General features: G+C 39.5%; 23 protein-coding genes across 23 annotated transcripts; 10 read left to right on the forward strand and 13 right to left on the reverse strand.

Moving 5' to 3' along the window:
• Positions 1-3044: 3044 nt before the first annotated feature.
• Positions 3045-3962, reverse strand: K441DRAFT_671757 (nascent polypeptide-associated complex, alpha subunit). The gene is made up of 3 exons (XM_067650457.1): positions 3699-3962; positions 3514-3572; positions 3045-3459 (listed from the first exon to the last, which is right to left on the reverse strand). The coding sequence occupies exons 1-3, from the start codon at positions 3939-3941 to the stop codon at positions 3141-3143; spliced, it is 621 nt and encodes a 206-aa protein (XP_067496319.1). The 5' UTR covers positions 3942-3962; the 3' UTR covers positions 3045-3140.
• A 102-nt stretch (positions 3963-4064) lies between these two features.
• K441DRAFT_671758 (60S ribosomal protein L14) lies at positions 4065-5002 on the reverse strand. Its single transcript, XM_067650458.1, has 3 exons — positions 4863-5002; positions 4516-4779; positions 4065-4388 (listed from the first exon to the last, which is right to left on the reverse strand). The coding sequence occupies exons 1-3, from the start codon at positions 4986-4988 to the stop codon at positions 4332-4334; spliced, it is 447 nt and encodes a 148-aa protein (XP_067496320.1). The 5' UTR covers positions 4989-5002; the 3' UTR covers positions 4065-4331.
• Positions 5003-25330: 20328 nt separating this feature from the next.
• On the reverse strand, positions 25331-26698 carry K441DRAFT_671761 (uncharacterized protein; the record flags this gene model as incomplete). Its single annotated transcript, XM_067650459.1, has 1 exon — positions 25331-26698. A coding segment is annotated over one exon (1267 nt), but the record flags the coding sequence as incomplete, so codon positions are not given.
• Positions 26699-26798: 100 nt separating this feature from the next.
• K441DRAFT_649528 (uncharacterized protein) lies at positions 26799-28531 on the forward strand. Its single transcript, XM_067646948.1, has 2 exons — positions 26799-26949; positions 27018-28531. Exons 1-2 carry the CDS (start codon positions 26867-26869, stop codon positions 28234-28236), a joined length of 1302 nt encoding a protein of 433 aa, XP_067496322.1. The 5' UTR covers positions 26799-26866; the 3' UTR covers positions 28237-28531.
• A 414-nt stretch (positions 28532-28945) lies between these two features.
• Positions 28946-29503, forward strand: K441DRAFT_23715 (uncharacterized protein). Its single transcript, XM_067640685.1, has one exon. The coding sequence runs from the start codon at positions 29025-29027 to the stop codon at positions 29379-29381; it is 357 nt and encodes a 118-aa protein (XP_067496323.1). The 5' UTR covers positions 28946-29024; the 3' UTR covers positions 29382-29503.
• Positions 29504-33785: 4282 nt separating this feature from the next.
• Positions 33786-34708, forward strand: K441DRAFT_712040 (uncharacterized protein). The gene has a single exon (XM_067653911.1). It carries the CDS (start codon positions 34070-34072, stop codon positions 34229-34231), a length of 162 nt encoding a protein of 53 aa, XP_067496324.1. The 5' UTR covers positions 33786-34069; the 3' UTR covers positions 34232-34708.
• A 25960-nt stretch (positions 34709-60668) lies between these two features.
• K441DRAFT_671764 (uncharacterized protein) lies at positions 60669-61704 on the reverse strand. The gene is made up of 4 exons (XM_067650460.1): positions 61597-61704; positions 61211-61546; positions 61130-61157; positions 60669-61080 (listed from the first exon to the last, which is right to left on the reverse strand). Exons 1-4 carry the CDS (start codon positions 61618-61620, stop codon positions 61010-61012), a joined length of 459 nt encoding a protein of 152 aa, XP_067496325.1. The 5' UTR covers positions 61621-61704; the 3' UTR covers positions 60669-61009.
• Positions 61705-61935: 231 nt separating this feature from the next.
• K441DRAFT_671766 (ribosomal protein S30) lies at positions 61936-63236 on the reverse strand. Its single transcript, XM_067650461.1, has 5 exons — positions 63019-63236; positions 62823-62895; positions 62722-62762; positions 62481-62585; positions 61936-62417 (listed from the first exon to the last, which is right to left on the reverse strand). The coding sequence occupies exons 2-5, from the start codon at positions 62839-62841 to the stop codon at positions 62394-62396; spliced, it is 189 nt and encodes a 62-aa protein (XP_067496326.1). The 5' UTR covers positions 62842-62895; positions 63019-63236; the 3' UTR covers positions 61936-62393.
• A 326-nt stretch (positions 63237-63562) lies between these two features.
• On the forward strand, positions 63563-64321 carry K441DRAFT_506675 (uncharacterized protein; the record flags this gene model as incomplete). Its single annotated transcript, XM_067642060.1, has 1 exon — positions 63563-64321. A coding segment is annotated over one exon (759 nt), but the record flags the coding sequence as incomplete, so codon positions are not given.
• Positions 64322-65810: 1489 nt separating this feature from the next.
• Positions 65811-66749, reverse strand: K441DRAFT_683043 (uncharacterized protein; the record flags this gene model as incomplete). Its single annotated transcript, XM_067651651.1, has 1 exon — positions 65811-66749. One exon carries the CDS (start codon positions 66747-66749, stop codon positions 65811-65813), a length of 939 nt encoding a protein of 312 aa, XP_067496328.1.
• Positions 66750-67769: 1020 nt separating this feature from the next.
• On the reverse strand, positions 67770-69578 carry K441DRAFT_671773 (uncharacterized protein). Its single transcript, XM_067650462.1, has 2 exons — positions 69131-69578; positions 67770-69079 (listed from the first exon to the last, which is right to left on the reverse strand). The coding sequence occupies exons 1-2, from the start codon at positions 69420-69422 to the stop codon at positions 68265-68267; spliced, it is 1107 nt and encodes a 368-aa protein (XP_067496329.1). The 5' UTR covers positions 69423-69578; the 3' UTR covers positions 67770-68264.
• Positions 69579-71999: 2421 nt separating this feature from the next.
• K441DRAFT_24113 (uncharacterized protein) lies at positions 72000-72628 on the forward strand. Its single transcript, XM_067640716.1, has one exon. The coding sequence runs from the start codon at positions 72079-72081 to the stop codon at positions 72490-72492; it is 414 nt and encodes a 137-aa protein (XP_067496330.1). The 5' UTR covers positions 72000-72078; the 3' UTR covers positions 72493-72628.
• A 136-nt stretch (positions 72629-72764) lies between these two features.
• Positions 72765-73999, reverse strand: K441DRAFT_701657 (uncharacterized protein; the record flags this gene model as incomplete). Its single annotated transcript, XM_067653357.1, has 3 exons — positions 73587-73999; positions 73266-73442; positions 72765-73054 (listed from the first exon to the last, which is right to left on the reverse strand). The coding sequence occupies exons 1-3, from the start codon at positions 73915-73917 to the stop codon at positions 72765-72767; spliced, it is 798 nt and encodes a 265-aa protein (XP_067496331.1). The 5' UTR covers positions 73918-73999.
• Positions 74000-75981: 1982 nt separating this feature from the next.
• On the forward strand, positions 75982-76409 carry K441DRAFT_24131 (uncharacterized protein). Its single transcript, XM_067640718.1, has one exon. The coding sequence runs from the start codon at positions 76107-76109 to the stop codon at positions 76338-76340; it is 234 nt and encodes a 77-aa protein (XP_067496332.1). The 5' UTR covers positions 75982-76106; the 3' UTR covers positions 76341-76409.
• Positions 76410-79505: 3096 nt separating this feature from the next.
• On the reverse strand, positions 79506-79982 carry K441DRAFT_683047 (uncharacterized protein; the record flags this gene model as incomplete). Its single annotated transcript, XM_067651652.1, has 1 exon — positions 79506-79982. One exon carries the CDS (start codon positions 79980-79982, stop codon positions 79506-79508), a length of 477 nt encoding a protein of 158 aa, XP_067496333.1.
• A 701-nt stretch (positions 79983-80683) lies between these two features.
• Positions 80684-82657, reverse strand: K441DRAFT_597518 (uncharacterized protein; the record flags this gene model as incomplete). Its single annotated transcript, XM_067645071.1, has 4 exons — positions 80684-81045; positions 81232-82347; positions 82397-82515; positions 82584-82657. 4 exons carry the CDS (start codon positions 82655-82657, stop codon positions 80684-80686), a joined length of 1671 nt encoding a protein of 556 aa, XP_067496334.1.
• Positions 82658-82874: 217 nt separating this feature from the next.
• On the reverse strand, positions 82875-84230 carry K441DRAFT_671779 (Redoxin). Its single transcript, XM_067650463.1, has 5 exons — positions 84040-84230; positions 83795-83901; positions 83571-83734; positions 83358-83504; positions 82875-83288 (listed from the first exon to the last, which is right to left on the reverse strand). Exons 1-5 carry the CDS (start codon positions 84087-84089, stop codon positions 83253-83255), a joined length of 504 nt encoding a protein of 167 aa, XP_067496335.1. The 5' UTR covers positions 84090-84230; the 3' UTR covers positions 82875-83252.
• A 1879-nt stretch (positions 84231-86109) lies between these two features.
• K441DRAFT_24257 (DUF1348-domain-containing protein) lies at positions 86110-86992 on the forward strand. The gene is made up of 3 exons (XM_067640723.1): positions 86110-86179; positions 86298-86401; positions 86449-86992. Exons 2-3 carry the CDS (start codon positions 86325-86327, stop codon positions 86825-86827), a joined length of 456 nt encoding a protein of 151 aa, XP_067496336.1. The 5' UTR covers positions 86110-86179; positions 86298-86324; the 3' UTR covers positions 86828-86992.
• On the reverse strand, positions 86660-87776 carry K441DRAFT_671781 (uncharacterized protein). The gene is made up of 3 exons (XM_067650464.1): positions 87662-87776; positions 87256-87601; positions 86660-87188 (listed from the first exon to the last, which is right to left on the reverse strand). The coding sequence occupies exons 1-3, from the start codon at positions 87674-87676 to the stop codon at positions 87142-87144; spliced, it is 408 nt and encodes a 135-aa protein (XP_067496337.1). The 5' UTR covers positions 87677-87776; the 3' UTR covers positions 86660-87141.
• Positions 87777-87915: 139 nt separating this feature from the next.
• Positions 87916-89355, forward strand: K441DRAFT_671783 (rRNA processing protein Ipi1). Its single transcript, XM_067650465.1, has 3 exons — positions 87916-88114; positions 88171-88243; positions 88295-89355. The coding sequence occupies exons 1-3, from the start codon at positions 88067-88069 to the stop codon at positions 89203-89205; spliced, it is 1032 nt and encodes a 343-aa protein (XP_067496338.1). The 5' UTR covers positions 87916-88066; the 3' UTR covers positions 89206-89355.
• A 2867-nt stretch (positions 89356-92222) lies between these two features.
• K441DRAFT_452717 (uncharacterized protein) lies at positions 92223-93584 on the forward strand (the record flags this gene model as incomplete). The annotated part of the gene is made up of 6 exons (XM_067641707.1): positions 92223-92310; positions 92372-92434; positions 92501-92536; positions 92590-92752; positions 92802-93064; positions 93112-93584. Coding segments are annotated over 6 exons (1086 nt in total), but the record flags the coding sequence as incomplete, so codon positions are not given.
• Positions 93585-94537: 953 nt separating this feature from the next.
• K441DRAFT_671785 (uncharacterized protein) lies at positions 94538-95167 on the reverse strand. Its single transcript, XM_067650466.1, has one exon. The coding sequence runs from the start codon at positions 95095-95097 to the stop codon at positions 94708-94710; it is 390 nt and encodes a 129-aa protein (XP_067496340.1). The 5' UTR covers positions 95098-95167; the 3' UTR covers positions 94538-94707.
• A 39920-nt stretch (positions 95168-135087) lies between these two features.
• K441DRAFT_671792 (MFS general substrate transporter) lies at positions 135088-138126 on the forward strand. The gene is made up of 9 exons (XM_067650467.1): positions 135088-135616; positions 135692-135902; positions 135961-135969; positions 136290-136508; positions 136584-136986; positions 137052-137182; positions 137241-137363; positions 137429-137651; positions 137708-138126. The coding sequence occupies exons 1-9, from the start codon at positions 135382-135384 to the stop codon at positions 137885-137887; spliced, it is 1734 nt and encodes a 577-aa protein (XP_067496341.1). The 5' UTR covers positions 135088-135381; the 3' UTR covers positions 137888-138126.
• Positions 138127-140384: the final 2258 nt, after the last annotated feature.

Below are 140384 nucleotides of genomic sequence, written 5' to 3' on the forward strand. Positions count from 1 at the left end.
GTTTTCTCCTTATAGGGCTTTTTCCTATATTAAAGTAGAGCTATAAAATCTAAAAATAGACTAAATTAGGTAATAAATAGAATTTAATAATAATAATATACTATATACTACTTTCTATAGCTACTGTTTAGTAAGGTACTAGCTATTTATAAAATATATATAATAATATTACTTAGATACTCTCTATAAGTAGAGGTATAAGTAGTAGTAAAATAGCTTATAGGCTAAGAAGTTCTTAGTAGTTCTAAATAGCTATATAAGATCTAATAGGAGGATATTAAAGGATACGCCTTTTCTAGCCCCTTAAAGACTAAATACCCCTACCTACTATAGGTAGTTACGCTAGCGAATTACTAGATACTTTTACTACCCCCCTTAGATCTTCTAATATACTTGAGAAAGTATAGTATTATAAGGTAGATAAAGATATAAAAATATATTAGTTTAGTAAAGGTAAAACGTATAGAACTGCTAAAAGGAAATACTTTAGTTTTTCCCTTATAGGGCCTATTCTTATATAGAAGGGTAAAGTAAATTATATAGATTTAAAAAGGAACTAAATTGGGCAATAAATAGAATTAATATATAATTATATACTTAAGCTAAAGCTTAATATAAGTTTTAAATCTCTTTATTAAATATTATATTTAATATATATTATGCTAATTTAGTCCCTATTTAGGTCTTTAAAGGGAGGTAGTGAGTAATCTAGTAATTACTAGCGTACTACCTATAGCAGGCGGTGGTATTTAGTCTTAAGGAGCTAAAAGGGGGCATATCTTTAGTGTTCTCCAATTAGATCTATATACTATTAGGAATTACTAAGAACTCCTAAACTATAAGCTATTTTAATACTATTTATAGGCCCCCTACTTATAGAGAGTATAAGTAATATTATTTATACCTATATTTATAAATAAGCTAGTACCTTACTAAGCAGTAGTATAGAAAAGTTAGTATATAGTATACTAAACTAAATAGGCTATCTATAGTATATTAAGGTATAGTATTTAGAATATAGATACCTTACTAGCTATATATTTAGGCTTAAATCTCTATCCGTAGTAGAAAGGCAGTGTAGATTTTACCTTTATTAGTCCTTTTATATAGGGGGAGTATTAGTATTAACTATAGGGATTCTATATAGCTATGTCTTTATATTTTTACTACCCCCTTCTATTATCGCTTCTATTTAAGGTCTACCTATCTTGCGATAAGTATAGTAGAATCTCTTATCTATACTAATAGCCTCTTATCTCTTTTACTATAGTAGTACTCTACTAGTACGGCGCTAGGTCTCTACCTAGTAAGCTAGTAGTTTTATATTTTTTCTCTCTCTCTTTACCTATAGGTAAGGGCTTCCTACCTAGTATACTTAGGCGTATTGCCTTTTTAAGGGGCCCTCGCTCCTTATATATATCTTATTCTTTTATACGTTTTAGTATTTAGTATATATTTTCTTTTACTAGGTGGCTTATACTATAACTATTCTCTATATAGTAGTTATATTAACATATAAGTCTACTAGTAAAACTACTACTTTTATATTTTAGTATAGCGCGTAGTATTCTCCTATAGGCCCCTATAGTTCATATATAGTACTAGTTTTATAGTTTAGCTAATAGCGCTAGGGAGCTTTTTATTAATACTTTACTACCTATCCCTAGGCCCTAGATCTAGGAGCCGTATAGTATTATTAGCCTTACTATAAATAAATAAATATCTATATAATTTCCTATATAATTATTCTATAAATTCTATAATTAATTACTAGTATAAAAATATATATCTATACGCCTATATATTATTATAAAGCTCTATATAAAGCTCTATATAAGGCTCTATATAAAGCCCCACATAAGGCTCTTGCATAAAGCTCTGCTTAAAGCTCTGCATAAGGCTCTGCTTAAAGCTCTGCATAAGGCTCTGCTTAAAGCTCTGCACAAGGCTCTGCTCGAAGCTCTGCACGAGGCTCTGCTCGAAGCTCTGCACGAGGCTCTGCTCGAAGCTCTGCATAAGGCTCTGCACGAGGCTCCGCTCGAAGCTCTGCACGAGGCTCTGCTCAAAGCTCTACACAAAGCTCTGCGCGAAGCTCTGCTTAAGGCTCTGCTCGAAGCTCTGCTCGAAGCTCTGCTCGAAGCTCTGCTCGAAGCTCTGCTCGAAGCTCTGCTCGAAGCTCTGCTCGAAGCTCTGCTCGAAGCTCTGCTCGAGGGCTCTACTTGAAGCTCTGTCAAAGCTCTGCTCGAAGCTCTGCTCAAAGCTCTGCTCGAAGCTCTGCACGAGGCTCTGCACGAGGCTCTGCACGAAGCTCTGCACGAGGCTCTGCACGAAGCTCTGCACGAAGCTCTACTAAAGCTCTACGTAAAGCTTACCCCCTTCTGCAAGGCAAATCTTATACCTACTAGCAGTCCTTAAGTATTATTTAAAGCTGGCTTATTAATTTAGGTACTCTAGCTGCGGTTAAAAAGAGGCGGCGGCGGTAGTTGTGGGTTGGGCAGTCGCTACGACTCTAGGGCGTCGGGCGCGATAATAAGACAACGAATTGGAATCGGGCAAATCGGGCAACGTAGTCTTCTTCGCCAGGTTTGATTTGGTAATTCTAGCCATTAGGAATAGCTTGGGGAGCTATAGAAGTTAAGATAATTTGGCTCAAAGTAGGTGTATAGGCCCAAATACCCCGCGCGGGACTAACAAAAATCCGAACCGTGTACCAGACCTTCTAACGAAGGTCTTGCCAAAAGCGGTTAGCGTCTTGGCAAGGTAAGCCTTGGCAAGAAGGTCTGGGAACGAGACAACCCATGATCCCAAACGTTGATTATCAGTAATGCTGCGAGACTCTTGTTGTTTAAATAATAAATCTCTGTTAACAATCTGGCATGCCAAGAATTCCGCTGTCATAATCTTCAAAAGACTTATGAAAGTTGCACGTTTGGGAAAGAGTGCATTGGCATAGGTCAATCAAGCAAAAGTAATCATGCCTTGAAGATAATCCAAGATATTGAGAGCATTGGCATATATGCACTATTCTTGGTCCTAGAAGCAATGCTCGGATGCTGTATGGTTGAGAATTCTTTTACAAAAGCCGTCCAGGCCTAAATCTAAAGCTCAGAGCCAAGTTCAGTCAGAAACCTCGGTCGAGTCTATATGCTAAGAGCCATGATTGAGTTGACGATATCATTATCGTTCTCCTTAAGGGCCTTTACAGCCTTCTTCCTTGAAACACTAGCCTGTTGCATGACCAGCTCAATGTCCTTTGCCTCGAGACCAGAGTCATCAACCTCTTCCCCATCATCCTCATCTTCGTCCTTCTTTGCTTCAACGGCCTTGCCCTTGTGGTCATGATCATGATCGTGGCCTGCGTGGTCATGGCCGGCAGCAACTTCAGCATTGGCGAGCTGCTGGGCAGCAGATGCTTGTGCTTGGGAGTTCAGGTCCTCGATCTTAGCTTCACCAAAGATGCTGATTCTATTTAGCAAGCTTCTAGATATCGCTGTGGAGGCGGGGAAGACCTACATCCATGTGTTGCTTGATGGAGACTTGTAGACATCAGGCTGGTTGATGACAAACAGAATCTAAGGGAAGATGAATTAGCTTTCAAATAACCGGAATGCAATGACGATACGCAGGCGCTCACGCCGAAAAACTGGATGCACTGCGCCTTTTCCTTCTCGATTGATGCAAGCACGCAAACAACTCACATTCTTTGGCCGCCTTAGTGTGACTCTTGTGATACCCTCGACATGCTTCAATCCAAGTTTGGCAATTGCCTTCCTAGCCTTCTTCTCATTGCGGGAGTGGACGGCTACTGATGCACCTGCGGGGATGCCAACCTCACCACCTGCTGCCTCAACTTCAGAGTCAGAGCTGGACTCGGCATCTTCGACCTCAGCACCCTTCTTCTCAGGTTCGTCCGGTAACTCCTCAATGCGTGGGTTCGACATGGTGTATGTGTGTTGTGGAAGATTGAAGAAATGTTGTCGTTGAAAGAAAGCTGCGAACACATTCGTTCGTTTGTGGGCAAATAGGCGAGGGGAGCTTGAAAACCACGAATTTGAGGTTTGGTATTTCACATTCGAATTTAAATGAACAATATCAACTGTTCACGAATTGGTGGGTTTTAATCATTTACTACATTCACTAGCAGTATGAAGCAGTGCTTGATCCATGTTTTTTTATCCCTAAAGCCCAGATCGCACCATTCGACCACAAAGAGTCCGACCTGAATCTTGAATTCGAAAGCATTTAACAGAAGTTGGAAACGCTCGTGAACACCAAGGATCATTTCCCAGTATCATGCAACCACCAATGCCCACCCTGACATCATCAACCTCCTACGCCTTCGCCGAAGCACGAACCTTAGCAAGGTTCTTCTGGACCTGGAAGCGCGCCTGCATGTGTGGTTAGCATGCGCTATTCCGAGACTAAGAAAACATAACATGTAGCCAGTGTTAAGACACGCCACAACCCTCCAATCTGTTCCGCCGTAAACAGGGCCAGAATAAATCATGCACCCACCTGTTTCCTCAGCTTCATAACCTTGAATCTCTCGAAGTCATTCAGTTGCCTCCTCTTCGCGAATCGGTTTCGGTTCAGAGCCCAGTTACTGTTTTCGAACTTCTCCTCGACCTTCTCCGACTCCCACATTGATTTCACGGTTCCATTGCCGGCACCTCGCGGTAGTTTGGCAATAACGATCGGTGTGAGGGAGAGATATGAGAGAGCAGCGGCATGACGGGGAACGACTTTGTCCTTGGATGAAGTAGGCCCATCAACGAGCACCTGTTTGACAGCGTAAGTATCCTCCATTTCAATTCATTCTCCATTTCCAGCACCCCGAACGCATTCTGAGAGCTCTGACGTACGCGCTTATGGTCGATGATCTCAACAATGGTAGCTAACCGGCTCTCGAAGGGGCCAGTAGAGAAGAGAACGACGCGGCCAACTTCGACGAGTCTCCACTGGCTTTCTGTGATCTCGGCGTCACCCATTTCGACGGATAATTCTGTTTCTGCAGGTCAGAAGTTGATCGATCTCACGCTCATCGAAGCATTCCACGTACGGTCGGAAGGAGAAGGGGATGCTGAAGTGGGTCGTTGATTTCAGATTGTCGTCGTTGAATTGAAGCCCGTAAATTGTGTGGGCGAAGGAATAATAAAAAGCCGACAACCTTACTGTAAGCGAGCCGCATATTTTCTCGCTGCGATTTTTCTGCTCCGCAGCGTCAACGAACCTCTTCACCCTAAGAAACGAAAATGTAAGTTCACAAAAGCCCCAGCAGCTACCCTTTTTCCCTTTCATGATGACATAATTTGCGATTGACTCTAGCGGCCGGACACCCTCGCCGGGGTTTCTTAACGGCGTTGGAGTTATGATATTCACTTCTTACATATTCTGAACCATCCTCACGAATCTTTTCTTGTCAAACAAAGATTTCTGCGCTAACAGCCGCTAACTCTGGAGTCGTAGATACACACAAGGGACCAGTATCCCGGACAATGCCCATTCAACCAATAATAAGATATCTGTCAGTGTTGTACGGACACCGATACCCAGTGCTTGACTCTTCGTTCAAGCCTACTAATGCATAGTCAACATCATACTATCCTTGGGTGCCTATTCCTATCACGATACGGCATAGTGAGGATATCTTCGAGAAATGGTGGCAGAAGGTCTTGTTAGTAAGGTAAGGTATGCTTGCTTTGTCTTCAATTCGCCCAATAAACAACCGGAACCTTTCCTATGATTACAACCTTATCACGCCTAGATAGTAAATGACTCTTCTGAGCATGATTTACCTCTTACACCAAGATCACTGAGGAAACTTACATATTCAACTTCTACATCTCTCCATCTGTTAGGAAATGGAGCGCTAACAGCTTTATATCAGTTATACATATTTATCTTGTTTCTGCGACCATCTTTGTATGTTGTGAATTATAGGGCCTTGTTGCAGACAACATGTGTTATAGACTTATCTCTTAACACGTCAATTCGGGACCTCAGGTTATCGATAAGGATTAGCCAATCAGACCAGCTAAATTTGGTGCCCGTACTTAGGAATACAAGGCTGCTATGTATGTTTAAATCCTTTTAGTAGTCCTTAATGGCCGGCTCTATAGTAATTCTTATATAAATAAGCACTTAGAAGTACGCGTAGAGTTCCTACCTATATGTTGGCTACTATATACGTAGTGTAACGGAACCTTGTAGCAAGAACTACGATGGGCTCGTTAATAGGCTAGGTGTGTAGGTGATGTAAGTTAAAGTCAACAACGTAATAATAACTGGTGGAGTGGTTGCCTAATAGATTAACTCTAATTATATTCTAAGAATTACTATAAGGAAGGAACTATCTAGGTAGGGATTAAGGGTCCTTAAATACACAACCGTACTTCTATAAAATCCTTCTTATATATAATATACGTATTATACGTATTATACGTACGTTCCCTTTATATACTATATATACTACGTATAACGTTATATAACCTTAGTTACTATTCCTCGTTATATAGCTCTACCGGCTCTATTCTAAACTATACCTAAATTAACTAACTAGCTTCTTCTAACTCTTCCCTAAGTAGTTATAATATTATACTTAAAGCGTCCGTAACACTATCTCCCTCCTCTTTATCTTTATCCTTAAAGATCCTAAATATCTCTAAGTTATTTACTAGAGGTGTAATATCTATCTAATTAATTTAGTTAATATTATTACTTATTATACCTAAGGCTCCTTTATCCTTATAGGCGCAACATTATACTTATACTATTACTATAATATTGTCTCTTAGTGCGATTATACCATCTTTATATTCTCGCTGTTTAAAAGAGGGGTTAGTTTATATTGCGTTAGTAAACCTATCTTTACGATAACCGTCCTTTTACTTAGAGTGTACTAAAGCGAATATTCGTTTATCCTGTAATGTTTGCTCTATCTTTAATGCTAAATATACGTAACCTATTACTCTTAATAGTCGTCTAGTTCCCTAATTAATTTATTTTAGGGTTTTATATTTAATCTGCTGCTACGCGGCTAGATAGTAAACTGTCTTAAGCTCTTGCTAAGTTAAAATATTCTTAGAATACGGAGTAGAAGGCTCTTAAAGCCCGTATTACGGCGTCCGCTTAGTTACTCTATCTTAAAAAGGTTTATAAGAAGGTCCGTTCTAAGGAGTGGAAACTTATAGAATAGGGTCTATAGGAACTTGGTAATAAAAAAATAGATTCTCTTTTAGCTAAGAAGGAAATTGTCTGTACGAGTAGAGGTTACGTGGTCATGTCTCTGATTAGTCATCCTTACGGTGACTCATCAGCCCCCTATTTAGGCACCGCGATCCTTATGATCCTCTGCAAAAAAGAAAGACACGAATGAATTAAAGAACCAGTTACCTCATATTGCAATTGCAGTACCCCCCCGGGTGATACCAACACTAATCAGTGATATCACAGATCAGCTAGGTGTTATTACAAAGAGAGACAACACGCGATCGCTCCTACCAAGGCCCGTCGATCGCGTCGCGTTTGCTAAGGAGAACCCTTCCGGTATAGGCTCTGGGAACTCAAAGAACCGACTCCTACCAAGGCTTCGTTCGGTTCGCGTCCACCACGCAAAACAACCACTCGAGAGACAACACGCGATCGCTCCTACCAAGGCCCGTCGATCACGTCGCGTTTGCTAAGAAGAACCNACTCCTACCAAGGCTTCGTTCGGTTCGCGTCCACCACNCAAAATCAACACCCAGTACGACCTCTTTACTAAGCGCCAGTACACCTAGCAGCGTTAGCAGCACCCCTACCTACACTACGACCTACACCACGATCTACGCCAGTCAATTATGTCTAACACAGGAACCCAACGTCCAAACTGGGGCAACGGAATTACCTTAACTAATAAGACCACCGCAGAAGATATTACCAGCTATATTAAGTTCAAAATCAATAAGTATACTAAGTACAACTTTAAGGATAAAAGCCTATGGGAATTATACCAAGAGGACTTTAATAATTTTAAGGTACAGACATTTAAAGACGCCAACAGGCTTATACTTAAGGGACTCAAACAACTACTCCAACGCAATAGGGTATGGGTCTTTAACAAAAAAAGCAAGTCAGTACCACAAGCACTATACGACGTCGCTCACGAGGACGACCGTACAAAATAGTTAGATACAGAAATTTAACTATATATCAACAACGAAGGATCCTTTAATTCGTATGTTATCAACCATTGTCTTAAATTACGTTCATTAACCCCCTTAACGTCATCTGCCCCAACCCCAGCTGTCTTAAATAACCTCCCTACAGCCGAGCCTCCCTCGCCTACGGACGTCACGGCTCCCCCTACGAACGTCACAGCTCCCTCTACAAACATCACAACTCCCCCTATAAACGTCACAGCTCCTACAAAAGTCACAACCGCCGTTAACTACGGCAGAGACTTAGTAACCCTAGCAAAGATGTACACAGAGGAAAGCAAATACAGCGGAGAGGATAACAACTTCGACCGCAAGCTTATGATCTTTAACGACCTTTATAACAGAGTTGGTATACCGCAAAAGGCAAAGATTAAAGGCTTTCCGACGATGCTACATGGTATTACTCTTAACTTCTACTACAAGAACAAGGCAACCTACACCACCTTTAACAGCATCTATAATGCCGTACGTAACTATTTTAAAGGACCGGAATACAAGCGTGGAATTCTAACAAAGTGGAATGCTATTACTCTTAAGACAGTAATAATAAAAAATAAAAGCAAGTCTATAGGGGACTATCTACAGCTACTGCTTAACGACCTCCGTCATCTACAGCATGGTCTTAACACTAACCTCCGTAATAACGATTTCCTACATAACAAGCTTATCGTCGCTTGTCAAGATGTCGCTGCTTGCCAGGCAGCTTGCTCGAACCTACCTACCACACTTACTGGCCTCATAAACAGCCTACGATCGTTAATTATCACTTATAAGAAGATCAATGGTACTATAGGATAACCCGCTAATGCGTACTTACAGCCTACGGACGTATTCTTTACTAACCGTTGCTACCACCAACTGACGTCTCAACTAAGTTCATCAAATAATTGTTACAGCAATAACGCCAGAACGTGCTTCGTGTGTAAGAAAGGAGACTATTAATTAACTAGGTATACTAAAGAAGAACGTAACAAAGCAAGAGAAGGATTTAAGAGACGCGTCCACCAGTACCTCGCGGATAACGATATCAACGACGACTTCGACAAGGACATAGTTCCGACTACCACTAGCGGCAATTTCTTCTACGACGACTATAGTATTAAGCACTTTATAACTTCAAACGGACCAATACCAATTAAAACCGCTAAGAATATAGTTACGTCTATAAACAACAATGCCTTTACCTATGGCCTCACTGGTAGCATAGAGCCTGGTACGGAGCCTAGTACAGTAAGGCGCGATAACGTTGGCAATAAAAGTAGCAACGATAAGGGCAAGAGCGCCACTTACCTTTGTGACGATAAGGACCCTCCCGACCTTACTGTTAATATCAACTTCCTTAACTGTCATTTTAATGACGATGGATAGGACTATAAATGCTCGGTTGATACCCCAGTAACACCTTGTACGCGCCTACCTGTTTCCACCGCAATATCCGCAATATCCGTAGCGATATCCGCAATATCCATAACGATATCCGCAACGTCTGCAATATTCGCAATACCCAAAACATCCGCGATTACTACCCCGAGCACCTGTCGACCTATATACTACTCCTTTATACTTTCTTACCTTCTTTCCTTTTTGTAAATGTTGCCAGTATCTATACGAGTAGAGGTTACGTGGTCATGTCTCTGATTAGTCATCCTTACGGTGACTCATCAGCCCCCTATTTAGGCACCGCGATCCTTATGATCCTCTGCAAAAAAGAAAGACACGAATGAATTAAAGAACCAGTTACCTCATATTGCAATTGCAGTACCCCCCCGGGTGATACCAACAGAAATAGATCTAAGTAGTTCGGTAACTGCTCTTCTTAGGTCCCCTTTAGGTAACTTATTCTTTAGCGATTTTTTTTTATTAATACTACCTAACCTAATCTCTTCTGATACTCCTGTACCTTTTCTATAGTATTTTTTAAATTTTCTAATAGTTCCTAGGTAGTCTTAGTATAGCCTATCCACTTTACCTTATACTATATTTTATCGTTAATGTCCTTATAACTAATAATCTTTAAAACTTGCTATTTGTCTTCTTCTTATCCTCTATACGTATCTACTTTGTAAACTAGTGGCTTAACATTTCTATATGCTAGCTCTAGTATTATAATATGCTATATAGAGTAAATCTTTATCTTAGCTAGTAGGTTTAACTTAAATGTAACTAGTAAAATCCTCTGTGTAATTTTAAAAGGTCCTAGTCTAACATAGTCTAACTTCTTACTTAGTTGTCGACTCTTAAAATTTTTATATAGTAGCTATACTTTATCTCCCTCCTTAAGATCTAGTCCCTTAGATCTCTTAGCATTATAGTACTTTTTTATTCTCTCTTATACTTTCTTTATTAATTTTATAAGGTCTATATAAAGATTTATTAACATCTTTATCCTTTCTTTAGCTGTACTACTTGTTTTCTTTACTTGCCGTAATAATAATAATATTCTTAGCTTATATCCGTAATTTGCCTTAAATAGTAATATACCTATCCCTTTTTATAGTGTCGTATTATATATAAACTGTATAACTAGTAATAATAATACCTAATTATTCTGCGCGTAATTAATATAGTATTTTAGATACTGCTCTAGTGTCTAATTTAATCTTTCCGTTTAACCGTCTGTCTGCGGATAATATATAGTGGAAGTTACTGCTCTAACTCCTTGTTCCGCTAAAAATACCTCCTAAAATGCTGCTATAAATCTTAGATCCCTATCCGATATAATCTTACTTAGTGCTCCGTATCTTATAAATACTTCTTTAATATAGATTCTAGCAATATCTTCTGCTAATATTTCTTCCGTATATACTATAAAGTATCCCTACTTTATAAGCTTATCCACTATTACTAAGATCGCGTTATAATCTTATCTGGTAATAGGATCTTTTAACTTTAGTAACTTAATAATAAAGTTCTATAATATAACCTCCTATAGTCTCTCTAGTATTTTAATAGGTTATAGCCCTTTATATAGCTTATGCCTTATTAGTTTATTTCTCTAGCAATCTAGATATTTCTTTATAACTTCTCGCGCTAAGCCCTAGATTCTATTAATAATATACTCTTCCTAAAGTCTTAATACTAAGCCCGTAGCTCTATTATGTCCTTAAGTTATTCCCTTATAGAAGTCTCTTATAAAGTGTCTTGCTATACTTCTTAGGATATGCCTTACTTTTTAATTTTTGTATATATCCGTCTATGGATCTTTTAGTTATACTTCTAGAATCCTTTATACCTAAAAGCTTTCCGGTGTTTCGTAAACTCTTCCTAGTTTATCACTCTCTTAAGTTGCTATAATTTTTGGATAATTGTACCTAATTAATCCGTCTATATCTCTTCGCAGTAAAGCCCCTAATAGCTTTTTATTGTTTTATAATTTAGCCTTTCTGCTTAAAGCGTCTGCTTATATGTTATCTGTACCCTTAGTATACTAAATCTTAAAATAGTATTCTATAAGTATCTCTACCTATCTAACCTATCTTTAGTTAAGTTCCTTTATTGTTAAGAATCCTATTAAGTTCTTATAATCCGTCTTAACTATAAATAGTTTTTCTGTGCCTTATAAGAATGCTCTCTATTCCTTTAGTACTGTAACTATATTTAATAACTCCTTATTATAGATGTTATAGTTTAACTCTAGTAGTATTATTTTCCGACTATAGTATGTCACTAGGTACTATCTATCTTAATATTTTTATATAAAGTATACCCCTAGTATAAAGTCTAATATATCTGTTTCTATAACTATCTTTAGTCCTAGTTAATAGATCTTAAGAACTAGCTCCTAGGTAAACAACCTTTTAACTTCCTTAAATAATTTTTACTGTTCCTCTCCCTATACCTATAGTTCTTCTTTCTTTATTAATCGCGTAAATGGTTTAATATCCTTTAACTATTNNGCTATAAACCTTCTNNAGTAATTNNNAAACCNTANAAATAATNTTAANTNNNTAACGTTCTCTAGTTCTTNCNAATTTACTATAGCCTTAATCTTCTTTAGATCTATACTAAGTTGGCCTAGTTTAATAATAAATCTGACGAAATTAGTCTTCCTAGTAAAGAACTCGTATTTCTTAATTACTACTAGCATCTATTCTTCTTATAGTCTCTTTAAAACTTATTTAACGTGTTCCCTATATTCTTCCTTAGTTATTAAGTAGATAATAATATTATTAAGATATACCATAATAAATTTATCTAAGTATTCCCCTAATATATTGTTAATACGCTTCTAGAATATTACTAATGCGTTTATAAGCCTAAATTATATAACTAATAGTTTATATAGTCCTTCCTTTAACCTAAAGGCTGCCTTCTATTTATCGCCTTCCTTAATCTTAATCTGATAATACGCCCATCTTAGATCTATCTTTATAAAGATTTGCGCGTTGCCTATTCTGTCTTAGATTTTACTAATTAAGGGTAAAGGATATCTATCCTTTCTAGTGATGCTGTTTAACTGCTTATAGTTGATATACAGCCTTAGTTTGCCATTTTTTTTAAGTATAAATAGTACTGGATAACCCGCTAATAACTGCGATGGTTTAATATATCCCTTTTATAGGTTTTTCTAGATAAACTCTTTAAGTGCTCTACCTTCTTCTTCGGTAAGCTTATAGATTAGAAAGAACTTTAGACTTATTCTTAGTTCTAACTCTATTTTATAATTCTATACTATATACTCTAACAGCTTCTTACTTTTAGGTGACTATAGTTTTTTGCCGTACTTATAGTATCTCTTTAGTATATAACTTAAGCCTCGCTTAGTCTCTTTATATATTACTCTAACTTAATACTATACTAACTTGGCCTATTATCGCATCTTATAGCGTTAAGTATCCCTAATATTAACTTAACCTATAATCTAATTGATCTTTAAATTATATTCCTATAACTAAGGCATTCCTAGTACTGCCTTATTATTCCCTAATAGTAATATATTAAAAGATATCTTAATCTATCTCCCTTTAATAGTTAGCTAAATAGGTCCTGTTTTAAGATTGATGATACCTCCTTTGTAGGCTATTAGATCTTCTAAAATCGTAACTAATAGGTAAGGGTGCTCTTTTTTCCTATGTAATAATCCCATTCTTTTAACTGCTACTAGTAAGATATAGTTCCTTATTACTTTACTATCTATTAATGCTTTAAACCGTTAATCTTGCTACTTAACTTATAAATTTAGGTATTATTCTTAAATTCCTTTAAGGGTCTAAGGCTCTACTATTAGTTCCCTTTAGTCCCGTAAGCCTCTACTTTTCCTAACTATTAGCTATTTAATCCTATTTATACTTAGTCTACTTTTAGCTAATACTTAGTTTGTTTTCTGTTTTTAATATATTATAGATACGTGTTTTCTAGGCATTTCCACTACTATTATCTATTTAGGTATTCTTCCGTAAGGAATTTTCCTAGTTAAAGTATTAAGTCCCCTTAGGCTTGTACTTCTACTAGGTGCCAACTATATATATACTTAGCGTTTTAATATTTCGCCTTATCTAATAACTAATATATTCTTACTAAGTACTTCCGGTTCTTATCTTTTAGTACTCTATATATATTGCACGCATTATTTACGCACGTAATCTATACCAATGTGTAATATACTTAGTATTTTAGGTTAACTCTTAGTTTATCTTTATCCCTAAGTTTAAACCTCTCTTATATTAATCTAAGCGTTGCGACTTCGTTTATAGGTATTATAATTTACCTTTTACTTCTCTAGTCCTCTAATTACTTCTTTAGATCTTTTAACGTTATAATTAAGGCTCCTTTAATATAACTTATAGCCCTTTCCGTAATCGGGTGGTCTTAGATAACTTTCTCGTCTAACTATATATAGAAATCTTCCTACTTATCATTATGTCGTTGCCTATACCACTTTTGGTATAGTTACTAGAGTATATATAGCGTATCCGTAAGGAAGTATCTTCTTATTACTACATTATAACAACCTTTTATATGTCATTCCTTAAACCTAGTTAAAATCCCTAGATCCTCTTCTTGTTCTAGTTTAGTAAGCCACTTAGCTCTTAGTGTGCCTACTCTAGGCCTATTAGTAATCCTTTATATAGGTCCTCTGTCCCTTATACAACCTAGTGTACTAGATCTCTTATCTAGTTTCTAATCTTACTATAAGGTAATTCTTGCTCTAATTTCTCTATAGTTTCTTTTTTTTCGCGTCTTACGAGTAGATCCTTAAAGTCATCTTACTTCTTAATCTCGGTATTAACTTTTTAATCTTTAGGCCGAATACTACGTTCTCCTAGTAAGTCTTCTAGGTCTATATACCTGTCTCCTAATCTAATTGCTATTTATACTATAGATTCTCTAATTTATAAAGAAGCTCCTTGCCTCTTACTTATAGGTTCCTTTATTCGTACTCCGAATCTTTAGTCCCTTAGGTTCTTTAATCTTAAGCTCGCTTTTATCTTAAGCTTCGCTCCTACCTTAGTTTAACTAGGCTTAGGTGTTCTTATCTTGTCTTAAGAGTCTTAAATCTTACTTATTTTATCTTAAAAATCTTATACCTATAGGAAACTCTATCCCAAGCTTATTTATATGTTTTTAAACTAAGCTACTGCCCTACTTTATCGGTTTCTGTCTATTATAGGTCCTTAAGTATACCTTATCTTGTCTTAAGAATCTTAGTTATTTCTTATCTTATTTTAAGAATCTTAAGCCTTTAGCCTTTTACCTTTATCAAGTGCCGAAGTGGTTTATTATCCTACTTCTCTTATGTTTTATAAAGCAATAGATATTGTATTTAGTGGGGTCTTAATCCCTACTAATGTTTCCTATTCTATAGTGGAATTATCTTCTACCTCTTATATAATATCTCTAAGGTCTATATACTTCTAGTAAGCTGCCTTTATCGCCTTATTATTATAAAATGTTTCGCCTATGTTAAATTTATTATCCTTAATATCCAATCTATAAACTAGTTTATTAGTTTCTCTATACTTTAAAGATTTTAGCTCCTATAGCCAATAGCTTATACCGTACTTAGCGTCTTTATAAATTTAGTATGCGTTATTATAGCAAAACATAAAACTTCTAATTAAATACTCTTTTATTCCCCGTAGTATACTATTATCCCTTTATATATATATGTCTTCTACTATTAGTCTAGTTCCCTTTATTATATAGTAACTCTAACTATCTTTATAATCCCTCGCGAAGTAACCTTATTTCTCGCAATTTATATAAGCTCTATTTTTAAACTATTAACTTTACTATAGAGTCCGCCTAAACGTCTTCTGCTACTAAGATCCCTAGTTTAGCCTTTACTCTTTAGTCCTATAATTACTAAATCCTTAACCTTTAAGTTTTTATAGTTTTTTACTCCATCTTTTATAGGCTTCTTTAGTACTACTTAGGTCTATTAGCTCTACGCTATACCATAGTTTCTAACTTAGCTTTAGTTATTACGTACTCTGCGCCTTATATAACTGTAAAACTCTATCCTAGCCTCTTTTAACCTGTTCCCTTTAGTAGATCCGATTATTAATCTTAATTACTTAATCTATTAACTCCCTTAGGGTATCCGCATCTTCTATTAGGATAATTACGTCCTAGACTTTAGCCTTAAGTCCTTATTTATACTATGCTATAAGCGCCTTATTATTCTACTTAACTTATATAGTTAACGTCTGGAACTATATTATATACTTAATTACTAAGGTTTATTGCGTAATATCTTAGAGTTTTCTTTCCGCCGTAGTTACTACCTCTAGGTCTCTAAATATTTGTGTAAGTTACTCCGTAAACCCTTCCTAGCTTAAGAATATAAATCGCACCTCTTAGTTAGTAGTCGTTATTCTATTTACCTATATTTCCGTAAAGTAGGGCTTAAACTACTTAAGTGCTCTTCCTAATAGGAATAGTCCTGTATAGGCTATTCGATCTATAGGTATTAGTAGCTTTACCCCTTCTTATATAACTTTAAAGTGCATTTATATAAGAAATCCTTTAAGCTTTAATCTCTCTCTTAAGTATCTCTTAATTAATAGTAACTTAATCTTTACTATTCCTATCCTATTAACCCTTTCTTCTAGCGCCGCATTATTGGTCGTTAATTGGTTAACTATCTCTTATAGTTGTTTAACCGTTATAGGTTACTGCGAGTTAGTATCTACTATATTAGTATCGCCTCCTAACCCTAAAGTAGTTGCCGCCGTCAATGGCGTTATGGTGGCTGCTTTTAGTAGTATGTTATTTAACTTTCTATACTTAATACCGTAACTAGGTAGTAATTATATAACGGAACCTTATAGTAAGAACTATAATAGGCTCGTTAATGGGCTAGGTATATAGGTAATATAAGTTAAAGTTAATAACATAATAATAACTAGTAGACTAGTAGAGTGGTTGTAACGGAACCTTGTAGCAAGAACTACGATGGGCTCATTATTAGGCTAGGTGTATAGGAAATGCAAGTACAAAAGTCAAGAACGTAATAACAACTAGTGGAGTAGTTGCCTAACAGATTAACTCTAATTATATTCTAAGAATTACTACAAAAAAGGAACTATCTAGGTAGGGATTAAGGGTCCTTAAATATATAACTATACTCCTATAAAATCCTTCTTATACATAATATACGTCTTATATATAAGGTACGTAAGTTCCTCTCATTCCTCTTATTTAATACGTAGCATATTATATAACCTTAGTTACTATTCCTCGTCATATAGTTTTATCAGCTCTATCCTAAACCGTGCCTAAATTAACCAACTAGCTTCTTCCGTCTCTTCTCTAAGTAGTTATAATATCGTACTTAAAGCGTCCGTAACACCATCTCCCTCCTCTTTATCTTTATCCTTAAAGATTTAAAACATCTTTAAGTTATTTACTAAAGGTGTAATATCTATCTAATTAATTTAGTTAATATTATTGCTTATTATACCTAAAGCAATTTCTTCTTTATACGCCTAATATCGTGCCCGCACTATTACTATAATATTGTCTCTTAGTAAAATTATACCGTCTCTATGTTCTCGTTGTTTGAAAAAGGGGTTAGTTTATATTATATTAGCGAACCCATCTTTACAATAACCGTCCTCTTGCTCAGAGTGTACTAAAGTGAATATTCATTCGTCCTGTGACGTTCGCTTTACTTTTAATGCTAAATATACACAACCTATTACTCTTAATAGTCATCTAGTTCCCTAATTAATTTATCTTAGGGTCTTATATTTAATCTACTGCTGCGCGGCTAAATAGTGAACTATTGTAAGCCCTTACTAAGTTGGAACGTTCCCATAACGCAGAACAGAAGGCCCTAAATGCTTAAATTACGGCGTCTACTCGTCTGCTTTGTCTTAAGAAGGTTTATAAGAAGGTTTATTTTAAGAAGTGGAAACTTATAGAATAAGGTCTATAGGAACTAGGTAATAAAAGAACAGATTCTCCTCTAATAGAGAAAGAAATAGATCTAAGTAGTTCGGTAACTACTCTTCTTAGGTCCCCCTTAGGTGACTTATTCTTTGGCAATTCTTCTTTATTAATGCTGCCTAACCTAATCTCTTCTAATACTTCTGTACCTTTCCTATAGCGTTCTTTAAATTCTCTAGTGGCTCCTAGGTAGTCTTAGTGTAGCCTATCTACTTAACCTCATACCATATTTCATTGTCGATGTCCTTATAATTAACGATCTTTAAAACTTGCTATTTATCTTCTTCTTATCCTCTATATATATCTGCTTTATAAACCGGTGGCTTAATATTCCTATATACTGGCTCTAGTATTATAATATACTATATAGGGTAGATCTTTATTTTGGCTAGTAGGTTTAACTTAAATATAACTAGTAAAATCCTTTATATAATTTTAAAAGGTCCTAGTCTAACGTAGTCTAATTTCTTACTTAGTCGTTAACTCTTAAAATTTTTATATAATAGCCACACTTTATCTCCCTCCTTAAGATCTAGTCCCTTAGATCTCTTAGCATTATAGTACCTTTTTATTCTCTGTTATACTACCTTAGCTATCTCTATAAGGTCTACATAAAGATTTATTAAATTCTTTATTCTTTCTTTAGCTATACTACTCATTTTTTTCACTTGCCGTAGTAACAACGATGTTTTTAGCTTATATCCATAATTTGCCTTAAATAGTGATATGCCTATTCCTTCTTAAGGTGTTATATTATACGCAAACTATATAACTAGTAATAGTAATACCTAATTATTCTATGCATAATTAATATAATGCCTTAGATATTGTTCTAGTGTCTAGTTTAATCTTTCTGTTTAACCGTCTGTTTATAGATAATATATAGTGGAAGTTGCTACTTAAACTCCTTACTCCGCTAAAAATACTTCCTAGAATGCTACTATGAATCTTAAATCTCTATCTGATATAATTTTACTTAGTGCTCTATATCTTACAAATACTTCTTTAACGTAAATTCTAGTGATATCTTCTGCTAAGATTTCTTCTGTACATGCTATAAAGTATTCCCACTTTATAAGCTTATCTACTATTACTAAAATCACGTTATGATCTTATCCGGTAATAGGGTCCTTTAATTTTGGCAACTTAATAATAAAGTCCTATAATATAACCTCCTATAGTCTCTCTAGTATTTTGATAGGTTGTAGCCCTCTATATAGCTTATACCTTATTAGTTTATTTTTTTAGTAATCTAAATATTCCTTTATAACTTTTCTAGCTATTCTCTAGATTCTGTCAATAATGTATTTCTCCTAAAGTCTTAATACTAAGCCTATAGCCCCATTATGTCCTTAAGTTAGTCCCTTATAGAAGTCTTCTATAAACTACTCTACTATACTTCTTAGGATATACTTTACTTCTTAATTTTCGTATATATCCGTCTATAGATCTTCTAGCTATACTTCTAGAATTCTTTATACCTAAAAGCTTTCTGGTATCTTATAAACTTTCTCTAGTTTATTATTTTTTTAAGTTGCTACGATTTTTGGATAATTATACTTAATTAATTTATCTATATTTTTCCGCAATAAAGCCCCTAATGGCTTTTCCTTATTTTATAGTTTAGCTTTACGGCTTAAAGTATCTACCCGCGTATTGTCTATACCTTTAGTATACTAAATCTTAAAATAGTATTCCGTAAGTATCTCTACCCATCTAACCTATCTTTGGTTAAGTTCCTTTATTATTAGGAATCCTATTAGGTTTTTATAATCCGTCTTAACTATAAATAGTTTCTCTATACCTTATAAGAATGCTCTTTATTCCTTTAATACTGTAACTATACCTAATAACTCCTTATTATAGATATTATAGTTTAGCTCTAGTAGTATTATCTTCTAACTATAGTATGCTACTAGGTGCCATCTATTTTAATGTCTTTATATAAAGCACGCCCCTAGTATATAGTCTAATATATCTATCTCTATAACCGTCTCTAGTTCTAGTTAATAGATTTTAAGAACTAGCTCCTAGGTAAACAACTCTTTAACTTTCTTAAAGAGTTCTCTTTACTCTTCTCCCTATGCCCATAGTTCTCCTTTCTTTATTAACCACGTAAATAGCTTAATATCCTTTAACCACTACGCTATAAACCTTCTGCAGTAATTATAAAACCCTAAAAACGATCTTAACTATATAACGTTCTCTAGTTTCTACTAATTTACTATAGCCTTAATCTTTTTTAAATCTATGTTAAGTTGGCCTAGTTTAATAATAAATCTAATAAAATTAGTCTTCCTAGTAAAGAACTCGTATTTCTTAATTGCTATTAGCATCTGTTCTTCCTATAGTCTCTTTAAAACCTATTTAATATATTCCCCGTATTCTTCCTTAGTTATTAAGTAGATAATAATATTNTNNAAATATACNATAANAAATTNATCNAAGTATTCTCCTAATANATTATTAATACGNTTNTAGAANNTTACTAGTGNGTTTATAAGCCCGAATTGCATAACTAATAGTTTATATAGTCCTTCCTTTAACCTAAAGGCTGCCTTCTATTTGTCGCCTTCCTTAATTCTAATCTAATAGTACGCCTATCTTAGATTTATCTTTGTAAAGATTTACGCATTGCCTATCCTATCTTAGATTTCGCTAATTAAGGGTAAAGGATACCTATCCTTTCTAATAATACTGTTTAACCGTCTATAGTTAATACACAGCCTTAGTTTACTATTTTTCTTTAGTATAAATAGTACTGGATAACCCGCTAATAATTGCGATAGTCTAATATATCCCTTTTATAGATTTTCCTAGATAAACTCTTTTAGCGCTCTACCTTTTTCTTTAGTAAGCTTATAGATTGGAAAGAACTTTAGACTTATCCCTAGTTCCAATTCTATCTTATAGTCCTATACTGCATATTCTAACAGCTTTTTACTTTCCGGTAACTATAGTTTTTTACTATACTTATAGTATTTCTTTAGTATATAACTTAGTCCTTTTTCTATTTCTTTATAGGTTGCTCCTACTTAGTACTATACCAACTTANCTTATTATNNNATNTTACGGNNTTAAGTATCTCTAATATTAANCTAANCNNTAATCNAATTAATCNTTAGATTATATTCCTATAACTAAGGTATACCTAATACTACCTTATCCTGTCCTAATAGTAGGATATTAAAAGATATCTTAATTTATCTTCCTTTAATAGTTATCTAAATAGGTCCTGTTTTAAGATTAATAATCCCTTCTCTATAGGTTATTAGATCCCCTAAAATCGTAACTAATAGGTAAAATTACTTCTTTTATCTATAAGGTAGTCCCATTCTCTTAACTATTATTAGTAAGATATAGTTTCGCGTTACTTTACTATTTATTAGCGCTTTAAACTGCTAATCTTACTAATTAATTCGTAAATTTAGGTATTATCCTTAAATTCCTTTAAGGGTCTAAGGCTCTACCACTGGCTCCCTCTAGTCCTATAGGCCTCTACTTTTCCTAACTATTAGCTGCTTAATTCTGGTGTATTTGGTTTACTCTTTAGCTAATGCCTAGTTCGCTTTTTATCTTTAATATACTATAGATACATATTTTTTAGGCATTCCTACTACTATTATTTATTTAAGCATTCTTCTATAAGGAATCTTCCTAGTTAAAGTACTACGCTTCCTTCCTCTTAGACCTCTACTAGATGCTATCTATATATATATTTAGTATTCCTATACTATTACTTATCTGTCATCTAGTATATTCTTATAGGGTATTTCCAATTCTTTTTCTTTAGATTCTTATATATTTCGTATATATTATCCACACACGCAATCTATAATAACGTATAGTGTACTAAGTACTTTAGGTTAACTCTTAGCTCGTCTTTATCCCTAAGTTTAAACCTTTATTATACTAATTTAAACGTTATAACCTTATTTGTAGGTACTAAAATATATCTCTTACTTCTCTAGTCCTCTAAACATTCCTCTAAATCCTTTAACATTATAATTAAGGCTCCTTTAATATACGTTATAGCCTTTTTTATAATTAGGTAGTTCTAAATAACTTTTTTATCTAACTATATATAGAAATCTTCCCACTTATTATTATACCTTTACCTATACTACTTTTAGTATAGCTGCTAAAATATATACGGTCTGTCCGTAAGGAAGTATTTTCTTATTACTGTATTGTAATAGCCCTTTATATATCGTTCTTTAAACTTAGTTAGAATCCCTAAATCCTCTTTACTTTCTAGTTTAATAAGCTACTTAGCTCTTAATATACCTACTCTTGGCCTATTAGTAATTCTTTATACTAGTACTCTATCCTTTATACGTCCCAATATACTAGATCTCTTATTTAGTTTCTATTCTTACTATATAATAATTCTTTACCTAAACTCTTCTATAGTTTCTTTTAGTTTACGCCTTACGCTTTAATCCTCAAAGTTATCTTACTTCTTAATCCTAATATTAAACTTTTAATCTTTAGGCTAAATACTACGTTCCCCTAGTAAGTCTTCTAAGTCTATATATCTATCTTCTAATCTAACTACCGTTTATATTACAGATTCTCTAATCTATAAAGAAGCTCCTTACCTCTTATCTATAGGTGCCCTTATTTATACTCCAAAATCTTAGTCCCTTAGATTCTTTAATCCTAAGCTTACTTCTAACTTAAGCTTAGCTCTTGCCTTAGTCTAACTAGGCGTCTATAGTATTCTTATCTCGTCTTAAAAGTCTTAAATCTTACTTATCTTATCTTAAGAGTCTTATATCTATAGGAAACTTTATCCTAAGCTTATTTATATATTTTTAAACTAAGCTACTACCCTACTCTATCGGTTTTTGTCCGTTATAGGTCCTAGGGTATACCTTATCTTGTCTTAAGAATCTTAGTTATTTCTTATCTCGTCTTAAAAATCTTAAGCCTTTGGCCTTTTGCCTTTATTAAGTGCCGAAGTAGTTTGCTATCCTACTTCTCTTACGTTTTATAAAGCGATAGACATTATATCTAGTGGGGTTTCAATCCCTACTAATATTCCTTATTTTGTAGTAGAATTATCCTCTACCTCTAGTATAATATCTCTAAGGTCTACTTACTCCTAGTAAGCGGCCCTTATTACCTTATTATTACGGAATATTTTGCTTAGGTTAAATTTATTATCCTTAATATCCAATCTATAAACTAGTTTATTAGTTCCTCTATATCCTATAAGTACTAGCTCTTATAGCTAATAGCTTACGCCATACTTAGCGTCCTTATAAATTCGGTATATGTTATTATAATAAAACGTAAAACTTTTAATTAAACATTCTTTTGTTCCTTATAGTATATTATTATCCCTCTATACATATATAGCGTCTACTAGTCTTGTGCCCTTTACTATATAGTAACTCTACCTACTTCTATAGTCTTTAATATAGTAACCCTATTTTCCGCAATTTATATAAGCTCCTTCTTTAAACCATTTCTCTTACTATAGAGTCTACCTAAATATCTTCTGCTATTAAGATCCCTAATTTAGCCTTTACTCCTTAGACCTTTAATCACTTAATTCTTATCCTTTAGGTTTCTATAATTTGCTCTATCTCTTATAGGCTTCTTTAGTACCACTTAGGTCTATTAGCTCTATGCTATACTATAGTTTTTAACTTAGCTTTTATTGTTACGTATTTTGCGCCTTATATAACTATAAAACTCTATTTTAGCCTCTCTTAGCCTATTCCCTTTAGTAGATCTAATTATTAATCTTAATTACCTAATCTATTAGTTCCCTTAGGGTATCCGCATCTTTTATTAGAATAATTACGTCTTAGACTTTAGCCTTAAGTCCCTATTTATACTATACTATAAGCGCCCTATTATTCCACTCTACTTATATTGCTAGTGTCTAAAACTATATTATATACTTAATTGCTAAAGTTTATTATATAAGGTTCTAGAGTTTTTTTTCCGCTATAGTTATTTCTTCCGGGTCTCCAAATATCTGCGTAAGTTATTCTATAAATCCTTCCTAACTTAAGAATATAAATCGCATATCTTAGTTAGTAGTTATTATTCCGTTTACCTATATCTCTATAAGGTAAGGTTTAAACCACTTAAGTGCTTTTCCTAATAAGAATAGTCCTATATAGGCTATCCGATCCACGGGTATAGGTAACTTTACTCCCTCCTATAAGACCTTAAAGTGCATTTACATAAGGAATCCTTTAAGCTTTAACCTCTCTCCTATAAATCTCTTAATTAATAGTAGCTTAATCTTTACTACTCCTATCCCGTTAAGTCTTTCTTCCAATACTATATTATTAGCTATTAGCTAGTTAACTATTTCCTATAGCTATCCGATCGTTATAGGTTGCTATAAGTTAGTATCTACCATACTAGTATTACCTCCTATCCTTAAAGTAGTTGCTACCGTTAATGGCGTTATAGTGGCTGCTTTTAGTGGCATATTATTTAACTTCTTATATTAATACTATAACTAGGTAGTGATTATATAACGGAACCTTATAGCAAGAACTATAATGGGCTCGTTATTAGGCTAGGTGTATAGGAAATATAAGTATAAAAGTTAAGAACGTAATAATAACTGGTAGAGTAGTTACCTAATAAATTAACTCCAATTGTATTCTAAGAATTACTATAAAGAAGGAACTATCTAGGTAGGGACTAAGGGTCCTTAAATATATAACCATACTCCTATAAAATCCTTCTTATATATAATATACGTCTTATATATAAGGTATATAAGTTCCTCTTATTCCTCTTGTTTAATACGTAGTATATTATATAACCTTGGTTACTATTCCTCATTATATAGTTCTATCGGCTCCATCCTAAACCGTGCCTAAATTAACTAACTAGCTTCTTCCGTCTCTTCTCTAAGTAGTCGTAACATTATACTTAAAGCGTCTGTAACAGTGGTTGCCTAATAAATTAACTCTAATTATATTCTAAGAATTACTATAAGGAAGGAACTATCTAGGTAGGAACTAAGGGTCCTTAAATACACAACCATACTCCTATAAAATCCTTCTTATACGTAATATACGTGTTATATATATTATACATACGTTCCCTTTATACACTACGTACACTACGTACAACGTCATATAACCTCGGTTACTATTCCTTGTCATATAGCTCTACCGGCTCCATTCTGGACCGTGCCTAAATTAACCAACTAGCTTCTTCTAACTCTTCCCCAAGTAGTTGTAACATTGTACTTAAAGCGTCCGTAACACGTAGGTATTCTGCTTCTTTATCTAACGGATAGAGCTCCGCGTACTTATTTATCCACTCTATAAGCTTATCTATAATATTATCTATAAAGGATAGTCTAAATAACTTAAAAGGATTGTGTATATTAGCGTTAGAAGGGAGGTTTAGTAAGCTATGGCTGTCCCAATTGTTAATATAGAGAGGTTCGAATTCGGGCAACGGTTAGGGTTTAGGGGGAGCTATTTTCGCCGTCTTATTTGGGGGAACGTTATATTGAGTCTTCTAAATAAGGTCCATATTAATTCTAACACGGTTGGAAGGTATGGTGGCGGTATAATTGATGATTGAATTCTATAAATATACGCATTGTTTGGAAAACGGTGTTTCCGCACGGACTACTTACTCTGAGGACCCTGACGTGTAAGGGATAATGCAAATGCTTTTCTCGACATTTTAACTTGGCTATTTTGTAATCAAAACATCATGTGATCATAAATGGCTCTGGAGCTTTAGTTCATAGGTACATTCGTACTATTTAGTAAAGTTTCGATTAGCCTACCTTGGGACCACTTTCCTTGCACTGCGTACATGAAACGGCCTTGTTATTAATTTTCTAATTTGAATCAAACTCGAATTCTCGACCATGTTGGCCATAAATTTTGACGAGGTATTCGTGTTGAACTTCCAGTGGATTAAAACCTGGTCCCCAGTATGGCAGTGGGACTAATTCTGAATTAAGGCGCTCTGCTCCCTTAGTCTCCAGCTCTCTCTCTTCCCACCAACTTAAATCAAAGTAATCCGCCATTCTTAGTCTATCCCGCAGCCAAGAGCCTTTGGGACTCTCAAGCTCTTCAGTCTGCTTGGCCCAGTTCCATAATGCAGGGTCGTGAAAATCCATTGTGGAAAAGATTTGTGCATTGTATAACAGATGCCGCACAATATACTCATTACAACCGCTCTCCAGAACTGCAACGCGGAGGGCTTCCGTGATCAATAGTTTCTTTGAGCCTAGGAGGGTAGCTAAAGCAGCAACCGCTCGCTGGCAACTCTGCCTTATTGCATCGTAAAGTCCTTCCTTCGCGGTCTCTCCAGCTAATGAATCTTCCAAGTCAATCTGGCCATGGAGACACACTAAACTGTACAGGAAGGACGCCTTTTCCGTTGTCCAAGGGCCACGTAGCAGTTTTTCTGGGATGAAGAAACCATAGGCAAATCCAAGATAATTTAAACGGCTTATGTTAGGTCCAATAACATGGCCTACAGGGTACATTCTTTGCGGAATGAGATTGGCAAGAAGACCGGGATCCATGGGAGCGTGGGTGGACTCAGAGGTACTTTCTTTGCAGAGTTGATCACCGTGAAACCAATCCCCGTATAAGTAATCACATGGTCCGGTAGGTAAGATAAGGACTTCGTGGAAGGCTTTTCGGGCGTACCCTAGGAGAAATGGCCAATCGAAAAATTTACATTGCAACAATTGTGACTGCAACTTTGGAAATGTTTCCGGCTTATTACGAGTAATGTAGAAAGCTCGCATGCAGAACTCAAGATAGATATGTTCGGATGAGAGATTCATGGCTAAGGAGCGGGAGCTACGAGGCAAAGCAATATTCATGCTGTAGAGGAAGATTGTTTGGATGAGTTCGATAGGCATTTCTTCAAGGCCAGGACTAGATGACTCAACCTTGACTTTGTGGTGATGATATTTGGGCTTCGCGTAGACTGATTCGGATTTTCGAGCCCGTTTTGAAGGCTGAATGAAAGACGGTGTAGTGGCGCGGGATGAAGCAACGGAGGAAGCCCTTGAGCTTGAACGACTGCCTTGGAGACTCTTGGAAGATTTGCGTTTACCGCGGACCCTAACAGGGGTGAAATCCATTGTTCCTTCTCCGTACGATGGAGGATTAAAAAGTCTCGTCAATGGGAACTTTTCTTGCCCAACGCGGAAATTCATTGTTCCTAATCTCCAAAACAAACACCCAAAAGTTTTGGGACGTCGCAGTTTCCATCATCAATCGTGTCGCGTTTTCTCATCACTTCCTTTCAACATGCAAGTCCATGCCGTTCCAGATGCAGAGCGCGCCTTCGATTCCCAAGGGCGACAGCTGCCCTGGGGTTATGAATATGCGGAGTCAGTTCCCCGTTTTCTCTCCTTTATCCGGATTTCGAGATGACAGACCGATCTAACTCCGAAAACAGCTCCGACTTCAATCAGCGTCGGGTACCGGAAGAAAAGGGGCCATTTGGCAAGGCCACACGAAGGCGTAGTATGTCAAGGAGCAAGACGGCGACACCAGCGCGAAAGGAAGACCAAGCCAAGCTAGAGAACATCCGCGTCATCGACGACATATTTACGGCCTACAAGGCAGAGCTCAAGGCGAAGGAATCTCTCCGCGCACGGAAACCTTCAGGAAATGCGGGATCGCTTCCTCTATCCGCGTCGGTTCCAAATCTAGAGAGCGCAGCGGCCTCTATTCCTGGGCCTTCGTCCCAGCCCTCAGCTGCAAAAGAACCCACAGAAGTCATATTATACGGGTTTGGCTGCGAAGTACAATGGGCTGCTATAGATTATTATGAGCGCATATCCTACGGCGCCATTTATGAAGACTACGACCGACATCCTCCTAACTCGAAATACAATCTCTCTCTCAGTCTCGACCGAGTGACCGCACAGCGAAGTCTTTCACAAGCAGCCCTGCGCAAAAAGAACGAATATATCGGCGGCGAACATTGGATCAAGGTCACATTTGACTCACCTGAAGCAGCCGAGCGAGCCTGTCACTACTCTCCTCACACTATCCAAGGCTACCTTGTCTATGCTGAGAGGTATAGAGGCACCGGCCCTAATGCCGATGTAGCAATTCCAGCTTCTCAAGCTGCTCTATCATCTCATACGGCCTCTCCAAATCCATCTTCAACCACTCTTCCTGCTGGAACGTCCCAATCTCCTACTTCCGAGACGGCATCCTCAGCCACCGCGACTGCCTCACAACCGGCTTCTATTCAACAACGCTCTTCTCAATCACTCACTTCCATGAAATCCCAGCGTACTCCTCAAGAAGTAAAAACCCAAAGCGATACATCTACTGCCATGGCAACAGCAACTGGAGCTGAGCAGAAAGAACACCAACAACCAACCTTGCGCATCAAAGGCGCTAAGCTTGCAGTGATGCTGCCCGCTGAACAGGCTTTCCTTCCTGCTGCACCCCGATGGCAGCAGACCTTCGGAAGTTGGCCGATCATCGGTTGGGTATTTGGTAGCGGCCACGAAATTATTGGAAATCAAGTTCCTCGAAAGGAGGATGGCACATTTGACTATGAAAATGCTAGCGCCTACTGGAAATTCTGGCATATGGTCGACTCTTGTTTCGGGACGGATTTCTGTGGTGCTAGGGGTGATGATGATGGGGAAGATTAGGTAAGTGACTCTCATCACAGCTTGGACTATTTTTCTTGTAATGGATCTGGTTTATGGCTGGAGGGCATATCAATAGGTGCATTGGCTGGCGTTTACGGGAAATTGATATCGCGGCGTTCCAGTTATTGTGCAGATCAGAACTCTTTTTGTCAGGGACATTTGTTCTCCATGTATTTTGGAGGCTTTGGTGCTTCTGTACAGGCCTACCTACTTCGAAATACCCTATATTTAGTCTCACTTCATAAGTTAGTTCTAGTAGACGAATGGAAGCAATATCATTTCTAACCCTCTGGGCCATTCAATCCATGAAAATACGCTTACATCGAGATAACAACTTTGGGGCACGCTCTGCTAGCCCTTGGGTCCCTTATTAGCTTCAATTATCTGCCTTTCCGAGTACTAATCGAAAAGTCAGATATTTGTGACGTTCCATGGCATCAAATTCCATTCCTTTCTTGTGATTGTGCCCAGATAAGAGTGAGCTTTTGTCCACCAATCCCACAGCTTGCAATTGTGGGGAAATCCTCTCATATACTTCTCCTGTCATCACAGGATCGTCACAAAAACAATGGATAGTATATCTTTGCAATACATCGACATCAACAACCCTCGGAACCTTGGATACAATCCTACAACTCAAAGACACCGATGGCGGTGGACCACCAGAAAAAACCCATGCGCATTCTCATCGGCCAGTGTCCTTGGATCGGTACACTGAATACCGGTCTCCTCGTCCTTTACGAAATCCAGTCAGGCTCCTACGGGAACTCGGAGAGCATGAATTGGTGATGTGCATGATTGCTTTCGCTACCTCTACCACTGATGATTATGATTTCCACTCCATTACTACCCAGATCGATAAATTGTCATGGTACTACAATCCAAGCTTAACTCATGTCTCATGCTGCTTGGCCGTTTCATTGGTCACTCAGTATGTTGGCGCTGTAATAGCGAGACTTGCTAGTGATATGTGTGGTTGCAAGTGGCCATTGGTCTATTCCTTCATATTCACAGGGGCTCTACAAATTAGTGGCATCTATTGCGAAGCCCTTGAGTCTTTCATAGCAGTCCGTGCGGTGCTTGGTATTACGACCGGCGGGATATACGGTAATGCTGTGGCAATAGGACTTGAGAATTGCGCGTGAGTATTTCCCTCCCTTTCGAATCGACCTAATTCAATCATTCCCCATGGAAGCACTATCGATGGCCGCCGGTGTTACTCCTATCATGGCTCCCGAGTCCTGTCAATTTATCGAAGCTAGGATGCTCCGGAAGGAGATGAGAACAATCCTCTACTGCATCATCCTCCCATTCAGCTCGCTTAGTGACGGGTATGGCAGCAGACGGGCAATATATAAAGATCGACTCGTTACTTGCTTCATAATTCCATGAAAACTGCCACTGCAAAACCTTCAATAATACAAAGCTACTTCATTCTTTCCAACAAGTCAATCCGAACACGGCGGACAGCTTTTCTACCTTCTCATCCCGCCTCTTCCTCTTCCCCTTGCCGCCATCATAGCCATTCGTCTCCGCATCGTACATGCTTGGCACAGACCAGGCACTGGAATTATATTGACATACGTCCCTGGGCAGCCTCTCATATTCCGCTGCCTCCGGAGGCACATTTGGAAGTTTTCCGCAAGCACTCGGCCTTGCCTGTTGCAACCAGGGCAGGATTGGACGTTGCGAGTGGTACGGCACCTGTAGTGTTGTGTGAGAACCGTGCAAAATAATGAGATAAGAGGGGTATAAAGTGACCGAAACAAACTTACATGGCAGAACGATTTGTCCGTGGGATAGCGCTTCGCTTCTGCGGTAAAGTGAATGCGTGATAGAAATTTTCAATGCTCTGCTATAATAAGTGATTTAGTCGCTCGGGTTGGCGAGACAATCTGATCAACGGTCTCTCGTGATGACGATCCCAGTCAACGTGTTAGCTCTGTGAAACGAACAAGCCGTCGGCCTGATTTATATATAGCACCCCACCAGGTAAGGCTAAAACCGACCCCCGCCCCACAACCGCATAGCTCGGCGGCGCTTAGGCCCCTCGTCAAAAGCCCCCGTGCCAAGCATATATTAAAAATGACACTCCCTGCTAAATTACAATGCAACAACCACGCAATAACCTCCAGAGCCCCAAAAGGTCAAAGCTCCCTGCAGACATACATTCGAGCGATCGCGACTTTTTTTTGGAGTCTAGCACTCACAGTCTCTCGTCAAAAAGTCTCTGCGTTTTGCTGATGTCTTACCAAAACTTACTATATTTATGTAAGAGTACATATCCCATGCGCTGGTGAGACACGTCCCTTTTTAGTGACCAATCAGATCGCTTAGATTTTATATCCCCATCATTAAATTGAAGCCGTAGATTTAATTAATTAATTGAAGCTTAATAGAGCTGCAATGAAGCCCAAATCTAATATATATTGATACTATAGAGACTTAATTCGATCAAGGTGTTCCTGCTAGCAAGGTCCTTCCTTACAAAGCGCTATTTTACAGAGCGCGCAGCCCATACGCGTCCTAGGAGGCCTCGTAGGCCTTACCTAATCTTTACTATCGCGAGGCTTCTTTATAGTGTTGATTGAAAGCTCCATAAGAGGCTTTTTGGGCCTTGGCTTATTCGTTATCTTCCTGCCAGCACTGACGCAAGCTGCGCAGCTTTTAAACCTGCTAAACACCTAAATAGGCCCTTACCCGTGCTCCTTAGCTAGTGCCTTATATATATCCTTATCCTTCATTGTAGAGGCTGGGTGGGTCGATTTTATAAGGCGTTCTGATTATTCGAATAAGGCGTTAACGAGGGCCTTCCGAAAGGCTTTATGAGGGCTTTAACAAGGCCATGCTTCGCCAGTAGCGTCCTTAGATAGCTTAAAGCAGTTAACAATAGTTGTATTAAGGAGGAAGTGCCATAGAGGTTTTCAGAACTTGCATTTAATTCCTTAACTGGTGTAGTAAGACCTCAGTTAATTAGCTTAATTAACGCCCCCCATAAAGTGGTTGTATATATCAATGAACTGTGGTATTGAGAGCTCCTTTATAGCCTCGTTGCTGAAGACTTTACGCGTTTGTCTGGCTCCAGAAGCGGTAGAAGCAGGACATCGTCGCTATCGTCGAACCTTTACTCTACCTAGTAATGTATAACGTTACTATCCGCAGAGCCTTATTCTAGGTGTAAGAACTTACCAGAATCAACTATACTTATAAAAAGCACCACATCAGCATCCTTCCAGGCAAACTCCATAACAGTGCCGTCTTATAAGAGCCTGCTGTACAATTTCCCCTATTCAATCTGGCTTAAATACACTAGTTTAAGGTCCGAAAGCGATCGGTTAATTTGCTCAGGAGGACGTTTAGTGCCCGAAGTTGGTTCCGTATGCTCAGCGTCCCACTTCTCTACCACCTTACATCTCGTTTTGGTAGTTCGTACTGTTCCTACTGCTCCAATCCCTTCCTCACGAAGCTAGGTAAGCAGCTTAACACTTATAAAGAGGTTATCTAACCAAACAATATGCTTACCGCGCTTAAAATACCGTTTCCTATTTAGCTCTTCCATTAGTAAATCCATTACTACTACTTAAGTCTTTAAAAAGCCCTTATCCTTTATCCAATATTTATCTAGATCAATAGGGCCTTTGCGATCACCTTTTGTATGCCACAGCCAGTCTAATACATAGCCCTGGTTGACTACAACCCATATCTTAAAGCCCTCGGGTGTTAGTTTGCTTAGTATATTGGAAGTTTTAAATGCTTAACCGGTAAAGCGCTTAATCGTCTCATTAACAGCAAGGTATGTTCCTGGCTTCTAGAAGCGTTAAAAGCGGTCCCGTACGTGCTCACTAAGTATATAAATCTTATCGAAAGGGGGTTCCTTCCTAGGATCATCGGTAGGCTTTGGTTTTAATATATAAAACTGGCGATTAAGCTGCTACCACCGAACGAGCGATATATGGTTAAAAACTTTAGTATACGGCGGTCCCTTCTTAAGGTCTCTGTTCCAGTAGTCCTTAATGTTAGATTCTATGTAGATACCCATATAAATCGTTACTGCAAAGTACGCGTAGAGCTCCCGAACAGAGGTCTCTACCCATAGGCGAATTCTCTTTGCGTTCTTTTTTTTGGTCGGGTATAGCGCTGTATACTCATTTGTATGGGCAACAAGCTCCTTTATAATATCGTCCGTGAATATAAGCTTAAACAAATCAAAAGGATTACTCGCATCTACGTCGTCGGGCAGATTTGCACTGCCATTAATGTAGGGACTGCTGATAGGAAGGGGGTCGAATTCGGGCAGTGGCCATGGCTCGGGGGGGTGTTCTTTCGCCTTCTTATTTTTTGGAATGATATATTAAGTAGGTTAAACAAAGTCTGCATCATTGGATGTACGTTTGCGGCCCATTGTGGTGGATAATTGAGGTAGGAAGCTCTTTGGAGGCCTTTGCTGAGGCCGATTGTTGATACTTTGATGTTCGCGCACGGGCCACACGCTAAAAAGGGACGTCACCAGCGTATGGGATATTAGATTCCGCAACAGTCGCATTAGATTTGCGAGCACTGTCTATATGGCGGCGTGGAGCGGGACACGTTACAATTTAGCATATATTTTCTACCACTAAATATTAAAAATATTTCTTAAAAATTTAACATCTTATAGAGATTTACTTTTATCAAAACTCTCTCTGTTTAAATTTTTATTTTAAAAAATATAGAAATTATTATAAGGTTATAAAGTTAATAAGGTACAATTTTCTATATAAACGTCAGGTGACAAAGTCACCTCGTCTATATATATTGTTCCGCACAGCTTGCCTGGCATCCTACCAGTATTCGTGTTACGGCGCTGGTGGAAAACGGTGGATTGTGGCGGTGGATTGTGGCGGACAATCGCAGATAGTTTTTTACTGTTTCAGACAGTCGCAGTCACGTGACCAGATGATCGCATAAAACCTCGAGCGGCGCTACCCTTCTTCCCTTTTCCTTTCTCTAGCTTTGGATCCTCGTTTATAGACAATCCAATCGTACAGGCTTGCGCGACCCTTTTGCCGTGCTCGTGCCTCGATTGACTGAGTCGCTAACAATTCGCTTACCTTTGCAGGTTTGTGTGATGGCTAAGTAGTGCGGAGCTTGTCACGTCACAATAAATTTTTTAAGAAAAAAGGTTAAAAAGGTATCCGTGGCTTATTTTTGGAGCTTCGCTAAAAAAGCCACCCCCGAAGGGGGTGGCCGACGGCTCAATCGCCAGGACGGCTCAATCGCCAAAGATAATCTAATTAATTCATTACGCTTTTATACCACAACCACAATGTCTACCACCTATCAAGAAGACGAAATACTTGTGCAGGAAGCCGTATCTGCAATCCTACACGGTACCTTCCCCTCAATCGCAGCAGCGACGCGTGAAACGCCACATCTTTACGGCCGCGTCAAGCATCGAGTTTCTGGCCATTAATCCCGTATAGAACGCGCCGGGACGAATAAGCTACTTTCCAATACCGAAGAGGAGGGACTTGTTTTATGGCTTAAGACTTTAGAATAAATTGGGACGCGTGTATTAAAAGAGATGCTTAAGAATAAGTGCAATAAGATCCTAAGCCGACGACATACCGATCCAAATACGGCACCTCCGCTTTGCAGCAAGAAGTGGGCATACCGCTTTATTAAGCGTTATCTACCTCTTTAGCTACGCATACAAAACCTAAAAGAGATTAATCGTGAGGCTGCGGAGGATCTAGAGGCTCTTCGTGCCTGGTTTGTAGAGTATAATGGCCTTATCGCGCAATACCATATCCTACCATAAGACTGCTACAACTACAACGAAATAGGTATCCGTATGGGCGTAGGCAAGCGTCAGTTTGTTATTATAACATCCTCTAGCGGTAGGCTTGAGGCGGGAACGGATACAAATCGCGAGATGGTTACAACGGGCGAGACAATCTCAGGCAACGGCCACTACCTCCCGCCTATCATTATACTAAAAGGCAAGATAATTTAGCAGCGATGGGTTGCTATAAAAGTTAAAGATAATTACCTCCTTACTGTAAGCGAAAGTGCCTATTTAAATAATGAGATTGCGTTAGTATGGATCTAGCACTTCCATAAGCATACATGCGGTCGCCAGATCGGGCCGTACAGGCTACTCCTCCTTAACGGCCATAACAGCTACTGTATAATAGATTTTCTATAATTTGCGGAAGATTATCGTATTATTGTATTCTGTACGCTCCCATATATAACACACCTAGTGCAGCTACTTAACGTTGGTATATTCCAGCCGTATAAACATGAGTACGGTAAGGCCGTTATACGCGCGTATATAATAGGCTGCTATGACTTCAATAAAGTGCACTTTCTTAATGCAATTTATAATGTTAGGCTTAATGCAATAAAATTAATAATGATATAATCTGCATGGGCTAAAATAGGCTTAATTCCGTATAATCCAGACGTAGTTCTCTCTAAAATCCGGCCACCTATACCTCTACCTATAACGCCAGATCCATAACCACAGGATACTCTTAATACTACACCACGGTCAGGCGGCGCATTACAACGGTATGCGGAAACAATAAACAACCTTCCTGATATAGAGTCTTTTTAATAGGCCTTTTATCGGTTTTAACGAGCAAGCTTAAAACTAGGGTTATTTAATGCAATACGAGACATACTAAAAGAGCGCTACGTAGCCGAAAAGCGACGTAAACAGCTTAAAAAGGATGCTAGGAAGTCACTGTAGACTGGAGGGGTAATAACTGTTGCTGCTAGCCGTGCAATGGCCCGTTATAAGCAAGATATTAAGAGGGAGAAGGTTAAAAAGAAGGCCTTACGTAAGGTAAAACAGGCTAAAAATAAGGTAAAAAAGGAAGAGTATGCTGCAGGTGTGCTTGCACGTAAGGAAGAGAGGCTAAGGAAGAAAGCTAAGAAGGAATTAGAGCGTCAAAGCAAGCGAAGAAGTAAATAGATTAAATTATACACGAATGCTGGCGATCGAGCCGTCCTGGCGATTAAGCCGTCGGCCACCCCCTTCGGGGGTGGCTTTTTTAGCGAAGCTCCAAAAATAAGCCACGGATAGCCTTTTAACTTTATAATCTTATCCCTTAACACGATGATTTGGGTCCTCAGGTTATCGATAAGAACCAACCAATTAAATTAGCTGAATTCGATGTCCGTACTTAGGAATCTGGGCAACGGCCAGGGCTTAAGGCGGGGTTTTTTTGCTTTTTAATTCGGGCGAACGTTATACTAAGCAGGCTGAACAAGGTCTATATCGATTCTGGTACGGTTGGATGGCATAGTAGTGGTGTAATCGCGTTATTTTGATTCTGGTGTTTGCGCACGGACCACCTACTGCAAGGACCCAATCGTGTTAAGGGATAATAAAATTTTATACTTTAAAGTAAATTTTTAAATAAAAAGAATTTAAAATAAATTTAATATAACGTGAGCGATAGGGCTTACTGCGAGAATGGTTTAGAACATCAAAATACTGCCCCAGAGCTCCGTGTAGAGCTCCGTGCACGTCTCCCACTGACCTTCGTTTGGCAAAGGTCTCGCAAAGCGCCACAGGCAGACGTAGAGCTTGCAACTCTATTAGAGCCTCCACAACGGCTTGCAGAGGTGTGCAAGATAGATATATCGCATAACGTAGGTAATAGGGTTATAACGGTTCCTCTGTGCGTAGTTTTGATGTTCCAAACCGTCATAACTATGCCGACCGTCATAACCCTGGTTATGAAGGTTTGCAGGTTTTGCAAATAAATTTCGTCTATGCGCTTTGCTTCGTCTGTGCTCCAACACTTATGACGGTCGGCTACTACCGCCTTCCTAATTGGGCTTACTGCGAGAATGGTTTGGGACATCAAAATACTACCCCTTTTAACTAGCGCTACAGTGATGTGACGACAAGTTTTTACCTATCCCCTTTGGCTAGCGCCCTAAATTTTTTAATTTGGTATAATATAGGTGATAGGATCAGCATAATTATGACAGTTCCTAACAAATTCCGTCTATACGTAGTTTTGATATTCCAAACCGTTATAACTATGCCGACCGTTATAACCCTATCGCTCACGTTATATATTATTATTATTTTTTTATATAAAATTGTGATTTTAGTATTAAATAAGTTATATTTTAATTTTTATAAAATTCTATTAAAAGGTTATGAAGTTATAGGTGATATAGAAATGTTGTCGGTATACTCGCTTTATCAACGTGCACGAATATTACTTATAGTGGTACGTATGCGGTGTTAAAGTTGGTAGTTAATTGATGTCTAGAAATAGGGGTTTGCTCTAAGGTTAGATTAGCTAGTCTTACTTTGTGGTCTTATAACTACGTTATATAACTAATATTCCGACACTAGAGCAACTTTAAGAAGAAGGCTAATCTATACTCTAAAGCTAAGTCTGTTTCTAGACTATTTATAGTATATATATAATAGCTAAAGATCTAATTAATACGCAATAGTTTCCACGCTCCTCTTATAGGTCCGTAATTATATAACTAGTATTACGGTTTATACTAATATCTCTAAATAGAAGCTTATAGAATGCTATATTATGGGGACACTAAGCTAAGGAAAAGAAGGAGAAGGATTATTAGGGGTAGCAGGTTGATATATCGCGAGGGCCGCTAAGGCGCTAGTAGTAAGTAAGCTAATAGCGATTTTCTATTCTGGGGATGGAAAATCCTAATTGGCTGGTTAAATTTAGGGTCCGTAGAATATGGCGGGTGGTATACCCTAGCACCGTTACGACCCGAAAACCACCTTCTATTACTTCTTACGCTTTACCTAACCTACAGCCTGTATATCGACCTGGTTTGTGTTAATAAGTTGCTATAGGGCGATATAAGGCTTCCCCTTAGTTATTGCGTCCGCAGGGTTAGCTTCACTATTAATCTATTTAACCTCCGTAATCTGCTGACGTTCGTAGGCTTATCGCAGGCATATTATATTAATTATTAATTACTTCTCTTATGTGGTTTTAAGTTGTATAAGACAGTTATATAGCGACTTAGAATTGGTGCAAAGCACAAGCAGGAGGTTGATCTGTAGGACCTTGTTTACCGTAGACTTAATAGCGACAGCGATATTAAAGCCGTAAGCCATTCTGTAGAGTTTAGAAGCCAGAACACTTCTAGTAACTCTTTTATACTTAATTAAGCTCTAATAGATAACGTTAGCCTTCTTAGTTGTGTTAGCTAGTATAATAACGTAGCTAATTTGCGAAGAAAGGTCCTTATTATTGGTAAAGGAAGCGTCTATAAAGACTAAGAGCTATAGGGTTTTAGCCTCTAATTTAATAAACTTAAGACCTTTATATAAGTTCTAAATCTATTAACTTAGGCGCTTATTTAACTCCTTTATATTTACCTCTTTAGGATTAGTTACCTAGGTAGTAAAGGATAAGTTAAATAAAGCCTCTAGTTAATAGATTAAGGCGATATAGGCTCCTTTAGCGCGTTAAGTGATATACTAGTCCTTTGGCGTAAGTAGGCCGCGCGTAATTCCTTTAGAGCTAGTGCTATCTACTAGCGTAGTGTTAACTATACTAAGGTTCTTATACTAGCGCTTTTACGTTAGCGTAATACTCTTATCTTATGCTAATTAAATAAGTCCTCTATTAAACTTAACTGGTATATTAGTGGTTAGTTACTCTTGCTCCTTAGCTATAAATTTAGCCTTATATAGTTCGCTTTGTTTAGCCTCTATAAAGGTATTATCTATAAGGAATAGCATATTATTAGTCTATAAGCCGATAATTTTAAAAGGTTTGTTGCTGTAAAGTAAGTAAGGGTTATATATAGACTGGTCTATTTACAGCTAATTAATATAGTATAAATAGTAGGTCTTAAACTAGTGGTTTTTAGCTTTAGGTACTCTATAAAGTGGCTTTATAACCTTTAGAACGGAGTCCTTATTAATTCCCAATTATTTATTTAGCTCGTGTGGTGGTTATATATAGAACTCGCGGTTTAGGTTTATAGTAGACTGGACGTAGGCTTATAAAATATCTTAGAGGTAGAGTTATGTCTATAGTAGCGTAGTAGCGATATAGAGAATTAGCCGCTAGCTAACTTGTTGAATTGTTAGTAATTGAGTAAGAACTAGCTCTTTCTCTAAATTGTTATAGGCCTATATAATAAGTTGTGATTTCTTAAAGGCTTTATTGGTTCCCTTATTCTTAATCTTATTAATAAACCGTAAATTAAAGAGTTTAACCCCCTTTAGTATATTATATAGCTTAATAATCTTAAAGATGCCTTTCTTAAGTAGGCCTATAACCTCCTTTTACCGTAAAGCGCTGAACTAGGTATTGCCATTATTCTATAAGTAAATAGTAGTGTTAGCTATATCTACGGTATTATTATCCTGTAAGTAGATAGCGATGTCGGCTATATCTGTAATATCACCCGTAAGGGCATCTATGTCTATTATAGTGTCCATAATAGTTATATCTGTAACGGCTGTAAGTAATAGGTATTTACAGGGGCAACCTCTGCCTCACTTTGGCGGTAGCTATGGTTTAGCTTTAGGTAATAATTAAGGTTTAGCTAGTATAAGTACTGGTTTAGCTAATTTAACAGACTTTTATGGTTCGACTAAGTCTTATAGGTCCAGTAGGTAAGGTTTTATAACCATAGAGCGGAAGGTTATAGGCCTATTTAGTAGCTTTATAGTACAGGTCTTACTATTAACGGTAAGTAGTATATATAGCCCGTTCTAATAACTGCTTTGGTTAATATTATCTTTTCTCTAGACTAAGATAGGCGAACTAGGTAGGAGGCCGTAAATAGCGTTAGTTTATTATCTATTTCGCGTATTAAGAGCGTTAGCAATTTATCGTTTAGCTTAAAGCTTTTGGATTTCTACTATTGCTTTCTTAATGGCCGTAGCTCGCTATACAACTAAAGGTAATGGTGTATTTAATTTAACTATTTAGGGGTAGGCTCCGAAGACTAGAAGTATAGGGACTAGGCCTTTTAGGCCAGCTGTATTATTAATAGCTTTAAAAGCCATTTATAGGGCTATTTCCTTGCTGATTTTAGGGATTTTAGATGTAATAATTTAGTAGGCTTGTTGTAGCGGACTATAGTAGCGCTCTACCATTCTAATAGAATTGTGTAATTTGACTAGAACTAACTTTGTAGTTACTCCTATAGTAGTAGTATAGTGCTTAAACTCCTTACTGATAAAGTTTTTTCTAGCGTTTATGGTGATTAAGTCTAGTGGTCCTAAATAGCTGTTAATCTAGCACATTCATAGAACGTCCTAAGTGTGCTTAGCGCTAATATCTTATAGCTATCTACTAGTTTAAAATTAAGTTGCTTTGTTGACTATATATAGTAGGGGGGAGCCGCTAATATATATAATGTTGACAATAATATTGTAGTTAAAATTAACGTCGTCTCGTAAGGTGAAGCGAAATCTACTTAGAGATCTGCTAAACTTCTAGCAGTAGTAGCAGAGTTTAGTTAGCTCTTTAATAGCGGATCTATTAGTATTATAGCCGTAGCCAGTCTTATTAAGAAGCTTTTATAGTTTATTAACTAACAGGTAACTAAATTGATGGTATAAACGTCGTAGCTTTACATTAGTTAAGTAGTAAGGGTTTATATTAAAGGACTTAACTAAATAAGACTGTAAAGAGAAGCTCTATACAAGAAACGGGTGGCTAAATCGTCTAACTACTAGCACCTTTTTAGTGCGAGTAATGATGACGTCCTTTAGGTTATTGTATTTAATATAGAGTCTATCTATATCTACTAAGCAAAGTAGGAAAGAAGTATCTGCTTTAACGATATAGAATTATACCTTGCCTATAGGGCTGTTGACGTCTATAGTTTTAATAAACGTAAAGGCTTTAATCCCGAATTGGATAGTTACTTGGCCCTTAGTTAACGTATTAAGACTTATAGACTTATCTACGGCCTATAGGGCTTAGAATTGGCCGTAGCTAGCTGTAGACTTACGCGAAGCATCTGTATTAATTATAATTCCTATAAAGACCGTTAAGGTGTATTGTAACGCTATAGTTATAGTCATATTATAGGCGAATAGGTTAGTCTCCATGTAAGGTTTTGTGGTAGACTCTATGGTAAGTTTTAAAGCTATAAGTAGGTGTATATAAGCCTTATTAGCTAGCTCTACACTTATAGAGGTTGCTTCCTCTATAGTAAGTGTTCTAAAGGTGGTGATATAGGCAGAACTATTGTTAGGTTCTCCGGCATTGCTTTTAGAGTCGTCAGTGTCTTATATATAGGCTTTAAAGTCTAAGTTATCCTCTTTATCTCTTTTGCAGGCGGCAACGTATTATTTAAAGTGGTTGTTAAAGTTGCCCTTATTACGGCCCTTAATATTAATAAAACGTCTCTTATAGTTGTCTTTAGATTAATTACGCTCCTCCTCTATATATTTCTATAAATGGTAGTCCTTTTTCTTATAGATGTAGTACTTGGCCTTTAGTCCGCCGTTAGTTCTATAGGGGCGATTGCTGCTATAGTGATTGGTATTTCGGTCTCGATTTTAGTTATTTTAATAATAATATTAATCCGTAAAAAAGGTTTAGTGAGACGATCTTATTAAGGCCTATAGGGGGTGTTCTTTTTTCTATGTAATAATAGAGGATTATAGCTTACTAATTAACTAAGAGAGGTCTTTTAAGGGGTTAGAGATAGCGATATAGCATACTGGCACTTTTTGGTAAGTAGTGACTAACTTATTTATAAGAATGCGGTTTATATAAAAGTCTAGGTATAGTCTATAATGTTACTTTAGCAGTTTATCTATAAGTAGTTGGAAGTTTTAATAAATTAACTTATTAGGGTTCTCGTCTATAACTCCTTAGAGGGTTATGCTGTTCCACTCTATAAGGTTCTTATAGTAGTATTTTGGCCCTTTAAAGAACTGTTATATATAGTTATAGGCTTCCATAAAAGGTCTTAACTTAAGGTTGCTATTATAGTAGTGGTCCTAAGTAAGCCCTTTTAGCATGTTAGAGAATACTACTATATAGCCTTCTAGTAGTAAGCTAGATCTCTTACAGATGTTATAAAAGATGGTTAGCTTAAAGTCGAAGCTGTTATTAATTCTATTGTACTTTTAGTCGTTTATGTAGATCTTCGCAATTATAGCTACCTCCTTGCTATATTTAGGTCCTTGCTCCGTACTAGGCACGGCTAGTTTAGGTAGTATATGTGTTTATAGCTGCTACGGCTGCTACTCTCTTAGCCATAGTAGTTGGTTAATAAGAGTATAGATTTAGTTGTAGTTGGAGGATTAAGGACCGGGAGGGGTAGTAGGGGTAGTAGGGATAGCAATTAGAGTAGCTGGCGGTGCAGTAACCGGAGTAGCTGGTAGTATGGTAGCTAGGATAGCTAGTAAAGTTAGTAGAGTAACTAGTAGTGGGGCTAGAGGTATAGTAAGCTTATTTAAGGTCAAATTAAGTTAGTCTTATAGAGTTGTTATAATTATTGGTTTTACCTCTGCAAGGGCCGTAATAAGCTCCTTATCCATCTATTTATAAAACTCTTCTTTATTAGCGATGTCCGTTAGCACCTTACTAAGGGAGTATCTCTTATTTTACTTAGCAATATATACTCCTTTCTTAACTAGGTATTAATGGATTTCTATTCTAGTATTAGATTGTACTTATTTAAAGGTCTTTAGTATAAAGTTCTTAAAGTCTTCCTAAAACACTGTTTATAGTGCAAAGTCTATAAGGTTAGATTATATATATAGGTGCATCTTAGTCTCCATATACTTTGTTAGGTCATCATCTATAGCCATCTCCAAGTCGATTCCGTAGCCGTATTTAGTAATTCTTTCCTTTTAGTTAATTTCTATATTGTTGTGTCTTTATATATAAGGGTAGGTATAAGGGTAAGTATAAGGGTAGTTATTAGTTTAAAGAAGTTAAGGTTTAAAGTAAGGATGTAAAGGTATATACGTATTCTATTAACGAATCTATAGTTCTTGGAAACTATAGACGATTCTTAGCAAAGATATAGTCCTTTAGGCGATCTAACGCGTTAACAGTTAAGTTAATACGTAGTTTTAAGCTTTAAGGGTCCTCTAGGCGATCTAATGCGTTAATAGTTAAGCTAATATATAGTTTTAAGCTTTAAGGGTAACGTAGCTCTCTTTAAGTAAAGGTATAATTCTCTAGGCAATTTAACGCATTAGCAAGCTGATACGTGGTCTTAAGCTTTAAGGGTAACGTAGTTTTCTCCTTTAACTAAAATAGGGCGATAGCTCTGTGATCTAACGCGTTAGTAGTTAAGCTAATATGTGGTTTTAAGCTTTGCTATTGCGTATTTCCTAATTTATACGTCTACTGATTAGTGTTAGTATACTCGCTTTATTAACGTGCATGAATATCACTTGTAGTGGTACGTATGCGGTGTTAAAGTTGGTAGTTAATTGATGTCTAGAAATAGGGGTTTGCTCCAAGGTTAGATTAGCTAGTCTTGCTTCGTGGTCTTGTAACCACGTCACATAACTAACATTCCGACAAATGTATATTGTGGTATATTTTGATGAGGAAAAGCGTGCATAAGCTTATCTTATAAATCAGACCCTCGGTAGACCGTTGGTACGTGCACTACGCGCACGGGGCGGGCATACTGCTCCTTATTAGGAGCTTATGGGCGTCGTTTTGGTAGTAACGGAGCGCCGAACCACACCAATTACCTTTTTTACTGCCGTATCTCGACCCTTTTATCCCTTGCAACGTCAAAATGGTTTATTAGGTTATCGATAAGAACCAACTAATTAGATTAGCTAAATTTGGTGCCTGTACTTAGAACTACAAGGCTGATGATATTTGTAATATACTATATAGAATTAATATATAGGCTTAATCTTTGGAATTAAAGTCGCTTAATATAAGGCCTCTAGCAGTCGTCCTTCCTGCAGAACGGTATTTTATATATACTGCAGCTAAAACGAGTCCTTGGAGGACGCGCACGCCTCTCCTATTCCTTACTGTCGCGAGGTTTCCTTGTAGTATTTGGTGAAAGCTCTAATAGAGCCTTTTGACGCCCAATATACGGCTCCTGAGTACGCCTGCTAGTATCTATACAAGCTAAGTAAAAAACCTCCCTTGGAAACAGCTTAATTAGCTAATACTGCGCTATAGGGACCTATATTATATTGTCTATAGAACGTCAAGATAAGTGTTTAAATATATAATTCTTTCACTTCCAAATTAAGCGTTTAAATAAGGCTTTACGGAGGTTAATTTGAAATTACTTATAGCTATTCTTACAACATTCGTATCAATCGGTAGGCCGGTAGGAAGATAGTAGGAAGTAATTAACAATTACTATATTAAGAAGGAAGTGCTATAAAGGCTTCTAGGTTTGCCTATAGATCCTCTACGTTCTAAAATACGAGCGTAATTAATCTACAATATCCACACTATATATGTAATAATTGTACCAGAATATAAAGGTAGGAATAGGTAATAGCTTCTTAAAATTATCGCTAAAGACCTTTTAAGTCTGTCTAGCGTCGCTAGTAGTAAGGGGAGGACGTTTCTGTATAGTAATTCTAGTTTAACGACCTAGTAATGTATAACGTCATTAGATTTTAAGCCTTAAAGTTAAATTATAGAACTTACCGTTATTAACAGTACTTATAAAAAGTATAATATTGGCGTCCTTCCAAGCAAACTCCATTACTTAACCGTCCTTAGTGTTACGGCTTGTATAAATGCCTCTGAACCGAAGCTTGTAGAATGCTGTATTACGAAGATACTAAGCTAAGGAGCAGAAGAAGGTCGAGGAAAGGATAAGTCTATATACACGAGCCAAGTCTTTAAGCGAGCCCCTGACTAGGCTGCATGTAGACGTCGCAGGGGCGGTGCCCTAGCGCCGTTACACTTAGAGACCTCTGCATATAATTCTCCCTATGGTATTTAAGCCGCATAAGTTAATTTAAGCTCTGCAAGCGTTTGGTTAATTTACCCGGCCTATACCTTCTTTTTCTTCTCCTTTCCTTTTATAGTTGTAGCCACCTCAATATTGCCTTCAAGGTCCCCCTATTCCTTACGTTGTGTTTTAGTCGTTTAAACGGTCCCTGTGGCTCCAATACTAAGGCCTCGTAGTCGTGTAAGAAGCTTAACGCTTATAAATAGATTATCAAGCCAAACAACGTGCTTTTTGGGTAGGTAGAGGCGCTCTCCTATTTCGGCGTCTTTTTGGAGAAGTAAGTCAAGCACTACTGCCTATATCTTTAAAAAGCCTTTATTAATAAAAGACTTATCTAAATTAACTAGGCCCTTCTTATTATCTTTAGCGTGCTACATAAAGTCTAATATATAGCCCTTATTCGCTAACACCTATACTTTAAAGCCTTTGGGTATAGGTTTAGATGGAATATTAACAGTTTTAGGTACACGACCTATAAAGCGTTGAATCGTTGTAACGGAACCTTGTAGCAAGAACTACGATGGGCTCGTTATTGGGCTAGGTGTGTAGGAAATGCAAGTACAAAAGTCAATAACGTAATAACAACTGGTGGAGTGGTTGCCTAATAGATTTACTCCAATTATATTCTAAGAATCACTATAAGGAAGGAACTATCTAGGTAGGGACTGAGGGTCCTTAAATATATAACCATACTCCTATAAATCCTTCTTATACGTAATATACGTGTGCTCTGTCTGCTTTATTATAGATCCTATAGATTATATAGATTATATAGATTATATTATATAACCTTAGTTACTATTCCTCGTTATATAGTTCTATCGGCTCTATCNTANACNGTGCNTNAATTAACTAACTAGCTTCTTCCGTCTTTTCTCTAAGTAGTTATAATATTGTACTTAAAGCGTCCGTAACACTATCTCCCTCCTCTTTATCTTCGTCCTTAAAGATTTAAAACATCTCTAAGTTATTTACTAGAGGTGTAATATCCGTCTAATTAATTTGGTTAATATTATTGCTTATTATACCTAAAGCAATTTCTTCTTCCTCGACTGCTCGTCGTGCTCGCACTGTTGCTATAATATTATCTCTTAGTAAGATTATACCGTCTCCGTATTCTTGCTGTTTAAAAGAGGGGTTAGTTTGCGTTATATTGGCGAACCTATCTTTATAACAACCGTCCTCTTACTTAGAGTATACTAAAGCGAATATTCGTTCGTCCTGTGACGTTCGCTCTACTTTTAATGCTAAATATATACGACCTATTACTCTTAATAGTCGTCTAGTTCCCTAATTAATTTGTTTTAGGGTCTTATATTTAATCTGCTACTGCGCAGCTAGATAATAAACTGTCTGTTACTCTTACTAAATTACGCCAATCTTGGGACGCTAAACAGGAGGCTGCTAATGCTTAGCAACGGGCCCTTAAGTTTTGTTTAGCGGCGTCCACTTAGCTAATCCGTCTTAAGAAGGTGCGTAAGAAGGTTTATTCTAAGGAGTAGAAACTTATAGAATAAGGTTTATAGGAACTAGGTGATAAAAAAACGGATTCTTCTCCAATAAAGAAGGAAATAGATTTAAGTAGTTTGGCAACTGCTCTTCTTAGGTCCCCCTTAGGTAACTTATTCTTTGGTAATTCTTCTTTATTAATACTACCTAACCTAATCTCTTCTAATACTCCTATACCTTTTCTATAGCGTTTTTTAGATTTTCTAGTGGCTTCTAGGTAGTCTTAGTGTAGCCTATCCACTTAACCTTGTATTATATTTTGTCGTCGGTGTCCTTATAATTAACGATCTTTAAAATTTACTATTTGTCTTCTTCCTATCCTCTATATGTGTCTGCTTTATAGATTAGTGGCTTAATATTCCTATATACTAGCTCTAGCATTGCGATGTGCTATATAGGGTAGATCTTTATTTTGGCTGGTAGGTTTAACTTAAACGTAACCGGTAAAATCCTCTATATAATTTTAAAAGGTCCTAATCTAACGTAGTCTAACTTCTTACTTAGTTGTTAACTCTTAAAATTTTTATATAGTAGCCATACTTTATCTCCCTCCTTATGATCTGGTCCCTTAGATCTCTTAGCATTATAGTACTTTTTTATTCTTTTTTATACTTTCTTTACTAATTCTATAAGGTCTATATAAAGATTTATTAAATCCTTTATTCTCTCTTTAGCTCTACTACTCGTTTTCTTTACTTATTATAGTAATAACGATGTTCTTAGCTTATATCTATAATTTGCCTTAAATAGTAATATGCCTATTCCTTCTTAAGGTGTTATATTATATGCAAATTATATAACTAGTAATAGTAATACCTAATTATTCTGTATATAATTAACATAATGCCTTAGATACTGCTCTAGCGTCTAATTTAATCTTTCTATTTGGCTATCTGTCTGTAGATAATATGCGGTAGAAGTTGCTACTTAAACTCCTTACTTCGCTAAGAATACTTTCTAGAATACTGCTATAAATCTTAGATCTCTATCTGATATAATCTTGCTTAGTACTTTATATCTTATAAATACTTCTTTTACGTAGATTCTAGCGATATCTTCTGCTAAGATTTCTTCTATATACGCTATAAAGTATCCCTACTTTATAAGCTTATCTACTATTACTAAGATCGCGTTATAATCTTATCTGGTAATAGGATCTTTTAATTTTAGCAACTTAATAATAAAGTCCTATAATATGACCTCCTATAGTCTCTCTAGTATTTTAATAGGTTGTAGCCCTCTATATAGCTTATGCCTTGTTAGTTTATTCCTTTAGCAATTTAGATATTCCTTTATAACTTTTCTAGCTATCCTCTAGATTCTGTCAATAATGTACTTCTCCTAGAGTCTTGACACTAAGCTTATAGCTCTATTATGTCCTTAAGTTAATCCCTTATAGAAGTCTTTTATAAACTATTCTGCTATGCTTCTTAGGATATACTTTACTTCCTAATTTTTGTATATATCTGCCTATAGATCTTCTAGCTATACTTCTAGAATTCTTTATACCTAAAAGCTTTCTGGTGTCTTATAGACTTTCTCTAGTTTATTGTTTTTCTAAGTTGCTGCGATTTTTGGATAATTATACCTGATTAATCCGTTTGTATCTTTTTGCAATAAAGCCCCTAATAGCTTCTTCTTATTTTGTAGTTTAGCTTTACGGCTTAGAGCATCTGCCCACGTATTGTTTATACCTTTGGTATGCTAAATCTTAAAATAGTATTCCGTAAGTATCTCTGCCTATTTAACCTATCTTTAGTTAAGTTCCTTTATTATTAAAAATCCTATTAGGTTTTTATAATCCGTCTTAACTATAAATGGTTTCTCTATACCTTATAAGAATGCTCTCTATTCCTTTAATACTATAATTATACCTAACAACTCCTTATTATAGATGTTATAGTTTAACTCTAGTGGTGTTATCTTCCGACTATAGTATGCTACTGGGTGCTATCTATCTTAATGCCTTTGTATAAAGTACGCCCCTAGTGTATAGTCTAATACGTTTATCTCTATAACCGTCTCTAGTCCTAGTTAATAGATCTTAAGAACTGGCTCCTGGGTAAATAACTCTTTAACTTTTTTAAAGAGTTTTTTTTGCTTCTCTCCCTATGCCTATGGTTCTTCTTTCTTTATTAACCGCGTAAATGGCTTAATGTTCTTTAACTATTATGCTATAAACCTTCTGCAGTAATTGTAAAACCCTAGGAATAATCTTAACTATATAACGTTCTTTGGTTCCTACTAATTTACTATAGCCTTAATCTTCTTTAGATCTATGCTAAGTTGGCCTAGTTTAATGATAAATTTAATAAAATCGGTCTTTCTGGTGAAGAACTTGTATTTTTTAATTACTACTAGCATCTATTCCTTTTGTAGTCTCTTTAAGACCTATTTAACATATTCCCTATATTCTTCTTCCGTTATTAAGTAGATAATAATATTGTTAAGATATACCATAATAAATTTATTTAAGTGTTCTCCTAATATATTATTAATACGCTTCTAGAACGTTACTGGTGCGTTTATAAGCCCGAATTGTATAACTAACGGTTTATATAGTCCTTCCTTTAACCTAAAGGCTGCCTTCTATTTGTTGCCTTTCTTAATCCTAATTTGATGGTACGCCTATCTTAGATCTATTTTTGTGAAGATTTGCGTATTACTTATTCTATTTTAGATTTTGCTAATTAAGGGTAAAGGATATCTATCCTTTCTAGTAATACTGTTTAACTGCCTGTAGTTGATATACAGCCTTAGTTTACCATTTTTCTTTGGTATAAATAGTACTGGATAACCTGCTAATAACTGCGATGGTCTAATGTATCCCTTTTATAGATTCTCCTAGACAAACTCTTTTAATGCTTTACCTTTTTCTTCGGTAAGCTTGTAGATTGGAAAGAACTTTAGACTTATTTCTAGTTTTAACTCTATCTTATAGTCCCATGCTATATATTCTAATAGTTTTTCACTTTCTGGTAACTATAGTTTTTTGCCGTACTTATAGTATTTCTTTAGTATATAACTTAGTCCTTTTTCTATTTCTTTATAGGTTGCTTCTACTTAGTACTATACTAACTTAGCTTATTGTCGTATCTTATAGCGTTAAGTATCTTTTATATTGACCTAACCTATAATCTAATCGATTTTTAGATTATATTCCTGTAACTAAGGCATGCCTAGTACTGCCTTATCCCGTCCTAATAGTAGGATATTAAAAGACATCCCGATTTATCTTTCTTTAATAGTTATCTAAATAGGTCCTATTTTAAGATTAATGATCCCTCCTCTATAGGTTATTAGATCTCCTAAAATCGTAACTAATAAGTAAGGTTGCTCCTTTTGTCTATAAGGTAGTCCCATTTTCTTAACTACTGCTAGTAAGATATGGTTTCGCGTTACTCTACTATCTATTAGCGCTTCGAACTGCTGATTTTACCACTTAATCCATAAATTTAGGTGTTATCCTTAAATTCCTTTAAGGGTCTAAGGCTCTACTACTAGCTCCCTCTGGTCCCGTGGGCCTCTACTTTTTTTTAACTATTAGCTACTTAATCCTAGTGCACTTGGCTTACTCTTTAGCCAATGCCTAGTTTGCTTTTTATCTTTAATATACTATAGACACATGTTTTCTAGGCATTCCTACTACTATTGTCCGTCTAAGTATTCTTCTATAAGAAATCTTTCTAGTTAAAGTACTAAACTTCCTTCCTCTTAGATCTCTGCTGGATGCTATCTATATATATATTTAGCATTCCTGTACTATTACTTATCTATTATCCAGTATATCCTTATAGGGTATTTCTAATTCTTTTCCTTTGGATTCTTATGTATTTTATATATATCGTCTACGCATATAATCTATAATAACGTGTGGTATACTAGGTGCTTTAGGTTAACTCTTGGCTTATCTTTATCCCTAAGTTTAAACCTCTGTCGTGCTGATCTAAACGTTATAACTTTATTTATAGGTACTAAGATGCGTCTCTTACTTTACTAGTCCTCTAAACGTTCCTTTAGATCTTTTAACGTTATAATTAAGGCTCCTTTAATATACGTTATGGCCTTTTCTATAATTAGGTGGTTTTGGATAACTTTTTTATCTAGCTATATATAGAAATCTTCCCACTTATTATTGTGCCTTTGCCTATACCACTTTTGGTATAGCTACTAAAGTATATACAGTTTGTTTATAAGGAAGTATCTTCTTATTGCTGTATCGTGATAGCCCTTTATATGTCGTTCTTTAAATCTAGTTAGAATCCCTAGATCCTCTTTATTTTCTAGTTTAGTAAGCTACTTGGCTCTTAGTATGCCTATTCTCGGCCTATTAATAATTCTTTGTACTAGTGCTCTGTCCTTTATACGTCCTAATATGCTAGATCTCTTATCTAGTTTCTGTTCTTGCCATACGATGATTTTTTGCCTGAACTCTTCTATAGTTTCTTTTGGTTTACGCCTTGCGCTTTAATCCTCAAAGTTGTCTTACTTCTCAATCCTAGTATTAAACTTTTAATCTTTAGGCTGAATACTGCGTTCCCCTAGTAAGTCTTCTAGGTCTATATATCTGTCTCCTAGTCTAACTACTATTTATATTGCAGATTCTCTAATCTATAAAGAAGCTCCTTACCTTTTACCTATAGGTGTTCTTATTTATACTCTAAAATCTTAGTCCCTTAGATTCTTTAATCCTAAGCTTACTTTTAACTTAAGCTTAGCTCCCGCCTTAGTCTAACTAGGTATCTGTAATATTCTTATCTTATCTTAAAAGTCTTAAATCTTACTTATCTCGTCTTAAGAATCTTATGCTATAGGAAATTCTTATCCTGAGCTTATTTATATATTTCTGAACTAAGCTGCTGCCCTACTCTATCGGTTTTTATCTGTTGTAAATTCTTAGGTATGCCTTATCTTGTCTTAAGAATCTTAAGTCTTTGGCCTTTTGCCTTTATCAAGTGCCGAAGTGGTTTGCTGTCCTACTTCTCTTACGTCTCGTAAAGCGATAGACATTATATCTAGTAGGGTTTCAATCCCTACTAATATTCCCTATTCTGTAGTAGAATTATCCTCTACCTTTAGTATAACATCTTTAAGGTCTGCTCGCTCCTAGTAAGCGGCCCTTGTTGCCTTATTGTTATAGAATATTTTGCCTACGTTAAATTTATTGTCCTTAATATCTAATCTGCGAACTAGTTTATTGGTTCCTCTATATCCTATAGGTAATAGCTCTTATAGCTAATAGCTTGCGCCATACTTAGCGTCCTTATAAATTTAGTATGTGTTATTATAACAAAACGCAAAACTTCTAATTAAATACTCTTTTATTCCTTATAGTATATTATCGTCCCTCTATATATATATATTGTCTGCTAATCTTATACCCTTTACTATATAGTAACTCTACCCACTTCTATAGTCTCTAATGTAATAACCCTATTTTCCACAATTTATATAAGCTCCTTCTTTAAACTATTTTTCTTGCTATAAAGTCTACCTGAATGTCTTCTGCTATTAAGATCTCTAATTTGGCCTCTGCTCCTTAGACCTTTAATTACTTAATCCTTATCCTCTAGGTTTTCCTAGTTTGCTCTATCTTTTATAGGCTTCTTTAGTACCACTTAGGTTTATTAGCTCTGCGCTATACCATATTTTCTAACTTAGCTTTAGTTATTGCGTACTCTACGCCTTATATAACTATAGAACCCTATCCTAGCCTTTCTTAGCCTATTCCCTTTAGAAGATCCTATTGTTAATCTTAATCGCTTAATCTATTAATTCCCTTAGGGTGTCCGTATCTTCTATTAGAATAATTACGTCCTAGACTTTAGCCTTAAGTCCTTATTTATACTGTGCTATAAGCGCCCTATTATTCCACTCTACTTATATTGCTAGTGTCTAGAACTATATTATATACTTAATTGCTAAAGTTTATTATATAAGGTTCTGGAGTTTTCTTTCCGCTATAGTTGTTTCTTCTAGGTCTCTAAATATCTGCGTAAGTCGTTCTGCGAATCCTTCCTAACTTAAGAATATAAATTGCACGTCTTAGTTAGTAGTCGTTATTCCATTTACCTATATCTCTATAAGGTAAAATTTAAACTACTTAAGTGCTTTTCTTAATAAGAATAGTCCTGCGTAGGCTATCTAATCCACAGGTATAGGTAACTTTGCTCCCTCTTATAAGACCTTAAAGTGCATTTATATAAGGAATCCTTTAAGCTTTAACCTTTCTCCTATAAATCTCTTAATTAATAGTAGCTTAATCTTTGCTACTCCTATCCCGTTAAGTCTTTCTTCTAACACTATACAGTTAGCTATTAGCTAGTTAACTATTTCCTATAGTTGTCCAACCGTTATAGGTTGCTGTAAGTTAGTATCTGCCATACTAGTATCACCTCCTATCCTTAAAGTAGTTGCTGCCGTTAATGGCGTTATAGTAGCTGCTTTTAGTGGTATGTTGTTTAACTTCTTATATTAATACCGTAACTAGGTAGTAATTATATAACGGAACCTTGTAGCAAGAACTACAATAGGCTCGTTATTAGGCTAGGTATATAGGAAATGTAAGTATAAAAGTTAATAACGTAATAATAACTGGTGGAGTGGTTGCCTAATAGATTTACTCTAATTATATTCTAAGAATTACTATAAGGAAGGAACTATCTAGGTAGGGACTAAGGGTCCTTAAATACATAACCGTACTCCTATAAATCCTTCTTGTACGTAATATACGTATGCTCTATCTACTCTGTCATAGATCCCATAGATTACATAGATTATACAGATTACATCATATGACCTCGGTTACCATTCCTCGTCACATAGTTCTATCGGCTCTATCCTGGACCGTGCCTAAATCAACCAACTAGCTTCTTCCGTCTCTTCTCCAAGTAGTTGTAACATCGTACTTAAAGCGTCCGTAACAATCGTCTTATTAACGGCAAGGTAAGTTCCAGGCGCGTAGAGCTTCCTATAAGTAAGCCGGATATACTTAGCAAGCTTATCGATTCGGTTAAATATAGTTTTAGGTATTTTATTGGAGTTCGGCCATAGTGGTGAGGCTTAAAAGTAATAATTAAGCTACTGAAATCAAATAACTCCAATATATTATTTAACAATATGCTCGGTGCCATACGTGTTTAAATCCTTCCAGTAGTCCTTAATGGCTGGTTCTATGGTAAGTCCTATATAAATAAGCACTCTAAAGTACGCGTACAGCTCCTGCCTGTATGTTGGCTGCTATACGCGTAGGTTCTCCTTTTCCTCATCTGGAGGATAGAGCTCCGCGTGCCTATTTGTCCATTCTACAAGCTTATCTATAATCTTATCCATAAAGAAGAGACTAAATAGCCCAAAAGGATCGTGTATATCAACGTTCGGAGGTAAATTTAGCGAGCTATAGCGGTCCCAATCGTCAATATGGAGAGGTTCAAATTTAGGTAACGGCTAGGGCTTAGGAGGAGCTGTTTTCGCAGTCTTATTTAGGGGGACATTATATTAAGTCTTCTAAACAAGGTCTATATCAATTCTAGCACGATTAGAAGGCATAGTGGTAGTGTAATTGATGATTAAATTCTATATAGATACACGCGTTGATTTAAAAACGGTGTTCCCGCACGGACCACCTACTCTAAGGACCCTGACGTTGCAAGGGATAACGTCTAGTTATTATGAAAATACTATAAGGTAAGAGCTCTTTAGCTTCTCTATCTATTGCATCGAATAATGACGTCATAGCTATATTATATAAAATATTAGACCTAGGCAGTTTGTCACATTTGACCAAATTTCGTCCAAAAGTAGTCTAAAAACTCTCAAGTTGGAGAAATTTTAGAGAAATACTTACCTTTTTCAACGCTGTATCTCCCCCTTTAATATTATAAATATAGAACTATAATATATATATCTAAATATAAAATTACTTAAAGAATCTATTATATTAAAAAAAAAGGTCAACGATAATCATACACCCCCTAAATGATACGCGTACACCCCCCAATTGATACGCATACACCCCCTACCTTATTTAGTTTAGACGTTTCCTTATTAAGTTAGATGTTTCCTCATTAAGTTAGAATATCACGTGCGTTTGACTTGTTTGCGCCTGCATCGCGAAAATTAAAGTGCGCGCCACGTATGCAACATCACGATTAAGTCTTGATTTTAGTTATAGTATAAGTAGTAGAGACTAAATTTGGATCGCGACTAAGTCGATTAATTAGATTGCGCAGTGCTTTATGAGGCGTCGCGCAAACTAATTTAGGTGCTGCCACCTGCTTCGCGCCTACGCGCCCACGCGCCCGCGCCCGGTGGGACCCAAATCAACACCTCTGCTTCGCATCCAAGGACCTGCAATTGTAGAGCGTCGCGGCAGTCGGCCAATTGACCCTACAACCGGCTCTACAATTGTTAATCGCGTCGACAGATCTACTCGTGGAGAGCCCTCAGCATTTGATCGAAATACTCGCACTTTGATTTTCGCGATACAGGCGCAAACAAGTCAAACGCACGTGATATTCTAACTTAATAAGGAAATATCTAAACTAAATAAGGTAGGGGGTGTATGCGTATCAATTGGGGGGTGTACGCGTATCATTTAGGGGGTGTATGATTATCGTTGACCTATATTTAAGTCGTGGTGCTTAAAATGAGACAAAAACGAAGAAAATTTAATTTTCAAAACAATGAGTTACCATCAAAACGCCCGGTGGAGAATTCGTTGGTTAATAAGGAGCAGTATGCCCGCCCCGTGCGCGTAGTGCACGTACCAATGGTCCACCGAGGGTCTGATTTATGAGATAAGCATGAGCTAGTTACCCACGTTAAAAGGGGCAACCTGCAAGACCAATAACAGTAAAAACGCATGAAGTGATCATAGGAAAATAAAAGCGAGAAGTTCCCAGCAGCAACGAGACAGCAAGACAGACAGCAAGACAAACACAAGTAGATTATTTAGTTTCGCATTGGTATTAAATACAAGTCCCCAAGTTCATGCAACCAAAATGCAGAATGGCAACACTAAAATCTAAGCATGGCCGACCATGAGATCGGTCATGCCGCTCTATCCCATACGCCACTCCATCCCACACGCCGTAGCCACAAGCGCCTCGAAGTCACAAACATAGAGAGAATTTTTGCAATTCAAAGCCATGATCCCCATAGCATAACCACAACTAAATTACCTTCTTTGAATAACGGCATTGTGGTAGTAATCTAATCCTTTCCCTCACGAACGGAGGAGATATAACTCGCTGGCATGCTCGGGTGAGACGATGTCAAAGTATTCAAGGACAGGCCTTCATCATGCGATATATCCTGAGATTCCTGTGGAGATGATATAATCTACTCAACCTCTTGAAAGAACGGAGGCGTAATGGGTATCCCAGGTTCCTCCGCTCCGGATTCCTCCGAGTCAACATTCTTCCCACGTACGGGTTTACCGATGTATTCGTTCTCCTTGACGGTGTAGTAGTCTTTCACCAATGAGATTGGAAGCGTCTCTTCACCTTGCGACTGCTTAGACGTAGTAAAATGTTTGGATGCCGCATCTCCAGTCATCTTGTATCCCATAACCGCTTTTACCATTTCAGGATCAAGTCCACGTGATCGAGAGCTTACGTTGGCTTCCTGTCTAGCATCGATAGCTATCCTAAGAACCCGGACCTTCGCGATAGAATTCTTCCGTTCCGTTGACTCCGGATCAAAAAGATCTTGATGGGCGAGTTCGGCGGTTAATTCCTCGTAGAGTTTTGCGAGCTCGGCGGAACGGTCAACTTTGGAGGCTAGAGGTGATATATTTGCTTGTTCCTTAGCACTACAAGCCTTAGCCTTTCCTTTATCCGCCGATTGCGAAGCTTCCCTAGCCTTTGGTGATTTCTCCTCCAGATGCATCTTATCATAGTATGAGACAGATGACTTCCGTCCCTTGGTCATGCCATCAATCATCATTTTCTGTTCACCAAATTCGATACCGTCATCAATAGCGGAGGTGCTTTGAATCTCTTCGGTTTGTTGTGTAGTTGGCTGTGGGGTTGGACTAGTATCAAGAGTACCACCTTCTGGAGTAGCCGCGGTCTTGTTCTTCTTCTTTTTGGGTTTCTTGGACTTAATCGGAGGCTGAGCTACGGGCTGCAAAGGATCTATTGGCTGGGCGGCAGTTTGACCAAGGGACGCAGTAATAGGCATGGTGGACAATGGAGTTTCGGCGGATAGTGAAACCACGTCATCCGGTTGAAGACTATCGTTGGAGCTAGTAGGAGGTATAGCGTCGCCGGCGTCTTGATTAATGCCGACTATCTCCATACCATCAACATCTTGTTCTGCCGATGTGTTGTACCTCGATGGTGGATCCTGGATTTGCTGCCGCGCTTCTGCTTTCATGGGTTCAGAAACAGAATTATCCGCAAAAGTGCTCTTATTATCTGTTAATGGAGAGGCTGTATCTTCGTTAGGAGTGACGTAGGTGATCTGTGTAAGTGGCGACCGAGCTTCAGCACTATCACTTTTTACCGTAGCAGTAGGCAGTCGGGTTGATCTTAGCTTGATACGTGGAATGGCAACCTTTGCAGCAATGGCTTTGCGCTTCTTCTCCTTCTCCCCCTCTTGCCCTGCAGCCTCTAGATTTCGGTTGATTCTAAGTCCCGGACCTTCCGCTAAGCTTTCATTCTGCTTTTTCGGCGCTAGGGTGACTGGTACATCCTGAAGATCAGGAGACGGAACAACGACTTGTACTTTCGTCTCCCCTAGCTGGTAAGATGAGCTACCTTTGCCATCTATCGGCTCCGATTCCTGCTTGCCTTTGCCGGGGGGAGCAGAGTCGTTACCGGAATTAAGAGCTGGCTCCAGAAGAGTTTCCTCTTCCACTACATCAGCCTTGCTATCTTGAGTACTCTGACCATGTTTTCCCTTGATGCTCCCTGCCTCGCTTATCGAGGACGAATCTAAGTCAACTCTGGTTTCTGTGAACATTGTTGATTCAACGGTCTTTGGTTTAGTAAGCTCGGCCTCCTTAGAGGTGGAAGACTCAGCTATCTTGGGCTTCGGAAGTTCAACCTCCTTGCCCTTCTCCTTCTTGCTACCCTTCTTCTTCGATTGTGGCTGTTTCTGCTGCTTTGCTTTAGCGAAAGGATAGAGAGACTCGGTCTGTTTGACTCCAGAATTGGGCAGCAGCGCCGAGATTGCCAAAGCCTTATTAATATCCAAGGGAGGCTCAACAAATAGCTGGCTCTGAGGTATAACGATCTCGGTATCAGCAATACCGGACCTCAAAGTTTCATGCTCGTTGACCTGTTTCTTTTGTTTGGACTCTTCTTCGGCTTCGACATCACTTCCTTGAGCTGGAACAGCTTGATCTTCCCTAGAAATCATAATCGTCGCCTCCGTGAAGCTCTTAACATCACCCTTACCATCTGACTTGGGTGATTGAGACTCTTTCGCTGAGTGAAAGCTCGCATCTTGCTTTTGGTCATCTTCGGATGCTACCTCGACGTCAGGGGTGTGATATATGGCGGGATACTCACAAACAAGGGCATCTTTGATTGGAGTCTGTGGATGTGCCAACTTTTCTAATGATTTGGTTGTAGTGGACACTTCCTGATGCAGGACAGTTGTCTCAAGTACACGTACTGGCATGGCTTTCTCATCAGACTGGATACTTTGAGCGGGGCTCTCATGCGCTCGTTCCATGATGGTTTGCGATTCAGTGGATGTTGGTGTGGCATCGCTCAAAGGCTTTTCCTCCGCGGGATTTGGCGTCACGTCCGCGTCCTCCGTTAGTTTGGTAGGAGCATCAGTATTTATCTCCGATATTTCAGAAGTTTTCCCTTTATTCGTCATGTCAGATTTTTTGCTCGGCTGCGTGGGGCTAGCGACGGTTTCATCAATCTTTTCTTCCTTCACCGCCGGCTTCGACTTCTTTGGCGAAGACTTCGCAGATTTTCTCTTGGGCTTTTTCATTTCTGGGCTACCCTTCGTCGCAGGGCTTCTATGGATAGACGCACGTAGTAAGTCACTCCTGGCATCTTGTGGAGAATATAAAGGCAGAGTAGTCGCCACCCTGGCGCGTTCGAATGAGCTATTGTACTCCTCTTGCTGATTAATCTGCGGGACACTAGGTGCGCGTCGGCCAGCCGTATACTGCTTGGCATTTTGGAATTCTTGTGAAACAGTTTCTCGTATGGCCATCGGTATGTTGCTGTAATGGGAAGGACCCCCAGCCGAACCGCATCGAATGCCGTGAGAAAATGGGAGGCTCATTCGGCGATTTTTGGCATTATTTAATTGACGCTGATTCCACGACTTTTCAAATATTGGAGGTGTGTAGAACTTCTGTGGTACTTGCACAAAGAGAGGCCTGCCGTTGAATTCAATTCCATTCAGTTGCAAAGCCTTACGAGCTTCTGAAGCGGTGTTGAAACTGGAAAGGGTTAATATTACGGATATTAGGGGGGTGAAATAGTGTCAAACATACTGAACAAAGGCGTAGCGGTGCCTATTCTTATCTTCCTGAATTCCAGCCTCTATGATAGGAAAACCTGTGGATTGCTCGAAAAACCGCTTAAAGGTAGCCTCAGTGACGTCTTTGGAGATACCATGGACCCACAAGCAGCGGACTTTCTCGCAGCTTGGCCCTATCCAATCCTTGCCGCAACCGTGCTCTGGATCTAAGTTTTCGACCATATAGTCCCCACTGTCATTTAGTGGCATTGGGTTAAGCGCTCGTGGGCCAGTGGGGTGGGGTCCGAGAGCTTTGTAGCCGGGAGCTTGAAAATGCGTTGACTCGAGATCGAGTGGCTGCTGGGAATCATCAAACGGCGGAAAAGGTTCGGTACCTTGATTATGAATCGCTGTAGTGTTGTGATGTTCCTGCTGATGAGGCACAGAGGAAAATGACGAGCCTTGCTGACGAGGATCGTGATAGGACCCCTGATAAGGACTTCTGTCTCTAGTATGTTGTCCGTAGCCACCACGGCCGTACGAGCCCGATGAAAATTTTGGACCTCTTCCTGATTGAACTGAGAAACTAGGTTTGCTCCTTCCTCTACCTCGAAACGGGCCTTGTGAGAATCCAGTGTTGGCAGGGCCGTATGGGTTATAAAGTCTACTCTCTCTGTCTGGACCAGATCCATGAGCATGACCTGAAATATTCACTAACACGTCCTGAGGTCCTACGCCCGTAACTTGTAACTGACGGATGACTGTATCTGGTGGAGATTGTTGGTAGTTTGTCACCTCCGAAATGGGTTGCATTATCGCATTAGAATTGCCATTGTACATATGGCGAAGGTCTGGAGGAGGACCAACCATTATGCTTGCATTTGGTATCATTGCTTGATAAGTCATGTGAGCTACGAACTGCTGACCTTGCGTGAGTTGATTGGGGACGAATTGTTGACCCATTGGGTTTGGAAGCACACCCGTTACATTTCGGTAGTTCTGAGACGGCATGGGTACTACCATTTGATCCTGAGCTCTGGCTATCTCTACAGGAGCTGGATACAAGGGTGAGGGTGAGATAAATGAAGCTTGGCGTGCCATTGAGTCATTGCCAGGATGACGAGGTCCAACATTCTCGGCATATCCAGCAGAAGATTGACGAGATTTCCCTTGTGGTGATGCATTATAAGGAGCTGACGCCTGCCTCAAGCTTGGTTGTCTAGCATGCATGACAGGATGGATTACTGGAGTCTCCGGCACACTGGATATTCCAGGATGAGGACCATTGCGAACCTTCTTATTCATTGAGCCTGTCTGCGCATTTCTTGGTGTAGCTGGCCCTGGGAGGTCAGGTTTTGCCTCAGCTGAGGCCGTTCTCCTAAGGTAGGGCTTCGGCAAGCTAGGTTGAACTGTTGGAACTTGGGCATTCTTTGCACTTCTTGAACGCTTGGCTACTGTAATTTCTGAAGGAATGAAGTTAGCACACCCGCTCAGTCCACACAGATAATATACTCGAGATGATTCTGCCAATGGACTTACGTAGTGGCGCGTTCGCAGTGGACGCAATCTGTGAAGCCTCCTCTGTGGGAGGGAGACTTAGTAGAGGGCTCTTAGGTGCTGGCTGAGTTTCTTGCGCTTTGTTCTCAACTGTGTTTGAGGTTTCTTGTTTTGCTTCAACCGCCCGCTGCTGCTGTTGATAAAGTTTATCAAGAGACAGTTTCATTTGATTTAGCGCTTGCCATAGGAATGGCCGACCATGGGAGCCAATCTCAGCTGGTTTGAAAATTTGATCAACAACCTCTAGAGGAGCCGTCTCGGAGCTGTAGGTAAGCTTGCAGACATCTTTCAATCTGTGCTTGTTCCGTAAGCTCCAGTCAACCGCGAAACCAGTGACTGCATGAATGTTCATTGCTCCGATATGCTGTAACACAGATACGAGGAACGGCGCAGAATCTAGATGAATATCGTAACTGTCGAAGAAATCGTGTATCTGGGCTCCTGGGTAGATTTCCCGACACTGCGCCGGGAATTGTGCAATCAAGCGCTGTGCGAAGTCTTGCACACCCGCATTCTTGTTGCTCCGGACGATGACGGGCGGGTAAGGAGGAAGGTAAGGCTCAGAACCTAGCGATCGAGGCTCGCGCCGGCCTAGTCTCGTTGAGAATAGCGCCATCCTCAAGGAGGCTGGATTTTGTCTGGTAATGTGTACAACCGTACGTCGAGATACAAAAGACAGCTTCACGGGGTAACCTTAGTGCGTAAGGTAGAAGAGAGCACGGGGGGAACGAATGCGACAGATGCAGGGTAGTCCCTGACAGGTCGAGCCAGAGAAAGAAGGGAAGAAAGGAAGGAGGTAGCAGAAAAGCAGAAAAGAAAGAGGGCGAGGTTTTGTTGTGGACGATGTTATGGTTGATGTGACACAGGCAGGTGAATGAAGAAGGCGGTCCAAACTAGTGACTTAGGTGAATTGATGTTTCCCACTTTTGGAAACTTGAGAGCACCTTCAAGCGGCGAATATGCATATAACGCAATTCCACACGTGGCAGCAGGAGACGGTAATGGATGGAATACTAGCTACAGAAGTCATACCAACTGCCATCAGCGGCACTGCTTCCGACTCAACCTAACTATAGCAGACCAATTTAAGTTTCTTTGCAGCATCCCGACCGCAGATGAAGTTGCTGGTTTACAAGAGGCAAAGGCGAAATGTGGGAAACTGCGTACTTTAATGAGCTGTGCTTCTGCAGAGAACCGTCCTACACTTTTTTTTCGTTTGCCACGAGCCGGTTCGCTGTCGCAAATAATCTAAAAACCCGTTTGCATCAAAACCAGCCAATGCATACGTCTTGGTGAATTTTGTGGTTATACAAAAATGCTCTTAATTGGTCTGCCACTATACAGAGCCCGTCTCCTTGGGTATTGATTTAAGCAGTGTTAGAATTTCAGACTGGCTCTCCCCAATAACTACCTAAAATCAGCTGTAGCATAAACAACAGCACGTAAGAATACTCACCTGCTTTACCTTGGTGCCAATCCACAACCTATTCGTAAAAGGGTCAGCTCTTGTAGTCTATCTCACTCAAGCTACACGAACCAATGGGCGTTGAAAGCTATCGGCGTTCTCCTTGAGCTTCCTTATAGCATCTGTTTCATCTCTAGCTCCCCTGATCACCCTTCCGGGAGCACCAGATCCTTGTCCACCCAAATATTCTAATATGCTTCTCAACTGGTCGCTTGTTGGCGGAGCTTCGGTAACGTCCAGCTCGAATTCGGTGCGCTCAGCTTTGCTCTGTGTGCCATGGTGACTTGCTTGATCCTCTGTCTCATGGGCTGTGGAAGATGCGTTGGCTTGTTTGAGGAGTGTAAGGACGCGGGTTGAGGCGGGGACGGACGGCTTGTGGAAGAGGGTCACGACGTCCTTGGCGCCGGCCTAGATAGACAGTTAACAGTTCAATCGTCAATTAAAATGTATTGTTTTACCTCTTTGAACAGCTTTCTAAACATTATAGGTGTTATGGTTTGTGGTTTGTGTGGCTAGTCAATTCTATTCTCATTGGAAGATGAAGCTAAGCTTCAGTCTTGTTGAAGTTGCGAACGCCTGTGACGTCCTTCGCGTCGTGCCCAATTAAATTAGTCTTAGGTCTGATTGACGACCTTTCAGATAAAAACATTTTGAAGACAATAATTAAGTTAACTCATATGCTAGAATATTTTTATGCCTACTAAATTAGTAATATAACTTTGCTTCGTTCATTAAGCTCTTTGTATTAGAGGACAACTTCGAAAGTTTACTCTTTTTCATTCCTTGAGAGGGGCCATCTGGAGGCAATCCTCATCAACTGTCGTATCACCTCGGTTGAAAATTGTCTAGCTCTAGTATAGGTTCGTGCATTGATTGTAAGTTACTCGTTTGAAGGTTTCCAGAGATATTGACATCTCGTGCTTGCAAACGATATCATGCGGTTCTTCCATCATTGCAAAATTCAGATTTGAGACAGGACGTAGGGCCGGCAAAATCGGAAGAAAATTGGAGCACAAAAGGCCTCAGTTGTCAAAAGATCCCATGCAAAGCCAAGTATACAACATGCGCCGAGTTATGTCCCTTTCCTCCCAAAGAGTGGGTCCCATCTTCAAGTGAACATCATGTTTCTACCTTGGCGACGCGATTCCCAGTGCCTCTGATCCAGAGCCATAGCCATTTCCGAGAGTCAAGAATTTATGAAAGCCGTCCCAAGCTGATTGTGTTCCTTCCCATATCCTGCGTTGATTTACATTCTCTATGACGTGGGGTTGGGGTTCATCTATTTGCCGGTCAGCGATCTCTGAAAACACAAGAGAATTTCTTATGGAGGCGAGATCCGTACCTTCCGCTTGCCTCCAGTCATCGTGACGTTGACAAATCGACGAGTGTATGTTATTCTCTTCTTGGCGCGGCCTTTGGGGGTCTTCTTCTTCTCTTGCGGCTCAACCTAACAGGATCAGGAGATTAGCTAGTCTTTCTTATTGGGCATTGCCCGAAAAGAGTCCATTTTGCGATTTGAAGTCCGCCAGATGTGTTCCCAAAGTGCATCCTGCATTCCCATCGACTCATCGGGCTTGGCGTACCTTTGGTGTTTGAGACTTGACCTTTCCAGCACGAGCAAGAGCTAAAATAGAGTATTAACAATAATTTTTATTAAAAACAAAAAATAAACATATTTTCTTACATCCGTGAACTTTACCCATGATTGCGATTGGTGGGTGCGAAGTTTGTGATGAGCGTAGGTCGAGAGAAGAGGTCTGGTAGAAGTGGCGAATCGCAAGTCAGTCAGGGTTCTAGTTTGAGGAGTGTAGTTGTCGCAAAGACGGGGGTGATGCCGTTAAAGACTTCGCAAGAAAATAAGTTGGAATCTATAGACTTACAGGTCAAGTGGAGCTGTAGGCGGCTGTAGGTGGCTGTAGACGCTGGTTGAGGTTCGAAATTCGCTGTGGTCGAGTCCGGTAACCGAGGATGAGTCAGCCTCTGATGATCTGATAAGATAGATCTACAGATACGAAAGGCTGAATGCTATCCTTGAATATTGATCCTAAGCATGCTATCTTCGACTTCTATGGAGATACAATCGTTAATCATAGCATACATGGTGGATATTCTCCCTAAAATTAATTGTCCCACCTTGAAGCATCCCGGTGGGTGTACGCTGAATATGGGCGTGTGTGGCGTGTTATCTGAGCCCCTCGGCCAACCGCAGATCTCTCCACGTCACGATACATCACTTCTGGTCATCTCCATAGGCTCGGTTCCTCTCATATCAACACAATCATTCTATTCACATTCCTATCTGTAAATAGTCAGCTTAGCCACTGCCCGAAGAACAACCTTCTCTCCCATTAGCACATTTCAAGCATCAGCTATTGCTGAAAACGCGCTGCGAAGATGCGCTTCTCAGTAGCTTCTCTACCACTTCTAACATCCCTAGTTTCAACCTCGCCACTGCCACAACCTCAATACATCTTCTCTAATCCCTCTCTTGATGTTCAAACAACCTACTGCATACCCACAGTCCACGAGTCTGCCATCCAGGCCCGCCGTATCCTCCATCTCGAAACCATCGGTACGCTTTCGACCATCTTCCCGTCGGCAAGCTCCCCATCTATTACGGAGGACCGTCCTGCAGATGTTAGCGGTGCTCCAATTGGGCTGATGGATTACTTTGGCGACTGTGAGCCCAATACAGGCAATCCCACCATTCTAGCTATCAGCATTGGTACCAGTTTCAAGAACGTTGCGGCTGGAAGCAATATCACGCTCTCGCTACGTTGGCACCCACCTTTCTCGCACTTCAAGCCTCCCAGGCATATCAGTGCCGCCTCTCTCCCGCGATTCTCGCTTGTTGGGCATTTGGAAGAGTTAAACCAGGCTGAGGTCGAGAGCCAGGGCGTGACCCAGTGCTTTGTGAAGTATCATCCTGATGCCGCGGCGTGGTTGCCCGGGAACAGAATCCATGAAAGCAAGTGGGTTCGGTTGGTCGTGGAGGAGGTGTACTGGATTGGAGGCTTTGGTGATCGCGCGTATATTGGATGGATCCCGTTAGAGGAATGGAAGGGCGTTACGAAGGACGAGGTTGAGAAGTGCAGACTCCCCGGGGAAACGAAGAAGGGTTGGAATTCCTGGTGGTCAATTTTCGGGTCGGAATCGGAAGAGAACTCTGCTTGGGAATTGTAGAACTGCTTATTCGGTTAGATTCGACCGAATTGACTATTGACGGCGACTCGGTGCATATCACGATCTCCTGATTTCATCTCGGCTTTTGGAAAGGTATATGACAGTTTACAGCGGCATCGTGGGGTCCACATGGTAGCATACAAGCATATCCTTTGCAACTCCAACTTCAATATCAAAAATTCTCCGACCGGGGACTGCCTGGCTGTCTTCCATCACTTCTATCACTAAACATCTACAGCGTTCAACCTTGTAAATCTTCTAACCGACGTCGCACAGTACATCTCCAATCCTTATCACACTTCCCACTCCTCCGCCCCGTCCCCTGCCCCTCACACAAGCTTTTCCAGAACACCCGAACGCAGCTGCGATCCGTAGCTCCGCCCCCTTTCTGTATGCCCGCTGAGTCGTTCCACAACTGCAACCCAAGCCAATGTCACCAGCAACCCATCATGCTACATTCGTGTAACCAGCCCATCCCAACTGCCAGCTGAAGTCGTATTCCCGAGAGGAAATGTCAAATGTCAAACCCCAAGTATGACCCCTGCACGAGCCTCTCCTCGCCCACGTTGCCGCGGGAGGCCTAAATCTCCCAAGCGCAAAGCAAATCTGCCCCAGGCACCGCGCCGTGTGACATGACGTGCTGCCGCCCTGCTTACGGCAATTACCTCGCACTGCCATATTGCCATATGTGGAAGCGAGGCTGTGGGGGGCCTGAGCGGGAGCGGATGGGCGAGCTTCCGACAGAACGAGTAGCAGCATCACTGGGCGTCTTCTCTGTCTTGGAGAAGAGGCGCAACGGCTGCAGAAAATGGGAACAAGCAACACTGCATGGGAGCAAAGCGTGCGGGATGTGATGGGCGTGCGTGTGCACGCACAGCATCAGGTACGAAGCACACCCAGCGCATTTATCACAGGCTGCAGCGGCGGGCGGCGCGATACAGAAAACTCAATATGGGCATGTTATTGTTGTAGATAGAATCTCGTACAGATACACCAGAACATGTGTGCCGAAAGTTCCTTTTTGCGACGGGCACAACAGGGGCTGCAGCGGTCCTCGTCAGCGATCGATGCACCGATCGGCCGCTTGCCTCTTCGTCTTTTTGTTTTTTTCCTTTCCCTTTCTTTTTCCAATGTTACCCTCGCGTTTCAAAAAGTGTGCGCGGGGTTTTCTGGCAAGCAAAGTCCTGCAGGATCCGCGCGGGATAATTTTCGCAACGTACATACACCCGCGTGTCTCTCGCCCACTCGCCGACCCGACCCGACCCGTTTTTCCATTTTGTTTTTCGGCCGACTTACTTTTAAACGGCCGCGTAGGCGAGAATGTTTAAACTTTGCAGCAAAGCACGGTTGCCGCGCTCTCGTTTTGACAGGCGCCGCCGCGCTGGCCTCCCTCGCCCACTCAAAGGGCTCGCGGCCCCGCGAAGGAGATGAGGTTGCGCACACCCAGATGTCACTGCGCAGTACGCAAGTCTCTTAGCTGCGATTGTGTTTATTGATTGTCGATCATAAAGGCGAGATTCGGACGCGTGCAGCGAATGGGCGCCTGCGTGGTGCAGTTGAGGGTGCTGGGCGAGGGCGCCACAAGGCTGCTCGACGGATTTTGGTTTTTGAGTCGTGTAAGAATAGACGGCGTGGCTTGAGGGAGGGGAAGAGACACGCGGACGCCAAAACGGCGGTGGTGGACTTCATTGCCGGAATCGATTTGCCGGCGGTTGCATGAGGGAGTGATGGTGGACTGATTTGGTCGCCTAGAGATTTGAGTTAATTGTGTGAATTCAGGGAAGAAAATTGGAGCACAAAAGGCCTCAGTTGTCAAAAGATCCCATGAGGGAGTGATGGTGGACTGATTTGGTCGCCTAGAGATTTGAGTTAATTGTGTGAATTCAGGGTTTGAGGCTGGCTTTGTGTAGCTTTGGCGCAAAAACAGGTTACTGTGGTCTCTCGGCGGTCTTTGTAACTGGTGAGGAGTTGGTGCTGGCTGATTTCGATCTTCGGGGAGGCGTTCGGGAGTTCTTAGGAGCAGGTCTTTGTTTTTTTGCCAACGTGTGACGGCGTTATTTTTATGGTTAATGGTCGAATCGCAAGTTGGTGAGTGCCCGATTTCGTAAATCTTGGAACGACTCAGAGACCCAGCTGGTGAGATATAGTTGCGAAACCCGCACGAATGCCTAGATTCCACCTTTGAAGCTTGTAACTTGAAGTATATTGTGACCATTTGCCATGTGGAAATTTTGGCTAGCGTCGCTAGCTTGGATCTGAGAAAACGCCGACCGTTAAAGTCAATGGCGAGTCGGTAGAAGCAGAGCAAATGCAGTTCAGCCACCAGCATTAGACAGAGCCACAGTGAAGTTGATTCAAATCGAATAAGGATATGAGTCGCCGATCGAGGCCCTGCAATTTTACTGTAGACCGCCGGTCTAAAGCCCATGTTGTGGTGCGACCGTCTAACGGGAAGTACCTTTTATACTAGAGCCAACTCTCCAGTCTCGAACACGGCATCAGCGATTCAATCAGGCGGTGGGCTTCCTTTTTGTCATCAGGGGCTCCTCCACTATCATCCATTGGATATCGTTCCGGCCCAGTTCAGGGTACGATTCAGGTACGAAAAACTACTGTAGGGCGTTGCTTTTGGGTATGCTAGCACGGTGCCGCGAAGAGTCGATTGATCGCGAAAGTGGCATTTTAGTGGAAAAACGATCAGAACCGATCCTAGAATATTGTTACTTAGTACTTCTTACTTCCAGCCAGTCGCGTTTTAAATCTTAGAGCTCACCTACAACGCTCATAATGAAGAGCGGATGCCATTATTTTGAGTTTGCAGGCTTGCCTCTAGCCCAGACTACGCCGCTGCCCGATGCTGTGAAGTTAACCCAAGCGACAAAATGACGATTTCCTGATATCCCGTTCTTCAACCTGCAGGCATTCACGAGAGCCTGCTGTGATTCTGGTTCAAGAGTGGAAGGAGAGCTTGGGAGCCTTCCGACCGTACGGCAGGGCCTGTAGTATTTTCGGAGCATTGCTGCAGTGAATCCGACAACCTTATCGTCCGCGCGTCACTATTAAATCTCGAAGATATTTTTAGTAATCTCGAGTAGATGCTGGGTCGCATTGTGGAAAGGAAATTAGGAGCTATCGGGCGCGATTTGGTTGTCAGAGTTGAACGGGCGATCGTTTGGCTTGATGCCTGCGCATAAGACGGATGATCGCCCTTGAACCCAGGCCATTCGTAATTCTCCCGTCGATGGAACAATAAATCGCGGTAATATTCATCTGTGAGAGTTCGTGGATCTAGTTTCCGGATCTGAAACCTCGACTTAATCAGTCGCTATTATCCAAAGCTTTGACCTCGAACGAGAATAGCACTCACCGGTAATTAATACGACGACTCTGAAATTTCCCACCCATTACAGCCACTGAATCAGGGGGGTCAGCATCAGGGATGACCCGTGGTCGTTGGAATTGAGATCGAAATAAGTGTTTCCTCACAGGTCTTCAGCATTAGAACTGTTTATGCGGGAACCCCTAATATACACTAGAAGTAGAAGTAATGAGCGTGATGGCCCAGCGCCATTCCTAGACCGTTACAGATTGTCTGGATTTAACGGCTTAGGAGCGAAAGAAACTCCATGTTTTGAAAAGCCCAAGTTCAGAACGGAAAAGTAGAGTTGTCGCGAGCATGATCTCGCGACATGAATGACAAAAGTCTGACCCTAGAAAAATGAACACAAGAACGCCTTAGAATGCGGAGATATGCAGTGCAAAACGCCTTCCCCGTCCAAATTACTGTGCAGATGGTATAAAGCTAGGCACCAGTATGCCAAAAACGAACGACATAAACATCTTTCATCAGAGAACCTGCTTGCTGCGAACCATTTTACGCCACCTAACGCCGTATCGAAATCTTCCTCCCTAAGGCTCCTCCTCAGGCCTCCTTTCGTCATGATCATGATGCAGTAATCGGAGTATTAGCAGCGGCATGGCAGCCACGCTCGTGCCGTTTCATGTTGCTGCGCACGCTGAATGCCTTGCCACATCCAGGTTGCGGACACTTGTAAGGCTTTTCTCCTGTGTGACTGTGGCTGTGGATGCGTAAGCTGCTCGGCCTGGAAAAGGCCTTGTTACATGTCTGGCAGATGTAACGGTCTTGCGATTGGGGAAACGCCGCTTGGCTAGAAGCACTGATATAGTGATGGTGCTGCCATAAGTTGGATGCATTAGCTGAATTTGGTGCGACAGGCATGGGTATCGGCTGTGGTGGGAAATTCGAAGGAAGTGGACGCTGTTGGTACATCCCCGCTGAAGTATATGGGTGATTTTCAGGCGAGTAAAACGATGCTGTAGATGCTCCGCCAGGAGATGAGGCGTATGGTGATGGATCATACGGAGAAGTGTTATATGGTGACATGGAGGATTGTGATGGAATAGAATGACGTTTTAAAATGGGTGCAGACGCAACGTGCTGTCGTTGCTGGTGCGGCTCCATGTTGTTTAGAGATTGGCCCAGATAATACGGCTGAGCCGATATCGAAGATTGGGTGGATGTGGAGGGAGACTGATTCCCGTCAACGACGGAGTCCGGTTGCATTGGAGGTGTCGGTGGTAAGGTCATTTTGGGGTTGCTCACGATCGTTGGACCGAAAGCTTGCGGTACCTGATCTAATCGATTTTCTAAATGATCAACAGAGATGCCGTTCTGCTGCTGTTGCTGTTGTGTCTGTGATGGTTGCTGTTGTTGCGATTGACGCGGGCTCTGGCCGCCTAGATTTCATGTCAGCGCTCTCAACAAAAGTCCGAAGAAAATAAAAATACCAGTTTCAGAGCTGCCACGCTCACCATCTGCAATTCCTAACAGACTCGATATGGATGGTAATGATGGTTTGCTGACTTCCTCGACAGGTGGCGATGGCGGGGACTGAGGTGCCCGCTGATACTGGTATTCCACTTGCTGATGGCTGGCGTAAGGGTTTGAGACAAGAGCCGTTGTAACGTCGGCGTGAGGATGGTATACTCGGCCTTGCGGCTGGGCGTAGAAATTGGAGTGTTGGTGTTGGAGTTGACGATGATCGTGCGCCTCGCGATCCCTCCCGCTGCCGTGCACCATGCTAGCAAGCTGCATAGCTCATAGAAAGTGTCACGACAGTCTGCGTAACAGGACTGCTCCGCAGAAGGAAGATCAGATAGGGCAGACAGTAGAAGAAAAGGAAGAGACAGAGGAAGAGGGGCAGAAGAAGCTCAAGCACGAAAGCAACCAGGACTGAGGCTTGGGCTGGAAAGCGGGAACAACACCTCGGGCCAGTACGTAAAGCGTTCAAGTATCTTCTCAAGGCGAAATCAAGCACCAGCGCGCGGAGACCAAACCGTTGCCAGTAGGGTGGGTCAGACAGGCGGCGGCCCCTGTCGAGATAATGACGGGCAACGTCGAGGAGGCGGAACGTTATAATCTGGAGAGCTGGGCGCCCACTTGTTCGCAACGGTAATGCAGATGATAGTCGAGTACAGTTAGGCTTGCCTTGCTATGGTCTGTTCGCACGTCGGGCAGGGACGGAGATCCGCTCACGGATCCTAGCCTGGCAATCTATACTGCACCGGCTATCGAGCTCTTCGGGGAATGAGGCGTGCAGGGGAGCCCACGGACAGGTAATGATGCACTGCAGATCAGCCAGGACAGCGGTCGAAGCTCCTTCACAGCGGCTCCCACGAGTCCAGCGCGACGGATAAATTCCTCGGTTAGAACTGAAGTCGTGCGGGAGACCCTGGAGTATCGGCGCAAGCCCAAAGGGAGGCGTGGAAATGGCGACGGCCAGCACGCCAGCCGCAACAGCCAACGACGACCAGATTTCTTAGTCGTGTTGACGGCCTGGCACTGTGCGGCTGCGAGCTAGGCCGAAGAGGATACGAAAAGTCGGCACCTGGACGAGTGATGCGATCTCAGGCGGTCGAGTGGTCGGGAGGATCGATCGACGACAAGCACTGCTCTCCCAGAGGGCTCCTCGTACCTGATATCCAACTGCCTCAGGCTGCCGCAGACTGCCACGCTGGGTGCACACGATCCACCACGATTCCAACGCACGCAGCAGGACTCACAACGAAATGAAAGGCCTGCAGGCCAGAAGAGACGGGCTGACGAAGGATTACGCACTATTTTGGATTGGCGCGTTCGATAGGCAGGGCACGCAGAGTACGCAGGGGTGCGAGCAACTGCTGGGAGCGGCGGAGTGGTTCTGAGGACACGAGATGAGAGAAACTTAGAAAAAGTGATACAGCCTTCGCACACTTTAAAGATCCAAGCCCCCTCCTTGTCATATCGCCTGAAGTGGGCAAAGGAATGGTTTTATTGTGCCATGCCACGCCGAACAAGGCTAACGCGGCCATGGAGCAAGAAGACGAGAGAGGCGCGGAAGGCGCTGGCTAAACGGAAGCTATCTATTGATGCCGTTGGTCCAGCGCGCCTTGTGTGCAGAAGGCACGCTGATCGACCTCTCACTAGAAGGCTTTGGAATCCTCCGAGCGAACGGCTAGAGGGTTCTGGTGACGATGATCCGCATGGCTGATCTGAGGATGCCGCTTACTTTTTTTTTGGGCCAGTAGCAGCCCGTTGCGGCTTGAACACCCCCCAGGTTTGATGACCACCACTCGACACGGCTCCATCGCCAGACCGAGCAGGTCGCAACCCGCAGGCTGCGTATGGCCTCACCATGCAGCACCGCACCTCCCTGACTCGCTGCCGGGACTGCTGCCGGCGCCGGGCCCGAGGGAGGGCACGCCGTCATCACGCCTCAAACCGCCCATTGCTCTCTTTTACCACGGAGCGTGCAGGAGGGTTTGCACTCATGCGTTTCAAGAGACAGGAGTGGTAGCCAGAGCAAGCAAGGAGGCAAGCGCGGGAAGCAAAAAGGGTTCGCTCGTGCTGGGCTAGCACCGAGGGAGGCAGCCGTCTCCGTTCGTATTTAGCTAGGACGACTGCGACGAGAGTGGATGATCCGCGAGCGTGGATGGCGGCGTTCAAGCCACGTCTTGGCCCAACTGTCTGTGGAGGATCTCTGAACGTAGCGGGTCGATCAACGCAAGTGCATGCAGCTAAACCCTGGGAGCCACGTTGGCTGCTGTCACTTTTCTGTCTCTGCCGACCTCCCCATCCAGCCATGCCGAAACTCAAGCAACTCGCGCAAATGCCGTGGCCGAAGACGCTTGCAAGATGGCTACATGCCCGCCAGAAGACTACTATTACCAAACGCCAGATCCCTGGCAGCTAGCTGGATTGAAGATGCACTCCTCCCGTCGGAGAGGGAGAGTCAGTGCGGAGTGCATTGTAGCGAGCCCACCGCGATGGGAGGGGGGGGCATTATGGATCTGCGATGGCCGAGTATCACCGTTCGTCACACGCAATCGGATGCGCGGCCAAACCCCACTGTCGGGGCGGCGAGGGTAAGTTCTTCAACTGCCTCTGGCGACGCCAAGTGGCCTCTAATATGAGCTAGAGGGTCGTCTTGTGATCGGAGGAGAGGCGGTCAAGAGGGTACAAAGCCGCCAGAGTGCCAGATGCCAGACTACCACATTGCCAGACTGTTGGTTTCCCACATGCTGCACTTGACAGTTTTCAGAAGCGCATGACGGAGCGCGCCGCTCCCAATACTTGTATTGTTTTTTTGAGGATCGGTGCTGGCCACACAGCCCGCCAGCAAAACTTGGCGAGCCAGCACCAGCAGCAGACGAGTGGACCGGAAGTTATCAGATAGGGCAGGTGGGCAGATGGGCAGATGGGCAGATGGGCAGATGGGCAGATGGGCAGATGGGCAGATGGGCAGATGGGCAGATGGCAGATGGGCAAGATGGGACAGAATTCCTGTGACATGGGATGGCTGCCGCACTTTGCAAAGCATGTCCCGACACCCCGGATCGTGCATCTCTCTGTGGAGATGACACAATCAATGCAGCCACGGCTTGGGGCGCGTTGCGCTCAACCCGAAGCGCGGATATTCTCGTCGAGGCCCCCGCACACGAGCCTGCAAGAGCGGACATGCAGGCGAAAAAGCGCGCAGGCGCGCTGGGTGCCAGCACTCGTCCACCGCGCGGTGATTGGAGGCTTTGGAGGCCCCCGGAAGCCATTAGAGGCCATTAGGGGAGTCGTCCCAGCAGCGGCGGTCGAATGGCGGAGCAGCAGTGCAGCCTGACGAAGCGGACATTTTGCTGAAGGGTACCGTGCATGATCTTCCGGGAGACGCTCATGGCCTCGCGGTGGACGGGCGAGCATGTGCAAGGATAGCCATGGACGGGTGGGCGGCCCCTGTCGTCCCTGACGGGTCAAGCTTAATCACAGCAATACGGAATGGAATCTTCGCTGCGGAAGCAGGCGATCACTCGCTACCCGTGAAAAGGAAGCCCAAAAGGCTCTAGAAGGCTTTTGGTGTGACCCACTACGAACCCTGCGTATCTCCACAGCCCTTCATAGTTTTTCATAGCCCTTCATACCCGTTCTCCATAACTCCCACCCGTTTGTTACGGCTTTGTTATTTATGGCTGTGCTCTGACAGCTTATGCTTATATCCCTCCTCGACGCCCCACCGACCCAGCGGTAGGTAACGGCGGGCGACAGTTGGTGCTGTCCACTCAACACCGCGTGCCGGGCCCAGTCTGCTAAATCAGGCATTCTGCCGGCATACTGGCGGTATAATACCGCCTCGAAGGAATGTTGGTTTTTGTTCACTGCGAGAAGACAGCCTCGGCGCACGACGGCTAAATAAAACAATGCAGGTGCGCAGTTCAGAATCTCGTACGACAGGCTGAGAAAGCGGAGAGGAGCTAAGACAGCTAAGAGAAGCTAAGAAAGCTGAGTGAAGCTAAGAGAGCTGAGAGAAGCTAAGAACGCTTCCCGGCTTTCCCACTTTCCCGCCTCCAGGATTTGATATTCCGTGATTGGCGCCCACGGGCAAAAACCAAGACTCACGATCTGCACGCTCCCCCTCATCCTCCGCACGCGCTACACTCTTTTCTTCCGGGGTGGTCCATCCCACCAGAAGAACTCGCTTGCACGCATGTTGTACTTCCCATGCTTCGTTCCCTTGCCACACGGCGATCATCCCGGTACCAGCTGCTTGAGAGTCCGCCCTTGGCTGCGACGGAGCTTGGCCAAGGCTTCAAGATTCCCACTGCAAATCCCAGATGCGGCTTGCATCTGAGGGACGACCCCGCTGCGTGAGCATGCACCGATCGGACTCACTCCGAGATGTCGAGATGTCTTCAACATTTATTGTTGAGATGCACTCACTCGCGCTCTCACGCTCTCTCCTGCTCTGGCATGCGCCCGAAGCCATCCGTCGTTGTACCGCCGTTGCCCTGTCTCCAGCATATGCCCGTGCCAAAATCGATCGATTGCTGTCCCAGCCATCACCCTGCGCGACAAAGCCATGTCTGAATACGACCGCGCCCAGCTGGAACACGGGGATATCGTCGCATGTCGCATGAAACTCATTTCGGCGCTTCTCACAAAACTTATTCATGCCAACGTTAAGGATAAAGTGAGGCTGACAATGCCAACAGTTTAGCTCGACGGAGGGCCCGAAAGCACCCGGACAAGCACTTGGACAAGCAACATGCATGCTGCTTCAATCAGAAAATCGACGAGATCCCACAGCACGCTCCTTCTCTTGCATTCTCCAGCTTCCTCTTTCGATTATTGGGTTACATGGTCCAGAGGCAGCCAATCGCTGTCGTTCCTCGACACTGGTTTAGGAACCCCTGTATGTAAGAGTGGTAAGTATTATGGACTTATCCTAATACTTCCACTGCTCGTTTCCACAAGGCTCTGGCCCCACGTGGTTAATAAGTCCAGCTTGCCCTATGGATGCGAGATTGCACCTGTTAATCGTTTCGTCAGTTGTGGCTGTCACAACTAGGACTGGCCTGTCGCCTATCCGTGAGTTTTCTTTTCTCGAAGTTTTAAAGTCCTAACCAATGCAAAACCCTCTGTTCACTTCAATCGACGCGACCTACGATAGAGAAACGACCTGTGCGTCCGTTGTCGGGCAACTGGCTGCCTTACCCTACGCAACATTCACCATACGCCTCGCTGCACGTTCATTTTGTCATAGATTGTTCAAATCAGCGCCTTCTGCGAGATAGCCCTTGGCGCGGCCCGTGGGCCAACTCATAGATCCGGCTGTCCGGACCAGCCGTTCGCGGCCGATGTGTGTCAGCAAGTCCTTTGCTCCTCCGCATGCTGTTCGTCCTGGCTGTTCACTTGGAGTGTTGACTCAAGCCACACATCCTCTAGCGAACAGCAAGGCGGCCGCAGTGATTTATTTGGACTGGCGTGGCGTGGATCTGAGGTCAAATCCACTCTAATGCTCCGGTCCAAATCCAATGCACCATACCTAAATAGGAATAGTAGTCACCTATATAGGCTAGCCCGTCATTTTGGATCCAATTGGCGCGAATGTTCGTGCCGGTCCAAATAGATCACTGAGTGGCCGAAAACCATGTCAGGCCAGGCCTTTAAGGGTAGTCCGCGGAATGAATTTGTGATTACCGCTGCCCTGATCGGCAGTGGGGTATGATGCAAGACCCTCACTTATTCCCCAGTGTTGGTCTTCAGAACAGCAGTTGCATATTCGATAGCTTCGATACAATCATTCCACAGTTCGGAGAAAGTATCACCAAGTTGAAGGTAAAAATTAGAGCTCGCTAATCCGAGCGGTGGGCTCCTGTCGAGCACTGTGCCGCTCGAGCTTGTTGGATGCGATGTCTCGCGGATGGACGAACCCTTGCTCCAGATCACAAGGCATGGGTAGGAGAGCTGAGGGAGAAACTCTACCAAAAGCAAATGCCATAGCACCCGAAGAGGAACCCAAGCGTCAATGGTCTCACTAAACGGGACTGATAATGTTGAGCATAACCTAACTGACGGAAAACGGTCCAGGCTTAAGGCCATGTACAACCGTTTTAAGGCTATATTCCGATGCTCATATTGCGCGTAACAAGGGCCCGGAGAGCTGCTGACGTAGATCCAACCCCCCACGAATGAAGGAACAAACTCGGTTGGCCAAACTACCTCCTGGAACGCCTCCAATGCTGCGCCAAGTCTCAGATCAGTCGGAGTCGCGCCTACTCGACTCAGCTTCTTTTCAGGCCAAGGTCACTCTTGCCTGGCCTCGAACTGACCCCAGCCACTGGGATGCAACAACGATATGATGTGCCGTCGATACATAGCCTGCGTTGCCTGGTACATTTCAAGCCCTGGCCTTCTGCCACCCACGGACGTCTTGACCCTTTTTTACAGAGGATCCAGGGCTTACAAGGGGCGGACTGATCAGTGGTTAGGCCGACAGCATTGCCACTATGCAATTTATACAGCCTTGTAATGGTTTAAATTTTCTATTGTCTCATTTTGAACAATATCTTTTGAAACATGGAACATCATGATTTCTCGAAATGATTTACGTGTTCCCCTGTTCTTGTTGTTTAGAATGCCGGCATAGGTGTAGCAGATCCTCAATATCACCCCATGAGTGCATAGGGATTTTCTCATGGTGTGTCAGACGTCTCACTGCTTGCCTTTACGGTTATTAAGCCACCATATCCGCGCCATCCCTCCATTCGATACTGTCACCCCTGTTTATACCCAATGAGGTCTCCAACACGGTCCGCTAGGGCTAGTGTTGCAGAAAACACCCTAAGGAAGAACTTCGGATCCCTCTCTGTTGCCGGTGCAATATCCTTTTTCGACTTCCGCAGCGTGGCTTCACAGGCATGATCGCTGGCAGGTTTTTCAGGACGCAAGACGTGCCTGATGCCCCGGAAGCATCCGAGAATTCGAAGAATGAAAATCACCAGCGCCAGACGGTACAGTAGATGCCCGGCAGGATGGCTCCATCGCCAGCATGTAGCAACAAATCTAGCAGGTTACCTGGTCCTGTTTAGCCATGCTCATGGCGCTCTTCGTGGCAACGCACTATTCTGCAAGCTCCCAGAATCGTACGACGTTTTAACATGCTCATTTTACCGGCAGGTTTTCAGTCGCTGAACACAACTGCCTAGCTTTAGGATCTACGCACGCATACGCGCACTAAAAACAGAATATACACATTCCTGGTGCCCTTTGTGGCCGAGGAGATGGGTTTCAGTCACTCATAAATATTCATTTAAGCTCTCTATTACGACAAGTGCATGGGAATTAAGCCGCCGTGACACTTCATATAAAAGTAAACAGTAGTGATCAGTTTATATTCATTCGACATAACATTGCATACTACTTTAAACACACTCCACTCACCTGACTCCCACAGTCGATATGCTCGGTGACGTTCTTGGATGGCCCTGCTGCATGCATTGTCCCACGGAATCAGGCATAAGACTAGCCCCCATTGATTACGATGAGCGGAGAACCCGCGCGCCAGCGATCAACGGATACCAAACCTGTCACCGGGGTAGTAACTTCTCGCCCACCCTGCCAAGCGCTGCACTTAGATATGACTAGCCCCCAAGCCACCGCTTCGGTGCGCGGAAATAATCTCAGGGAATACGCACCTCAAGACCAGAAACCGGCAAAACGTTCTCAGCCGTGGCCCCGCCTCGCTCCATCCCTCTCTCCCCCAGTCCTACTCAACACAGCAGGTCTATGACAGCCCGCTCCGTTTGGAGGCCCACTACTGCCTGCGCCACCCGCTTCTTAGCCTCCTGATTCGGCCTGTTCCGCGCCATCTGAAACGCATTTGGATCACCATTTCTGGCGGTTCTCGCCCATGGCCACGCACGGAGTCGTTGTGCCCACTGCTCGGGGAGGGGTGAGGGCAGTGCTTTTGCTGCATGCGGTCCTGGACGCCTAAGTAACGTGCCGTTGATCGGTACTTGTAGGAGCAGCAGTTACGTGACCATCCCGAGGCCGTTTTATTTCTTCTTCTCCCTTTGCTTTCCCGTGCAGAGTAGCGCAGGCCAGCACGGGCTTTCTGCACCGTTCCACGGAGAATTGCTGGCGGGGACTCACAGCCGCGACCGTCTCGCCGCACAGTTCAGCGGCGTGCTAGTGCTGGGCCTGAGACTGTGGGGAGGGGGGAAGGGGGAAGGGGGAAGGGGAAAGCGTTCGAAATGGCGTGACTCTGCCTATCACTTCTACTATGTGTCTTGTATCTTGCTGGGAATAGAGGGTAGGAAATCCTACGGCTTCTTCTGAGGTCGCCGACTGGCCTTGTTTTTCGACCACGGCGAAGCGAATGGGGTCTCTTCGGGGCTGAGGGCAAAATATTGATATCAGGGATTTTTTCGAGGCATACGGATTCGAATAGGAGAGAATGCCGAGTTCAGGGGTGAGCGAGCGAGACTAAGAATAGAGGCGGACTCCTGTGATGCTGCTTGCAGAAGATGTCTGAGCTATATTTTATTTGAAATATATTCGGGGTTCAATTCATTTTCGGACTCAATATCTTACGTGTAGTGAGAAATCCCGGCTGCTGCGGAGAAGATATCTCTGGTTGAAGCAACGGAAAGTTCATTTTAGGGAAGCTGGGATTTATCCCTGAGAAAGGAGGACACGGGTAGCTTCGTATGTGCTTTCTTTGTTCTAGACAGATGAAAATACGTTAATGCCATCGTGCAATTCATCTAGAGGAGATATATTGTCTTTATTGATGTTGTCTTCTTTGAGAAGAGGATACGAATTTTGCTGCAAGGCTGCCCCTGCACTCATTACTCGTAACAAACAGAACCATAACCATACTTTTGCTTATCTCGTATGACAGAAGAACTTGCTAAATGTGATATGGGTGAAGTTCCGATTGTCTTTTGTTGACCGAAAAAGGCGGTTTCTGCAACTGTTTCTACATCAGTAGAGCTCACCGAATTCCGTTTACTAAACCAATGAAGCGCAACTAACAATTTTCCAAAGTTGCACTCAGGTCTTTCGAATAGATCTCAAGTTGCTTCAAGGCTCTGAAGCTCAATCGTAGGCTAACAGTAAGCACCTAAAACCCAACTTCCGGTTCGCAGTTCGATTCACTATCGTAACAATGTTCGTCATATTTCGAACAACAAAACATGCTTCATCAAAACTTAGATTACCTTTGGATATCACCATCGTTAGGAATAATTAACTAGATGAATAGCTAATAACAGAATGCAGCAACAATTTCCCACTTCTTATCAGCTTACTATTTGACTTTCCACATATATTCTCGGCATTTTCGGAACCCTCGGAATCTCTCTCCTCTACACCCGACCTTATATCCGTTAGCTTCCTGCTATCTCTGATTTGTTTTCAGAGCCGTTGCAAAGGGCTCTCCCGATCGTCACAACAATAAACTGCCTAAACGGCCATAGCCCTCCTACATACTCTCTTCGAGCCGTCGATACGTATAACAATGACCTGAATCAACAGAGTGCTTGAATAAACAAACAAGAGTTGGGAAAGGCCGCGAATAGATTGATTAAAAGAGCCAGCGCGATACCTTGTATATATGGAACAGACTGGCCGGAGAGGAGTTTCGATTGCAAGGAGAGAAGAGACTTGTTCTCCTTACAGAGATTACAGGATTGTGTGAAGGGGTAAATACACAATCCACCCTCAAAGTTTTGTTTATTTCGACCTCTACCTACTATAAACTGAATCCACCTCCTGCCAATTGGGGTTCTTTAGTCATTCCACTAAATCTCGTTTAAAAGGGGGAACATAGCGCGCTAGGTTTTAGGGAATTTCTAGAACTACCTAAGCTTATTTATGACTTAACACGTAGATTGGTATTACGCTGTATTAAACCAATTGCCGAATTAGGTAGATAGGTAGATTCAGTTTATAGTAGGCGGAGGTCGAAACTTTGAGGGCGGATTTTGTATTTACCCCTTGTGTGAATTTGTGATTATTGGACGGCTTTTCAATTAACCAATGCGAGGAAGTATGTTCTCTTAGTTTAGTGGGTTGAACTGTTGCTCTGCCAGTCGCTTTCAGACACGTCTAGGAGTAAACTGAACTTCAACACTTGCATAGTGAGTATTGTAGTTTACTACTGGACTTCCTTGAACGAGCAGACTATAACCATCCTCACTCTCAGATTCCATCAGCTAACGTAGATGACAGTCTTTCACAGAGACGGATATCACCACTCCACTCCATTGATATGACCTACCTGCTCCCATCGTTCATCCAAGACGAACTCCACCCCTCCCACGAACTACAATACTTACCTTCTCACTCCCTCTCTCAAGGCCCATCCCCTCCTGAATTCGGCCCGCGATCCGGATACACAATCCCCTCCTCCGCAATCCCCTTTTTCCTCCCCGTCCTCGCACTACACGCGAAGCTCGCAATCCGATCATTAAAGCTCCAGCCCCTAAGCTCACCAACCCCCTCCTGCCCTATACTCAGAATCAGCCCGTTGCAGTGGCGATTGGACCAGAAGTCGCAGCGCGTGCCCGGGTCGGGCCGCACCGACGAGATGCTGCGGTACCACGGCGCCTCCAGGTTAGTGCATGTGCGGTTGCCCGCGTTCGTGGTGTCGTGGTTGCACTGGCCTTGGAAGTCTTCGTCCAGGCAGTACGTCACGGCGCCGAACTCAGTGGCGGAGCGGCGGGATGGAAGGATCTGTTTGCTGTGCGCGTTGGGGTCCGAGAGGTGGGTGGGAGCGGCGAGGGCGAGGGCGAAGAGTGTGGTGGTGATGAGGGTCGGCGTGGTGTGCATTTTGTTGCGGTAGATAAGTGGAAGGTTTGGCTTGGCAATTTACTGAGATAGAATGGAGAATCTCGGCTTGAGAAGTTGTTTTTGAAATCGTTCTAGTAGTGAGAATCGTGTTTCGACACACGATAGGAGGTGATTTCTTATATCAGGGCTCCAAACCAGACGGTAATTGTCCTGACAAAGGCCCAGCATTGGCTTCTTTGTCTTATTGTCTAATTATCGTCTGTGCGCTTGATATTACAAGTTCTTTGTTCATGCTATTGCTAAACAAAGACATCCCACAATCCATTGCCTCATGGTTTGACACTGCCTCGTACAAAGGTCCGTAGCCTTGCTTAAGCTAGACTAATGAGGATAGTGTTGCTAGGTCTCAAAAAAAAGCCGAGTGAACCCAATTGTAGAGGGATAAGATAAGCTCAAAGAGATGACGTTGGCCATGCGCAGTTTATGAATGGGCTCTTGTGTATTATTTTCGTCTTCTGGATTGGGCATGTGCTTGAGGAGATCGAGATCGAGGGACGATGTTTGCAGCACTTGAGCGGAGTCCTATGAAGTAACATAAAGAGAAGATGCGGATACAATTAGAAAGTCAGCTACTCATCTACTCACCCTGTTCATATGATCGGGGAGGCAGCAAACTAGATGAACAGAGTTATTATAGGATCATGCTTGTATTACAATTCATTAAGGTACCAAAACAGTAGTTATTCATCATCATCTATATCTGGGCCTATGCCTTCCCGATCCTCAAACACCATGAATTCTCCGGCTTCGTCTCCCAAGATCTTCAGCCATAATTCCTTTACTTCACCTAACATGGAGTCATCAAATGCGAGATCCGAAGAGGATGGCGAAAATTCTAAGATCTGTCCACTAGCTGACGATCTCTCTGAAACAGAGGACGGCGGCAGATGATGCGCTGCTCCCGAGTGTTGCTTATATCGGATAGACCAAAGAATGGTTGGAGTTGGCTGCATGTCTACAGCCTGTAGAAGAGACTTGACGGCTTGCTCAAGTAAGACGAAGCCCAATTCACTATCTAGGGCAACACTAGCGTATAAGACACCTAAAGTCTCAATTAGTACCGTCTTAAGACGAATAGTGAGAACAGGCGTGTATGAAAAGGCCCAAATCAGGTTGTCAGAGATATAGATCGTCAATGAAGTTCAGACAATGTAGATAAGTATTCGTAAAATCAATCATCATTTAGGGCAGATAGAAGAAGCGAGGTTAAGAAGTGGAAGAAACTTACTTTGTCCAACTGGACACTCGCCGGTGTCTCCTGAATGTATTAATAGATGAACAGGTGGCAGTTCTTCCTCCTGATCCGAGCCCTCGCCAAGAGAAAGACTTCCAAAGGGAAATACGATTACAGCGCCTGCAGGTTGCGGGGCTCCTTCAGCAAGAGCTGGGAATAAAGGCTCAAGGGCGGAAGAGACGATAGTGACAGATTTACAAACCGCAGGCAGGTCTCTCAAATCTGAATAGGTTTCTGGCCTCGAGGCTTGCCGGGCATAGAATGGCTGTAGATTATCTCCGAGACCAGCAATCCAGCGTGTTGTAATGGCTTCACCATCTTGTAGGTGAACTTTAAGCCTAATTGGCTTTTGGGCATCATCTGTAGGCTCATTATCTTGAGCGTCAATGCTTTCCGGGTGTGCAAAACCTTTTCCAAGCACATAGACCGCTCCTCCCACAGCGCCAGCACGACATGCAACTTGAGCAATTTCGGATAAGCCTCCCCATTTTGGAACGACAGATCCAAATCCAGGGCCATACATGCCAATGGAACGCAGGTGTCGTGAAATACGGCGGAGGGCAAATTCTGTAGTTGTGTGATTGGGCGCAGATGGTGACAACGCCAGTGCTATGACAGGGGCTTGCAGCGCAACAGGAAAGTTGAACTGTTCGGAGAGGAAGGCCGGAAAAGGCTTTTCTCGGTGCTCTTCCCAAACCTCGGGTTGATCTTCGAACTCCGCAATAAATCTTAGAAACTTCATAAGCGCTCGTTTCGCTTTGAAGTCTAAACTTTGGTCGGCGAATATGTCTTCTCGTCCGCTTGGCACCTTGGTCAATATTCCCTGACCGCTGTTTGCTCCATCTGCTGTTTGCCCCCCGCTGGAAGCATTACTGATTCCACCTTTTGAGGAATATACCCACCAACTTCCAACAGCCAAGAAGTCTAGCTGGCGATAAATCTTAGACGAGACAAGTATTGGCAATAAGGCAGATCGCGCGTAGATAACTTGAGGAGACAGCGAGAGGTTGTAAGCTCGAGAGAAGGATAGCTTCGGGGCATCAGCCTCTGGCTTTTCCTGGGAAGATTGCGAAATGGAGACGTTCGTGTAGAGCGATCTCAAAGTACCATCTTACTGTGTCAGTTTAATAATCGTGAATGAGTTTCGACACAGATGTACCTTCAACTACGTTCTTCGACCAATCCTCAGCCTCTTGTAGACTGAAGGCAGCCTCAGCTCCTCCATAATAGTTATTCTTGTCAATATGCAGCACTCTTCTACCCGAGCGGGACAAGGCTCTTTCATGAAAAGCTGCGTCAGTCAGAATTTGCAGACTTCATGTTGGCCAAAGTAATGAGCAACTTACAGGGCTAGAAGAGACTGCTTTATGCCGGTGCCTACAATGAGAACGTCCCAGTCTGTGCCATCTAGAGTTTCCATGGCGGATGTGTTTAGAGGTGAGGTCCAGGCAGAGAAAGTTCTTGTAGAAAGTCTAGCGAGAATGACTAAGCAACAAGTGAAATTTCAGAGCGCCGATTTCAACTTTTCCTGTATCAACACGCACGCAACAGCAGTTTTCTTCTTCATGGGTTATTGTGAACGCGGGGGGTCTTCAGTGACTCTCTCTGTGCGTGTAAGACTGAGATTCGTCCTGTATCTACTGCTCTGGATTTTGCGTGAAAGAGCGGCTCGTTTGTGACGCTACATATGATTCCTTTCAAGCACAACTGTCATCTTGTAGGCTACGATCCTTAAACATCAGCCAATCTCACGCAAAGAACTAACTTTAGGCCTGTTCAACCTTGAGAGCCTATCTCAAGTTGTTCATCATTGGAGTATTATGCTACTTGAAGGAAAAGTTCCTCAGAGATTGTTGAACACCATTAGCCGCCGGTTCAGTGTGATCATGGCCGCCAATCTACTTTCCTTCGGATCGTTTGGAAGGAGAGCATGGGAATCTATTTACGCTAGCTCTATCTGACCCATACCACCTTCGTTGCAAAAGCCTGGAAATAGATACCAGATGCCGTTGCACTTAAAGCTTTGCAAGCACAGCTTCAGCTCCGGAAACCTAGTGTAGGTGAAGTTAGCATATGAACAAGGGGTTATTCCCCGAATAGGATAATTGGTTTGGAATTACCGAAACTTCGCCTGGGCCCTTCTCGTTCTCAGCGTAGATGACCTTGCCATCATCGAAGATCATTGCCCAACGGCCATTGCGGTCGCCCATTCCTGCTGGCCAACCATATTCCTTAGAGAAGAATGTCTTTGTATCGCTTAGGAACAACTGCAACGTATCTCATTAGTCACAGCTAACAGGTATGCGGTCTTGGGCGAAGCTGCGGCAACTTACAAGATCGTCGTCCTTGACACCATTGACTTTGCCCCATGCATTCATGACCCAGGCATCATTTGATGCGATGACAGCTACAATATCAACGCCCTTCTGCTTGAAGGCCTTAAGGTTCTGAATGTAAGGGGGAAGATGACGAGCTTGGCAACCAGGAGTGAATGCACCTACGCGAATTGAGGTGTCAGTATCCATGCATATGCAGTAGAAAGCATAGAATGACGAACCTGGAACGCTGAAGAGAACAACCTTCTTGGCTTTGAATTCCTTGCTGGCGTCGTACTCTTGTGGACGGCCACATGCAGTAGGGTCGTCATCGGTAATTGGAGCCCAACTATGATAGACCTGTCAGGCAAACCTAAAATACAGCCATTTCGATGCCTGAGGACGTAGATGCCTCTGCATGTCAGCCGCCTGTCAGGCGGCCACCGGCTGAGTAACTGTGGGGAATAGCATGAGTGAAGAAACTCACTCGAACTTGACCCCATCAGGGAAAGTATCACCGACTTTAAGAGGTGCCATTTTTGATTCGTGAAATTGATTGATTGTAAGGGATATTATTCTGCTTGATTGACTGCGGTGTGAGGAGTTGAAATTGCTAGGAAAGATAAACACGGTTGATCAGTAAAGAAGTTGTTGCAGGGTGGGGTGTTTTACAAAGCTGCAAGGGGAGGGGTCTGGTGGGGCGGGAGGCTGCGTCACTTAACGTCCTAGCCACCCGATCGAGCCAACCCCCCGATCGAGCCACCCTCTGAGCAGAGCTCTCGTATGCACAGACTCTCACTCAAATCGTCAATTCTATCTAAAAATATCGTCCTGCATTGGTAGCTCCTTCCAAACCTTCTTCGCGAACGTTATTACACCTCGTAAAGCTCCACGTCTTTCCTTTTGAGCAGCCTCTTCTTGCTCCTTCTGCTCCTTCTGCTGGAGCTTCTTAAGAGCCTCCTCTACTGATAAGACTCGTGCCTTCTTATATGATGTCTTCTCCTTACTACGACGTTGCCTCTTCTGCTTCTCCACAAGCTCTGTATTTATACGCTGAAGAACGGTTTTATTAGCAAGAGTACTTAGAGCAATTTGCTGTAGATCAAGTATAGCTTCTGAATGTAGGGGTGGTGCACCTTGTAGAATTAGATTAATAACTTCGTTAATCTTCTCCCCTATAGATGGAGACATAGGGATATTAATTCGTACCCCATCCTTATTGGTAAGGCTTGCGAAAGGAGGAGTTTTGGGCCGGATCTTTGATAGAACAATAGAAGGATTAAGGGGAATAAGGCCTGTTGCCCGCCATGTACTAGCTATATTTGTTGGAGATATAGCTTCTTTACGCGCAGCTTGATAATATTGTAAGAACTCCAGCTTGGTGATACTTAAGGCTCTATAAAGCGTAGAGTTATGGAGGTGCTTTTTGTAAGCTTTGGCTAAGGGCTTAAATATACCGATATCGAGAGGCTGAAGTATATGCGTTGAATGGGGGGGGAGGCAGAGAGCTACGATCTTGTGAGCCTTATAATACTCAATGAATTGTATTGACACGTGGCTCTTGTGGCCATTAAGAATTAATAAGCGATAGATTCCTTGGAGTTGTGGCTTTGTATATAGGTTAAAGTGGTGCAACCAATTAAGAGTGATGTCCGAATTTGTTCACCCCGAATCGCTTACTTGGATAACCGTTTGGTGATTAAGGCGTGGGGTTATCCAAGCTTGTTGTATTTGCTTTCCTTTAAAGATGATATAAGGAGGTAGCCGATATTGATTTCCTAAGACGCATTCGATTAAGGATACCCACTCGCGATTACCTGGCTCTGTAATAAAGACTTTAGCCTCTAATCGTGATACTAACACCTTAACCTTATCACCAACTCCTATTGCAATTCCCTTCTCATCTATATTATATTAATCTCCCTCAGAGACTCCGTACTTAGCGACCGTAGCTGTATACAACTTAAACTAATCCTTAATAATCTTAGGGTCTTCGGCATCCTTTTGCTTTTAATTAAGGCCTCTAGCGAATCGAGCTTTGAGTTCTGGGTGACGATTGAGGAAGTTCTTATACTAGTGTTGGCCAAGCTCCGTAAAACACTTTTTTGCTTTGAGAATATCTTTAGCCATAGATTCGAGGTGCTGGATTTGGGGTGGCCACCCCCAGCTTCCTATAGTATTGATCCATTTGATGATAGAATCCTCCTCAAAGACTGTGAGCTTTTGTTGGGCTTGATGGGCCTCTTTGTACGATTGGCGTCCTCTCCAACGGTGGTTAAGAGTCGATTGTGGTAGGTTATAAGTTTTAGTAAGCTGACGAATAGATTGGTTGGGGTTAGCTTCTAAAAGCTTAATTGCAATTTCTATTTGAGCTTCTTGATCGAGATCAAGTAGTGCGGCAGCCGTAGAATCCATGGTTGTGGTGTAGGAAAGGTAAGACGCATGAGAAAAGGGGTGATTTGAATCGCGATCGGCGGGTGGCTCGATCGGGGGGTTGGCTCGATCGGGTGGCTAGGACGTTACCCGCGGCCGCGGAGATCAACGACAGCTGCACGCTCTGCGCGAAAGGTGAATAAGCTTACAGGAGGACTTCTTTTGCACGAGATTGACAAATTGATGAATTCTTGGTATGGAAAATACAATGTGCTTACATAAATTTGCTAATGCATTTCTGACGTAATGGCTCGCGGTTGAGGGTACACATAAAAGATTGCATGCAGTAGTAGCATTGGTAACCAAAAATAGTTCTACAACAAAACCAGCTATACCACCATGTCTCTGAATCCCCCATTCACCGCAGATACAGCGCAGCAGAAGGTTAAGAAGGCTCAAGACCTTTGGAATACACAGTCAGATATCTTCCATTCTTACTATTGCTTAAGCTGACGAACAGCAGGGACCCTAAAACCATCGCCAAAGCATACACTCCTGACAGCATCTGGCGCAACCGCTCAACTTTCCTCTCTGGAACCCAGGCAATTGAGGAGTTTCTCACCAAGAAGTGGAACAAGGAGAAGAACTACCGTCTCCGCAAGGAACTTTTCGCCTTCACAGACAACAAGATTGCTGTACAATTCTGGTACGAGTATCAGGATGCTGAAGACGGCATGAAATGGAAGCGTTGTTATGGCTTAGAAGATTGGACTTTTGCTGAAGATGGTAGGATGCGCAAGAGGCAGATGAGTGGCAATGATGTCGGGATTTCCGAGACTGAGCGTTGGTATACGGAGGGCAATGACGTTAATGATGTAGAGATTAGTGAGGCCCACTGGTAGAGCGGCTTCCTTTGAAAAGATGTTCCCGCGCGTAGCTTTGGGTCTTTCATAACACTCCACTCAAATAATAGCTAGTTTTTACAAATGCGCCCAGTTGAGACCTGAACACATATCTCCAAGGCTTCTGGAGATGGTTTCGAACGGCTGAATTTTAGTTCGAATTAGGTCGAAGGTGTATTTCAAGGTCATAAGCCATAAGTTGACATGCTCTGAAAATCCCAGGCCCTTCCAAATATTATTCCTAAACGCCGCTTATGTAAGGGTATCTTGCAGAACGCCCAGCCGCCAATAAAAATCCCAATGCTACAATCTCGTCAGGCTGGGGGTGTATCATGAATGACAACGAGGAGAAATTTTGAATCTGAGATAAGAGTTAGGATTGGTTGACAAATACATGCCTAGAGCATTTATAAAATTATTCCTCTCACCTGGCACAATTACTAACTCATTTTTCTTTGTCNTCAATCTCAACAACCTTATCTCATCGTCATGGTCGAGCCCCTCTACCAACGAGCCAGCCGAGTTGACAAATGACCAAATCATTCTCGCCACATCTTCTGCGCTGTGTATCCCTCCCTCCTTTCTTCCATTACTGTAGCCTTCCGGAGCGTTGTCGAGCGCAGCGGGTAGAGTACTATTTGGGTTGGTGGAAGAGGTATTAGAGATCAAGCCCGATGTTCGCACGATGGCACCAGTTTCTCGAGATAGGACAAGGGTACTCTGCACACCGGGCTTCTGGCTTAGCCTTGTGAGGAGGGATAATGTCTCATCGGGCTGCTAAGGATTCAGTGCTTCATTTTCCGAGGCCGAGGTAATTTGAAGGTTTGCTCTTACGGCATTTTGGGTCATGATCGTGCTAAGAGACCCAGCAATTTCGTGTGAGGAGAGTTGAAACAAGTGCAAGGCTATTCCCTGGCAGTTGGACTTCTGAAAAATCCTTCGGTAGAGGATATGGAACCAATGCTAAAAGGGAAAGTCGTGACAAACAAGCAAGCATTTGAAGATTGATGTCTTGGCGCAAATAGCCGCTAGTGCACATTTGTTAAAGCGTGTTTTCGAGAAATTCTCCACATGAATCAACGTGTGATGGCTCCTCCATTACTACCCGCCCCATGTCGCTTATCGTGAGATAGCTATCAAGTATATTATATTACCATTTATAAACTTACATGCTCTTCGCGAAGACCGAGCATTTGCAGATTCGTCGAAAGCGGTGGCTACTAGACAGCGGTTGAAGAAATGGGTTCCAGCGCGAAAAGAAAGAAGGAAAAGAAGAAGGATTTTCAGGTTCGTTGAGAGTTACTATTGTAATTTGTATGTGTTTTCTAACCATTGTACTGCAGAAACCGAGGCTTAAGGTCGGGAAAACAAAACCCAAAGCGGCCAATTTCACAGATACTAGTTTCAAGGCCAAGTGTATATGCCTCCGTTGGCCTGTCTGTTGTGCAATGCTTATAATAGTTTTAGCCATTGTTTTGACTCAGCAATCACTCTCTACTGCTGCTCCTTCATCTACCTCCCAGTTTTCTCATCATTTGTCGATGCTTACGCATAGATCTGATACTCAACGTAGAGAATCGCTGGCATATTTGACTTCAGCTGTTCTCAATACCCCGCCCGGCGCACGGCTACCACAACCAGTGGCTGTAATTTTACCTGAAGTACAGCGTTTGATTCTTGATGGTTCGAACAGCGTCCAGCAGCAACTCCTGAAGTTGCTCCAGAGTCTGCCACCTGCAGACATCGCAGGCCATGCTGATCAAATATTGCTGTATACGCGTGCCGGTATGACACACCTAGCTGGAGATATTCGATTATCCTCGCTTGACGTACTGGAATGGCTCCTGCGGGTTGTTGCGGACGAGGTCGTTGGCTGCGCTGGCGGATGGGTGAAGACTTTGAACTGCTTCCTTGGTCTTCTTAGCTGGCAAACTGATGCTTTAGGGAAGTGGTCCTCGTCGAAAACAATTTTGGGAAAGGCGGGAGGCGAGAGCAAGATTGTCGTGAAGCAGATGAATGCTTTTGCCTCTTTCCTAAGAGCAGGTCTCTTGGCGCTATCGGAGGAGACTCAGATGTCTAACGTCATATCGACCAGCCTCCCCCTCTGGCATCTGGAGCAACATACGCTTCCTCAGCGCTCAAACGCTTTTAGGCATTTGAATCTTTTCGGCGCGCCACGTGACGAGGAGACAGAAATGTACCAGGACAGGGAGGAGAGGCAGCGGGTATTTCACGAAAAAGCCGAGGTAGCTATTATGGCTGGATTAGAGAACGCCAAGAAAGGTGGGGGTGAACTGGGACGCGCAGCTGCTCAGTTAAGAAAAGCCATAGTTGATGGTATGGCTGATTTTCGGGGAGAAGAAGTGGGCAATAACTGAAGGAAACGTAGTTTTTCCATGTCTTCGCATGAATTATGATGTATCCGGGCCTTTGGTGACAGATAGAATGAGCGGATTGGCAAGCCACATTCGAGAAGCAAAGGCTCCATCGTGCATGAATCGTAGTTAAAATCAAGACGAAGCTCTGCGATCATATGCAATCAACCTAATCTATGAAATAAATGTAGTTATAGAGCCTGATCTACCCGGTGAAGTGATTATTACCTCCATGCGAAATATAAAGCTGGGCCTTGGCGATAAACGTCTGCATATTCAATTACTTCAAAATATATACCCCATTGCCTCATGTTCCTGTCAGATATATCGTAGATGTTCCCTTGCATCTTCCTTTGCCTTCTTGCTTAAGCTTGCGACCCGTTGGCGACCTTTGGAGGACGTCCAGTACGGATAGATTTAGGTAATAGAGTCTCTAGTAGATCGTTAAGATCTTCGTTTCCGCAGCGTCGCCCTTTAGTAAGAATATGTCGACCGGAAAATACCAGGTCAGGAACGAACTCGCACGGGTTAATTTACGAAGAATAAGAGACTGTATATACATCAGGAAGTCGTCGTCAGATCTACGGCGTATTTGGTTAATCAGTTAGAACTTCTGTTGAACGGTAGAACTCGTGTATTGATTGATCTATGAAAGAATAGAGACTATATATACATGATGTAGGTGCAGGCAACAGGAACGGGTGGTAAGCAATTCGATGGTAAGAAATAAGGTGGCGAGTCATAAGGTAATAGGCAGTAGTAAGACGATAGTTAGCAACTCCGATTCAGGTCAACAACTTCAAGGACTGATGCGACTTCTAAAGTTCCATAGGTCGACAAAATACAACATGCAGTAGAGACTTTAATGCCCAATTCGGCTGTAATTTTATCATAGGAATTTTAATCTATTGTGTTAAGGCATATAACACACGATTTCAATTGGATGGAGATGTCCTCTGCCCTTGCGAAGCGCCCGCCGTCGTGATGTTGAGGCATTGATCTACGTATACATTATCTCATAAATTAGACGCTGCGTAGTAGAATTTAGCCCGAACTTAGTTACTCATACCTGCTCCCTACATTTTAAGATTCTACAACGAAGCGTCTAAGAGCTTATGGGCGTCGCTTTAGCAGTAGCTGAATTTTTTAAAAATCAATTTTTTGCTTCTTATAAAGTATGGGCTAACTATAATAGTTATAGTGGTAATTGATAATATAATATATTCTTTAAATAATTATCTCCCCCTTTAACTTTTTGTCAGGTGACAAAGTCACCTCGCTTTTTGTGCTGTGGCTGAGTGGTGCGGAGCTTGTCACCTCACACTTTTTATATAATATAGCTACTACGTGCAATAGATAGAGAAGCTAAGTGTGAGGCATATTGCTAGGGTGTACGGTAGAGAGCAGGCAAGCCGAGCATAAGTCACAAGAGGGTCGATGGAAGAGGACGATATAGCAGAAAGTAGAGTAGGACAATACCTCGTACAGAGACGAACCCATGAGGGGAGGAAGAGTTGCAAGCCCGAGGAGCTTATAAGGGGGTGCCAAGGCCTAGCCGAAGGCCTGGGCAGCTCTCAGCCGGAGAAAAAGGTGGCCGATATTCGTCCTTACGCCCGCACTAAAATCGCTCAATTTCTCTACCTAGCTAGTACCTAGTCATTTGCCCATCTCTTCTCTCACATTCATGTAGCTTTTAGTATACCAATTATGACTGATTTACGTACTTTAATTACCTTATAAGAAGGCATTGTGAGGTGTGAGAGTGGTAATAAGTGTCTTGTTTACATCAAAATAGTGTAGTGGGCGCACGGACGAATATCGGCCACCTTTTTCTCCGGCTGAGAGGGCAGTCCCTGAGGGCTCCCGGGATGCACCCGAGTAAGTGATAAATATCCCTTACACTAGGGAGCTTTCGTCTTATAGTATTTTTAGAGTAGTTAGACGTAGAGAATGTAGTAAGTGTTGACTAAAATTTGATCCTACTACCTTGTTACCTACCTTATAACTCATTACTCCTTATTGCCTATACCTTACTTATATATATAAGGCTCCTTAGAGCCAGTTTAAATAGATAGAGTCCTTATTTACCTTCTGATCTACCTTAATTAATAGTAAGAGTTTGCAGTAATTTAGTAGTATGGTAAGTTTAGTGGTTAATTTTACGACTGTAAGCTTTCAGGTGTTAGCGACTCAGTCAATCGAGGCACGAGCACGGTATGAGGGACGCGCAAGCCTGTACGATTGGATTGTCTATAAACGAGAATCTAAAGCTAGAGAAAGGAAAGGAGAAGAAGAGCAGCGCCGGTTCTTTTATGCGGTCCTCTAGTCACGTGACCGCGAAGTTCTGCCAAGTTCTGTCAGTGCCGTAACATCAGGACCTTTATAAAGAATTTTAGGGATACTAAGGACTAGTACGCACGTACCCTTCCCCCAAATTCTCGAAGGGTCCTAATTTATAAGATAACGTATATACGGCTTTCTCACATTTGTTTTTCGGATTTAGGCTCACCGCTTTGTAGATCCGTGCGATCCTACTGGTGGCAGAAAACTTGGCTTATGCAACCAAGTTGATTGCAATACGAACGACGCCTTGTAAAGCTTAGTGAGGAAATAACAGGTAATTACATTTCGATTATAAAGCAGCGCCTTACTTTTCTTCAACTATTTAATGTTGGCAAGCACTTATACTTCTTTTATCTAACAATACTGACTTTGTTTAATTATACTAGTTCCTTTTAGGCTGTAACTTTCTAATTGATATAGCTTTGTCTTTGGCTCATTCACCAAGGGCTTGCTAAAAAGTGGGATAACCTTCAATTATTTGCCACCTATATCAGTCAACCAATCAATGGCACAGTTAGAACCAGTAAGCGCCAGCACCTACCACTCAAATCTCAGCATTACTCATGAGCTTCACTAAAATACCCACTTTACTCTCTCTGTAGGAGAAAGTTAAGTCAAATTCAGACGAAGCAACGCATTGTAGCCAGGATATTCTTAGTGACGACGGTGAAGATGGGTCTAGTGAAGACGAGTCTGGTAGCTTTCAACCTGCAACCAATCTGCCTAACTCACGAGTTATCAAACGAAATCTGGAAGATTTGATGCGTAAGTTATTCAAATATTTGCATTTAGGCGCAAGGTGCAAAAACTAATCCAAAAACCGAAGTTCTCGTTGAAGGGCCCTATCTAGATCTGAATCCAGAGTATCAGCGAGATGTAGTTTGGCAGCGTGAGTCCCGCAACATCCAAAAGAACTAACTTCACCTTCAGGGAAATGAAACTGACATAATACTAGCGGAGCGGATGACGGGCTTAATCAACTCTCTGATGGGTATATGGCACTTAGTACCCTTAATCCGTCGGCTTTGCTAATTTGATGCACAGAGAATTTTTATATCCCTCTAGTCATATTCAATATTCACGAAATACAAGTCGAGGATGGTATTCGATGGCAACGGGTATGCGTTGACGGCAAACAGCGAATATCATCTGTGCAAGCTTTCATGCAAGGAAGGATTCCTTGTCACGATAGATACGGAAATAAATGGTGAGTTGATTCTGATTTAAGAAATCTCAAATCCTCTAATATTTCGTAGGTATTACTCTGGCAGAACTGGAAAGGGTGGTAACCCGATCAAAGGACGTCGAGTCCTTCCAGAACATATGAAGAAAATCTTTAGACAGAAGGAATTCGTCTGTTACGAATTCAAAAATCTTTCTCCGAAGCAAGAAGAAGATCTGTTTGGAAAAGTACAGATGGGCGTTTCGCTGACACCAGCGGAGAAGATGCGGGCCACATCTGGTCCGTGGCAGGACTTCACCCGGCTATTCGAGAACGACTTCTCTTCTGTTGTGGGCCGTAAGTCTTTTTTGCTCAATTTTGTCTACCTTGCTAATGATTTGTAGTTGCTAAAACAGATCGAGGCGCAGGGTTTCGGCTGCTTCTTTGCTGTTTCAGCCAAATTCTCGAGGTTCAGCACCCAACTAATGCCAACGGCAAACCAACACTACGAACCAATTCAAAATATCTTCAGGATATATTCGTAAAGAATATCAAGGCACTAGATGACGCTACAAAGTCTCACCTAGCAAGCGTTTTCACTACTTTTAAGGAACTGGTTGGAGAAGATCTGCAGACGTTTAAAAACAATGGCTATCGAACCGTCAAAACTTTCGCACCAGTCGAGCTCATTGCCGTAGCAGTCCTTATATCTATGTACGGTGATTCAAGGAACAACGCTTTACTACTCGGGGACGTCCGAGCGATGCGACTGACCCTTCGTCAAACTCGACATGATCTGCAAATGAATCAGGGTACATGGGATGCCATTTGGGAATTCTTGGAGTCGCTCGAGTCATACAGAGGTGTTGTGGACGACTTTTGTGAAACCGTGAGGAAGACTACCACCAAAGCTCAAAGGGAGTTGAAGAGTAGCGAAAAAGCTAAACCGTCTCACAATACAACAACATCTGAGGTACCAGTCATAACCAACCCCACCGTTGGAAGCAAACTTTCGAGACCGAGGCTAGGTACGAGGCCATCCCCTTCACTTTTCCTCCACTCGTCGTCACCGGATTCCGTGCTACCTTATGGCGATGATCAGGATCATGATATGGCTGGCAATGTTGCCAGGTCACTTCCCCTCAGTAAAACTACTGTTACGCCATCAGTCCCAACGGCTCCAATCGCTCCCATGGTACCTATGGGACCGAACCTCAATATAGCGGGCTCTAAGCCGAAGTCAGCGAGCCCAATCACATCACCATTCGGAAATATAACTATTAGTGAGCAATCAACTGTGAGTTCTACTCATGGGAGCGCTCCGGATAGTGCTGTGACTGAACTCCATTCTGCTAAGAGTGCCATCACCACCCTACCTCACCTTACAGAAAATCAGGAAAGAGAGCGACAAGATCTACTCGCTCAGTTTCGCGCAAGCCGTGACCCTAGCTCTAGCTCAGACCTCGACGACCTCCCAATTAGACCTTTGAAACGGCGGGCGGAGATTGAGCTTAGGAGAGCTGGAGAAGGTGTGAGAGCTCTGGCTATGAAGCGGCGGGGCTAATATTATTGCTGTAGCTCGGTGCTGAAGGTCTAACAAGCTCATGAGTTGGTTCGAATGAGGAACGTTGGCGAACTATGGTGATTTTTATGTTTAGAGGGCTTTTGGCGGGTTGTACTCTTTAATCGTGCTCCTTTTATCTTTGGTGCATTATATACCACGGGTAGCATATGTTTTCATTTTAGGTATGCGTTTAGCATTGCATTGTATCGCAGGGCTATGGTCTGAGGTTTCGCTCATTGCATGGGTTGTGACTTGCGGCTGGGGCTTTTATGAGCTTCTTTATTGTGCAGCGGAATCTCTCAACGCCGGATATTTGGATATACATAGATACCCACGGCATTATTAGCAGATTTGCAATATTCAAAGTAGCCTCAACTTTTCGTTACCGTATACAAATCTACGGAAGGCTACCTCTTGGTATTTTTGAATCTCCCGCTCAGGTTTGGGCAGCCTTCTCCCTTTGCGCTTTATTGGCTCTTGCCCTCATCATCAGTCCTCTCAACCTTTCCGTCCCTTTGCTATACACAAACTCTATCACCCGACCGACTTTCTGCCCGGTCTCGTCCATGGCTAGAATAAAGATGTATTCTCCCCCGTATGCCCATTCCTCATTAGCAATCCTAGCGTCCTTTAAATCCTTGTGAAATTCCGCCTTACTAGTTGCCCAAATGATGACTTGGTTCTGCTCTTGGTCCTCCGAGACCTCTTTTGCTTTTACTGGGAAAGATGTCATGAGTTCTTGTAAGTGGGAGATGTGTGTCGCAAATGCAGGATTGTCCAATGCAGGTGGAGGAGAGCTGACGCGGGTGCGAATATATGACGGCATGTTGGTGTACAAATGGAGGGAGTGATTTAAATGTCTCGAGGAAGGTGGGCTTACAGCTCGGCGTGGTCCGAAAAAAGCTCGGCGTGGTCCAAAAGTTCAACGTGGTCCGAACTTCAAATTTAACCTCGGACCACGCTCAGCTTCGGACCACGCTCAGCCCTACGCATATGCGATGCATATGCAATTCAAATAAAATAGAAAATGCAGTTGTTAATCTTAAATTGCAAATATTCTAGCGTATATGCCCTGCATATGCAGGGCATATGCAAATACCTTTTTAATATATATATGCCTAGTATATACAATCTATTAACTTATACTACCCTTTAAAGTATCGCTTTTATATTTTATATAAGGTAGGCTGCGCTATAGTATCTACCTAAGTATCTACTACGCATATGCTTAATATATACTACGCATATGCTCAACACATGCTTAGCATATACTCTACCAATATATTATATATACTTACTAAAAGCTATTTAACTACTTTAATATTTATTTTAATAGAATTTAAAGTATTTAATAAATAAAAATAAGAGGTTATATGCCAGGCATATGCGGGGCATATGCAATAATAAAACTAAGTCATTAAAATATTCTATATATAATGTATAGTCTTAGCATATACAGAGCATATGCTCACTTTATATACTTTACCTATTATATCTTTATATTAAAGAGATCTTACTCCCTATATACTACCCTTTAAAGTATTGCCTTTGTGTTCTATGCTATACTATACTAAGTATATAGTATATATTAAGCATATGCTAAGAATATACTGAGCATATACTAAGCATATGCTACGTATATGCTTAGCAAACACTTACTAATAAGCCGTTTTATTATCGCAATATACTCTTACAGGTATATATATATGCTTAGCATATGCATTGTATATCCAGTGCATACGGTTACTAAGGTAAATTGTGGCTACTAATGCGCGTTCTGTATGGGTAAAAGTTGAGTACCGCCGACCTTTTGCCGGCGCTCCATCGGCGACCACGCTCAACTTTCGCCGACCCCCATCGGCGACCACGTTCAACTTTCTCCGGACCACGCTCAGCTGTACCCCGGAGGAAGGTTATCCCTTGCACCGATAATATGGTTCTCGGAGTTGTGGCACGTGCGTAGCCAATAAGATAGCTAGAATTTTGGGCGGTCGGTGTTCTGCCAGGAACACCAAAACATGCAGCTTGTAAGACTTTATAGATAGACCGAACTTCTAATATTAAATATAGCACTAAGATAGTATGGAATTGTAAGTTTAATAATAAAGACTTTATTTTATAGACTTAATACCCTAATTATATACCGTAGAATATCGCTTAACGCACGGTCTCACCTGGCGCACGATTTTCCTAACCCTGCTAAATCCATTTAGTAGGCTAAACATTAATAAAAACTAATAAAATTTATATAGTATATAGATGTTCTATAGGTAGTTTAGAATATTAACTTTTTTTTTAAAAATATTTAGTATCTTTTAAAATATTTAACTTTTAAATATTTAACTATTTTTAAAACTTTTAAGTATAACTAAAGTTCCACTATATATGATTTTATAATATTAATATATAAAGGCTTACAAAGGCTTATAAAATATAATTAGGAGGTTTTTTTTATTAAAAATACTATAATAATAAAGTAATTAGCTTTAAAAATCCACTTAATTATAAAAATCACCTAGTTATTATATTTTAATATAGCTATATAAAACTTGTATTAAAAAAAACATATATATACTTATTTTATATATATTATTAAAATTTAAGTATAAAAGGCTTTGATTTTATTTGGTATATATATAATACTTTAGATTTTTTTTTAAAATAAAAAAAATCTAAAATTAGTAAACTATTATATTACTATAAAGTAAATAAACTAATAATCTATAATTTATAGTTACTAATACTTATATAATACTATATATATATCAAAATTAAAATTCTTAAAGCTATATTATAGAGTTTTTTTATTATATAATAAAAATTTAAGTATTTTTAATAAAAGTGTATAAATAATTCACTATAAGAGCTTTTATTAAATAATAAAAAAACTATATATAATATATATTTACTTATAAAAGGTTAAATATATTACTTTATACTATTTATATATATTATTAAGCTTAATAAATAAGAGTATTTTAAATATTTTACTTTTTAACTTATAAAAGTATTTATATATTATATATATTAGTATTTTATAATATAATATAGTATTTTATATATAAAAATTAATTATATATATGTTTTAGTAATTGATAGTTATAAAATCTTCTACTATATAAGTATAAAATGTTTTAAAAAAAATACTTAAAAAAAGACTATTAATTTACCTATAATAGGTATATATTAAATAGTTTTAAGCCTATATATATTATTATATAAATATATATAAGTATTAAAGGTTATAAAACTTAAATATTTTAAATATTCTAAGTAGTTATTTAATTTTTTGCTCTAATTGCCTAAAAATTATATATATAAAAATTATACTATATATTAATATTTTCCATTAAAAAAATATCTAAAAAGCTTTTTATATATTATATCTATAATATATTAAATTTTTAGCCTAATAGCTTATAGGGTTGTTATGTTATAGAGGTGTAGTAGGGTAGGAAAATCGTGCGTTAGGTGAGACCGTGCGTTAAGCGATATTCTACGGTAACACAAGCAAAGAAGAAGCCTCCCCTAGCGCTATTAGTACTCCCTAATGTTACGGACGCTTTAAGTACGATGTTACGACTACTTGGAGAAGAGTCGGAAGAAGCTAGTTGGTTGACTCGAGCACGGTCTAGGATGGAGCCGATAGAACCATGTGACGAGGAATAGTAATCAAGGTCACATGACATGCTACGTATAGGACGGGAGGAATGGGAGGAACTCACGTACCTTATATATAAGACGTACATCACGTACAAGAAGGATTTCATAGGAGTATGGTTATATATTTAAGGACCCTTAGTCCCTACCTAGATAGTTCCTTTCTTGTAGTAATTCTTAGAATACAATTAGAGTTAATCTGTTAGGCAACCACTCCACTAGTTATTATTACGTTGTTAACTTTAACTTGCATTACCTATACACCTAGCCTAATAACAAGCCCATTATAGTACTTGCTATAAGGTTCCGTTATATAATTACTACCTAGTTACAGTATTAAGTATAGAAAGTTAAATAACATGCTACCAAAAGCAGCTACTATAATGCTATTAATGGCGGCAACTACTTTAAGGTTAGGTGACACTAGTATAGCAGATACTAACTTATAGCAACCTATAACGGTTAGACAACTATAAGAGATAGTTAACTAACTAATAACTAATAATGCGGCGCTGGAAGAAAGGATTAACGGGATAGGCGTAGTAAAGGTTAAGTTACTATCGATTAAAAGATTTTTAGGAGAGAGATCGAAGCTTAAAGGATTCCTTATATAAATGCACTTTAAGGTCGCGCAGGAAGGAGCTAAGCTAGCAACACCTATAAATCAAATAGCGTATATAGGATTATTCTTAACAGGAAGAGCACTTAAATAGTTTAAGCCTTACCTTATAGAAATCCAGGTAAATGGAATAATAACTATGAACTAAGAGGTGTGGTTTATATTCTTAAGCTAGAATAGATTTATAGAACAACTTACGCAAATATTTGGGGACCCGAAGGCAGTAACTACGGCGGAAAGAAAACTTTAGGATATTATATAATAAACCTTAGCAATTAAATATATAATATAGTTCTAGACATTAGCTATATAAGTTAAGTAGAATAATAAGGCGCTTATAGCATAGTATAAATAAGGACTTAAGGCTAAAGTTTAGGATATAATTATCCTAATAGAAGATATAAACACCCTAAGGGAGTTAATAGATTAGGCGATTAAGATTAATAATTAGATCTACTAAAGGGAATAGGCTAAAAGAGGTTAGGATAGAGTTCTATAGTTATATAAGGCGTAAAGTATATAACAACTAAAGCTAAGTTAGAAACTATGGTATAGCGTAGAGCTAATAGACCTAAGCGGTACTAAAGAAGCCTATTATTACGGCACTGGCAGAACTTAGCAGAACTTAGCAGAACTACGCACCGGCAAGTTGCTACAGATTGCCGCATATTGCGATTACGTGACGCGAAGATCTTATAAAACATTAAACGGCGCTGCTCTTCTTCTCCTTTCCTTTCCCTAGCTTTAGATTCTCGTTTATAGACAATCCAATTGTATAGGCTTGCGCGACCCTTTTGCCGTGCTTATATCTTAATTAATTAAGTCGCTAACATTATCTAAAGCTTACTCTACTCTTTCTTCCTAAGAAGGAACTTAAATATATCTATAAGAATATAGAATAGGACCCTAAGGATATTATTAGGACTATAAGGATAGGACCTAAAAGAAAAGAATAAAACCCTAAGGAAAGGACCTATAAGATATATACAGACTAGAACCCCTAAAGAAATTACCCAGAATTACCTAATACCCCTGCTACTATACCACGAACTATAGTAGTAGGTAAAGCAGCTGTAGGACCCTTAAATACTTTAAATGAAGAAATAATTAACGTTTTAACCCCTTAGGCGGAGCTTACGGCTGCTAATACCGAAATTAAACAACTGCGAGAGCTGCTTAAAGCTAGAAATACCCCTATATCTAATAATAAGTTATTATTAAATAACTAAAGACTTGCTATAGTCCTTTAGGCCCTATCCTAGCGCCTTAGTGGATCTACTAAGGCCTATATAGCACTAAAGCGGTTAGTAAAGGTTGTAGATCCCCTACTACTTATAGACGGAACTAACCCTATATTTAATAATTAGAAGCTTTAATTACGGGATAAGCTTAAAGTTAATATAGACTACTTCCCTAACGCCTAAGCTAAAATGGCCTATATTTTCGGCCGTACTAGCGAAGACACCTAGACGTATTTACGCCCGTAATATACTAAAGACTTAATAAACCCCTTTATCTTTAAAGAAGAAATAATTAAATACTTATCTTTTATTTATAAAGACCATTTTAAAGTATAAAACGCCTGCCTTAGCTATAAAAGCCTAAATATAAAAATAACGGAGACCTTTTCGGCCTTTTAAACCTGCTTTTTATACCTAGCCGGACAGGCCTAGATCCCTTAGGAAGACCTATTACCCAACCTCTTTAATAAGCTTACCCTAGACCTATAGCGGGCTGTATTACTAGCTTATACTATAGTATAGACGTTAAAGGAACTTACGGACTATTACCTAGCTATTAACTGAGGCCTTTATTAAATTAAGGTATGCGCTAACTGGCTAAAAATTAAAAACCTTATAAACTAGGCTATAAGTACTACAAGTACAGCCCGTAGTACCCCGGCATAATTAGTAACTCCTATAGTTAACCTAGCAGCTAGCTGCGCAGCTACCCCTACTACGGGCTTAGTGTATACCCGGCCTATATATAGCGACCCCCATATATAAGCCCTTAGCGATTAAGGAGCTTACTTTTCGTGCGGTTAAATAGGCTACCCTATAAGAAATTACCTAATAAAGGTAAAGATAAATAAGGTCCTATTAATTTAGGAGGATAGTATAGAGCTAGAAAAAGAGGAACCCTAAAGAAAGACTTTTCTTTAGGGTTAAAAGGGATTAATATATTATATATTAATCTAGGTCGGCTAGTTAATAGAAGAAGCTGTACTATCCCTTATACTTTATTTTATAATAGATATTAAGTTTTAACCTTTGCTTTAGCTAACTTAGAAGTAAATGCCTTTACCTTAATTAATATAAAGTGCGCTGTAAAACTAGCTGACTTTTTAAATGTACCCCTTAAAGAACTACCTAAACTAGTCCCTATTTGCGGTTATAATAGACGGATAGAACTACCTATTATAACTATCTTGCGGATCTACCTCCGTATTAACGGACGAAGGTAGTATAATATCCCCTTTCTTATTACGGACCTTAAAAGCTATAATATAATCTTAGGGAGAAAATGGCTAGCCTATTTAGGCTTATAGCTTAATATATAAAATAGGCAGCTTATTTAGCCCAAAACTATACCCCTAACGCCTTCCTTTATAAAAGAGATTAGTATTATAATAGAAAACCTTATACAGCTATAGATAAACACCATTTACTAGGCCGATACGACGCGTAGGGACTAGGCTTTTAAGAAGGATATATAGCTTAATCCGTAATAGATCTGTATACTACACCACCCCCTAACTACCTATATTACACTACCCGCACTAGAGACTTAGGAAGTTAGTAGTAGCCTAGCTAAGTCTCTAATAGAGAACTTAGGCCCTACGTAGCTATAAAGAAAGGCTAGGGATATTAGATAATATACTAAACTAATAAATTAGAAAGATAACTTATAGAAAATAGAATATAAGCTAAGGAAGACTATAAACCCTATACCGCAAAATACAGCTTAATAAATATCCGTAAAGAAACCTATAGACCTCCCGCTAGTTAATATCTGCTATATTAGCGCTATAGGATTCTACCAAAACCTAGTTTAGCCTAATACTATTGCCTTTATAACTAGCTTATATGAAATTAATTAAATAATTAAAGAGAAAGAAGCCCTAGCTTAAGAGAAAGGCGAGCTTATAGATAAGGAGTTAGTAGAACAGAAACTGCCCTATTAATACTAGAAATTTAAAGATATCTTCTTTAAAGCAGCGTCTAATGTACTCCTGCCTTACTGACCATATAACTATAAGATTAAAATTAAGCTGGATAAGGTGGTTACCCTTAGCTATAGCCCCCTCCGATAGTAATCTACTGCCAAATTATAGGCTATAAAGTAGTATCTTATTAATAACCTGGATAAGGGCTTTATTAAGCCTAGTTAAGCCCCTTTTAACTTACCTATTCTCTTTACTAAAAAGCCAAATAGAGGACTTTGTTTCTGTATCGACTACTATAAGCTTAATAATTTAACCCTTAAAGACCGCTACATACTGCCTTTACTTAATAAGACTTTGGCCTAAATAAGTAGAGTTAAGATCTTTATAAAGCTTAATATCCGCTAGGCTTTTTACCGAATTAGGATAAACCCTAAATTAGAAGACTTTAATATATTTTAGACTCGTTACGGAATATATAAATATAAAGTACTGCCTTTTAGACTAACTAACGGACCGGCTATATACTAACGATATATAAATAATATACTATTTAACTACCTTAACGACTTCTGTATAGTATACCTAAATAATATTATAATCTACTCTAAAAATAAACTAGAATATAAAGAGTATATCTATAAAGTCCTATAACGGCTTTAGAAAGCTAGCCTTTAAGCTAATATTAAGAAGTTAGAATTTAGTATTAAGCGTATAAAATACTTAGGGTTTATTATTAGTATAAATAGGGTCAAGGCAGACCTAGAAAAGACGGCTATAATTAATTAATGGGTACCCTTAAGGACCGTAAAGGGGGTGTAGTTATTCTTAGGGTTCTATAACTTCTACTAACGCTTTATTAAGAACTATAGCAGAATTACCTAGCCACTAAGCCTACTTACTTATAAGGACCGGCCCTTTTACTTTAACACCGTATATAGGCAGGCCTTTAACGAGCTTAAGAATTGACTGGTCTCTACTCCCTTACTCGTCTATTTTAACCTAGAACGGCCCTTAATGCTAGAAACCGATGTCTTAGATAGTGTTATAGCTGGCGTTTACTCCCAAAAGTAGATAGACGGAGAATAGCACCCTGTTGCTTACTATTTGAAGATAATGGTAGATGCTAAGCTGAACTACCCAATTTACGATAAAGAAATGCTGGCTATTATCTCTAGCTTTTAGCACTGGCGAGCCTAACTAGAAGGCACCCCTAAGTCTATTAAGGTAGTTTCCGATTATAAGGCCTTAGAATATTTTATAATAATAAAGGCCCTTACGGCCCAATAGGCGCGCTAGGCGGACACTCTATCTTAGTTTAACTTCCTAATTATATATAGGCCCGGCGCCACTAATCATGCGGACGCTTTTATAAGGCGTAAATAGGATATAAATAACTAGATAGCTATAAAGATCTTATTATAGACCTAAGCGCTATTACGACTAGAGTACCTTAATTTCTAGATACGGGCAGAACTAAATATAGACTCTTTAGATGCTAAGATATGCCCTGTTAACTCTATAGAACTGGACCTTATTAATAAACTACTGTAGGTAAACTATATGGCCCCTTCTCTACAGGAGTACCGCGAAAAGGTAAGAAATGTTTCTAGTCCGTAGTCCCTTAAAAGTGGACTACTTAAGTACCGTAAATAGCTAGTGGTAGTAGAGGAACAGAACTTACGAACTTAGCTTATTACTAAAGCACACGCCTAGGTCTCTACGGCCTACCTTAGAAAAAATAAGACCTATAGAATTATTGGCGACCGCTACTACTGGCCCAGAATAATTATAGATATTGACCGCTATGTACGGAACTGCAATGACTGCCGTAGGTCTATAATTCTATAAGATAAGACCCTAGGACTATTAAAACCCCTCTTAATACTTAACCGCCCCTAGTAATATATCTCTATAGACTTTTATAAGCTACCTCTAGACCGTAACGGATATGATATGGTTATAATCCTAGTTAACCGCTTTAGCAAACGCCCGTTCTTAATTCCCTGTTATAAGAATATTAATGCTAAAGAGGCAGCCTAACTGTATATCTACTATGTCTACCGAATTTACGGACTACTAGATACTATTATATCCGACCGCGGGCCGCAGTTTATATTAGCTTTTTAGAATAAGTTTACCTAAATTCTAGGCATTAAGCTAAAGCTTTCTATGGTATATTACCCCTAGATAGACGGTTAAACGGAGATTATAAGTTAATACTTAGACTAGAGACTCCGGCCTTTTATTAACTACTTTTAGAATAACTAGGCCGAACTGCTACCCTTAATAGACTACGCCTAAGCTACCTTACCCCACGACTCTACCGGATTTGCCCCTATTTAACTAGAAATAGGTTACCTACCCTATATAAGCTTTGACTAGGAAAGACTAAAAGGGCCCTAGACTATACGCGAAAAACTATCTTATAAGGAAGCCTAGCAGTACGCTAAGCGCTTAGAAGAAGCCTGGAAAGTAGCCTATACAAACCTAAAAAAGGCTTAGAAATTAATAGAATAGTAGGCGAATAAGTATAGGCGCGAGCCTAACTTTACTATAGGCGATATAGTCTGGGTTATAATAAAGAACTGGAAGATAGAACGGCCTAGCCGTAAGCTGGATTATAAGATGGTAGGACTGTATAAGATTTTTAATAAAGTAGGCAACTTGTATAAGGTTAAGCTCCTAGACTTAATTAAAGTTTACCCTATTTTCTTACTAAATAAGCTATGGAAAGCTGTAAATAACCTACTACTTAGATAAAAGAATAAACCTCCCCTGCTAATTTAAGTTAACAATAATAATAAATAGGAAATTGAAGAAATACTAGCCTGTAAACTTGTAAAGGGAACGTTAAAATATCGTGTTAGTTAGAAAGGATATAACCCAGACCCTACTTAGTACCCTATATAGAACTTTATAGGTAGCCCCTATAAGCTTTAGGAGTTCTATAGCCGTTACCCTAATAAACCTAGACCGCTAAAGTACCTAGACGAGTGGATAGAATGCTAGTATAATAAAGACGATAAGCTACTAGAAGAATATAAGGATAAGAATACCTTAGAAATTTCTTAGTTACGTAAGGTCTTAAGATATCTAGAAACTTTAACTAGCGGTTAAAGTTATCTAATTAGTTAGATTCTCTTGCCAAGACTTTTAGCGGCAAAGCCTAAGGGCAGGCTTTTTTAGAGGGGGGGGTAATGTTACGGCACTGGCAGAACTTAGTAGAACTTGGTAGAACTACACACCGGTAAGTTGCTATAGATTGCCGCATATTGCGATTATGTAACGCGAAGATCTTATAAAATATTAAACGGCGCTGCTCTTTTTCTCCTTTTCTTTCCCTAGCTTTAGATTCTTGTTTATAGACAATCCAATTATATAGGCTTGCGCGACCCTTTTGCCGTGCTTATGTCTCGATTAACTAAGTCGTTAATACCTATAAGAGATGGAGTAAGAAACTATAGAAACCTAAAGGTTAAGGATTTAGTAATTATAGAACTAAGAAATAGAGGCTAAACTAGGGATCTTAGTAGTAGAAGATGTTTAGGCGGACTCTATAGTAAAGTTAATAGTTTAGAGATAGAGCTTATATAAATTGCGGAAAATAAGGTTACTTCGTAAGGGATTATAAAGATAGTTAGAGTTACTATATAATAAAGGGAACTAGACTAATAGTAGAAGATATATATGTATAAAGGGATAATAGTATACTATAAGGAACAAAGGAATGTTTAATTAAAAGTTTTGCATTTTGCTATAATAACGCATACCAAATTTATAAAGACGCTAAGTATAGCGTAAGCTATTGGCTATAGAAGCCAAAATCTATAGAGTATAGAGGAACTAACGAACTAGTTTACAGATTAGATATTAAGGATAATAAATTCGACGTAGGCGAAACATTCCGTAATAATAAGGTAATAAAAGTAGCTTACTAGGAGTATATAGCTATTAGAAATATTATACTAAAGGTAGAGGATAATTCCACTATAAAATAGGGAATATTAGTAGGGATCGAAACCCTACTAGATATAATGTCTATTGCTTTATAAGATGTAAGAGAAATAGGACAGCGAACTACTTCGGCACTTAATAAAGGTAAAAGGCTAAAGGCTTAAGATTCTTAAGATGAGATAAAAGACGACTAAGATTCTTAAGACGAGATAAGGTATACCTAAGGACCTATAATAGACAGAAACCAATAGAGTAGGGTAGTAGCTTAGTTTAAAGATATATAAATAAGCTCGGGATAGAGTTTCCTATAGGCATAAGACTCTTAAGATAAGATAAGTGAGATTTAAGACTCTTAAGACAAGATAAGAACACTAAGTAAGCTTAGTTAGACTAAGGCTAGAGCAAAGCTTAAGATAGAAGTAAGCTTAGGATTAAAGAATCTAAAGGACTAAGAATTTAGAGTATAAATAAGGACACCTATAAATAAGAGGTAAGGAGCTTCTTTATAGATTAGAGAATCTGTAGTATAAATAGCAATTAGACTAGGAGACAGATATATAGACCTAGAAGATTTACCAGGAGAACGTAGTGTTTAGCCTAAAGATTAAAAAATCAATACTAAGATTAAGAAGTAGGAAAACTTTAAGAATTTAAGCGTAAGGCGCAAACCAAAAGAAACTATAGAGGAATTTAGATAAAGAATTATTGCATAGCAAGATTAGAAACTAGATAAAAAGTCTAGTATACTAGGTCGTATAAGGGACAGAGTACCTATATAAAAAATCACTAATAGGCCTAGGACAAGTACACTAAGAGCTAAGTAGCTTATTAAACTAGAATAAGAAGAGGATCTAGGAATTCTAACTAGGTTTAAGGAATAACATATAAAGGGCTGTTATAATGCAGTAATAAGAAAATACTTCCTTATGGACGAGCCGTATATACTCTAGCAGCTATACTAAAAGTAGTATAGGTAGAGGCACAATAATAAGTGGGAAGATTTCTATATATAGTTAGACGAGAAAGTTATTTAAGACCACCCAATTATAGAAAAGGCTATAAGTTATATTAAAGGAGCCTTAATTATAACGTTAAAAGATTTAAAGGAGCGGTTAGAGGACTGGAAAAGCAAGAGGTAAATTATAGTACTTGTAAATAAAGTTATAATACTTAAATTAATATAAGAAAGGTTTAAACTTAAGGATAAAAATAAGCTAAGAGTTAACCTAAGATATTAAGCATATTATACATTGGTATAGATTGCGTATATAGATAATACGTGTAATATATATAGAGCACTAAAGGATAAGAACTAGAAGTACCTATTAAGGATATACTGGTTGTCGGATAAGGCGAAATATCGAAACGCTAAGTATATGTATAGTTGGTACCTAGTAGAAGTATAAGCTTAAGGGGACTTAATACTTTAGCTAGGAAGATTCTTTATAAAAGAATACCTAGAGAACACGTGTCTATAGTATATTAAAGACAAAAAGTAAACTAAGTATTGGCTAAAAATAGACTAAGTATAAATAGGATCAAGCAGCTAATAGTTAGGAAAAGTAGAGGCCTATAGAACTAGAGGGAACTAGTAGTAGAGCCTTAGACACTTAAAGGAATTTAAGGATAATACCTAAATTTATAAGTTAAGTAGTAAGATTAATAGTTCGAAGCATTAATAGATAGTGAAGCAATAAGGAACCACATCTCGCTAGCAGTAGTTAAAAGAATAGGGTTACTATATAGGAAAAAGGAGCACTCTTACCTATTAGTGACAATTTTAGGAGATCTAATAGCCTATAGAGGAGATATTATTAATCTTAAAACAGGACCTATTTAGCTAATTATTAAAGGGAGATAAATTGAGATATCTTTTAATATATTACTATTAGGGAATAATAAGGCAGTATTAGGAATGCCTTAGTTATAGGAATACAACCTAAGAATTAATTAGGTTATAGGTTAAGTTAATATTAGAAATACTTAACGCTATAAGATATAATAATAAGCTAAGTTAGTATAGTACTAAGTAGAAGCGACCTATAAAGAAATAGAAAAAGGACTAAGTTATATACTAAAGAGATACTATAAGTATAGTAAGAAACTATAGTTACCAGAAAGTAAGAAGCTATTAGAGTATATAGTATAGGACTATAAAATAGAATTAGAACTAGGAATAAGTCTAAGGTTCTTTTTAATCTATAAGCTTACTAAAGAAGAAGGTAGAGTACTAAAAGAGTTTATCTAGGAAAATTTATAAAAAGGATATATTAGACCATCGCAGTCATTAGCGGGTTATCTAGTACTGTTTATACTAAAGAAAAATGGCAAACTACGGCTATATATCAACTATAGATAGTTAAATAGCATTACTAGAAAAGATAGGTATCCTTTACCCTTAATTAGCGAAATCTAAGATAGGATAGGTAACGCGCAAATCTTTATAAAGATAGATCTAAGGTAGGCGTACTATTAGATTAGAATTAAGGAAGGCGATAAATAAAAGGCAGCCTTTAGGTTAAAGAAAGGACTATATAAACCATTAGTTATATAATTTGGGCTTATAAATATACTAGCAATATTCTAAAAGCGTATTAATAATATATTAGGAGAATACTTAGATAAATTTATTATAGTATATCTTAACGATATTATTATCTACTTAATAACTAAGGAAGAATACGGAGAATACGTTAAATAGGTTTTAAGGAGACTATAAGAAGAATAAATGTTAGTAGTAATTAAGAAATGTAAGTTCTTTACTAGGAAGACTAATTTCGTTAGATTTATTATTAAACTAGGCTAACTTAATATAGATTTAAAGAAAATTAAGGCTATAGTAAATTAGCAAGAACTAAAAAACGTTATATAATTAAGATTGTTTCTAGGGTTTTGCAATTACTATAGAAGGTTTATAGCATAATAGTTAAAGGATATTAAGCCATTTACGCGATTAACAAAGAAAGAAGAACTATATGCATATAGAGAGGAATAGTAGAAATTATTTAAAGAAGTTAAAAAATTGTTTACCTAGGAGCCAGTTTTTAAAATCTATTAACTAGGACTAGAGATAGTTATAAAAACGAATATATTAGACTTTATACTAGGGGAATACTTTATATAAAGATATTAAGATAGATGGTACCTAGTAGCATACTATAGTTAGAAGATAACACTACTAAAGTTAAACTATAATATCTATAACAAGGAGTTATTAGGTATAGTTACAGTATTAAAGGAATAGAGAGCATTCTTATAAGGTATAGAGAAACTATTTATAGTTAAGATAGATTATAAGAACCTAATAGGATTCCTAATAATAAAGGAACTTAACTAAAAATAGGTTAGATAGGTAGAGATACTTACAGAATACTATTTTAAGATTTAGTATATTAAGGGTACAGATAATACATAAGTAGATGCTCTAAGTTAAAAGGCTAAACTATAAAATAATAAAAAGCTATTAAGGGCTTTACTGCGAAAAGATATAGACGGATTAATTAGGTTTAATTATCTAAAAATTATAGCAACTTAAGAGGAACTAAAAAGGGTTTATAAGTTACCGAAAAGCTTTTAGATATAAAGAATTCTAGAAGTATAGCTAGAAGATTTATAGACGGATATATACAAAAATTAAGAAGTAAAGTATATCCTAAGAAGCATAGTAGAGTAATTTATAAAAGAATTTTATAAAGAATTAACTTAAGGACATAATAGAGCTATGGGCCTAGTGTTAAGACTTTAGGAGGAGTATATTATTAATAGAATCTAGGGCTTAGCATAAAAAGTTACTAAAGAATATCTAGATTGCTAGAGAAATAAACTAATAAGGTATAAGCTATATAGAGGGCTACAACCTATTAAAATACTAGAAAGACTATAGGAGATTATATTATAAAACTTTATTATTAAGTTACTAAAGTTAAGAGATCTTATTACTAGATAAGACTATAACACAATCTTAGTAATAGTGGATAAGCTTATAAAGTAGGGATACTTTATAGCATATATAGAAGAAATATTAGTAGAAGATATTGCTAGAATCTATATTAAAGAAGTATTTGTAAAATATAGAGTATTAAGCAAGATTATATTAGATAGAGATTTAAGATTTATAGTAGTATTCTAGGAGGTATTCTTAGCGGAATAAGGAGTTAAAGCAGTAACTTTTACCGTATATTATCTGCAGATAGATGGTTAAACGGAAAGACTAAATTAGATACTAGAGTAGTATCTAAAATACTATATTAATTACGCACAGAATAATTAGGTATTATTATTACTAGTTATATAGTTTTTATATAATATAATACCTTAAAAAGGAATAGGTATATTACTATTTAAGGCAAATTACGGATATAAGCTAAGGATATTATTATTACTATAGCAAGTAAAGAAAACGAGTAGTATAGCTAAAGAAAGAATAAAGATATTAATAAATCTTTATATAAACCTTATAGAATTAATAAAGAAAGTATAAAAGAGAATAAAAAAGTACTATAATGCTAAGAGATTTAAGGGACTAGATCTTAAGGAGGGAGATAAAGTATAACTATTATATAAAAATTTTAAGAGTTAACAACTAAGCAAGAAGTTAAACTATGTTAGACTAGGACCTTTTAAAATTATATAAAAGATTTTACCAGTTATATTTAAGTTAAACTTACTAGCTAAAATAAAAATCTACCCTATATAGTATATTATAATGCTAGAGCTAGTATATAGGAATATTAAGCTACTAGTTTATAAAGCAGACACGTATAAAGGATAAAAATAAATAAATAGTAAGTTTTAAAGATTATTAGTCGCGAGGATATTAACAATAAGATATAGTACGAGGTTAAGTAGATAAGCTATACTAAGACTACCTAAAAGCTACTAGAAAATTTAAAGAATGCTATAGAAAAGGTATAAGAGTATTAGAAGAGATTAGGTTAGGTAGTATTAATAAAAAAAGATTGCTAAAAAATAAGTTACCTAAGGGGGACCTAAGAGAAGCAGTTGCCGAACTACTTAAATCTATTTCCTTTTTAGCTAGAAAAAAATCCGTTTTTTTATTACTAAGTTCCTATAAACCCTATTCTATAAGTTTCTACTCCTTAAAATAAACCTTTTTATAAACCTTTTTAAGACGGAGTAAGCGAGTAAATGCCGCGATATAGGTATCTAAGGCCTTCTATTTCGTATCCTAAGAACGTTTTAACTTAGCGAGGGCTTAAGATAGTTTACTATCTAGCTATATAGTAGCAGATTAAATACAAAACCTTAAGATAAATTAATTAGGGAACTAGATAACTATTAAGAGTAATAAGTCGCGTATATTTGGTATTAGAGGTAGAGTAAACGTTATAGGACAAATAAATATTCGCTTTAGTGCACTCTAAATAAGAGGACGGTTATTGCGAAGATAGGTTCGCCAACGTAATATAAACTAACCCCTCTTTTAAGCAGCGAAAATATAGAGACGGTATAATCTCACTAAGAGATAATATTGGAGTAATAGTGCGATTACGACGTTGGACGTATAAAGAAGAAATTGCTTTAGGTATAATAAGTAATAATATTAACTAAATTAATTAGACGGATATTATACCTCTAATAAACAACTTAGAGATATTAGGAATCTTTAAGGACGAAGATAAAGAAGAGGGAGATAGTATTATGGACGCTTTAAGTATAATATTACAACTACTTAGAGAAGAGTTAAAAAAAGCTAGTTAGTTAACTTAAGCACGGTTTAGAATAAAGCCGATAGAACTATATAATAAGGAATAGTAATTAAGGTTATATAATATACTATATATAAAATAAAAGGAATAGGAGGAACTTACGTACCTTATATATAAGACGTATATTATATATAAGAAGGATTTTATAGAAGTACGGTTATATATTTAAGGACCCTTAGTCCCTACCTAGATAGTTTCTTCCTTATAGTAATTCTTAGAATATAATTAAAGTTAATCTATTAGGCAACTACTCCACCAGTTATTATTACGTTATTAACTTTAACTTATATTACCTACACACCTAGCCTAATAACGAGCCTATTATAGTACTTACTATAAGGTTCTGTTATACCTAACTTTAATATAGTTCCTATTAATAATAATAATACCTATAAATATCTAAATATATATAATTACAGCACCTGGTGTACGAACGCGTAAATACGCGTTCGTGTACCAACTACCTACGTGCTGACTAATTAGGGGGGAGGCGCGTTAGTATATAGACCACGTAGTCTACCTCAATAGAATCGACAGTCACCATCCAAACAAGCATACGATACTACATGTATTTCGTGCCCGTAGATACAACTCACTTATGCTATTAAGTTAGTACAAACACTGATTAGTGAGCGCGCACAGATTAGCAATTACTTAATACCTCCCCCCAAGCGATATACACGACAGCAACTACCCGTTTAGACTCCTAGTACGATCTACTAGAAGGTCGGAAGTCGGGGATTACGGACTTATCTCTAACTCTGTATACTTATTTAAGTCTTAGTACGGTTTACTAGAAGTTATAGACGCGAATATAGACCTATACGGAACCCCTATCCTTAACCCCCTTAAACCTTAAACCTCTTTAGACCTTTTACGGAAACCCCCTACCCTTCTACAAACCATTATAGACCCGTTAATTAATTTTACGGACTGTTACAAGACCTCCTCCACCCGTTATAAGCTGCTACCACCCGCTACGCACCATACTACACTATAGTATGGCAGATATTAGCAAGCAAGTTAGCGAAGGTCAAAAGAAGTGAAGATAAGGCGTCGACGTTACGTCTATAAACGACGTTAACGACTATATTAGCTTTAAAATCCTTAAATACAGACACTTTAAGCTTATAAATAACGACCTATAGGAGTAATATAAGGAAGACTTTGCGGACTTTACGGAAGCTATTTTTAAGGCTTGCAACCCTACTGCTATCCGTAACCTACGAACCCTTTTACATTACTAAGGTGTATAGGTTAAAAGGGACAAATAAGTTACTATTATACGGTCTCTATACGACACACTATATAAGGAGGACCAAACGGAATAGACTAAAGAGTAGATCTTAGATTATATTAAAACCAGTAACCTCTTTGCCTCCTTTAAACTTAATAGAATCTCTAGCCTTATAGCTAACCCATTTAACCGAATTCGTTCTATAAACCTAAGTAGTATTAGAATTAATCTTACTGGCTAAAGTATACCCAATACTTAAGTTACGGACTATAATACCCCCGTAACCCAAATTACGGACTGTAATACCCCTATAAACCAAAATACGGACCAAATTACCCCCATTATTTAAGTTATAAATCCGCAAGCCATATATCCGCAAGCTATAGATCTACAAGTTATAGATCCGCAACCCACCTAAGTAAAGACCTACGGTAAGGAGCTAGCTAACCTAGCTAAGCTCTATACCGACGAATCCAAGTACAGCGGCGAAAATGATAACTTTAACTTTAAACTCACTATCTTTACGGACCTCTGTCGGAAGGCTAATATTCCTAAATAGGAATTCAGCTAAGCCTACTCCACTATACTACGCGGCCTAGCACTTAACCACTACTACACTAACCTTAAAAGCAACCCCCTTAGTATTCCCTTTAATAAGCTATATAAAGCTACGCGTAACTACTTTAAAGGACTAGAATATAAGTGTAATATTCTTACCTAATGGAATATAACCAAGCTACGGACCGTAATTAACAAAAACACTGAAAAATCGACTATAGAGTGCCTGTAAATTCTTATTAAAGACCTTCGGCACCTATAGCACGGCCTTAATACTAAGCTTCGAATAGACAACTTCTTATATAATAAACTTATTACAGCCTGCTAGGAAGTAGAGCCCTATAAGTACGCCTACTACAAGCCTATAGATACCTTAACTGGCCTCATTAATAACCTACGCTCCTCTATTATAACGTATAAAGTCTTAAACCCACTAGGCAGCACTTAAGCCTTTATTGCGGATATTTAATATCCGTAAATAGACTTAGACATCTACTTTACGGACCGCCGCTACCGCTAGCAGCACCTGTACCGACCAAGTCCCACCTATAACCCCCGTAGCAACCCCCGTACAAAAACATACCCCCGCAGATAAACCAGCCAGAAGTGCTTCGTGTGCGGTAAGGAAGGATGTTGGTCTATAAGGCATACCCAGGAAGAACGTAATAAGTCTAGGAAAAGACTTAATAGCCGTATTAACCAGTTCATTTTGGAATATAAAGGAGAGGAAGCAGAAGAGCCCCCTAATAAGTCAATAGAAGCCCTTATAATTAACTTTAACTTAGACGCTTAGGAATAAGAGACCTTAAAGACATTCCTAACCACTTTCGGACCTTTTATAGACAGCTAAGCCTTTAATATTACGACCGTATTAGCCGACCGTTCCTTTATACACTCAGTTACGCCCAAAAACTATTCCACAAGTACCCCCGTTACGGATGTTATAGATTACGAGCAGGACCTATTTGCATATATCACTACAGAACGCTATACCCCTAAGGAATTCTACGGTGTTATAATCGACATAGGTGCCTTTAAGAAGTCTACCGTAGGCTACGGATAATACCTTATATATAGGACCACCACAAATAATAATACGGACATTAATATTACGCAAACTAGGGCCGTAAACGTCTAATTCGGCATCAGCTCAACCGCATTAATTAGATTAGTTAAAGTTAAGACTCTAATTAGCCTAGTTAACTTCCACGTAGTAAAAGCGGACACCCCCTTCCTACTCTATCTTATAGATATAGACAGGTTATAGGTATACTATAATAATATTACGGACACCCTAATTAGCCCTATAACTGCCCTAGGAAGCAAGCATATTACCCTACCAATTACACGACGATTTGGACACCTATTCCTTATATAGGGAGAGACTTTACAGACCTACATTTAGGAATCTTTTAACTATAACCCGTGCTACCTTACTAGTATAGAGATCTACCGCCTACACCGCCGTTTCGGCTACCCGTTAGCCGAAAAGCTATATAGAGTCCTTAAACGCTCTAAACATGACGACGTTAATAGAAAGGCAATTAACTACCTAACTAAATACTGCTCCTTCTGCTAGAAATACGGACGTTCCCCAGGCCAATTTAAGTTCACCCTTTATAAGGACCTTGACTTTAACCACTTAGTGTACGTAGACATTATATATATTAACGGCAGTCTAGTATTACATATAATTGACGAGGTAACCCGCTATTAAGCCGCCTATTAGTTATAAAATATATCCGTAAAATATACTTAGGATATTTTACGGACCTGCTGGATTAATATATACGTTGGACCTCCGTAGTATATCACCCACAACGCCAGTAGGAACTTTATTAGCAAGGAATTCTAGTAGTATGCTATAGCTATGGCTATATCAATAAAAGCTGTTTTAGTTAAGGCGCACTAGTCCGTTAGGCTTATTAAGCGAGCTTATCTAGCCTTATAGAGAGCTTACCAGATTATTACGGACGAGTATAAGGACATCTAAAAGGAACTAGCTTTACAGATGGCCGTAAAAGCTATTAATAACACCACTGGCCCTAACGGACTAGTACCTACCCTCTTAGTTTACGGAGCCTACCTAAGGATAAGCAACCTAGGCCCTCCTGCCCCATCTATTACAAAATAAGCAGCTATAATATGGAAGGCAATAACTAAAATAGTCAAGCTACAGGCCAAGCAAGCTATTAATAACGCCCTATACTACCGCAACGGACCTAATATAACCCCAGTATACAACCTCCCGCTTAACTCTGAAGTCCTTGTATAGTATAAAAGCGGCAGTTAAAATGGACCTTATTATCTACTAGCCGTAGAAAACGAGACGTGCTGCGTATAGCTTCCTAGTAGGCTAACCAGCTTCAGAAGCACGTCCGTAAAACCCTACTTTTGGCCCAAAAACACCTATGACGTTAAACCAGACAAACTAGAAGCATCCGTCAAACTAGACAAACCGGAAGTACCTGCTGAATTAGACAAACTGGAAGCACCCTTACCTACCCCAGAAGTCCCCTAGAAACCTACTAAACCTACTAAACCTACCATAAAGCGTGGTTAAGGACGCCCCTGAAAGCACCCTATAACTAAGAATACTATAATAGAAAATTACCTAACCTCCGCAGGAATATCCACAAGGCAATCTCCGCCTGTAGATATATCAGTTCTAGTACAGGAAACCCCATTTACGGACTTATAACATAAAGAGATTAACGGACTACTTAAAAAGGGTGTCTTTGCGGTTATAATAGAGAAAGATATCCTGCAAGGTATCTATATATTTAACTTACGCTTTATTAACAAGATTAAGCACCCTAGTACTAATAAAGCCTTTAAGAAATTAAGGCTTGTTATACAAGCTTATAACAATAAGGAAAAGGACTTAGTCCTTATGTAATCGCCTATAATTTAACAAGTCAGCTAATGAATTATACTTGCACTTGCGCTAGGACTACAGCAAACTAAACCTATAGCCCTATACTTACGGGATATCTTATAAGCCTATATACAGTCTAATATCTACCTAAGTAGGGACATCTTTATATGACTACCCCGTGAGCTTAACCTATAACTAGAAATAATTTTATGGGTTATAAAACCTCTTTACGGAGTACCAGAAGCTAGAAACTACTAGTTTAAGATATACTACCAGTACTATATTAGTAAACTCAAAATAGAATAGTCGACCTACAACCCCTACCTCCTATATAGCCCATTAAACGGCCTTAGTATTATTAGACTCTAAATAGACGATACCCTATTTCTAGTAGACTAGACCTTTACGGACGCTAAAGAAACTAAACTATAAAAGGCTAAGTTCTTAGTAAAGCCGTAAGAGTAGTTAACTAAGTAGAATCTAATTAAGTTTAATAGAGGCCTAATTATATAAAAGGGCAACCTAATTAAGCTAACTTAGGAACGCCAAGCTTAAAACCTAAAGCCTATTACAGTAAAGCCTATGGACCTTACTAGCTCCTATAAAGAGACCCGCAAAACCGTAAATATAAAGGACTAATACATTGTATAGCGTGCAAGAGGCGCCTATATTGCCATAGTCTGTTAACCCAAATCTGCCTATAATTTATCCTTTACGGCCTAGGTAGTAGATCTATAAGAAGAAAATATTAAGCAGCTTAATAAGCGCATTTAGTAGCAAATTAATAATGCAGTAAGGGGACTTACTTTCGTACTACTAGACCTAAGTTCCCTTAGCTTACTGGCATTTACGGACGCCTCCTTTGCCAATAATAGGGACCTATTATCGCAAATCGGCTTTGTAATTATACTTACGGACCGTAATTAGGACGCAAATATACTGTACTAGTCTTTAATTAAGTGTAAATAAGTAACCCGCAGTGTACTAGCCTCTAAACTATATACACTAGCTTATAGCTTTAATATAGCAGCTGTAATTAAATTAACGGTTTAGAAGATTCTATAACTAGAGCAGTTACCCCTGGTTTTATACATTGATTTAAAGTCCCTCTATAACTGCCTAGTTAAACTAGGTACAATATAAGAGAAGAGGCTTATAGTTAACCTAATGTGCTTACATTAGGCCTACGAACGACGTGAAATTGCGGAGGTTAAATAGATTAGCGGCGGAAATAACCTAGTAGACGCTATGACTAAGGCAAAGCCGTGTTAAGCCTTTAAAATCCTAATTAATATGAACAAGCTTAACCTAAAAGTTATAGAATGGGTAGAACGGGACTAACGGAGTACCTACGGTACGCCTACGGCCCGTTAGAAGGCCGTACGGCTTATTATACGGCCTATTCTACGGACTGTAAGCTATTAAGTAGAAAACGGTGGAAAGCTACAATGGAACTTGGTGGACTCACGTGACCTGCCAAATTCTGCCATATTCTGCCATAGTAGTCAAATCCACCAATCACAATTTTCCATACCGGGCACGGAAAATCGCTATTGGCTCGCTTAGCACTAGCGTCTTAGCGGCCCTTAAGATCTAACTTACGGCTCGTCTACTGCCCGTTAAAAGGCCGTACGGTTCATTTTACGGACCGTAAGCAGGACTTACGGCCAGCTTGGGGCACCGTTTAGAAGGCAGCCCAGAAGGCACCTCGGGAGGAGTTTCCTATATATTTTCTTATGTGTTTTATAGTTCTATTGAGGCAATTACGGAGGCTGTACACAAGTGGTTTCATTTTCCAAGTACCGCCAGTGTATAATTACAGCACCTGGTGTACGAACGCGTAAATACGCGTTCGTGCACTAACCACCTACGTGCTAACTAATTAGGGGGGAGGCGCGTCAGTATATAGACCACGTAGTCTACCTCAATAGAATCGACAGTCACCATCCAAACAAGCATACGATACTACATGTATTTCGTGCCCGTGGATACGACTCACTCGTGCTATTAAGTTAGTACGAACAAAATATATTAGATTATATTAATATAAGCGATCCTTATATAATATTTAAGCTCTTCTTTATAGATAAGCTCTTAAATAGGCTAGTAGAGTTTATAAATAGAAACGTAGAGCTTTATCTAACTTTCCTAAAGCATTAGCTAAAGAACTCCCCCTAGGTATAAAAACTAATATATAAAAAGAAGCTCCTTACATACTTAGCTGTTTTACTTTATATAGGGATTTATAGTGAACTATTAATAAAGAACTACTAGAATAGCTCCTTAAGCAATAGGCCTATATATAGCGTTAGGGAGTTTATAGGCTGCAACCGCTAGCAGTAGATTAATCGCTACTTTTACTATACTAAACCTAAAGAATAAGATAAAGAGCCTTTCTAGAACACCTTTTAGTAAGTAGAGAACCTTAATAAATACCTATGGCTTTACTACTAGAAGCTTTATAAGCTTAGAATTTACCTTACCATTAATAAATTAATTAAACGGTTTACTAGTCGCGTAAGTAAGATTATAAATATTCCATCTAAACCTATACCTAAGGGCTTTAAGATATAGATACTAGGCAATTAAGGCTATATTCTTAATTAAATGTTTTATATAAAAGGTACTAGTAAAGGCCTATATAATTTAGATACGTCTTTTATTAAAGATAGTTTTATAAAGACAGAAGTAGTAGTACTTAACTTACGTCAGGAAAAAATTTACCAGCATTTTTGCAGCATTTGGCAGCATTTGGCGGCCAAATGCGCATTCCGCGCACTACAACGTGTAGCGTATGGTATCGACTAAGGTGCGGCATACTGCCGTATTCAATAATGCGGTGCGGCATACTGCTGTATTTAATAATGCGATGCAGCATACTGCCGCATACTGCTGTATTCAACAACACGGTGCAGCTAACTGCTATATTCAATAATGCGGTGCAGCTAACTGCTGTATTTAACAATATAGTGCAGCATACTGCCGTATTTAACAATGCAGTGCAGCTAATTGCGCATTTTGCACTTAATGCGCAATTAATATATAATGCCCTCCTCGTGCATTCTGCCCTCCTCGTGCATTCTACCCTCCTCGTGCATTCTGTATATAATGCCCTCCTCGCGCATTCTATATATCTTGCTCTTCCTACGCACTTAATTGTATTTGCTTGGTTTATATAGTTGGTACAAAATTATATTATTTTAGATAATTTAATATATAGCGACGGTTCTCTTCTACCTGCCTACCTACCGACCTACCTGCCTGCCTGCCTGCCTGCCTACCTGCCTACCTGCCTGTCTGTCTGTCTGTCTATACCTACCCATCTATGCCTACCTATCTGTGCCTACCTGTCTGTGCCTACTTGTCTATGTCACCTTGATTCGATCGATCGATCGAATCGTTTATCGTGTTCGCTGGCTGGTCGTTCGAACGGTTGTCGTGTGGCTTCTGGCGACGGTCGTGTGGCGATGACGACGGTCGTCTAGCTCTGGCGACGGTCATCTGGCTCCGGCGACGGTCGTCTAGCTCTGACGACGGTCGTCTGGCTCTGACGGTCGTCTAGCTCTGGCGACGGTCATCTGGCTCCGGCGACGGTCGTCTGGCTCTGACGACGGTCATCTGGCTCTGCGACGGTCGTTTGGCTGGACGACGATCGTCCAGCTCTGGCGACGGTCATCTAGCTCCGGCGACGGTCATCTAAGCTCCGGCGACGGTCGTCTAGCTCTGACGACGGTCGTCTGGCTCTGACGGTCGTCTAGCTCCCGGCGACGGTCGTCTGCTGGCTGTCGTTCTGGTGTTCTTCCTAGGTAGGGAGGATGTAAGGAAGGGTAAAAAATGAGGTGGCTACCTACCTAGGTGTATATAGGGGGTATACTTGGCAGAGGCACGTGTAGAGGCTATCGGGAATATAGCGGGGGACCCGATGCGGAGCTTCGTGTAGAGCCTCCGTACGCAGAGCTTCGTGTAGAGCCTCCGTACGCAGAGCTTCGCGCAGAAGCCTTGTGCAGAGCCTCTGTACGCAGAGCTTTATGTAGAGGCCTTGTGTAGAGCCTCGTGCAGAGGCTTCGTGCAGAGCTTCGTGCAAGAGCTTCGGGTGCGAGCTTCGTGCAGAGCTTCGTGGCAGAGCTTCGTGCAGAAGCTTCGTGCAGAGCTTCGTGCAGAGCTTCGTGTAGAACTTCGTGGCATAGCTCCGTGCAGAGCTTCGTGCAGAGCTTCGTGCAGAGGGCTTCGTGTAGAACTTCGCGGCAGAGCTTCATGTAGAACTTCGTGCAGAGCTTCGTGTAGAACTTCGTGCAGAGCCTCGTGTCTAACTCGTGCAGAGCTTCGTGTAGAGCTTCGTGGCAGAGCTTCGTGTAGAGCTTCGGTGCAGAGCCTCGTGTAGAGCTTCGTGCATAGCATTCGTGTAGAGCTTTCGTGCAGAGCTTACCTCGTGGCAAGAGCCTCGTGTAGAGCTTCGTAACAGAGCTTCGTGTAGAGCTTCGTGCAGAGCCTCGTGTAGAGCTTCGTGCAGAGCCTCGTGTAGAGCTTCGTGCAGAGCTTCGTGTAGAGCTCGTGCAGAGCTTCGTGGCAGAGCCTCCGTGTAGAGCCTTCGTACAGAGCTTCGTGTAGAGCTCTCGTGCAAAGCCTCGTGTAGGAGCCTTCTGTGCAGAGCCTCGTGTAGAAGCTTCGTGCAGAGCCCCGTGTAGAGCTTCGTGCAGAGCCTCGAGTAGAGCTTCGTGCAGAGCTTCGTGTAAGAGCTTCGTGCAGAGCTTCGTGCCAGAGCCTCGTGTAGAGCTTCGTACAGAGCTTGCGTGTAGAGCTTCGTGCAGAGCCTCGTGTAGAGCTTCGTGTCAGAGCCTCGTGTAAGAGTCTTCGTGCAAGAGCCTCGTGTAAGAGCTTCGTGCAGAGCTTCGTGTAGAAGCTTCGTGCAGAGCTTCGCTGCAGAGCCTCGTGTAGAGCTTCGTACAGAGCTTCGTGTAGAGCTTCGTGCAGAGCCCTCGTGTAGAGCTTCGTGCAGAACTTCCGAACTTTAAGTAGAACTTTAGGAAAAAATTACAGCATCTAATTTTACTTTTCTGCCATTTTAGCATTTTCTAGCATTTAGCAGCTAAATGCTAATACTTAATTATAAATGCAGCATTTGGCGGCTAAATGCTAGTACTTAGTAATAAATGCAGCTAAATGCTAATACTTAATTATAAATGCAGCTAAATGCTAATACTCAATTATAAATGCGGCATTTGGCGCTAAATGCTAGTACTTAGTAATAAATGCCGCATTTAGCTGCTAAATGCTAGAAAATGCTAGAAATGCTAGAAAATGCTAAAATGGCAGAAAAGTAAAATTAGATGCTGGTAAATTTTTTCCTGACGTACTATTATAGGAAGATGTTAAAACTAAAGAACGCTTATATTTTCTATATTAGCATATTATCTAGCTTAATAACCTTTTTACTAGTATTAAACTACTATAAAGGCTTTATAAGGAAGAAATTGGGATAGCTAAAATAGTTAAAANNGTTAAAATATAGNATAAGAAGTAAGATAAGGATTTAANACTAAAATGTAAAGAGTATATAAATTCTAGCCTTATTAACCTTAAATTAATATATAAGGGCTAGATTCCTTAGGGTATATTATATATAGAGCTTTTAAATAACGGCTAGATATTAAAGCTTGCTTAAAAGGATTCTAAAATCGTCTTATTTATAAGCACTATTAGTAAAGGTATGTTTGTTTAAATACTAAAGCTCTATACTATATTTAGGTGGCTAATAACCATATATATTACTAGCTGCTAAATAGATATTAAGGCTTTAATAATAACCTTTTAAAATAGCTAATGGAGCTTTATAGACTTATAAGCTCTTTAGCGATTAGCTAAGATGTTACGGACGCTTTAAGTACAATATTATAACTACTTAGGGAAGAGTCGGAAGAAGCTAGTTGGTTAATTTAGGTATAGTTTAGAATGGAAGCGGTGGAACTATATAACGAGGAATGGTAACCAAGGTTATATAATGTGCTACATATTAAATAAAAGGAACGAGAGGAACTTACGTACCTTATATATAAGACGTATATTATAGGAGTACGGTTGTGTATTTAAGGACCCTTAGTCCCTACCTAGATAGTTCCTTCCTTATAGTAATTCTTAGAATATAATTAGAGTTAATCTATTAGGCAACCACTCTACCAGTTATTATTACGTTATTAACTTTAACTTACATTACTTATACACCTAGCCTAATAACGAGCCTATCGTAGTTCTTACTATAAGGTTCCGTTACACAATCACTACCTAGTTATAGTATTAATAAAGTTAAATAATATACTACTAAAAGCACCAGCTACAACGCTATTGACGGCGGCAACTACTTTAAGGTTAGGTAATAACACTAGTATAGCAGATACTAACTTATAGCAACCTATGACGGTCGGACAACTACAAGAAATAGTTGACTAGTTAATAACTAACAATGTAGCGTTGGAAGAAAGGGTTAATGGGATAGGAGCAGCGAAGATTAAGTTACCATTAATTAAGAGATACTTAGGAGAGAGATTAAAGCTTAAAGGATTTCTTACGTAAATGCACTTTAAAGTTACGTAAGAAGGGGTAAAGCTACTAATACCTATAGATCAAATAGCCTATATAGGACTATTCCTATTAGGAAAGGCACTTAAATAGTTTAAGCCTTACCTTACGGAAATACAGGTAAATGGAATAACGACCACTAATTAAGAGGTGCGATTTATATTCTTAAGCTGGGAAGGGTTTATAGAACAACTTATACAAATGTTTAAAGACCTAGAGGCAGTAACTATAGTAGAAAGAAAACTTTAAGACATTATATAAAGGACCTTAGCAATTAAGTATATAATACAGTTCCAGACGTTAGCTATATAAGTTAAGTAGAATAATAAGGCGCTTATGGCATAGTATAAATAAGGACTTAAGGCTAAAGTCTAGGACGTAATTATCCTAATAGAAGATGCGGATACCCTAAGGGAGTTAATAGATTAAGTAATTAAGATTAATAATTAGATCTACTAAAGGGAATAGGCTAAAAAAGGCTAGGATAGAGTTCTATAGTTATATAAGGCGTAGAGTACATATTAACTAAAGCTAAGTTAGAAACTATAGTATGGCGTAGAGTTAATGGACCTAAGTAGTACTAAAGAAGCCTATAAGAGATGGAGTAAGAAACTATAGAAACCTAGAGGTTAAGGATTTAGTAATTATAGGACTAAGGAGTAGAGGCTAAACTAGGGATCTTAGTAGTAGAAGATGTTTAGGCGGACTCTATAATAAAGTTAATAGTTTAAAGATAGAGCTTATATAAATTGCGGGAAATAAGGTTATTTTGCGAGGGATTATAAAGGTAGTTAAAGTTACTATATAATAAAGAGAACTAGACTAATAGTAGAATATATATATATATAGAGGGATAATAGTATACTACAAGGAACAAAGGAATATTTAATTAGAAGTTTCGCGTTTTATTATAACAACGCATACTAAATTTATAAAGACGCTAAGTATAGCGTAAGCTATTGGCTATAGGAGCTAAAATCTATAGAGTATAAAGGAACCGACGAACTAGTTCGTAGATTGGACATTAAGGATAATAAATTTAATAAAGGTAAAACATTCCGTAATAATAAGGTAATAAAAGCAGCTTACTAGGAGCATATAGCCATTAGAGATGTTATACTAAAGGTAGAGAATAATTCCACTACAAAATAGGGAATATTAGTAGGGATTGAAACCCTACTAGACATAATATCTATCGCTTTATAAGACGCAAAAGAAGTAGGATAGCGAACTACTTCGGCACTCGATAAAGGCAAAAGGCTAAAGGCTTAAGATTCTTAAGATAAGATAAGAGACGACTAAGATTCTTAGGACAAGATAAGGTATACCTAAGGACCTATAACGGATAGAAACCGATGGAGTAGGGTAGTAGCTTAGTTTAAAGATATATAAATAAGCTCGGGATAGAGTTTCCTAAAGGCATAAGACTCTTAAGACGAGATAAGTAAGATTTAAGACTTTTAAGATAAGATAAGAATATCTAAGCCTAGTTGGACTAAAGCAGGAGCTAGGCTTAAGTTAGAAGTAAGCTTAGGATTAAAGAATCCAAGGGATTAGAAATTTGGAGTATAAATAATAATACCTATAAGTAAGAGGCAAGAGGCTTCTTTATAGATTAGAGAATCTATAGTATAAACAGTAGTTAGACTAGGAGACAAATATATAAACCTAGAAGACTTATTAGGGGAATATAGTGTTCGGCCTAAAGATTAAAAGGTCAATACCAAGATTAAAAAGTAAGATAACTTTAAGGATCTACTTATAAGACGCGAAAGGAAAGAAACTATAGAGGAATTTAAAGCAAGAATAGCCTTATAGTAAGATTAGAAACTAGATAAGAGATCTAGTACACTAGGTCGTATAAGGGATAGAGTACCTGTATAAAAAATCACTAATAGGCCTAGAGTAGGCATACTAAGAGCTAAGTGGCTTACCAAACTGGAATAAGAAGAGGATCTTAGGATTCTAATTAGGTTTAAAAAACAACATATAAAGGGCTATTATAATGTAGTAATAAGAAGATACTTCCTTACGGACGAGCCGTATACACTCTAGCAGCTGTACTAAAAGTGGTATAGGTAACGATACAATAATAAGTGGGAAGATTTCTATATATAGTTAGACAAAAAAGTTATCTAAGACCACCTAATTATAGAAAAGGCTATAAGTTATATTAAAGGGGCCTTAGTTATAATATTAAAAGATCTAAAGGAGTAATTAGAGGACTAAAGAAGCAAGAGGTAAATCTTAGTACCTATAAACAAAGTTATAACGCTTAGATTAACATAAGAAAGGTTTAAACTTAAGGATAAAGACGAGCTAAGAGTTAACCTAAGATACTAAGTATATTATATATTAGTATGGATTATATATATAGAGTACTAAAAGATAAGAACTGGAAGTACCTAATAAAAATATACTGGTTGTTAGACAAGGCGAAATATTAAAATGCTAGGTATATATATAGTTAGCACCTAATAGAAGTATAAGCCTAAGGGGACTTAATACTTTAGCCAGGAAGATTCCTTACGGAAGAATACCTAGATAGATAATAGTGGTAGGAATGCCTAGAGAATACATATTTATAGTATATTAAAGACAAAAAGCGAACTAAGTATAAACAGGATTAAGTAGCTAATAGTTAGGAAAAGTAGAGGCCTATAAAACTAGAGGGAACTAGTGGTAGAGCCTTAGACCCTTAAAGGAATTTAAGGACAATACCTAAATTTATAAGTTAAATAGTAAGATTAATAGTTTAAAGCGCTAATAAATAGTAGAGTAATAAGGAACTATATCTTACTAGTAGTAGTTAAAAGAATAGGGTTATTACATAGGAAAAAGGAGTATTCTTACTTATTAGTAATAATTTTAGGAGATCCGATAGCCTACGGAGGAGGTATTATTAATCTTAAAATAGGACCTATTTAGTTAACTATTAAAGGGAGACAGATTAAGATGTCTTTTAATATATTACCATTAGGAAATAATAAGGCAGTATTAAGAATGCCTTAGTTATAGGAATATAATCTAAAAATCGATTGGGTTATAGGTTAAGTCAATATTAGGGATACTTAACGCCGTAAAATGCGATAATAAGCCAAGTTAGTATAGTATTAGGTTAGAGTAATATATAAAGAGACTAAGCGAGGCTTAAGTTATATACTAAAAAGATACTATAAGTATAGTAAGAAACTATAGTTACTAAAAAGTAAAAAGCTATTAGAGTACGTAGTATAGAACTATAAGATAAAATTAGAACTAGGAATAAGTTTAAGGTTCTTTCTAATCTATAAGCTTACCGAAGAAAAAGGTAGAGTATTAAAAGAGTTTATCTAGGAGAACCTACGAAAGGGATATATTAGACTATCGCAGTTATTAGCAGGTTATCCAGTACTATTTATACTAAAGAAAAATAGCAAACTAAGGCTGTGTATTAACTATAGATAGTTAAATAGCATTACTAGGAAGGATAGGTATCCTTTACCCTTAATTAGCGAAATCTAAGACAGGATAGGCAACGCGTAAATCTTTACGAAGATAGATCTAAGATGGGTATACTATTAGATTAGAATTAAGGAAGGTAATGAATAGAAGGCAGCCTTTAGGTTAAAGGAGGGACTATATAAACTATTAGTTATATAATTCGGGCTTATAAACGCACTAGTAATATTTTAAAAGCGTATTAATAATAACGTATTCCACCATCGAGCCGGCAGAACCATCGAGCCGGCAAGTCCATTTCCCCACTAAAAATTATAAAAATCACAATATAATATCTTAACAACCACTTAATAATAAATTCTAATAATTTAGATTTAGACTTTTATATACACTCTACAGCTTCTATTAAAGTTGCATAGTAAATAGTTTAGTAGTTTTTAAGATATAGTAATTTGGCTATATTTTGGCCCCCAAATTTTAATACCTTAAAAAACTACTAAACTATTTACTATGCAACTTTAATAGAAGCTATAGAGTGTATATAAAAGTCTAAATCTAAATTATTAGAATTTATTATTAAGTGGTTGTTAAGATATTATATTGTGATTTTTATAATTTTTGGTGGGGAAATGGACTTGCCGGCTCGATGGTTCTGCCGGCTCGATGGTGGAATACGTTATATTAAGAGAACACTTAAATAAATTTGTTATGGTATATCTTAACAATATTATTATTTACTTAATAACTAAGAAAGAATATAGAGAATACGTTAAATAGGTTTTAAGGAGACTATAAGAGGAACAGATGCTAGTAGTAATTAAGAAATACGAGTTCTTTACCAAAAAGACTAATTTTATTAAATTTATTATTAAACTAGGCTAATTTAGTATAGATCTAAAGAAGATTGAGGCTATAGTGAATTAGTAAGAACTAAAGAACGTTACGCAGTTAAGATTATTTTTAGGGTTTTGCAATTACTATAGAAGGTTTATAGCGTAATAGTTAAAGAATATTAAACTATTTATGCGGTTAACGAAGAAAGAAGAACTATAGGTATAGGGAGAGGAATAGTAGAAATTATTTAAAGAAGTTAAGAGGTTGTTTACCTAGGAGCTAGTTCTTAAGATCTATTAACTAGGACTAGAGACGGTTATAGAAACGGATGCGTTAAACTTTATACTAGGGGCATACTTTATGCAGAAATATCTAAATGGATAGCACCTAGTAGCATACTATAGTTGGAAGATAATACTACTAGAGTTAAACTATAATATCTATAATAAGGAGTTATTAGGTATAGTTATAGTACTAAAAAAATAGAGAGCATTTTTATAAGGTATAGAGAAACCATTTATAGTTAAGACAGATTATAAGAACCTAATAGGATTCCTAATAATAAAAGAACTTAATTAAAGATAGGTTAGATAGGTAGAGATACTTATAAAATACTATTTTAAGATTTAGTATACTAAGGGTATAGATAACATAAGAGTAGACGCGCTAAGTTAAAAGGCTAAACTGTAAAATAATAAAAAGCTATTAGGGGCTTTACTGCAAAAAGATATAGACGGATTAATTAGGTTTAATTATCTAAAAATTATAGTAACTTAGGAAGAACTAGAGAAAGTTTACGAGTTACTAAAGAGCCTTTAGGTATAAAGAATTCTAAAAGTATAACTAGAAGATCTATAGACGGATATATACGAAAATTAAGAAATAAAGTATATCCTAAGAAGTATAGCAGAGCATTTTATAGAAGATTTCTATAAGGGAACGACTTAAGGATATAATAGAGCTATAGGCTTAATATTAAGACTCTAGGAGGAGTATATTATTAACGGAATCTAGGGCTTAGCAAGAAAAGTTATAAAGGAGTATTTAGATTGCTAGAGAAATAAACTAATAAGGTATAAGCTATATAGAGGGCTACAACCTATTAAAATACTAGAGAGACTATAGGAGGTTATATTATAGGACTTTATTATTAAGTTACTAAAGTTAAAAAATCCTATTACCGGATAAGATTATAACGCGATCTTAGTAATAGTGGACAAGCTTATAAAGTAGGGATACTTTATAGCATATACAGAAGAAATATTAGCAGAAGATATCGCTAAAATCTATATTAAAGAAGTGTTTATAAGATATAGAGCACTAAGTAAGATTATATTAGATAGAGATCTAAGATTTATAGCAGTATTTTAGGAGGTATTCTTAGCGGAATAAGGAATTAGAGCAGTAATTTCTACCGCATATTATCTGCAGACAGATAGTTAAACGAAAAGATTAAATTAGACACTAGAGCAGTATTTAAGGCACTATATTAATTACGCATAGAATAATTGGGTATCGCTATTACTAGTTATATAGTTTATATATAATATAACACTATAAGAAGAAATAGGCATATTACCATTTAAGGCAAATTACGGATATAAGCTAAAAATATTATTATTACTACGGTAAGTAAAGAAGATAAGTAGTAGAGTTAAAGAAAGGATAAAGATATTAATAAATCTTTATATAGACCTTATAGAATTAATAAAGAAAGTATAAGAGAATAAAAAAGTACTATAATGCTAAGAGATCTAAGGGACTAGATCTTAAGGAGGGAGATAAAGTATGGCTACTATATAAAAATTTTAAAAGTTAATAANTAAGTAAGAAGTTNNACTATATTAGACTAGGACCTTTTAAAATTANNTANAGNATTTTACNNGTTANNTTTAAGTTAAACCTACTAGCTAAGATAAAGATCTACCCTATATAGTATATTGTAATACTAAAGCTAGTATATAGGAATGTTAAGCTACTAGTTTATAAAGTAGATATATATAGAGGATAGGAAGAAGACGAATAGCAAGTTTTAAAGATTATTAGTTATAAGGACGTTAACAATAAAATATAGTATAAGGTTAAGTAGATAGGCTATAATAAGACTACTTAGGAGCTACTAGAGAATTTAAAGAATGCTATAGGAAAGGTACAGGAGTATTAGAAGAGATTAGGTTAGGTAGTATTAATAAAAAAGGATCGCTAAAAAATAAGTTACCTAAGGAGGACCTAAGAAGAGTAGTTGCCGAACTACTTAGATCTATTTCCTTCTTAGTAAAAAGAGAATCCGTTTTTTTATTACTAAGTTTCTACAGACCCTATTTTATAAGTTTCTACTCTTTAAAACGGACCTTTTTATAAACCTTTTTAAGACGGAGTAACTGAGCGGACGCCGCGATACGGGCTTTAAGAGCCTTTTACTCCATATTATAAGAATATTCTAGCTTAGTAAGAGCCTAAGATAGTTTACTATCTAGCTATGCAGTAGTAGATTAAATACAAGACCTTAAGATAAATTAATTAGGGAACTAGATAACTATTAAAAGTAATAAGTCGCGTATATTTAGTATTAGAGGAAGAGCGAATGTTATAGGATAAATAAATATTCGCTTTAGTGCACTCTAAATAAAAGGACGGTTGTTATAAAAATGGATTCGCTAACGCAATATAGACTAACTCCTTTTTCGCATACTAAGAACATGGAGATAGTATAATCTTACTAAAAGACAATATCGCAGCAATGGTGCGAGCACGACGTTAGGTATATAAAGAAGAAGAAGCTTTAGGTATAATAAGTAACAATATTAACTAAATTAATTAGACGGATATTATACCTCTAGTAAACAACTTAAGGATATTTTAAATCTTTAAGGACAAAAATAAAGAGGAGGGAGATGGTATTACGGACGCTTTAAGTATAATGTTACGACTACTTAGGGAAGAGTTAGAAGAAGCTAGTTAGTTAATTTAGGTACAGTCTAAAATAGAACTAGTAGAACTATATAACGAGAAATAGTAACTAAAATTATATAATGTGCTATATATTAAACAAAAGGAATAAGAGGAATTTACGTACCTTATATATAAGACGTATATTACGTATAAGAAGGATTTTATAGGAGTACGGTTGTGTATTTAAGGACCCTTAGTCCCTACCTAGATAGTTCCTTTCTTATAGTAATTCTTAGAATATAATTAGAGTTAATCTATTAGGCAACCACTCTACTAGTTATTATTACGTTGTTAACTTTAACTTATATTACCTATATACCTAGCCTAATAACGAGCCTATTATAGTTCTTGCTACAAGGTTCCGTTACATAAGAGCTATACTACCTATTTTAATAGTATTTAACCTTTATAATTACTTTATAAAAGGTATAGATAATATAAATTAAATTAAATTATATTATTTGTCTTTAAGACGATACTAAAGGACCTAGAAGCCTCTATTTAACTTCCTCCTTTATATAATTACTACCAACTATTAATTATTCTCCTTTACTACCCTTAGCTGGCCGTATAAAGCTAACTATAAGGCCTTCCTTTAAAAGCTTATTTAAAAGCTTTTTAAGCAATCCTTATACGTCCTAAAGTCCTTATCTAAGAGAGTCTCTATAAATAATATTGTGTAATAATTATTAGAGTTTTACGGCTATAAACTAAAGAGGATAAATAATAAGCTAGTTATATATTTAGCTTACTTAAAGGTAAGATAAAAGGCCTTATAGAGGCTCTTATAAAGGAAGCCTTTAGTAAAGCTCTTTAGGAGCTTAGTAAGAAGGAACTTAGCTAATAATAATAGTTATTAAAGGCGTTAGAGGGCTTTAAAGACTCGTTTTAGCTGCCAGCTCTGTTAAATTCCACTTTATAAGCATAGACTATACTGGAAATTATATATAGATTGACTTACTACCTTAAATTAAGCTTATATACACTTCTATATAATTTTTGGGCTTTAAATATTTAATATTTAATATTTAAAGCCCTAAAATTATATAGAAGTGTATATAAGCTTAATTTAAGATAGTAAGTTAATTTATATATGATTTCTAGTATAGTCTATACTTATAGAGTGGAATTTAATAAAGCTAGCAGCTAAAATAAGTCTTTAGAGCCCTCTAACGCCTTTAATAACTATTACTATTGGCCGAGTTCCTCCTTACTAAGCTCCTAGAGAGCTTTACTAAAGGCTTCCTTTATAAGAGCCTCTATAAGGCCTTTTATCTTACCTCTAAGTAAGCTAAATATATAACTAGCTTATTATTTATTCTCTTTGGTTTATAGCCGTAAAACTTTAATAATTACTATATAATATTATTTATAGAGACTCTCTTAGACGAGGACTTTAGGATATATAAGAATTGCTTAAGGAGCTTCTAGATAAGCTTTTAGAGGAAGGCCTTATAGCTAGCTTTATGCGGCCAGCCAGGGGTAGTAAAGGAGGATAATTTATAATAGTTAGTAGTAGTTATATAAAGGAGGAAGTTAAATAGAGGCTTTTAGGTCCTCTAGTATTGTCTTAAAGATAAATAATATAATCTTATTTAATCTATATTATCTACGCCTTTTACAAAGTAATTATAGAGGTTAAATACTGTTAGAATAGGTAGTATAGCTCTTAGCTAATCGCTAAAGAGCTTATAAGTCTATAAAGCTCTATTGGCTATTTTAAAGGTTATTATTAAAGCCTTAACGTCTATTTAGCAGCTAGTAATATATAAGGTTATTAGCCACCTAAATATAGTATAGAGCTTTAGTATTTAAACAAACATACCTTTACTAATAGTGCTTATAAATAAGACGATTTTAGAATCCTTTTAAGCAAGCTTTAATATCTAGCCGTTATTTAAAAGCTCTATATATAATATACCCTAAGGAATCTAGCCCTTATATATTAATTTAAGGTTAATAAGGCTAGAATTTATATACTCTTTACATTTTAGTNTTAAATCCTTATCTTACTTCTTATNCTATATTTTAACNNTTTTAACTATTTTAGCTATCCCAATTTCTTCCTTATAAAGCCTTTATAGTAGTTTAATACTAGTAAAAAGGTTATTAAGCTAGATAATATGCTAATATAAAAAATATAGGCGTTCTTTAGTTTTAATATCTTCCTATAATAGTAAGTTAAGTACTACCGCTTCTATCTTTATAAAACTATCTTTAATAAAAGACGTGTCTAAATTATATGGGCCTTTACTAGTACCCCTTATATAAAATATCCAATTAAGAATATAGCCTTAATTGCCTAGTATCTATATCTTAAAGCCTAAAAGGAATACTAAAATCGAGATCTAACCTATATGGTCCTATAGGGGTTCCTTTCCGTCTTATCTTGTCCGTATAGCCAAGCTAAGAGTAAGGATCTCGTCTGTTACTAATACAGCAGCGTTATATTATAGCTAGAGGGGGCCTTTAAATACTTAACCCTTAACGCCGTTAGAATAGCAACGTTTTTATAGGCCTTAGCGCCAGACTAGTTAAAAAGATAACTCCAGAAAAGCGACTTCTATACCCTTATATAGTGGAGCCCGGGAACCTAGCAGCTACTATTAATGTTCTATTTAGATTATGTTAATAGACTACTAGAGCGAACGCAGAGATGTATATACGGCTGCGCAGCGCCTACGCAGCGACGTGGTGGTAGTGCAAAGATTTTTTACTAAGGGGTAAGCCTTAGTAAAAAAGGTTAAACACCGCTACTACGTCTCTAATATACATATTTAGACATTAAATCAATAAGTATTATCCCTTTAGCGTACCCCCTCCCTTTTATAAATACTATACACACTATATAGCATCTACATATATATATAAGCAATCCGCGCCCTAAGCGTAGCAGAGGCCCCCTATTTTAATATTATCTAGCAACCTAAGTATCTAATTATAGGGATTAGGCCCCCTATTAAATACTAGATTATCCTCCTATACCTCACAAATAGGTATAAGGGCCTAGGTTTAGGCCCTAGGGCAAAAGTAATACCAAGTTATATACACCCCGTTATAGAAACCCTTTAATAAAAAGTAGATAAGAGACCTTAGTATATAGGCCCGGGCGGAACGCAAGTATTATTTATTAGGAGATATTTATAGAAGACTTAGAAAAGGAGCTAGGGATAGGTATATAACTTAGATAAGCAAGATATAAATATAATAAAGATGGTTTAAATAGCAGATAGGGCAAGATAGGCATTTAGACACTCCTATGTAAAGGGAGTCTCAAAGCAGCAACCTAATAGTGTTTTTCCTCCCGTTAATGTAGTATGGATGTTATCTAGAATATTACCTCTTACGTCTCCCCTAGGGGTTTTTTATACACTTAAAAATGGGGTTTTTCTTAGTAAAGAGGTTTTTCCTATAGGAATTAGTCTGTGTGGACCCATTAGGGAGACCAGGTCGGACGGTAAATTAAATCTTATATATCTTAAAGCCCTTAGGTATAGGTTTAGATGGAATATTTATAATCTTGCTTATACGACTAGTAAACCGTTTAATTAATTTATTAACGGTAAGGTAAATTTTAGGCTTATAGAGCTTCTAGCAGTAAAGCCGTAGGTATTTAGTAAGGTTCTTTACTTGCTAGAAGGTGTTTTAAAAAGGCTTTTTATCTTATTTTTTAGGTTTAGTGTAGTAGAAGTAGCAATTAATCTACTACCAGTAGTTGCAGCCTATAAACTCCCTAACACTATATATGGGCCTATTGCTTAAGGAGCTATTCTAGTAGTCCTCTATTAATAGTTTGCTGTAAATCCCTATATAAAGTAAAATAGCTAGGTACGTAAGAAGCTCCTTCCTATATATTAGTTTTTATACCTAGGGGAAGTCCTTTAGCTAATACTCTAGGGGAGTTAAATAAAGCTCTACGTTCCTATTTATAAACTCTATTAGCCTATTTAAGAGCTTATCTATAAAAAGAGCTTAAATATTATATAAGGATTACTTATATTAATATAATCTAGTATATTTAGACGTTTATAGGTATTATTATTATTAATAAAAACCGTATTAAAGTTAGGGAGTGCTAATAGCGCTAGGGGAGGCTTCTTCTTCGCTTATATTGCGTAATTAGGGTATTAAGTCTATAGAATAAAGTCTTTATTATTAGACTTGCGATTCCGCACTATCTTAGTACTATATTTAATATTAGAAGTTTGGTCTATCTACAAAGTCTTATAAGCTATATGTTTTGGTATTCCTAGCAGAACACCGACCGCCCAAAATTCTAGCTATCTAATTGGCTACGCATGTGCCACAACTCCGAGAACCATATTATCGGTGCAAGGGATAGCCGTGTTGCGGCGAGTTGAAGTCATGCTGGCGAATCGATGTATTTGTGTAGCATGAATTGATACGGTTTCAGGATATCGATAGCAGCCACTGTTTAGTATAGTTCTGAAGGTAGAGAATCAGCTGATGTTATGTGTGAATAGACCTGCTTGAATCAACCCCTCAACTGCTAGGAGATAAAGGGTTAAAGCCGTGTTTCCACAGAGTAAAACCCCACTCGTACCCTGGGTTTACAAATGAAGTGGCGTATCCTCTCGGAATAACAATTTTCCTTAATCAAACTATAGAAATTGATTACCCTTCGTGGCTACTACTCCTGCACCGCTAGATGTATCCCATGCCGTTGAAGTGCTTCGACGATTGTAGCCCGTGCGCGAACATTATATCTACGGGTCGGCAGGGGCTAGAAGGGTCACGTGTAGCTGAGTGACTCAGCGGGTAGTATGGAGGTGCATTTCAATAGTTTTAGGAAGTAAAGACCTGAAGTGATTGCTAATTCTAGGCTAGTCTAGCTGTAGGATCTAGGCTAATCTGGCTATTTGTTCTTGCCCTTTCCAGCTAAGAGCGAGTTATAATTTTCACTCTGTGTTATTCTGTCTATGGTGTGGTTGAACAAATATCAATAGTTTTGATAGCACGGGACATGTTTTGAAGCTTGCATGGTCTCGGAAGTATCGGCTCCGATCCGCGGAATCTCGCCCACGTCTGTCGTACCCTCTCGTCAATTCCGGTGATTAGCGTGTTTCATTAACTTTCCCTTAAACAGCAAAAATACCAAAACTTCCCCTACAAAAAGGCCGTGCAGACATGGCTGCGCTAACCACCGGAATTGACGAGAGGGTGTACACCGTCTCGGCGCATCCGGTTGAAAGCGCGTGTTGATCACGCTAACCAAAATGCGTACATTTGTACCCAAAAGTAGGTAAAAATACGTTGAAATGGCCGTGCTTATTACTTCAAAAGGTATAAATTCTGCCGATTGATCACCAAGATCGACATACGCTCTCAATCGGAGTTGACAAGGTGGTGTATCCCCCCTAAATATTTGCTAGCGTGGCCGGGCTTGCACGAGCCAACGTTGACACGCTAGCAAACATTTAGGGGGGGGATAGTATATGTGCAGAAGATCATGAATAAGAAAAAGAACCAAATAAAAATTCGACATCAAATGGCGGGATTCAAGGCTTGCTGTGAAGGGGAGCGAACGATCCCCGAGGAGCCCATCGAAACATCGCCCCTTTTGGGCAGCAGAGATCCAAGCACTTCGAAAAATGTCACTACAGCCAGCGTCGCCTCGGAAGACGACGAAGAGGCATTGCTCCAAAATCCCCGCCCTATTGAAGATTCTCCCGAATTTCTCGACCGAGGCGCTGTACTTCGAATTATTCTTGTCCTCCTGATAGGTGGGTACACCTGGATACTAATTTCATGACACTACCGCTGGCTATCAATGGACGTGCTGACAGGTGGGCAAACAGCGGTTTTTATCTTCCACGCTGATCATTCGTTGGTATTGGCCACCCATCCGACCATTGGCTCCGAGTTCAATGCCCTCGCGTGGTCAAGCTGGCTGTTTACGAGCTTCGGCCTTGCTGGAGCTGCAACACAGGCGGTATTTGGCAAGTTGAGCGACATTTATGGACGCAAACCGATTATTCTGTTGTCGTATGCTGGCTTTGCAATTGGCTGGTATGTTCATTCTCTAACTCATACATGCATTGAACTGATATTAACTGTATCGTTACAGTCTCATTGTGTAAGTCGAAGTACAGTCTGTACAGGCTCCGGTCCCCCTCCTGTGTGCGCGCGCAACACACAGCAATTTCGCTTCGTACGCACTAGAGAATTGCAAGTTTAACTCTTGCAATTAAGCTTAAAAAATTAAAGGCTTTGCCTTTCTTGCGGGTGCACAGCTCTTTTGGCAAGCACACAGTATCTACGCTGGATGGTGCACTTGACTAGTGATTACCGAAATTGCTGTGTGTTGCGCGCGCACCCGGGGGGGACACTGGAGCCTGTACAGACTGTAGAACATCGAAAATATTGAATATTGATAATTACTAATAACCGGTGTAGGGCTGTCGGTCGGTCCATGCTTGCTGTTATCCTCGGTAGAGTACTCTCCGGCAGTGTCGGTGCGGGCATGACGGTACTCGTCTCGATTACGATTAGCGACCTCGTGCCGATTCGAGAATCAGGAGCTTGGAGGGCCTATGTCAACGTCGTAGCAACCGCCGGACGAAGCTTTGGAGGACCTCTGGGTGGATGGCTAGCTGACGCTGTTGGATGGCGATGGTCTGTTTCGCTACGCATTTGTGACATCTCCATTCGCTATAGTCAGACCTCCACTAACCATTCTGTAAAGTACAGGTCATTTGGCTGTCAAGTTCCCATGCTTGCAGTTGCAATCTTCCTCTGCTGGAGAACCGTCCCGAGCAACTTAGCCGGGCGAAGTTCCAATAAGAGTTCAGGCAATGAAGAACAACTCAACACATCTGGAAAGCTTGCGAGAATCGACTTCTTGGGATCCTCGCTGTTAGCTATATTCATACTGTTACTATTACTCCCTCTGGAATTGGGCGGCGAGAAGGTGCCTTGGTCACATCCACTTATCCCTGGTCTCTTTGCAGCTGCGGCTATCTCCCTGGTGCTGTTTGTGCTAGTCGAGAAGCGATGGACAGAGGAACCGGTTCTGGACCTTGACTTGTTCAAGCAGCGTGATGCGGTTCTCGGTTTTCTCATCATGGCATTTCAATGTGCGGCACAAGTGGGGGTAAGTCTCGCCAATCAGCCTTTTACACAAACCAAGCCAGTCCGTAATAATAATCCATCTCTTAGGTGGTTTTTTGTGTACCTCTGTACTTCCAGGTAACTCAAAAAGCATCCAATAGTGAAGCTGGTGTGCACCTGCTCCCATCTGTTGTGGGAAGTGTTGTTGGTGGAGTGTTCAGTGGTTACTTCATTAAAAAGTGCGCCATTTGGTTTGACGCTGGAAGCAAATGTGAACTAACATGTGGACCGGAATAGGACCGGCAGGTACAAATGGTTGATCTACCTATCAATGCTCTCAGGAGTCTTCAGCTATTCGCTATTGTTGGCTAGGTGGCACGGCAAGACTAACTGGCTCGAGTCACTTTATATCCTGTTAGGGTACGAATCCATAACCTTGGATACCGGATTAAGGCGTCAGGCTCTTTATGCTAACACTTTTCTAGTGGACTCGGAATGGGAACTGCGCATAGCGTTCTCTTCGTCTCCACCCAAGCTTCCGTCGACCCTGACCAAGCCTCAGCAGCAGTGTCCACTCTTTTACTCTCCAACGCCGTTGGCATCATCATTGGCGTTGCATGTCTTAGTGCCGCCATGAAAGAAATGCTCCGAAGGTCACTAGAAGCCAAGCTGCGTAGTCTCGGCCTGGACGCCGCCACGAGACTAGATGTAAGATTTCCCATCAGGCTTCGCTGGTTGTCGAATGCACTAACCAGACTGGGTAGATTATGTCCAAAGCCGTCTCTAGCGTCGAATACGCGTACAAAGCTAAAGGAGAGATTGGTAAGGCTATCGTGTCATCCTATGTTGATGGACTGTTATACGCATATGGTCTTGCGTTGTTCTTTATAGCTGCGGGTTTCTTCTTGGCACTGTTTTTGAGAGAGCGAAAGCTACTGAGCTGAATGATACATCTTCATATCGTAGCAGTTTAGGTGTCGAATGGAAAAGGCAGTCACGTGTATCCGTCATTGCCAGAATCCACTTCAATCCACTATGCATGATTCTAATTCCAAATATATTGGCAATATATCGGATATTCAATGCCCTCTTGGAAAAGGGGTCTACAGACGATGTCTATATATCTACAAGTAGTCTTCTCCTTATGAGAGGACCAGAGCATTCAATACACACTATTTTCATCCCTACATTTGCTCTCAAATCAATCCTACATTAGGAAGTGAATGAGCTTGAGACAGCAATTATAGACGAGTATGATTGCTTTTATCACTAGAAGAGGATAGTGTGGGCGCTCAATAGGCGGGCGGGTCCGGTCCCAATACCGGCTTAGGTAGGCAATTGCTGCACTAGCATGAAGGGTGACCGCCCAGGCATGACTTCTATAGCCTTATAATTCCGTTTTACCCACAGAGACATCCGTGTAAAGGCGGTGAAGCTGACTCTCTAAACAAAGTTTAAGTCAAGCGCGCGACAAGCAGGATGCATATAATAGTTCTATTAGTTATATAAGTTATAATTACTATATAATCTAATTAATCATAATTAAAATAAATCCTTTAATTATGATTACATGTTTATAATTAATATAATTACCTGTGGTAAGAATAGGTAGGAATAAAATGTGGTAATAAAACTTTGGTATTAAGAAAGTTGTCTATTAATTTTCCTATAATATGGTCGGCATTAACAAAAAAGCGCTAAGCCTGCTGTTTTATATATTAAAAAACGTCCGTGCGGGCTTTTAGGAAAAGTTATTATATACGCGTTAACGCGTATCTTATCTGAAGCTCCTTTTTAATTACTACCTACTATGTCTTCCTTACGACGTCTACCTACGTAAGCCTTTACCCAAAAGCGACTACGAGAAAAAAAACCGACACTATTTCCCTCCTTAGCAATTATAATTTGTGTAACTTAGTTTACAAGCGAGTCGTGGGCACAGGTGAGTCGTGGGTTTTTCCCCATAACACGTCCCTCTACATTTGACACGTATTTTCTTTACAATAAAAAATGGTATTACTTTTAAAAGAAAGTAGGATCATCCTTGCCCTCTAGGAACTTAAAAAATATAAAAAACCAATGCTTAAAACTATTGCAAAGATCTACAACATACCCGCGTTAACACTACGCAACCGACGTGCTAGCTGACCTGCATAACGCAATACTAGGCCTAGCTCGCGAAAGCTTACGGACCTAAAAGAGGAGGAGCTAGTTAAATATATACTCAAGCTAGATTCTTGTGCGTTTCCACCCAGGCCTTCTAGTGTTGTAGATATAGCTAATCGCCTGCTTGCCAAACGCGACGCGCTATACATCGGTAAGAACTAGGTTATAAAATTTATTTAGCGCCGCCTAGAGCTTTAGATGCGTTTTATTTAGAAATATAACTACTAAAGGGCTAAATGCAAAGATCTAGCTCTTATTTGCTATTAGTTTAACCTTATATATAATATAATAGCTAAATATAGCATTATAGAGGATAATATATATAACTTTAACGAGACCGGCCTTTTTAGAAAGTATAATTGGGTTAGTTTTAGTAGTTATAATATCTAAGGGCCGCGGGAGGGTAAAGCTAGTATAGCCTAGTAATTAAGAATATGTTACTATAATCTAAGGCGTTAGTTTTTGCGGGTATACGATACCACTATTTATTATTGTTAAAGGCAACTACTACCTTGCAAATTAGTATATGGAAACCGACCTCCCACCTAACTAGGTTATTATAATTATAGAAAATGGGTAAATAACTAATAAGAAAGGCCTAGAATAGATTTAGCGCTTTAATAAACACACTGCCCCTTATATAAAGGGTAGTTGTCGCCTATTAGTGCTAAATGGCTATAAGAGCCACTATTTAACTAATTTTAAGCTCTATTACTAGGAACGCAATATTATTACGCTTTATATGCCTCCGCGCTTATTTTATATCCTTTAACTACTTAATATTAGGTGCTTTAGCCCGCTAAATAAGGTATGTAGCCCGTAGATTAAGGACTTTATACGCTACTAAGTTACCTATATTATAAAGGTTAAAATTTTAGCGGCCTTTAAGGCAGCCTTTTTTTAACGTAATAATAGAGAAAAATATCTATAGGGGATTCTAAGGGGTAGGCCTTGTCTTATTTAATCTATAGGCCGTCCTTTTTAAGCTAGATATTAAGCTATAGACGCTAATACCTATAGGGCTGCCTATAGCTAACACTAGCCCTTAAGTTTTAAAGACACTATAGAACCTAATTAAAGCAACTCTATAGTCTAAATATATTCAGAGTAGGATTACTAGATACTAAAGTAGCTCGCTAACCTTACTATATACTGCTATAGACTAGATTATAAAAGGTACGCAGAGTATTATATATAGGGCTGCGCCTTTAAAAGCCAAGAATAAGTTACTTGCGCTTAGTAAGCGCTAATAAGCCAAAAAAATACGTCTACGCT

The sequence above is a fragment of the Cenococcum geophilum genome (genome assembly GCF_001692895.1).
Source record: "Cenococcum geophilum 1.58 unplaced genomic scaffold K441scaffold_109, whole genome shotgun sequence".
Lineage (NCBI taxonomy): Eukaryota > Fungi > Ascomycota > Dothideomycetes > Gloniales > Gloniaceae > Cenococcum > Cenococcum geophilum.

Bases quoted from the DNA above. Each gene is read 5' to 3' on its own strand.
- K441DRAFT_671792 (XM_067650467.1), top strand. From the start codon at position 135,382: ATGGCGGGATTCAAGGCTTGCTGTGAAGGGGAGCGAACGATCCCCGAG. The intron at 137,364-137,428 runs GTACGAATCCAT...ACACTTTTCTAG, and splicing joins TCACTTTATATCCTGTTAGG to TGGACTCGGAATGGGAACTG. The intron at 137,652-137,707 runs GTAAGATTTCCC...CAGACTGGGTAG, and splicing joins ACGCCGCCACGAGACTAGAT to ATTATGTCCAAAGCCGTCTC.
- K441DRAFT_671779 (XM_067650463.1), bottom strand. From the start codon at position 84,089: ATGGCACCTCTTAAAGTCGGTGATACTTTCCCTGATGGGGTCAAGTTC. The intron at 83,735-83,794 runs GTTCGTCATTCT...CAATTCGCGTAG, and splicing joins TGTTCTCTTCAGCGTTCCAG to GTGCATTCACTCCTGGTTGC. The intron at 83,289-83,357 runs GTAATTCCAAAC...CACCTACACTAG, and splicing joins AGGGCCCAGGCGAAGTTTCG to GTTTCCGGAGCTGAAGCTGT.
- K441DRAFT_24257 (XM_067640723.1), top strand. From the start codon at position 86,325: ATGTCTCTGAATCCCCCATTCACCGCAGATACAGCGCAGCAGAAGGTT. The intron at 86,402-86,448 runs GTCAGATATCTT...GACGAACAGCAG, and splicing joins CAAGACCTTTGGAATACACA to GGACCCTAAAACCATCGCCA.
- K441DRAFT_671766 (XM_067650461.1), bottom strand. The intron at 62,586-62,721 runs GTACGCCAAGCC...TGATCCTGTTAG, and splicing joins TCAAGTCTCAAACACCAAAG to GTTGAGCCGCAAGAGAAGAA. The intron at 62,418-62,480 runs GTACGGATCTCG...ACCGGCAAATAG, and splicing joins TGACTGGAGGCAAGCGGAAG to ATGAACCCCAACCCCACGTC.
- K441DRAFT_671785 (XM_067650466.1), bottom strand. From the start codon at position 95,097: ATGCCGTCATATATTCGCACCCGCGTCAGCTCTCCTCCACCTGCATTG.
- K441DRAFT_671757 (XM_067650457.1), bottom strand. From the start codon at position 3,941: ATGTCGAACCCACGCATTGAGGAGTTACCGGACGAACCTGAGAAGAAG. The intron at 3,573-3,698 runs GTGAGTTGTTTG...ATCTTCCCTTAG, and splicing joins CACTAAGGCGGCCAAAGAAT to ATTCTGTTTGTCATCAACCA. The intron at 3,460-3,513 runs GTAGGTCTTCCC...AAATAGAATCAG, and splicing joins CCATCAAGCAACACATGGAT to CATCTTTGGTGAAGCTAAGA.
- K441DRAFT_23715 (XM_067640685.1), top strand. From the start codon at position 29,025: ATGTGCATGATTGCTTTCGCTACCTCTACCACTGATGATTATGATTTC.
- K441DRAFT_649528 (XM_067646948.1), top strand. From the start codon at position 26,867: ATGCAAGTCCATGCCGTTCCAGATGCAGAGCGCGCCTTCGATTCCCAA. The intron at 26,950-27,017 runs GTCAGTTCCCCG...CTCCGAAAACAG, and splicing joins TGGGGTTATGAATATGCGGA to CTCCGACTTCAATCAGCGTC.
- K441DRAFT_24113 (XM_067640716.1), top strand. From the start codon at position 72,079: ATGGGCAGATGGGCAGATGGGCAGATGGGCAGATGGGCAGATGGGCAG.
- K441DRAFT_671764 (XM_067650460.1), bottom strand. From the start codon at position 61,620: ATGTTTAGAAAGCTGTTCAAAGAG. The intron at 61,547-61,596 runs GTAAAACAATAC...CTGTCTATCTAG, and splicing joins TTAGAAAGCTGTTCAAAGAG to GCCGGCGCCAAGGACGTCGT. The intron at 61,081-61,129 runs GTGAGTATTCTT...GATTTTAGGTAG, and splicing joins TTGGCACCAAGGTAAAGCAG to TTATTGGGGAGAGCCAGTCT.
- K441DRAFT_671783 (XM_067650465.1), top strand. From the start codon at position 88,067: ATGGGTTCCAGCGCGAAAAGAAAGAAGGAAAAGAAGAAGGATTTTCAG. The intron at 88,115-88,170 runs GTTCGTTGAGAG...ATTGTACTGCAG, and splicing joins AAAAGAAGAAGGATTTTCAG to AAACCGAGGCTTAAGGTCGG. The intron at 88,244-88,294 runs GTATATGCCTCC...TAATAGTTTTAG, and splicing joins TACTAGTTTCAAGGCCAAGT to CCATTGTTTTGACTCAGCAA.
- K441DRAFT_671773 (XM_067650462.1), bottom strand. From the start codon at position 69,422: ATGGTGCACGGCAGCGGGAGGGATCGCGAGGCGCACGATCATCGTCAA. The intron at 69,080-69,130 runs GTATTTTTATTT...CATGAAATCTAG, and splicing joins GCGTGGCAGCTCTGAAACTG to GCGGCCAGAGCCCGCGTCAA.
- K441DRAFT_671758 (XM_067650458.1), bottom strand. From the start codon at position 4,988: ATGGGTGACGCCGAGATCACAGAAAGCCAGTGGAGACTCGTCGAAGTT. The intron at 4,780-4,862 runs GTACGTCAGAGC...GCTGTCAAACAG, and splicing joins AGATCATCGACCATAAGCGC to GTGCTCGTTGATGGGCCTAC. The intron at 4,389-4,515 runs GTGGGTGCATGA...CCACACATGCAG, and splicing joins TTATGAAGCTGAGGAAACAG to GCGCGCTTCCAGGTCCAGAA.
- K441DRAFT_712040 (XM_067653911.1), top strand. From the start codon at position 34,070: ATGGGCGTAGGCAAGCGTCAGTTTGTTATTATAACATCCTCTAGCGGT.
- K441DRAFT_24131 (XM_067640718.1), top strand. From the start codon at position 76,107: ATGCCCCGGAAGCATCCGAGAATTCGAAGAATGAAAATCACCAGCGCC.